The following is a 105747-nucleotide window of genomic DNA, read 5'->3' on the forward strand; positions in this document are numbered from 1 at the left end:
TCGTCCTCAGAAGAAGAGGAATACGTTTCCCTCTGTGCATCGCTCCCGGTCCTTCTTTTCTTCCTGTCGTACGCTCTGGCAAACTTCACGGAAGGATTCGCTTCTGGAATGCCGGTAGCCCCGTGGTACCTGCAAAAGACAAAAGAAGGAACTCTAGACCCCGCTCGCCGCGCTCGCCGGCACGTTAGCGTCCCCTCCTGGGACCGTTCCGCCCCGTACGGAACGGCTACAAACACGCAAAGCGACTCCGCCGCTAACACAGGCATCTACGTGCTCCGCGAACGTGATCCGAGGACGCGAGAGCGCTGCACGGGGTAGAGTTAACGCCGCACCGAAAGACGCGGCCCGACGGCACACGCGACGACGCCGAGACGATGTGACGCGTATGCCCCGGCGTGGCCTGCCGTGCGAGACGGCCGGAACTCCGGATGAAAGATGGGCGATAACATCCCGGTGACCGACAGAGACAAAATGCTAGGAAAGACTAAAGACTGTCATGACGCAGGGAAGAATCCCTCGGAAGACCTCACGAGACAGAGCCTCACAGAGACTACGCCTGCCAGTTAAGCCTGAGTGAGAGCTGCGTGAAAGACCTACCGATTCCACCTACAAGACTAAACTAGATCGGGAACGTTGACCTTCTACGTCACGCTTCTTAGCGGTACAGAATGAGACAGACGACTGCTGCACACGGAGCGGGATGCGAGTATGCCCGAGACTCCTCAACAGTGAAGACCAAGACAAACATGGACATGTCACGTAACTAAGGAACGCCCGCTAGGCGTACCGCACGGCTCTGCCCGCTCGGCCCGGAGCTGCTTTGCCGGGGCACATATCTCACGAGAAGTATCGCTCGCCACTTCTACGGTCTTGTTGCAAGTTGCCTGCAAGAACAATGCAAAAGCTGACTTACAGGCTTCCCTCGTGTTACCTCTCAATTCGCTTGAGATCTGCTCGACTCCCGCTCACGTGAACACTGGCTTCGCAAGGTCACGAAATACAGATATAGAGCTATGCGCCGCTCTTGCTGCTTTAATGCCAGACAGCGTAACACTCAGATCAGACACAACCAAACACAACGCCCACAGACACGCTGCCGCCCGACGCCGCCCAGAGACGCCCAGAGACACGCTGCTGCCCGACGCCGCCCAGAGACGCCCAGAGACGCGCTGCTGCCCGACGCCGCCCAGAGACGCCGAGAGACGCGCTGCTGCCCGACGCCGCCCAGAGACGCGCTGCCGCCCGACGCCGCCCACAGATGCCCAGAGACGCGCCGCCGCCCCGCACGGGCCCGAGGCCCGCTATCTGCCTCCAGAATTCACAAAACCTAAAGAGCCCTCCTGCCGACCCCGATGTCCTACCCCCTCTTCTAGCCCTGCCCCACCCGCTGCTTTGGCCCCTTGACTTATCTTTCAGAGAGCACGGTCCAGAACTCATCCTCATCGGGAGCACATCATCTAACCAGGGTTTCCCTGCGGTCACCGCATTGCTCTTCATCACCTGTAACGCAGAACGTCTCCGGTCACCGACACGCCAACACGTATCGACCTCTACCGCGGCGATGCCCTCCTCGGAATGGCCGCACGGCTCCCGATAACCGTACGTTGTGCCCCCCCATCTCCCGTGGAAGCCTAAAAACTGGAGAAACACAGCCGCCGTCCTACTCATAAGCGATCACCCGCTCGGCGGCACCCGGCCTCCCGGTCCTCTCTTCCGACGACTCGCCTCGAAGCCTCCGCCGCTCGAGCGGAGACCTCGCGACGCCCGCAAAAGCGAAGGCGAACGGTCGCTCGTATGGCCGCGTGATCCTCGGCAATTCGGGTCCCGGCGGACCGCTTAACGACTCTCTCGCCTTTTCTCAAACCGCTCGTGACTCTGCGGCGTCGACGCTCCGGGAAGGAGCGTGGCACCTGCAAAAGAAAGAGGTAAAAGCGCGCGGCGAGATGCCGCCCCGATCCTCGGCTCGCTCGCGGAGCTTCCTCTCCCCTGCTCGTTTACCTCGGCCGCTCGGAGACGGATTCTTCGGTCCGCCGTGCCGAGGCCCGGTCGCCGCCTGTGCGATTCAAACGGGGTATGATTTTAGCTACGATACTATTATGACACCTGAAGAACTGCCGCTCGGGCACGCCGGTCATCGCTTGCCTCGCCGAAGTCCGAGGGCGCGGGTATCCCGCTTCACGCGTCGATTCGTGCCTAGAAAATAAAACCGGAATGGCGTGAGCCCCTCGGAGCCGCCGGTCCGCGGATCCTCTGACCTCTTCCGTCGCCCGTCGTGAAGCGGCTTCTCGCTTTGCGCTTAAACGACCCGAACCCTGTAAGGAAAGGCATCTCGGTGTTAACCTAGACTTTTATGAGACCAAAGGTTTGTCTTTCCTTTCCATCTCCCTTCTGACTACTGCTACAATATCCAAAATCCTAAGTACCGAGCCTCACGTGCAAGCTAAGGCTCGTTTGACCCGCTCGATCGCCCGCTCCCTGCGACCTGGAGTCCGCCCTCCGATGCCTGCCGAACGCGAGGAAAATAACCGTGGAGGCTCTCTACGGCTACTCGCCCGGAGATGGACCGCGTGGTCTTCGCCAAAAGCGTCCGGGCGGACGGATGCGTTACTACGCGCTCCCCTCGTCTTTACTATGGCTAAACCCCTGGGCGGGACGGGTCCGACCCGGACGCGGACAGACGCCAAACGCGGACGCCACGAGTGACGCGAGAAGACGGCGAGCGACGAGAACGACGGCCGTAGGGAAGATGCCGCCGGCGGAGAAGGCCTACGGCGCCGCGATGGCGGCCCCGAAATGAGAGGCGACCGCTGCGGCCCGTGAGACGAAGTTACCGTCAAAACCGGAACGCCGGATGCGTGAGAAGCCAGGTTTTAAGTCATAAGATGTGGGGACGAAACCCCGGAAGACTACCGGGTGCCAAAATGACGCTCGAAAGCATGGCCTGGGGCGCCGCCTAGCTCGCCCCCGAGAGAGACGACCGCTCGAGAACGTCCTCGACGTGACGCGCGCCGGACGGATCCGCGCTTCCCGTTATAATTGCGAGATGAGAAGGGCTCGACGGGTGCCGTGCCGATGAGGGAACGTACTCGAGACTCTCGGGAGGGCTATCGAGATGCCCGACGATCGCAAAGACCTACAGAGACGTCTAAACCTGAGGATGGCACGGTATAAGATACGGAACGCACAACACGCAAAGTACACGACGACACAGACGCGGGCTGGAACTGCCCTGACCACGGTACTCTGGTGCTGAAAAGTGACTCGCTCCCTTTACGGGCGCCTGGGGCGCCGCTCCCGGACGGTGCTCTCCCCTACGCTACCTCGAAAAGCCCTCCCTGCGATTCCCGACCCTGTCCCTTCCTCCCGGACCCTTCCCGCCCTGGACCCTCGACTTAGCTTTGAGAGGGCCGGAGGCCAGACCGTCTTCCGTGACGACCGCGTCGGCCGACCGGGACGCTCCCGAGTCGCCGGGTTCCTCCGCGTCGTCCGCCAAACGTCCGCGAAGCAAGCGACCGGTCGGCGTCGTGTCGGCCGACGCGGCCCTCTTCCGCGACGCCCTCCTCCTCGAAAGCGTGGCCCTTTCGGCTCGCCCGCTCCGTGCCGGTTTCGGTGTCGGATGCCGTGGCCGTCGTCGCTTGCGGCGCCTGTGATTTCAAAAGACGGAATATTATATGTGTGCTCAGGGGAAAACGCCGGGCCCGTGCTCCTCCTCTCCGCTGCCCCGGTTCGCCTCAAATGCTCATCCTATTCCAAAGGCTGCCTACGCTGCGCCCGCGAGACGATACGGCGCTCTGCGGGCGATTGGGAAACGCGATGAGCCGTCCCGGATCCCGAAAGACTCCGTGACTTACATCCCTGCCTCTTTCCTGACGAATGCTAAAACGTCCCCGCCGTTTTTCTCAGAAAGGCTAAAACTCTGTATACGGATGCTTACGAGATGCTCGCTCTGACCCTCGCTCCGTCCTCTCCCCTTTGGTCCCGTTTATGTGGATGATATCGACGCCTTACGACGTATACGCCGACGCTAGGGAAAAAAACCGAGGTCCCGTCTTCGATGAAGTCAGGAAAAGGCAATGTATCTAGAATGAAAAGAAAAAATTTAAGTGTACGCTATTAAATTGTTTTACCCGCCCCACGGATACAAAATTACTTACCTGAAAAAACCCACTATGTACCTGTTTACTTCCTACTATACACACTGCTGAACCTTGACTGATGCTGAAACTCTTGTCTCAGGTACCTCTATTTCTGTGATTATTAAAACACACCTGCCCAAAGAGCTGCCTCGGCTCAAAATCTGCCGCTGACTCTGAAGAACACTAGAGCACTGACCTCAGAGAGGCCCGAGAGCAGAATGAAGAGCTTCCTCGGCTCAAAATCTGCCACTGACTCTCAAGAACACCAGAGCACTGACCTCAGAGAGGCCCGAGAGCAGAATGAGCTCCCTGATGAGAGGCTGTGCCTCATATACCCCAGGCCCCACCCACCACCCTGACCACGATCACCTGGGAAAGGGGAGGGCTGAACCACCAGAAGGCATAAAGGCACCTGGGGGAGCAGCTGGGAGTTTTCTCCTCTGCCTTAAGTTTGTGACCTGCAAAATGCCGTAGGAAGAAAGCGACCCTTACCGGATACGACGATATCCGCTCTTTCTCTAAGTCTATTGTGTCGGCGACGTGACCGGGACGGGAATGAAACCTAGTTTTTCTGGGGTATAGATAGAAAAAGACAGACATCGTGCTAAGCTACGTCGGGAAGTATTCAGCTAAATGCGATAATAATATCGTTGTCCGAAACGAGGCGCTGTAGTTTCCTACGTGAAAACCGAAATGCTACGGGGTGACTCGTCTTTTCCGGCGAGACCGCGCGTGCTGCCTAAGCCCCCCCGGTGGCGCTACGGGCTTGGGGAGGAGTGGCTGGAGAGCTGCCGGTCAGAGAGGGACCTGGGGGTGTCGATTGACAGCCGGCTGAACGTGAACCAGCAGTGTGCCCGGGTGGCCGAGAAGGCCCGTGGCATCCTGGCCTGTATCAGAAATAGCGTGGCCGGCAGGGACAGGGAAGTGATCTTGCCCCTGTACTCGGCACTGGTAAGGCCCTACCTCGATGACTGTGTTCGGTTTTGGGCCCCTCGCTGCAAAAAGGACTTTGAATTACTTGAGCGTGTCCAGAGAAGGGCGACGAAGCCGGTGAAGGGTCCGGAGCACGTGTCGTACGGGTAGCGGCTGAGGGAACTGGGGTTGTTTAGTCTGGAGAAGAGGAGGCTGAGGGGAGACCTCATGGCCCTCTATAGCTACCTGAAAGGAAGTTGTAGAGAGCTGGGGATGAGTCTCTTTAATGAAATAACAAGCGATAGGACAAGAGGGAGTGGCCTCCAGCTGTGCCACGGAAGGTTTAGACTAGATGTCAGGAAGTATTTCTTTACAGAACGGGTTATTAGGCAGCGGAATGGATTGCCCGGGGAGGCGGTAGAGTCCCCATCCCTGGAGGTGTTTAAGAGTAGGGTCGACATAGCGCTGAGAGATATGGTGTACATGGGAACTGGCAGTGTTAGGTGATTGGTTGGACGGGATGATCTTCGAGGTCCTTTCCAACCTAGTTGATTCTGTGATTCTGTGATTCTGTGATAATGCAACCATGTCCCGGACAGCGCTAAAGAACGAAGCGGAACTAGATCCTATAAGAATTCCTTCTCGGAAATATCACCGGTTCCGATATAAATTATTTACTGTGCGTCGCCGACGATTCGGAGTGACCTTGACCGTCTCTCCGACTGACTCCCTTAAGAGTCCCGAAGGACGGAAAACACCAAAAAAACGTGGAATTCCCTGAAATGTATCGGAAAGCGTATGAAGCGGCCTGACGCCTAAATTGCTACAACGAAAAAAAAAAAAATGCAAACTTAACAGAAAAAACCATAGGAGATGCCTAGACGATAGATGAAGGCGATCCTCTTCTCTGAAAAACTCGAGAAGAGATCTAAGCTGACGACGCACGTCTTTGGGATACCGGATACCGAAAAGAGACGTACGATAAGATGCCAAATGAATACACGCCGCGGGCGAAAAGACGCCGATGCCGAACGGGACGAAGAACCGGAAAAGGAAAAAACCGGTGCTGGGGTATGGGAGAGAGACGGAGGATGAAAAAACAGAAGGAGAGGAAGCGGGACAAAGGCATCTAGAGAAAAAGAAAAAGGGAGAGGTAGCAAAAGACAGAATAAGAGGGAGAGGGAGAGAAGAAGGAGAGCGGAGGTAAAGGGAAGCAAAAAAATCACGGCGGTGCGGGAGAGAGAGGGGGCCGGGGGAGAGCCCGAAACGCGTGAGAGCGGCGACGGGGCCCCGAAGGGAAGACGCGGCTTCCCGTATGTGTAGCCGCGCTCCCTCGTGTGCCGCGTGGCCGTGCCACGCTCTGGGTGACGCGCGCGGACCCTGCGGCGCTCGCTGGCGCTCTGGCCCGCTGCGGACTGTGAAGAGGGCTCCTTCCTCGTCCGGAGAGCGGGGTCTCTCTTCCCGTGGTGGGAGGCGGGTGCTGCCGAGATGGCCGTGATTTTCTTCTTCTTTCCCTTTCTGGGGCCTCTCTGGATTCGGCCGTGGCGGGGCCTCTCCGGATGTTTGAGCCCGGTTACCGTTGAACCCTTGGCCTTTGATGCCAGGAGTCCCGGGGGGACTCGGAGGGCAGAAAAGAGTGGAGACCGAAAATAGGTGAGAGGCTGAAGGGCAAGTACAGGGCAGAAAACTGTGGAGTGCCAAAAGGGGTGAGAGAAACAAAAAGGGCTCGGTGGGCGACAAAGTGTCGGAAGTGCAAAGAGCACATAAAAGCCTGAATAAAGGAGGGGGCGGAAAAGCTGCGGGAGGCCAAAATGGAAGGCTGGAAGGGAAATAGAGGCCAGAAAAATGTGGAAGCCAAAAAGGAGTGAGAGACCGAAACGGGGTGGGAGGATGGAGGGAAATAGACGCCGGGAAAGGTGGAGGCCGAAACGGGGTGGGAGGCCGAAATGGGGTGGGTGGCCAGACAGGAGTAGAGGGCAGAAAAAGTTAGAGGCAGAACCATGGTGGGAGGCCCAAACAGGGTGGGAGCTAGAGCAAAGTAGAGGCCATAAAATAGTGGATGCTGAAACAGGGCGGAAGGCCAAAATATAGTGGGAGGCCAGAAGGAAGTAGAGGCCATGAAAGGTGGATGCAAAATCATGCTGTGAGGCCAAAATGGGGTGGAGGCCAGAGGGAACTAGAGGCCAGAAAAAGTGGAGGTGGAAATGGGGTGGGAGGGCGAAAAGGGGTGGGAAGCTGGAGAGAAGTAGAGGCCAGAAGAAATTTCAAACTGAATCATGGTGGGAGACCGATACGGGGTGGGAGGCCTCTACATCCCTCCATCCTCCCACCCTGTTTTGGCCTCCCACCCCTTTTCAGCCTCCACTTTAAATGGCATCTACTTCCATCCAGCCTACCACCACGTTTTGGCCTCCGACCACGTTTTGGCCTCCAATTCTTTCTGGCCTCTCCTTCCCTCGGGTCTCCCACACGTTTTTGGCCTCCCACCCCATTTCGGCCTCCAATTTTTTCTGGTCTCCCACCCCTTTTGGGCCTCCCACCCCATTTTGGCCTCCAATTTTATTTTTTTAAACCCTAACCCCTCACCTTCACCCTCACCCTAACCCCTAACCCCTCACCATCACCCTAAACCCTCACCCCCAACCCCTAATCCTAACCCCTGACCCTCAGCCTAATCCCTAACCCCAACCCCTAACCCCTAACCCTAGAGTCCACCCCCAATTCTGCCCCTTAACCCTAGATCCCGCCCCTGACTCCACCCCTAACCCTAGAGCCCACCCCCGACTCCACCCCCTAACTCTAAGCCCACCCCTGAGTCCACCCCCTAACTCTAAGCCCACCCCTAAGTCCACCCCCTACCTCTAAGCCCACCCCTGACTCCACCCCCTAACCCTAAAACCACCCCTGAGTCCACCCCCTAACTCTAAGCCCACCCCCGAGTCCACCCCCTAACTCTAAGCCCACCCCCGAGTCCACCCCCTAACTATAAACCCACCCCCGAGTCCACCCCCTAACTCTAAACCCACCCCTGAGTCCACCTCCTAACACTAAGCCCATCCCCGACTCCACCCCCTAACTCTAAGCCCACCCCCGAGTCCATCCCCTAACCCTAAGCCCACCCCCGAGTCCACCTCCTAACGCTAAGCCCACCCCTGAGCCCAACCCCTAAGTCTACGCCCAGCCCTGAGTTCACCCCCTAACCATAAGCCTACCCCTGACTCCACCCCGTACTTCTAAGACCACCCCTAACTCCACCCCCTAACACTAAGCCCACCCCCGAGTCAACCCCCTAACCCTAAGCCCACCCCCGAGTCCACCTCCTAACCCTAAGGCAAGCCCCGACTCCACCCCCTAACTCTAAACCCACCCCCAAGTCCACCTCCTAACACTAAGCCCATCCCCGAGTCCACCCCCTAACCGTAGAGCCCACCCCCGAGTCCACTCCCTAACTCTAGGCCAACCCCTGTCTACCCCCTAACACTACACCCACCCCCGAGTCCACCCCCTAACCCTAAGCCCACCCCTGACTCCACCCCCTAACTCTAACCTGTAACCCTAAGGTGTCAGTGTAAGCTGTAACCCACAGTTGTAATTAGAAGGTGTTACTAAGCTGTAACGTGTAATGTGGGTTTTAAACTGGAATAGAATCGGTGTGGAAATAGTGTGCAGGAGGAGGTGCAACCTGGAGTGCAGTCTGTGTGGAAACAGTGACCCGCGGCAGGTGCAACGCCGAATAGGGTCCGGGCGGAAACAGTGACCCGGGACAGGTGCAACCGCGAAGAGGGTCCGGGTGGAAGCAGTGACCCGCGGCAGATGCAACCGCGAATAGGGTCCGGGTTGAAACAGTGACCCGCGGCAGGTGCAACCGCGAATATGGTCCGGGTGGAAACAGTTACCCGCGGAAAGTGCAACCACGAATAGGATCCGGGTGGAAACAGTGACCCGCGGCAGGTGCAACCCTAAATATCGTCAGGGTGGAAACAGTGACCTGCGGCATGTGCAACCCCGAATAGGGTCCGGGTGGAAACAGTGACCCGCGCGACAGGTGCAACCGCGAATAGGGTCCGGGTGGAAACAGTGACCCGCGGCAGGTGCAACCGCGACTAGGGTCCGGGTGGAAACAGTGACCCGCGGTAGGTGCAACGGCGACTAGGGTCCGGGTGGAAACAGTGACCCGCGGCAGGTGCAACCGCGACTAGGGTCCGGGTGGAAACAGTGACCCGCGGCAAGTACAACCCTAAATATCGTCCGTGCGGAAACAGTGACCCGCGGTAAGTGCAACCGCGAATACGGTCCGGGTGGAAACAGTGACCCGCGGCAAGTACAACCACGAATAGAATCCGGGTGGAAACAGTGACCCGCGGCAGTTGCAACCGTAAATATCGTCCGGGTGGAAACAGTGACCCGCGGCAGGTGCAACCCCGAATAGGGTCCGGGTGGAAACAGTGACCCGGGACAGGTGCAAACGCGAATAGGGTCCGGGTGGAAACAGTGACCCGCGGCAGGTGCAACTCCGAATAGGGTCCGGGTGGAAACAGTGACCCGCGGCAAGTGCAACCCTAAATATCGTCCGTGCGGAAACAGTGACCCGCGGCGGGTGCAACCGCGACTAGGGTCCGGGTGGAAACAGTGACCCGCGGCAGGTGCAACCGCGAATAGGGTCCGGGTGGAAACAGTGACCCGCGGCAGGTGCAACCGCGACTAGGGTCCGGGTGGAAACAGTGACCCGCGGCAGGTGCAACCGCGAATAGGGTCCGGGTGGAAACAGTGACCCGGGACAGGTGCAAACGCGAATAGGGTCCGGGTGGAAACATTGACCCGCGGCAGGTGCAACTCCGAATAGGGTCCGGGTGGAAACAGTGACCCGCGGCAAGTGCAACCCTAAATATCGTCCGTGCAGAAACAGTGACCCGCGGCGGGTGCAACCGCGAATAGGGTCCGGGTGGAAACAGTGACCCGCGGCAAGTGCAACTCCGAATAGGGTCCGGGTGGAAACAGTGACCCGCGGTAGATGCAACGGCGAATAGGGTCCGGGTGGAAACAGTGACCCGCGGCAGGTGCAACCCCGCATAGGGTCCGGGTGGAAACAGTGACACTAGCAGGGTACAACCCCGAATAGGGTCCGGGTGGAAACAGCGAGACCCGCGGCAGGTGCAAACCCGAATAGGGTCCCTGCGGAAACAGTGTCCCGCGGCAGGTGCAACTCCGAATAGGGTCCGGGTGGAAAGAGTGACCCGCGGCAGGTGCAACCGCGAATACTGTCCGGGTGGAAACAGGGACCAGCGGGAGGTGCAACCGCGAATAGGGTCTGGGTGGAAACAGTGACGCGGGACAGGTGCAAACGCGAATAGGGACCGGGTGGAAACGGTGAGCGGCAGCCTCTACTTCTCTCCCATTCTTTTCAGCCTCCCACCCCTTTTTGGCCTCCCACCCCTTTTTGCCCACCAATTTCTTCTAGCCTTTAATTCTCTCCAGCCTCCCACAACTTGATGGCCTCACACCCCTTTTTGGCCTCCCACCACTTTTCGGCCTCCAATTTTTTCTAGCCTCTATTTCTCTCCAGCCTCCCACACTTTTTTGGCCTCCCACCTCTTTTTGGCCTCCCACACCTTTTTGGCCTCCCACCCCTTTCGCCCTCCAATTTTTTCTACCCTCTAATTCTCTCCAGCATCCCACAACTTTTTGGCCTCCCACCCCTTTTCGGCCTCCCACACCTTTTTGCCCCCCACTCACTTTTGGCCTGCAGTTCTTTTCTGGTCTCTACTTCTCTTCAGACTCCCACCCTTTTTTGGCCTCCCACCCCTTTTTGGCCTCCCACCCCTTTTGGCCCTCCAATTTTTTCTAGTCTCTACTTCTCTCCAGCCTCCCACCCCTTTTCGGCCTCCCACCCCTTTTTGGCCTCCCACCCCTTTTGGCCCTCCAATTTTTTCTAGTCTCTACTTCTCTCCAGCCTCCCACCCCTTTTCGGCCTCCCACACCTTTTTGCCCCCCACTCACTTTTGGCCTGCAGTTCTTTTCTGGTCTCTACTTCTCTCCAGCCTCCCACCCTTTTTTGGCCTCCCACCCTTTTTTGGCCTCCCACAACTTTTCGGCCTCCAAGTTTTTCTAGCCTCTGCTATTCACCGGCCTCCCACGCCTTTTTGGCCTCCCACCCCTTTTCGGCCTCCAATTTTTTCTGGCCTCTACTTCTCTCCAGCCTCCCACCCCTTTTTGGCCTCCCACCCCTTTTCGGCCTCCAATTTTTTCTAGCCTCTACTTCTCTCCAGCCTCCCACCCCTTTTTGGCCTCCCACCCCTTTTCGGCCTCCAATTTTTTCTGGCCTCTACTTCTCTCCAGCCTCCCATAACTTTTTGGCCTCCCACCCCTTTTCGGCCTCCCACACCTTTTTGCCCCCCACTCACTTTTGGCCTGCAATTCTTTTCTGGTCTCTACTTCTCTCCAGCCTCCCACCCTTTTTTGGCCTCCCACACCTTTTTGGCCTCTCACCCCTTTTGGCCCTCCAATTATTTCTAGCCTCTAATAATCTCCAGCCTCCCACCCTTTTTTGGCCTCCCACCCCTTTTTGGCCTACCCACCACTTTTCGGCCTCCAATTTTTTCTTCCCTCTACTTCTCTCCAGCCTCCCACCCCTTTTTGGCCTCCGCCCCCTTTTCGGCCTCCAATTTTTTCTGGCCTCTACTTCTCTCCAGCCTCCCACAACTTTTTGGCCTCCCACCCCTTTTCGGCCTCCAATTTTTTCTGGCCTCTACTTCTCTCCAGCCTCCCACAACTTTTTGGCCTCCCACCCCTTTTCGGCCTCCAATTTTTTCTGGCCTCTACTTCTCTCCAGCCTCCCACCCTTTTTTGGCCTCCCACCCCTTTTTGGCCTCTCACCCCTTTTGGCCCTCCAATTATTTCTAGCCTCTACTTCTCTCCAGCCTCCCACCCTTTTTTGGCATCCCCCCTTTTTGGCCTCCATTTTTTTCTGGTCTCTACTTCTCTCCAGCCTCCCACAACTTTTTGGCCTCCCACGCCTTTTCGGCCTCCAATTTTTTCTAGCCTCTACTTCTCTCCAGCCTCCCACCCTTTTTTGGCCTCCCACACCTTTTTGGCCTCCCACCTTTTTTCAGCCTCCAATTTTTTCTGGCGTCTACTATTGACCGCTCTTCCTCTCCTTTTTGGCCTCCAAGTTTTTCTAGCCTATGCTATTCACCAACCTGACACCCCTTTCTGGCCGCCCACTTCTTTTAGCCTCCCACTCACTTTTGGCCTCCAAGTTTTTTCTGGCCTCTACTTCTCTCCAGCCTCCCAACATTCTTTGGCCTCCCACTCCTTTTTGGCCTCCAATTATTACTAGCCTCCAATTCTCTCCAGCCTCCCATCCTTTTAGGCCTCCCACCCCTTTTCGACCTCCCACCCCTTTTTGGCCTCCCACCCCTTTTCGGCCTCCCACCCCTTTTTGGCATCCAATTTTTTCTAGCCTCTACTTCTCTCCAGCCTCCCACCCCTTTTTGGCCTCCCACCCCTTTTGCCCTCCAATTTTTTCTAGCCTCTATTTCTCTCCAGCCTCCCACACTTTTCTGGCCTCCCACCCCTTTTTGGCCTCCCACACCTTTACGGCCTCCCACCCCTTTCGCCCTCCAATATTTTCTTGCCTCTACTTCTCTCCAGCCTCCCACAACTTTTTGGCCTCCCACCCCTTTTCGGCCTCCCACACCTTTTTGCCCCCCACTCACTTTTGGGCTGCAGTTCTTTTCTGGTCTCTACTTCTCTCCAGCCTCCCACAACTTTTTGGCCCCCCACCCCTTTTTAGCCTCCCACTCCTTTTTGGCCTCCAATTTTTTCTGGCATCTACTATTCACTGCTCTTCCTCTCCTTTTTGGCCTCCCACTCCTTTTTGGCCTCCAAGTTTATCTAGCCTCTGCTATTCACCGGCCTCCCACCCCTTTTTGGCCTCCCACCCGTTTTCGCCTTCCAATTTTTTCTAGCCTCTACTTCTCTCCAGCCTCCCACAACTTTTTGGCCTCCCACCCCTTTTTGGCCTCCAATTTTTTCTAGCCTCTATTTCTCTCCAGCCTCCCACAACTTTTTGGCCTCCCACCCATTTTCGGCCTCCAATTTTTTCTGGCCTCTACTTCTCTCCAGCCTCCCACCCTTTTTTGGCCTCCCACCCCTTTTCGACCTCCCACCCCTTTTTGGCCTCCCACCCCTTTCGCCTTCCAATTTTTTTCTAGCCTCTACTTCTCGCCTGCCTCCCACCCTTTTTTGGCCTCCCACCCCTTTTCGTCCTCCCACCCCTTTTTGGCATCCAATTTTTTCTAGCCTCTACTTCTCTCCAGCCTCCCACCCCTTTTCGTCCTCCCACCCCTTTTTGGCATCCAATTTTTTCTAGCCTCTATTTCTCTCCAGCCTCCCACACTTTTCTGGCCTCCCACCCCTTTTTGGCCTCCCACACCTTTTCGGCCTCCCACCCCTTTCGCCCTCCAATATTTTCTTGCCTCTACTTCTCTCCAGCCTCCCACAACTTTTTGGCCTCCCACCCCTTTTTGGCCTCCCACCCCTTTTCGGCCTCCAATTTTTTCTGGCCTCTACTTCTCTCCAGCCTCCCACCCTTTTTTGGCCTCCCACCCCTTTTTGGCCTCTCACCCCTTTTGGCCCTCCAATTATTTCTAGCCTCTACTTCTCTCCAGCCTCCCACCCTTTTTTGGCATCCCCCCTTTTTGGCCTCCATTTTTTTCTGGTCTCTACTTCTCTCCAGCCTCCCACAACTTTTTGGCCTCCCACGCCTTTTCGGCCTCCAATTTTTTCTAGCCTCTACTTCTCTCCAGCCTCCCACCCTTTTTTGGCCTCCCACACCTTTTTGGCCTCCCACCTTTTTTCAGCCTCCAATTTTTTCTGGCGTCTACTATTGACCGCTCTTCCTCTCCTTTTTGGCCTCCAAGTTTTTCTAGCCTATGCTATTCACCAACCTGACACCCCTTTCTGGCCGCCCACTTCTTTTAGCCTCCCACTCACTTTTGGCCTCCAAGTTTTTTCTGGCCTCTACTTCTCTCCAGCCTCCCAACATTCTTTGGCCTCCCACTCCTTTTTGGCCTCCAATTATTACTAGCCTCCAATTCTCTCCAGCCTCCCATCCTTTTAGGCCTCCCACCCCTTTTCGACCTCCCACCCCTTTTTGGCCTCCCACCCCTTTTTGGCCTCCCACCCGTTTTCGCCTTCCAATTTTTTCTAGCCTCTACTTCTCTCCAGCCTCCCACAACTTTTTGGCCTCCCACCCCTTTTTGGCCTCCAATTTTTTCTAGCCTCTATTTCTCTCCAGCCTCCCACAACTTTTTGGCCTCCCACCCATTTTCGGCCTCCAATTTTTTCTGGCCTCTACTTCTCTCCAGCCTCCCACCCTTTTTTGGCCTCCCACCCCTTTTCGACCTCCCACCCCTTTTTGGCCTCCCACCCCTTTCGCCTTCCAATTTTTTTCTAGCCTCTACTTCTCGCCTGCCTCCCACCCTTTTTTGGCCTCCCACCCCTTTTCGTCCTCCCACCCCTTTTTGGCATCCAATTTTTTCTAGCCTCTACTTCTCTCCAGCCTCCCACCCCTTTTCGTCCTCCCACCCCTTTTTGGCATCCAATTTTTTCTAGCCTCTATTTCTCTCCAGCCTCCCACACTTTTCTGGCCTCCCACCCCTTTTTGGCCTCCCACACCTTTTCGGCCTCCCACCCCTTTCGCCCTCCAATATTTTCTTGCCTCTACTTCTCTCCAGCCTCCCACAATTTTTTGGCCTCCCACCCCTTTTCGGCCTCCCACACCTTTTTGCCCCCCACTCACTTTTGGGCTGCAGTTCTTTTCTGGTCTCTACTTCTCTCCAGCCTCCCACAACTTTTTGGCCCCACACCCCTTTTTAGCCCCCCACTCCTTTTTGGCCTCCAATTTTTCCTAGCCCCTACTTCTCTCCAGAATCCCACCCCTGTTTGGCCTCCCACCCCTTTTCGGCCTCCAATTTTTTCTAGCCTCTACTTCTCTCCAGCCTCCCACCCTTTTTTGGCCTCCCACACCTTTTTGGCCTCCAATTATTTCTAGCCTCTACTTCTCTCCAGCCTCCCACCCCTTTTTGGCCTCCCACCCCTTTCGCCATCCAATTTTTTCTACCCTCTAATTCTCTCCAGCATCCCACAACTTTTTGGCCTCCCACCCCTTTTCGGCCTCCCACACCTTTTTGGCCTCCCACCCCTTTCGCCCTCCAATTTTTTCTACCCTCTAATTCTCTCCAGCATCCCACAACTTTTTGGCCTCCCACCCCTTTTCGGCCTCCCACACCTTTTTGCCCCCCACTCACTTTTGGCCTGCAGTTCTTTTCTGGTCTCTACTTCTCTTCAGACTCCCACCCTTTTTTGGCCTCCCACCCCTTTTTGGCCTCCCACCCCTTTTGGCCCTCCAATTTTTTCTAGTCTCTACTTCTCTCCAGCCTCCCACCCCTTTTCGGCCTCCCACCCCTTTTTGGCCTCCCACCCCTTTTGGCCCTCCAATTTTTTCTAGTCTCTACTTCTCTCCAGCCTCCCACCCCTTTTCGGCCTCCCACACCTTTTTGCCCCCCACTCACTTTTGGCCTGCAGTTCTTTTCTGGTCTCTACTTCTCTCCAGCCTCCCACCCTTTTTTGGCCTCCCACCCTTTTTTGGCCTCCCACAACTTTTCGGCCTCCAAGTTTTTCTAGCCTCTGCTATTCACCGGCCTCCCACGCCTTTTTGGCCTCCCACCCCTTTTCGGCCTCCAATTTTTTCTGGCCTCTACTTCTCTCCAGCCTCACACCCCTTTTTGGCCTCCCACCCCTTTTCGGCCTCCAATTTTTTCTGGCCTCTACTTCTCTCCAGCCTCCCATAACTTTTTGGCCTCCCACCCCTTTTCGGCCTCCCACACCTTTTTGCCCCCCACTCACTTTTGGCCTGCAATTCTTTTCTGGTCTCTACTTCTCTCCAGCCTCCCACCCTTTTTTGGCCTCCCACACCTTTTTGGCCTCTCACCCCTTTTGGCCCTCCAATTATTTCTAGCCTCTAATAATCTCCAGCCTCCCACCCTTTTTTGGCCTCCCCCCCCTTTTTGGCCTACCCACCACTTTTCGGCCTCCAATTTTTTCTTCCCTCTACTTCTCTCCAGCCTCCCACCCCTTTTTGGCCTCCGCCCCCTTTTCGGCCTCCAATTTTTTCTGGCCTCTACTTCTCTCCAGCCTCCCACAACTTTTTGGCCTCCCACCCCTTTTCGGCCTCCAATTTTTTCTGGCCTCTACTTCTCTCCAGCCTCCCACAACTTTTTGGCCTCCCACCCCTTTTCGGCCTCCAATTTTTTCTGGCCTCTACTTCTCTCCAGCCTCCCACCCTTTTTTGGCCTCCCACCCCTTTTTGGCCTCTCACCCCTTTTGGCCCTCCAATTATTTCTAGCCTCTACTTCTCTCCAGCCTCCCACCCTTTTTTGGCATCCCCCCTTTTTGGCCTCCATTTTTTTCTGGTCTCTACTTCTCTCCAGCCTCCCACAACTTTTTGGCCTCCCACGCCTTTTCGGCCTCCAATTTTTTCTAGCCTCTACTTCTCTCCAGCCTCCCACCCTTTTTTGGCCTCCCACACCTTTTTGGCCTCCCACCTTTTTTCAGCCTCCAATTTTTTCTGGCGTCTACTATTGACTGCTCTTCCTCTCCTTTTTGGCCTCCAAGTTTTTCTAGCCTATGCTATTCACCAACCTGACACCCCTTTCTGGCCGCCCACTTCTTTTAGCCTCCCACTCACTTTTGGCCTCCAAGTTTTTTCTGGCCTCTACTTCTCTCCAGCCTCCCAACATTCTTTGGCCTCCCACTCCTTTTTGGCCTCCAATTATTACTAGCCTCCAATTCTCTCCAGCCTCCCATCCTTTTAGGCCTCCCACCCCTTTTCGACCTCTCACCCCTTTTTGGCCTCCCACCCCTTTTCGGCCTCCCACCCCTTTTTGGCATCCAATTTTTTCTAGCCTCTACTTCTCTCCAGCCTCCCACCCCTTTTTGGCCTCCCACCCCTTTTGCCCTCCAATTTTTTCTAGCCTCTATTTCTCTCCAGCCTCCCACACTTTTCTGGCCTCCCACCCCTTTTTGGCCTCCCACACCTTTTCGGCCTCCCACCCCTTTCGCCCTCCAATATTTTCTTGCCTCTACTTCTCTCCAGCCTCCCACAACTTTTTGGCCTCCCACCCCTTTTTGGCCTCCCACACCTTTTTGCCCCCCACTCACTTTTGGGCTGCAGTTCTTTTCTGGTCTCTACTTCTCTCCAGCCTCCCACAACTTTTTGGCCCCACACCCCTTTTTAGCCCCCCACTCCTTTTTGGCCTCCAATTTTTCCTAGCCCCCTACTTCTCTCCAGAATCCCACCCCTATTTGGCCTCCCACCCCTTTTCGCCCTCCAATTTTTTCTAGCCTCTACTTCTCTCCAGCCTCCCACCCTTTTTTGGCCTCCCACCCTTTTTTGGCCTCCCACACCTTTTTGGCCTCCAATTATTTCTAGCCTCTACTTCTCTCCAGCCTCCCACCCCTTTTTGGCCTCCCACCCCTTTCGCCATCCAATTTTTTCTGGGCTCTACTTCTCTCCAGCCTCCCACAACTTTTTGGCCCCCCCACCCCTTTTTAGCCTCCCACTCCTTTTTGGCCTCCAATTTTTTCTGGCGTCTACTATTCACTGCTCTTCCTCTCCTTTTTGGCCTCCCACTCCTCTTTGGCCTCCAAGTTTATCTAGCCTCTGCTATTCACCGGCCTCCCACCCCTTTTCGGCCTCCCACCCGTTTTCGCCTTCCAATTTTTTCTAGCCTCTACTTCTCTCCAGCCTCCCACAACTTTTTGGCCTCCCACCCCTTTTCGGCCTCCAATTTTTTCTAGCCTCTACTTCTCTCCAGCCTCCCACAACTTTTTGGCCTCCCACCCATTTTCGGCCTCCAATTTTTTCTGGCCTCTACTTCTCTCCAGCCTCCCACCCTTTTTTGGCCTCCCACACCTTTTTGGCCTCTCACCCCTTTTTGGCCTCCCACCCCTTTTCGGCCTCGCTCCCCTTTTTGCCCTCCAATTTTTTTCTGGCCTCTACTTCTCTCCAGCCTCCCACACCTTTTTGGCCTCCCACCCCTTTTCGGCCTCCAATTTTTTCTAGCCTCTACTTCTCTCCAGCCTCCCACCCTTTTTTGGCCTCCCACACCTTTTTGGCCTCCAATTATTTCTAGCCTCTACTTCTCTCCAGCCTCCCACAACTTTTTGGCCTCCCACCCCTTTCGCCATCCAATTTTTTCTGGGCTCTACTTCTCGCCAGCCTCCCACAACTTTTTGGCCCCCACCCCTTTTTAGCCTCCCACTCCTTTTTGGCCTCCAATTTTTTCTGGCGTCTACTATTCACTGCTCTTCCTCTCCTTTTTGGCCTCCCACTCCTTTTTGGCCTCCAGGTTTATCTAGCCTCTGCTATTCACCGGCCTCCCACCCCTTTTCGGCCTCCCACCCGTTTTCGCCTTCCAATTTTTTCTAGCCTCTACTTCTCTCCAGCCTCCCACAACTTTTTGGCCTCCCACCCCTTTTCGGCCTCCAATTTTTTCTAGCCTCTATTTCTCTCCAGCCTCCCACAACTTTTTGGCCTCCCACCCATTTTCGGCCTCCAATTTTTTCTGGCCTCTACTTCTCTCCAGCCTCCCACCCTTTTTTGGCCTCTCACCCCTTTTTGGCCTCCCACCCCTTTTTGCCCTCCAATTTTTTTCTGGCCTCTACTTCTCTCCAGCCTCCCACCCCTTTTCGGCCTCCAATTTTTTCTAGCCTCTACTTCTCTCCAGCCTCCCACCCTTTTTTGGCCTCCCACACCTTTTTGGCCTCCAATTATTTCTAGCCTCTACTTCTCTCCAGCCTCCCACAACTTTTTGGCCTCCCACCCCTTTCGCCATCCAATTTTTTCTGGGCTCTACTTCTCGCCAGCCTCCCACAACTTTTTGGCCCCCCACCCCTTTTTAGCCTCCCACTCCTTTTTGGCCTCCAATTTTTTCTGGCGTCTACTATTCACTGCTCTTCCTCTCCTTTTTGGCCTCCCACTCCTTTTTGGCCTCCAGGTTTATCTAGCCTCTGCTATTCACCGGCCTCCCACCCCTTTTCGGCCTCCCACCCGTTTTCGCCTTCCAATTTTTTCTAGCCTCTACTTCTCTCCAGCCTCCCACAACTTTTTGGCCTCCCACCCCTTTTCGGCCTCCAATTTTTTCTAGCCTCTATTTCTCTCCAGCCTCCCACAACTTTTTGGCCTCCCACCCATTTTCGGCCTCCAATTTTTTCTGGCCTCTACTTCTCTCCAGCCTCCCACCCTTTTTTGGCCTCTCACCCCTTTTTGGCCTCCCACCCCTTTTCGGCCTCGCACCCCTTTTTGCCCTCCAATTTTTTTCTGGCCTCTACTTCTCTCCAGCCTCCCACCCCTTTTCGGCCTCCAATTTTTTCTAGCCTCTACTTCTCTCCAGCCTCCCACCCTTTTTTGGCCTCCCACACCTTTTTGGCCTCCAATTATTTCTAGCCTCTACTTCTCTCCAGCCTCCCACCCCTTTTTGGCCTCCCACCCCTTTCGCCATCCAATTTTTTCTGGGCTCTACTTCTCTCCAGCCTCCCACAACTTTTTGGCCCCCCACTCCTTTTTGGCCTCCAATTTTTTCTGGCGTCTACTATTCACTGCTCTTCCTCTCCTTTTTGGCCTCCAAGTTTTTCTAGCCTTTGCTATTCACCGGCCTCCCACCCCTTTTCGGCCTCCCACCCATTTTCGCCTTCCAATTTTTTCTAGCCTCTACTTCTCTCCAGCCTCCCACAACTTTTTGGCCTCCCACCCCTTTTCGGCCTCCCATTTTTTCTGGCCTCTACTTCTCTCCAGCCTCCCACCCTTTTTTGGCCTCCTACCCCATTTTGGCCGCCAATTTTTTTTTTTTAGCCCTAACCCCTAACCCTAGAGCCCGCCCCCGACTCCACTCTGTCACCCTATGCCCACCCCTGAGTCCACCCCATAACCCTCAACCCACCCCCAAGTCCACCCCTTACCCTAAGCTGCACCTCTCACTCTATCCCCTAACTCTAGCCTGTAACCCTGTTACCCTAAGGTGTACAGTGTAATTGTAAACCCTAAGCTGTGAGTGTAAGCTGTAACCTACAATTGTAATTGGAAGGTGTTACTAAGCTGTCGCCTGTAATGTGGAAGTTTTAAACTACAATAGAATCTGTGTGGAAATACTGTGCAGGAGGAGGTGCAACCTCGAGTGGGGTCTGTGTGGAAACAGAGACTCGTGGTGGATTTAACCCTGAATAGGGTCCGGATGGAAACAGTGGCTTGGGGGAGATACTGTGGATGTGCTTGGGTTGTGAGGTTGTTTTGTGGAGTGGGGGTGGTTTGGGGGTGGTTCCTTGTGTAGTGGTGCAAGAGTTGTGTATGGAAGAGAAAAGAAAATAATAGTAAGTCTGGTGCAGCAGTAGAACATGGCTAAAATGCCTGGGAGTAATTAATTTTGTTTTGTAAAATCTAGATTTAATTTATTTCGTTACTCCCAGGCACCAACCATGGTCCAATACTGCTAATTCCCTCTTGACTAAATAGACTAAGAGAGACAGAGAGGGACTAAGGGAAACAGAGAGAGACAAAGAGTCAAAGAGAGATAGAGAGAGAAAAATACATACAAAAACACAGACAAAGTCTAAGACAGAAAGAGAGTCAAAGTCAGAGCGACTCAAAGTCAGACCCAGACAGAGAGGGAGTCAACGTCAGACACAGAGGGGCAAAGTCAGACAAGGAGTAAGACAGAGGAGCAGAGTCAGAGAGAGATAGAGAGAGAGACTAAGTCACACACCCAAAAAAAAAAAAAAAACCACACAGGAGCCAACCCCACCAACTACACCTTTATTAAAGCTACATTACAAAACAGCTTTTACTTCTTTAATCAAGTTAGAACCAAGAGCATATACACTTTCATTGAGCCTACATTGCACAACACCTTTTCTTTACTTTGGAAACCTTACAAGCACTGCAAGCACCTTCACTACATGCACATTACAAACCACCTAATTACATACTTATTAAACCTTGGAACCAACAGCAAATACACCTTTATTGAACTTACTTTACACAAAAGCTTATGGACTTCAAAAACCCGAAAACCATAACGAGTGCTTTACCTACCACTATTACCTCTCACAGCATTTATGGTCATTTCACACATGCCCATTAGCATCATGTCTTTACTATCTAGATTCATAACTGTTTAGAGACTACTATAACATACATGAGTCCAGGAACACCATTCCCAAGGACCACAAAAAAAAAAAAAAAAAAAAAAAATCACCCTGCCTGCAAAAACACCATCCCTAGACTGCTCCGTGTCAAAACATGAGCAACAATTGTCACCTCGCTGAATGGCTAGGACCCGGGTGAAAAATAAAATCCCCCAGTTGGGGTTTTTTATTTTATTTTTTTTCCCTAACTACTCAAAAAACCCACATTACATTACGCAGTCATGCACAGGCAAACACATTCTAAACACACCACGCGTTCACCTACCCCACTAACCACTCCCTGCTCTCAGCAAAGCCATCCCGCTCCCTGACAACCACAACACACCCTCGCACCGTGGGGGCATGGCTCCTCAGGAACGCTATTCCCGGAGGCCTCCAAAATTGTCCTGCCTGCGAAAACCCCATCCCTACACCACTCCGCATCCAAACATTGGCAACGATGGTTGCCTCACAGAGCAGCCAGGACCAGGGAAAAAAAAACCCAGCTGGGGGGAAAAAAAAAATCCCCCCGCTGGGGTTTTTTATTCTATTTTTTTTTTTCTAAGTATTCAAGAAATACCACCTGCAACAAAAAAACCCCATTACATTACATAGTCATGCACAGGCAGACACATTCTAAACACACCACGCATTCAGCTACCCCACTAACCACCCCCTGCTCTCAGCAAAGACATCCCCCTCCCTGACCGTCACAACACGCCTTCACTCCATAGCTGCATGGCTCCTCAGGAACACCATTCCCCGGGGCCTCCAAAATCACCCCGCCTGCAAAAACCCCATCCCTACACCGCTCTGCATCCAAACATTGGCGACAATGATCGCCTCACAGAGCGGCCGGGACCAGGGAAAAAAAAAAAACCCAGCCGGGAGAAAAAAAAAATCCCCCAGCTGGGTTTTTTTGTTGTGTAAGTTTTTTTTCTACCTACTCAAATAACACCATCTGCAACAAAAAAAAAAACCACACAATAACATTAAACAGTCATGCACAGGCAGACACATTCTAAACACACCACTCATTCAGCTACCCCACAAACCACCCCCTGCTCTCAGCAAACTCACCCGGCCATCTGACCCCCACAACACTTCCTTGCCCCATTGCTGCAGCACTCCTCAGAACTTGCTTCCTGAAGGCCTCCAAAATCACCCTGCCTGCAAATGCCACAGCCTGAGCCTAACCTCCACCCAAACACTGGCCATGAACATCACCTGACAGAGCGGCCAGGACTAAGTGACAATAAACCAGGTCAGGGAGATAAAGAAATCCCCCTGCTCAACAGTTTCTTTACTGTTTTTAAAAGACACCTTAACTCTTGCTACATTCAATACACCCTGCAATGAAAAACATCCTCACATACAAGGATAGACACCTTCTGAAACTATCACTCATTCAATATCTACTCTATCTAGCCATCACCTGTCAGTGGGGCAGATCACCCCAATACCATAACCATGCCTGGAACAGCATCATCATACACCTCAAGCCATCACGACCGCTTCACATGATTCCACACCACAGGCACTCCTAGTTGGAAGAGGAGGAATATGTTTCCCTCCGTCCACCACTCCCGGTCCTTCTTTGCTTCTTTTTGTACACTCTGGCAAACTTCATGGAAGGATTTGCTTCTGGATTCCCAGTGGCCCTATTGTACCTGCAAAAGGCAAAAGAAGGAACTCTAGAGCCTGCTTGCTGATAACTACCGGCCATCTCCAAAACCAACCTACACCACCTCCACCCAAACAGGCCACGCTCACCAGCACATTATCATCCCCTTCTGGGACCTTTCCACCCCATACAGAATGGCTACAAACACACAAAGCAGCTCCACCTCAAACACACGCATCTAGACGCTCACAAACATGACCTAAGGATGCAAGAGTACCACACAGGGTAGAGTTAATGCCAGTCCAAAAGACACAGCCTGACGGTACATGCAAAGATGCCAAGGCGACGTGACAAAGACACCCCTGTGTGGCCTGCCATGTGAGAATGCCAGAACACTGGATGATACATGGGCAATAACACCCCAGTGAGCAGTTGAGACAAAATGCTGTGAAAGACTAAAGACTACAATGACACAGGGAAGATTCCCTTGTAAGACCTCACAAGAAAGAGTCACAGAGACGAGACCTGGTGGTTTAGTCTGAGACCAAGCTACATGAAAAACCAACCAAATCCATCTACAATGCTGAACTGGATCAGTAACATTGAGCTTCTATGTCACACTGATTACCAAGACAGAATGGGCACTGTGCCAATAACTCAAGGCTGCAAAATGCAATGGATGGCGACTGCACACAGAGTAGGATGTGAGTATGCCAGAGGGTCCTCAACAGTGAAGGTCAAGACAAACATTGACACATCACATAACTAAGGCACACTAGGCATACTACACAACTCTACCGACTCATCTCAGAGCTGCTTTGGCAGTGTATGTATCTCACAAGAAGTATCACTCACCATTTCTAGTTTCTTGCCACAAGGTGCCTGCAAGAAAAATATGAAAGCTATTGCTGACATACAGGCTTCCCTCGTGCTACCTCACAATTCAGTTGAGATCTGCTCAACTCCCGCTCACATGAACACTGGCTTGACAAGGTCACGCAATACAGATATAGAGCTACGCAATGCTCTTGCCACTTTAATGCCATACAGTGTAACACTCAGATCAGACAAAGCCAAACAGAATGCCCAAAGACGCACTGCCGCCCAACGCCCAGAGACGCACGCACTGCCACACACAGGCCCCAGGCCCACTATCTGCCCCCAATTTAACAAAACCTAAAGAGCCCTCCCACTGACCCTGATGTCCTACCCCTTCTTCTCACCCCACCCCACCCACTGCTTTGGTCACCTGACTTATCTTTCAGAGAGCACAGTCCAGAATTCATCCTCATCGGGGGCACATCATCTAACTGGGGTTTCCCAGCATTCACCAGGTTCCTCTTCATCACCTGCAAGACAGAGCACCACGCGTCACCGACACGCCGACCTGTATCAACCTCTACCGCAATGACACCCTCCTCAGAAGAGCCACACCGCTCCCAACAACTGTATGTTGCACTCCTCCCCATCTCTCATGGAAGCCACAAAACTGGAGAAATGCAGCCGCCATCCTACTCAGAAGCAATTGCCCACTCAGCAGCTCCGAGCCTGCTGCTCCTCTTTTCCACCAACTCACCTGAAATCCTCTGCTGTTTGAGCAGAGACCTCACAATGCCTGCAAAAGCAAAGAAAATGGTCATTCAAATTGCCACATGATCCTCAGCAATTCAGGTCTGATCAGACCAATTAACAACTCTCTCACCTTTTCTCAAACTGCCCTTGACTCTGCAACATCAACCCTCTGGGAAAGAGAGTGGCACCTGCAAAATAAACAGAGGAAAAAGCATGGGGTGAGATGCGGCCCAAATCCTCAGCTGGCTCACGGTGCTTCCTCTCCCCTGCTCATTTACCTCAGCCGCTCAGAGATGGATTCTTCCATCCGCTGTGCCAAGGCCTGGTCACCACCGAAAGAACTAAAACAGGGTATGATTTTAGCTACAACAATATTATGACACTTCAAAAAACTGCTGCATCAGCACACAGGTCATCACTCACCTTGCCAAAGTCCAAGAGTGCAGGTATCCCACTTCACACATCGATTCACACCTAGAAAATAAAACCAGAGTAAGCCCATCAGAGCCACCGGTCACACAGATCCTCTGACATCTTCCATCACCCTTCAGGAAGCAGCTTCTCGCTTTGCACCTAAACAACCCAAACCATGTAAGGCAAGCCACTTCGTTGTTAACCAAGACTTTTATGAGACCAAAGGTTTGTCCTCCATTTCTGTCTCCCTTCTAACTACTGCTAAAATACCCAAAACCCTAAATATTGAGCCCCACATACAAGCTAAGACTCATTTAATGTTCAACCCACTCAACTACTGCACAAACTGCCACTCCCACCAAGTCCACCCTCCGGCACCTGCCACACACAAGGAGAATAACTCTGTGGCAGCTGTCTACAGCTACCTGCCCAGAGATGGACTGCATGATCTTTGCCAAAAGCATCTGGGCAGATCCATGTATAACTACACAGCTACAAGCCTACACTCCCCTCATCTTTACTACGGCTAAACTCCTGGGCAGGACAGCTGCAACCCTGGCACAGACCTACACCACACACAGACACCACAAGTGAAGTGACTGTGAGACACGAGAAGACCACAAGCGAGAAGAACGACAACCGTAGGGAAGATGCTGCCAGCAGAGAAGCCCTACAGCACCACGATGGCACAGACGCATTGAAGCGGCCCCAAAATGAGAGTCGACCGCTACAGCCTGAGAGACAAAGCTACCATTGAAACCAGAACGATAGATACAGGAGAAGCCAGGCTTCAAGACCTAAGACATGGGGATGAAATCCCAGAAGCCTACCACATGTTAAAAGAACTCTCAAGAACATAGCTGCAGGTGCCATCTAGCTCGCCCATGCAAGAGACCATTGTTCAAGAACATCCTCAATGCAACACACACCAGATGAATCCACGCTTCGAGTTATAACTGCAAGACAAGAAGAGCTCGACAGGCACTAAGCCGATGAGTTGATGCACGTGAGACTCTTGGGAGGGCTATAGAGATGAAGCTGATCATAAAGAGCTACATAGACATCAAGACCTGATGACAGTACGGTATAAGATAAGTAATACAGAAGACACAAAGTACACAACACAGACGCAGGCTGGAACTGCCCTGCCCAGCACACAGTACTCTCGTGCTGAGAATTAACTCACTCCCTTCGCGGGCACAAAGGGCCCTGCTCCTGCACAGTCCTCTCCCCTATGCTAACATGAAAAGGCTTCCCTGCAATTCCCAACCCTGTCGCTTCCGCCCAGACCCTTCCCAGCCCTGGACCCTCAACTTAGCTTTCAGAGGACCAGGGGCCAGAGTCGTCTTCCACAATAACCACATGGGCTAACTGGGATGTTCTTGAGCCACCAGGTTCCTCTGCGTCATCTGCAGGACACCCACAAAGAATGCAACCGGTCAGCATCATGTCAGCCGATGGCAGCCTCTTCCGTAACACCCTCCTCAGAAGCACCGCTCGCCTCCTCGTTCCAGAGTCAGACACTGCGGCCATCATTGCTTGTGGTACCTAAGATACCAAGAGACACAAAATCACTGTTGCGCCTCTGACAAGTCACCCGCCCCTGCTCCTCCTTGTTACCGCCCCACCTCACCTCAAATGCTCATCCGACTCCAAAGGCTGCCTGCACGGCACCTGCAAAACCAAAGAGAAACATTTTGCTTAGATGTCGTGGGACGCTTTGCTCTTAAACGCAGACCCGGCCGATGCCGCCTCACCTTCTCAGACTGCTCATCGAGCCTGCGGCTTCACCCTTCCAAGGCTACGAAGGTCACCTGCAAAAACCAGAGTAACACTTGGCGGGATACTGCCCAAAACTACAGTGTGGGCACTGATAACCCTCTCCCACTCCTTCACCTTGTGTGCTCACCCACCCCGCCTCTGCCGGTCACGGGTTCTCCTGTGGAGCCTGTAAGACACAAACAACAAGGGATGCTTCTTACTTCACCAACAATACAATGCCTGAAAAGTAACCGCTATTTGAGCACACCAGTCATACCTCACCTCATTCGACTCGCCTCTGGTGCCGGTGTCTTTCTTCGCACCTTCAAAATAAAACGCGCTTATAGGCTACTCACACAGACACAGGTTGCGTCGTCCCTCTGATGCCGCACGTTGACCTACCTTCTCACAGTGCTCTGCTCACCACCTCTGTCACCCTTTGTCCCACAGGTCACCCCTCTGCATCTGAAAAAATGGCATCAAACAAGTCACCTGGATGCCGAGTGACGGCTTAACAATTCCGGAGGTCTCCTTTAGGTATGCCATCTAGATTGTCATTGCAGCCTGCCATTAAACACAACCTGGTCATCCCCAGCATCTCTGCATAACACTACAGAGAAAAGTCTTACACCTGCTACATATATGGCTACTTGCTCTGAAATGGACTGCACACCCTCTGCCTAAAAAAAAAAAAAAAAAAAAAAAAATATCTAGGCTTATCACCCTATTACCTATAGATTCTTATTGCTATTCTTTTGTTGACTATCACTGTTGTGCCCCCAAGCAGAGCAGCTCCAACCCAGACAAAGAGGCACAGACCAATACTGCACACATACAAGACAAACGCTGTGACCGAGACATTAAAACAAGCTCTCTAAGAATGACCCCTGGGCCAGAGACAGTGCCAGATGAGAAGACCTAGGGGGCCAAGAGGAAGAATCCATGGCAGGCTGAGAAGAGCCAAACACTGTGGCCCCAGACAAAAACAGATGGGAGCAACTGGGATGAGTCATATGCAAGACAGCTTACTTCAAGACCTAAGAATATAAAGATGCAGGGAAGAACATCCAGAAAAAGTCTTTACAATGATGGACCACTCAAGATCAGAGATGTTAACGCAGCCTGGAACAACGCTGCAAAAGCAGACCGACCTGAAACTTCCAAGACCTATCCACGCTTTAGGCTTGTAACACAATAAGAGAAGCACCCAAGCGGCATTCTGCCAATGACTCCAGGCATTCCAGACCCTAGGGATGGTGTCTGAAGAGCACGCTGTGCTACTTCAGTGCAAAGAGCAACAAGGATGTCATGACCTGAGGAAGCTCTAGGACACATAGAAAACACAAACTACACAACAACATAGCCATAGGCTAGAACTGCCCTGCCTGGCACATGGCAGTCTTGGGCAGAAAGTTAACCTGCTCCCTTTCCCTGCCCAAAAAGCACTGTTCCTAGACAGTCCTCTCCCCCACGCTAACTTGAAAACCCCTCCCTCCCATTCCCAACCTTGGCTCACCCCATAGCCCTCTCCCAAACACCACTCCCTCAACTTATCTGGGCGCTGGGGGTCCGAAGCCATCTTCAACAACAACCGCATCTGCTAACCCGGATATTCCTACAGACGCCAGGTTCCTCTTCATCAGATGCACAAAAACAGCGCCAGGAGTCAACATCATGTCAGCTGACGCGGCCCTCTTCCACAAAACGCTCCTCCTCAAAAACATCAGACTTTCTGCTCACCTGCTCCATGCCAGTTTCAGTGTTGGACGCTACGGCCATCATCATTTGCAACACCTATGACATCAAAAGACCAAACACTGTAGTTGGGCTTGTATGAAAATGCCTGGCCCTCCTCTCTACTATCCTGGCTCACCTCAAACACTCATTCTATTCCAAAAGCTGCCTAGACAGCACCTGCAAAATAATACATTGCTCTGCAGGCAATTGGGAAAACGCTATGAGCCATCCCATATCCTGGAAGACACTGCACCTTACATCCATGCTACTTTCTTAAGAAATGCTAAAACTCTATATACAGATGCATACAAGATGCTCACTCTAACCCTTGCTCCATCATCTCACCATTAGTTCTATTTAAACAGATGATATCAATGACTTCCAATGTGTCCAGCAATACTAGGGAAAAAAACAAGATCCCATCTTCATTAAAGCCAGGAAAATGCAATGCCTCTAGAATGAAAAGAAAAACTGTAAGTGTACACTATTAAACCATTTTACCCACCCCACCCAGTCAATACAAAAGTACTTACCTGAAAACAGACCTCTACAGACCAGTGTATTTCATATTATATACACTGCTGAACCTTGACTGATCCTGAAAGTCTTACCTCAGGGACCTCTGTTTCTGTGATTATCAAAACACACCTACCTAAAGAGCTTCAACAGCTCAATATCTGCCACTGACTTAAAGAACACCAGAGCACTCAGAGAGGCCTAAGAGCAGAATAACCTCCCTGAGGAAAGGTTGTAGCTCATATACCCCAGGCCCCACCCACCGCCCTGACCACAATCACCTGGGAAAGGGGAGGGGCGAACCACCAGAAGGCATAAAAGCAGCCAGGGGAGCAGCAGCAAGTTTTCTCACCTGCCTTAAGTTTACAGCATGCAAAATACTGATTGAAGAAAGCAACCTTTATTAGAAACAATATCTGCTCTTTCACTACATCTATTGCATCAGTCACGTGACTACAGTACCCACCACGCCGCTACATGCGGCCGTCCCGCCCTTCTGACCCTGCGGGGACACCGTCCTTCACACCACCAGCCCCGTCGCCCACGCACCCGGAAGCCCGGCGAGCGCAGCCCCGCGCGGCTCCGGGGCCGCCCGGCCCCGACCCGGAGCGGCTTCTGCCGCCGGTCCCGCCGCACCGCCCGGCCCCCACCGTCGCGGCTTTCCCCGGCAGCCGCCAGGCGACGGACCGCACGGCCCCGCTCCCCTTCTCGCTGCTGCTCCCTCGGCTCGCACCGGCTCCTCCTCCAGCACCGCCCCGGACAGGGAGGGGCCACTGCCCGCAGCCTCACTGCCCGCCCCGGGGGCTCCTCTAGCCCGGCCCACGCTACATCTCCCCCCAGCCCCCGCGGTAACTATAGCAACCAAGACCGTTATTAAACGCCTGAAGTGCCCCTCAGTCCTCCGAACTCGGAGTTCTATGAGCTGCCAGTCCTCCAGTCCCGGTAACGCAGCTGCGCATGCGCGGGGGGGGGGGGGGGGGGGGGGGGGAGCCAGTGGGGGGCGGAGCCAGGAGCCGCACATGCGCAGTGGGCGGGGGCGGTGCCAGCATGGGCGGGGGGCGGTGCCAGCGTGGGCGGGGGGGCGGAGCCAGGAGCAGCAGACGGGCGGTGGGCGGAGCCAGTAGCTGCGCATGCGAGCTGGGCAGGGGGCGGAGCCGGCGGGGGCGGGGTCAGGAGCCACGCATGCGCGGGGGGGCGGAGCCATCGTGAGCGGGGGCGGGGCCATGAGCTGCGCATGTGCACTGCGTTGGGGGCGGATCTAGGAGCCGCACATGCGCACGGGGCGGGGGGCGGAGCCAGCGTGGGCGGGGGGGCGGAGCCAGGAGCCACGCATGCGTGCTGGGTGGGGGCGGAGCCATCATGAGCTGGGGCGGAGCCAGGAGCCGCACATGCGCACTGGGGGGTGCAGCCAACGGGGCGGGGCCAGGAGCCGCGCATGCGCAGTGGGCGGGGGAGGCGCCAGGAGCCGCACATGCGCACCGGGCGGGGGGCGGGGCCAGCGGGGGGGCGGGGCCAGGAGCAGCAGATGTGCGGGGGGCGGGGCCAGAGTGAGTGGGGGCGGAGCCAGTAGCCGCGCATGCGAGCTGGGCAGGGGGCGGAGCCAGCGTGGGCGGGGGGCAGGGTCAGGAGCCACGCATGCGTGCTGGGCGGGGGGCGGAGCTGTCATGGGCGGGGGGCGGATCCAGGAGCCGCACACGCGCACTGGGCGGGGGGGCGGAGCCAGGAGCCACACATGCGCGCTGGGCGGTGAGCGGAGCCAGCGTGGGCGGGGGGCGGGGCCAGAAGCCGCACATGCTCGGGGGCGGAGCCAGCGTGACCGGGTGGGCGGAGCCAGGAGCCGCGCATGCGCGCTGGGCGGGGGGCGGTGCCAGCATGGGCGGGGGCGGAGCCATCGTGGGTGGGGGCGGGGCCAGGAGGCGCGCATGCGCGCTGGTCAGTGGACAGAGCCAGCGGGGCGGGGCAGAGCCAGGAGGCGCGCATGCCTGGTGGGCGGGGGGGTTGGAGGCGCGCATGCGCAGTGGGGGGGGGGGGGGGGGGGCGCGCCTAGATATTTCCGGGCTGTAGTACCCGCTTCTGGCCACACCGTGGGAGCAACGAGCACGAACGCGACGGCGCGAGCGGGCACGCCCGATCGCCGGGCTGCAATAAGCGATTTTTAACCACTCACCTGGGACAACCCCGACAGATGATCCACTCTGGAAAACTGACCCGTACCGGATAATCCTCACCAGAGAACCCCCAGGAATGCCCCTCCAACAGCCGGCGTCTCACCCCACACTTTCCCCAAATTGGGTCTGGGTTTGTTTTTTTTTTATTTCTGTAACATAAAAACTGGGGGTTTTGTGCTTTTCCGAAATACTCCAGTTCGTTTTTTTCCAGCACTTTTCCACATCAAAATTGGTGATTTTTGGTTTTGTGCATGAAAATGGGTTTTCTGCTCTCCAGCTGCACCAATCCAGGCAGGTTTGGCTTTCCCAGTAGCCCCAAATTGAAGGTTTTTTTCCCCAAAAAACCTGGGGTTTTTTCCTCCCGTTGCAGACCCTGAATCAGGCTGCATGGGGTATTTTTGTGCCGTGGCAGTGACACAGGGCTGGCCCCGGGGTCAGGGGGTTAACGGCCGCCAGGCAAACCTGGCCCGGGGGGATCCGTCGAGCATCAAGAGACACTTACAACAACACACCTGAAAAACAAAAACCCCAAATCCTATTCCGGCATCTTGAAAAAATAACACAGAAGAAAGTTCCATCAGAATAAGGGACAGGATAGCAGTGGAGCTCAGGGAGGACTCTGTGTGAACAGGTCAGCTCCACATACAACACACCCTGGAATGGCCAGAGCAATTTCAACTCCTCAAATCACCAGCAAGGCCGATCGATACCATCCCGAGCACATCCTGCCCATAAAAGCAAACGCTCTTGCTGGTGTCGGAATGTCTCATCCCGTCCTTACAGCAGGGCTGCAGGGAGGGAACTCTGCGAGGCTGCAGGATGAGGTCATACCGTCATCACAACCTATGGCTGACGGATCCGCTGCGACCCTTGCGCTGCTGCTGCTGCTGCACATCCTGCTTGCTGGGTCAATAAAATCAGAAGTGAAGTGTAAAACTTTAAAGAGTAAAACAAAAAATAAATCTCAATAATTTCTTTATACTAAGAAGGTGTGCATATGTTTATATATGTCCAATAAAAATACTTGTAAGTATTTTCTTTTTGCATTAAACTTACACAGCTGTGAACTGATACAACTAGATTATCTCCAAAATACAAAGCTGTAACTTGACAAGGGGTTTTTTTCTGTGTTCCATAATTAGGAAAGATGTCTGGCCAGCTGCACTGCTCAAGACAGACGCTGCTGAACTGCTAAGGAAAGACGCTACTAAAGGTGATACAGAAATAAAGTACTTCAGAGCACCCCGTCAAAATGGCAGGAAAAAAACCCCGTAATAATCATTTGCCTCTTTTTTTAAAGATTTAGAACAAATAGCTTACTGCTTAAGTACACCTAAGAAATTACATGCTATAGCTCTTTGGCAGTTACCGTTTAAACAATGCAAGTCAATTTGTAAATTATTCAATTTTAACTTTTTTTTTTAAAAAAGTTTTATTTCTGATAGAAACATCAATGAAAGAAGATCCCCCATATGGTTTTACTTCTGGGGAAAAAAAAGAAATAAAATCCCCAGTACTGCAATACATAAGGCTACCAAAAAGGACTGGCAGATTTGCTAATGCTTTTGGGTGCACTGCAGAGGAACATGTTTTTATGATATCTCGACTGTCACAACTGAGAACCCAAAGACCAACGATGCCATCAACTTTTAGAAGACGTGCTGCCCTTGGGTCTTTGGAAGGAAATTGACTTTTTTTTTTTTAAGACAGTCTTTTTGGTGATGACTTCTACTGTCAAGTACATAATCTCTGAAGATCCACTCTGATGGGAAGTTCAGAAAATGAAGCTTCTTTGAATGAGAAAGATTTCCATTTTAGAAAGTCTCTTTCCAACTGAAGTCAAGATTAGACACTGTAGGGCAGTGGTCCCTGATCCCTCAACTCAGCTTTCAGAGGGCTGGGGGCCTGAATCCATCCTCAACAAAAGCCACATCAGCTAACCAGGATATTCCTGCAGCTGCCAGGTTCCTCTTCATCATCTGCAAAAAAAAACCAGTGCCAGCAGTCAGTATCACATCAGCTGACACACCTCTGCCACAACACCTTCCTCCCCAAAAGTACCATGGCTTTCCGCACAGATTCCAGCATCGGACACTGTGGTCATCATGGCTTGTGGCACCTACAATACCATAAGACAGAAAAGGCCAACAACCACCTCACCTTCTTGGACCGCTCATTGGCATGCAGCTTCGCCCCTCTGAGCCTATATGTGGCACCTGCAAAAACCAAAGCAAGAGACACATGCTGAGATACTGCTTGAAACTGCAGCCTGCCCACACAGATTCCCATCTCCTGCTCCTTTACTTTGGCCGCTCACCCACCCTGCCTCTGATGTTTACATGTTGCCACGTTGAGGCTTGTGTAAGACACAAACAACAAGGGATGCTTCTAACTTCACCAAGAATACGACACCTGAAAAATAACTACTTCAGCCCACTAGTCATGGCTCACCTTGCCCGAGTCACCTCCGGTGCTGATATCCCACTTCGCTCATTGCTTCGCACCTTCAAAATAAAAAACCCAAACCTATAAGCTAGTCATATACCCAGTGGCCACAACTTCCCTCCAACACTATGCGCTGACCCACATTCTGACAGTGCTCCGCTCGCTGCCTCTGTCACTCTTTGGTGCGCATATTGTCCCTCTGCATCTGACAAAATATTAAACAAGTCACCTGGATGCTGACTGACAGCTTAACAATTCCAGAGGTCTTGATTCCATTTAGGAACATCTATAGTCCAACTACAGCCTGCCATTAAAAAAAAAACAAAACCAAAACAGCATTAAGCCCTACACACATGAGCCTTAACACCTCTGAGATTCCATCTGTTCAACTACCACTCCAGCAGCCTCTCCCAGATAGCTCCGGTCATCCCCTTGACATCCTTGCCTGCTGGTGAAGGCTACTTGCTCTGAGATGCCTGTAGAGTCTGTACCTAAAGAGTCCAGGCAAATCAACATTAACTACAGACTTTACTTTTATTATTGCCCTGACTGACATTGCTGTGCCCCCGGGCAGAGCAGCTTCAACCCAGATACACGTGCAGACCGACAAGGCAGAGACTAAGAGCGCTCTGAAGAGCACAAAAAAATAAAATCAAAAGGGAGCTAAAGTGCTACAAGAGTGCGGTGGGGTATGCAAAAGGACTCAGAAGACATTGTTATAGAGGAATTAGGAGGGGGCAGAGTAAGAAAAGAATGCACATAAAAAAACACCTGGAAGTAAGTCTACCATGGGGCTCAGTGTCAGTACACCTCTTCTCTTGCAACACCTTAAGAGTCATTAGCAGACCAGTATTCATTAGTCCAGTTGGGAAGGGTTGACTCTTGTCGCTGTCCTTCAAGTAGGAAGTCACTAAGCAGCTGCCAGCCTCCCTCTGCTTTTTCCTTCAGGGATAGGATTCAGATCTTATGTTTGAGAGGAAAATCCTGCTCTCGTACATCTGTGCTTCTGTCCACCCCTAAGGCTAAAAGCCCTACAAGAAACTTTCGCAGTTCTTAGGTCACCCGCCACTTCAGCAGTCTAACTGAAGAGGCTGCCCTTCCACTGTATCAAAGACCTCAGATCCGAACACAGAGGTGAATGCTTGGTGTCAAAGGGAGAGGTTATTGCAGTGATCCTAACCAGGAGACTATTGTATATTAAGGAGATAATGGTCCATACACCAGTTAATGTAAGAAGGAACGGGCCTGGCGCTGTGCAATGCTGCAAATATAGCTTGGTCTTCAAGCCTGTGTTGCGCTGCATATATCCCTTGTTCACAGGATAACCTCAGCCAGCTAATTATAACAAAGGAGCCTGTAGACAGCACCTGCTTGGCAGTGGTAATTACACGTCCTTGTCTCTATCAAAGTGAAGCAACAAGTTCTCAAGTGAACATCTTTTTGTTTGACAGTAGAAATTATGAAAGGCACTATTTTGTTCTACGAAAATCCTGTAAGAGCTCGAAAGACCAAGCTGTCAGTGGAACCTCTCCACAGATGGGAACTGCACCACATGCCATGCCCTGATCAGAGGCCCCTCTGACCACATGACTCGGGGTTCCCAGCATCTGAAGGACAGAAGATTATCTACACCATCCTCTTCTTCCTTCTGGTGTTAGCTTCAACAAATGGAATTTTAATCAATACATTATATAGTCTGAGTGCCTTTCTTGCAGGGATCACAAAGAAAACTATGTCCAGTGCACTACAGGTTCAAATCCCAAAAAAGGGTTCCCAGTGTACTCTTTAGGGCTTAAAGTTTATTATCTAAGGATTTAGACCTTTCCATTTAACAGTAAGTCATCAACCCTGAACACCAAAGTGGTAAACTGTAAACCTTGGAACCCAAATGGTCGCTGGGGATTTGAAGTTTTCAGATGAGGTTAGAGTTTAAATCCTGTGCCCTGATCAGTAAATGAGCAAACTGCAGACCCTGACTGGTAAATAACAAGCCCCACAAAATAAAGTAATAAACCATGGCTCCTGAGTGAGAAGCCCTCAAGAACAAACTCCAAACACTAAACCTTAAGTGAAAAATACTAAACCTCCAGTTTTTAACGCAGTTTAAAACACATCTGAGTAGAATCCATTTACAGATCCAATGCTTCATCACAATTCAGTACTGAGGCACGGTCAACACCCGCTGCAAGGTTCTAGGCTCCCTTTCCCACCAGATCTGTCTGCATTCCTAATCCTTAAGCACACAGAGGTCTTATTCTCCCCCCGATGCCCTGGTGGCCTACACAGTGCTCTGCTCCCTTACCTTGAACCATCTACAGCACATACCCCTGCATATGTCTTTGTGTTCTGATTCTGGCCAGCACTCGAGCTTACCAACTTCCTGGCGCCTCCTCTCTCATTGATCCCTACACTGGTCCCCTGCTCTGGTAAGCAAGGTCAGACTTTTTTCTTCTGCTCAGAAGTAGTGACTGTCCAGTCTTATGTTGCCAGCTCATCTGTGAGAAAACACACATGCAGAGCTCATCCCAAGACACCCCGCTGTACAAAAAGGACTGCTGAAATGCTTCACCTCCTTAAGAGTGTCGTTGAAACTTTTCTAATGAGGCAATGGTTTTATGTAGATACTACATGTAACATGTTGAACAAAAGTGACAGCCACCCCCAAAGAGCCCTTAACACAAAAAGTGTCCTCATCATGCCAAACTCTGTCAGCATTAGAAGTTTACTGCCTCACCTTTCTCTGGACTCCTATAGCAGCATTAGGTGGCTCAGTAGAAGTTATTTTTGTACACGTGTGTCAGGACATTCAAAACTGCTGTATTTGGTAGCCATTAACTTACAAACACTGTTACGTGCCCATGTGTTGGATCACTAAGCATACAGAGAAAAGTTCCACGTGCTCTGAAAGCAGCAAGTTAGGGACAGACATGCCACCAGACACCATGCATTCACTTTGTGGTTTATTTCTTTGGAAAAGGTGCTCACAAGTGTTAATTCATTGTTTTGAACTACTTCCTAAAAGGAAAGAAATTATTAAAAATGCATATGCTAAGTATGCTTTGAAGAGTGAAGCTGATGGAGAAATGCATAGAAGCATTCAGTGTGGGAAGAATTAATACTTAGTACAAAAATCATTACAAAAAGAACATCAGAAAATCATTTTTGTATGTTCCTTTCCTTTTCTCCTCCCTGGATTCAAAGCTTCTTATTACAACCACAAGGTTTAATGTCCTGAGTCTATTTGGGAACATATTCCTAAAAGGTGCATAACTGGCTGGGAGGCAGCATCAAGGTACAAGAGAAGTTAGATGTTAAAATGCATATACTTCTTTGCATTTTTGAAGCACTGACATTTATTTGCTGGTTAATCAAACTGACATAACACATGATGACAAGAAGTGGAATAAAAAAAGCTTACTTCCCTTTTGAATAAGGCAGAAGACAAAAAATGACCTTTGGGTTAAGGCAGTAATCGAGATTTCTTTTCAAAAAATAAAAATAAAAGACTAGCTGTTACTTTCTTTATCCCCAGCCTTAGCCCCTAGCCTTTATGGCTCTCACCTATCACTATCAAGAGGTGTTTGGCTCTCCTAACTGCAATAGTATTAGTATTTGTAATCAGAAAAAAAATACGTATTTCTTCTCTAAAATCTTGCCTACAGAAACTCTTCATACTGAAACAAGGAACCCCCAGTATCAATACAGGCTCGGGGATGAAGGGATTGAGAGCAGCCCTGTGGAGAAGGATTTGGGGGTACTGGTGGATGAAAAAACTGCCTGTGAGCCAGAAACGTGCACTTGCAGCCCAGAAAGTCACCCATGTGCTGGGCTGCATCCAGAGCAGTGTGGGCAGCAGGGCGAGGGGGGGGATTCTCCCCCTCTGCTCCGCTCTCGGGAGACCCCCCTGCAGTGCTGGGTCCAGCTCTGGAGCCCTCAGTACAGGATAGACACAGACCTGTTGGAGCAGGTCCAGAGGAAGTGGGTCCAGAGGAGGGACACAAAAATGATCAGAGGGTTGGAAGATTTCTCCTATGAAGTTCAGCCCGGAGAAGAGAAGGCTCCAGGAAGACTTTATTGTGGCCTTTCAGAACTTAAAGTGGGCTTATAAGAAAGATGGGGACCAACATTTTAGAAGAGCCTGTAGCGATAGGACAAGGGGTAATGCCTTTAAACTAAATGAAGGTAGACTCAGACTAGATATAAGAAAGGAATTTTTTACAATGTGGATGGTGGAACACTGGAAGAGGTTGCTCAGAGAGGTGGAAGATGCCCCATCCCCAGAATTCAAGGCCAGGTCGGACAGGGCTTCAAGCAACCTGATCCAGTTGAATATGTCCCTGCTCATTGCAGGGGGGGGTTGAACCAGATGACTTTTAAAGGTCCATTTCAACCCAAGCCATTCTATGATTCTATGATTGTAACTCACAGCAGACCAAACAGTCAAGAGCCACCAAATGATGCTGATAATATCTTTTCAACAGGCATCACCTGCGTTCCTCAGCATTCAAAAACCAGAAATAGTTTTCGTCCTTCCCCAGCCATACTACAGATCTGTCAGGGAAAATAGAAGGATGAAAATTTACTGCCTGTACCCAAACTTTTTTTAAATAGTTTCCACACAATACCTTGTACAGTGACGTTCTGTGGCACAGTCAGGGCTTCCATATACTGTCACACTACCAAAGCTTCTAAACACAGACCAGGATTCTATACAGAGCTATTATTTCTTCAAGAGCCATCCCCGTCATAGATATCTGCAAAATACAGTAAGACTGTTTTGAAGCCTTCCCCTGCTGCCCCCCTTTCTCATTAACTTTGCTGCACTGCTACTACGGGAGTACTTGTAGCACCATTGTGAGCAGTATTAGCTCCTCGATTTGGAAGTCTTATAACAAGGCTCTCAAGAGCCCTGGCTGGCTTGGAGAAGACAAACAGTAATACCGAATTTTGAGTTACTAGATCGATTTACTATCAATTGCTGAAAGCTCAAACTTTAAAAACACAAATATCATCCATGAATATGAAAACAGTGCAGAACTTCAAATTAAAATCTGATTTACCAAAAAAAAATCATGGTCTTTTTAGTAATTTTCACTTGGTAGCAAATCTTTATCATTATATGACCAGCTATGGTTATGTATATATGCAGTTCAACATGGAGAAAAACTTCTGTGAATGCCCTCATGTTTTCTCCACTGCATGATAAGCACGCACTTAACGCACAGACTACTAGATCTCAGTGCAAGATGAAGAAATTAAAGAAAAAATACTGAAGTTTTAATTCCCCCCTTTTCCATTATCTAGGATTAAAATTCATCACGTTCCACTAAAAATGAAGACTCTGAATACAATTTTCCTTCACAGAAACTGGATGTAAAATTATTCCGCATTGTCCATGTATAGTAAGCACAGGTGTATACAGTTTATCACATAGAAATTCTGCCTGAAACAGAATGAGTAATCAGTTTAGCCATCGCAAATATTTAAATCATCTAGCAGAGGGAATTCAGAGAAATCCAAGGTAAATTCATCAGTGCTATGGATGAAATGAATACCCTCCTATGACAGCAGCACTATTTCACTTTATAATGGTTTAGGTGGTGGACAAGCCTTATGCAGGCTTGTCCTCCTCCATGCCACAATGGATTCCATCCTTCAAATAAGCTTTCATTACAGGGCAGCTACAACATCTGGCAACGCACCACAGAAAGTTGTAGCAAATGCAGTATGATCGTACAGTGTTTCATGTCTGGAGTAATTTAAAAGCACAGGGTGCAGGGTGTCCCCCACTGCAGAAAGACTATCTGCAAACATAGTTTTGTTTAACTCACACACTCTTTTTTTTTCCAGCTTTGTCCTTCAAATTGCACGTAGAAACCTAGCTAAGGCTTAGATTCTCACCTTTCAGAAACCATATGGGAATTCAGCAGTCAATTTTCCATTATGCTTCCAAATACGTAGAGATAGCCAGGCCTCTTCACATATCCTCACTGCTGCCAGAAGGCAGACTCTTGTTTAAAGACAGCCTTTCTGATCCAAGTTTCTTCCACTGGACTTCTTTTAGCTGTTGAAAAGACCTATATAAGGACAAGTGTTCCAAGAGGCACCAAACAGTTCTGACTCCCTCAGATACACCTGGGTGGTGCACACAAATGTGCAGATGAAGGGAGAATAAAAGCACTTTTTGTCTTACCTAGCCTCACTGGAGATAGATGGGCATCCCAGACTTCAACATGCAGTGAAGTTACTTAGTGTTGCTTTGTCCCTTCCCCAGATACCAGAAGCAGCTTGCCTAGTACTCCTTAAAACAATAATCTACAAGTGTAGAGTTTACACAGTGCCTCACAGAGCATCTTGGCTCTTCTGGATGTTGCCAACTGACAGTAGGAATGAACCCTGAAAAGCAGTGTCAGAAAATAGAAGTTTTAGCCTTCTAGATATAACTCATGCTCTTTATGTTACGCTCCAAAGACATGCATTCCAGCATTTGTCTCCAGGCACCCTGAACTAGAAAACAAAACAGCTTTCTACTCCTTGCAAGTTCCAGGAGGAATTGGGAAGGAGGAAGAAAAACGCACACACAAATGGGAAAAAAAACCAAACCACCAAACAAACCCAAAACCAACCAAAATCCTTAGTCTCAGATTCCTAAAGGAAAGCAAAGGAACCCAAACTGCATAACTTGACATGATTGTTTTCATATTCAAGACTAGACTTACAGTTACAAGGTCACTTAAGCATTATCAACATCGGTATTTCCTGGTAAGAACATCCAAGTTGTTTTTGTTTCTAAACATAAGGTGGCAGCATAGGGACACTAGTAGTATAAAGCCTATTAGCTCCATCTCTGAGAAAGCCAAACAGTTCGTTACTCAAGTATGACACAAGCCACTCTTAGTTATTTACCAGAAATCTCTAAAGCCTGCACAAAAGAACTTTGAGCATAATTCATCTACTACTACTTGACTATGTGTGCCCTCAAACACAGTCGTAAGCTACCACCACCCTAGAGGAAATGTCAGGTAGCCAGCCTTTCACGTCCGTGAACAGATGAGACGCGTTAGAGTGACTTTCCTTCTCCTCTCTTAGAATCTCAACAGCCCCGACTAGAAAAGGCATAAAAAGCAGCCCTAAGAAAACCTCTGGAAGACCTTTCTTTCTGTACAGCATTCCTGCTTCAGAAAAGGAAGCATGTTCCCTGCTTCTAAGCATTTGTCTCCTTCAGACAGAAGAGCTTATAAAACCCAACTTGCAAGAACACTGTGTGGTTTGATATTTCTAATGGAACCTATACGCATTTACATCTTGTCAAATTCTGTTTAAGCAAAAGAACATCCTCTGGTAGATCAAGAAACAGAATAGCAAAATGGCAAAATGTGTAGCTAGCTAATTGGAGGAGGCATTCAGGTTTGAATCTCTCTTCTAGATTGCTTTACTCATTCTGGGTAGAGCCAATTTTGTTCTCTTTCGGAGCTGATTTCTGTTTAAAAAAAAAAACCCTGAAGTTTTTATTATTTTTTATATATATTTTATAAAACCATCCACCATCTTTGATGATTATGGGCAAAACCTTAGCTGTGCTGACAAACTTCCATTATCATGGCTTGATCACCTAAATAACTTGGATGCAAGACAGATGCCCGTGCAATGGGGAAATAAATGGTTATTATGACTCCCAGTATCACCTCCATCACAACACATCAATCAAATGGGTTCCAAATCCGTTGCACCAACAGTTGTTGAATTACCAGCCCCAGGAGCACAGGACACAGGCAGTGCAGCATCCTCATGAAAAAAGTCTGGATCTTGAGGCCAAGGAACTCCAGCAGAGTGTTCAACAACACCTTCGGTAACAGCAACTTAAGCTGCTAACACCTATCCTGTGAAAGAGGAAGAAAGTTCTGTGGAAAGAAAGTGCAAGTCTAATATTAGACAGGGAACGTTTCTGCAGCAGATCCTCCTCAGGAAGCAAAGGCTTTGTCACTGAGGATACCACCTGAGTGCAGGGATGCTATCATAAGGGAGACTCGAGGCAGGCTGTAGTGAAATGCAATGTGATTATCAGCAATATGACTACCTAACATTGTGACTTGTCAGCCAAGTGCAGAAAATAGGAGCTGAAGAGGAGTTTGGGCAGACTCTTTGGAAATGCTAGGAAAAAAGGAGGAGAGCTTCTGGAAAGAAAGCTTAGTCTGTTAAAACAAACAAACAAACCTGTCAGCGAGGCCTTAGTCTTCAATTTCTTACTTTGGCTAAGGCCTCCCTGACAGGTTGGTTGGTCAGTTGGTTTTGTCTGGGGCAGGGGGGGTTATGCTCTCACTACAAACAGAAGACTGGAAATGCAGAGTGACTGTGCATGGCTAGAAAAAATGGTGCAAGGAAGAGGGATTCAGAATCACTAGGAACTACAGGAATCTTTAAAAATAGAAGGACCCTACACAGGAGGCATGCTCTTCATCATAAGCCACATGCAGTCAAGATGCTTACATTTACAATGAAATAAATTTTTTTAAAAGGCACAAGAGAGTTTAACTTAAGCATCACAGAAAAGCCAACCAACATGAAAAAGCACACAGTTTGGGGCGATAAACACCAACCTTTGTATTTTCCTAAGTAAAGCTTAGAACAGCATTCAACAAACACAAGAACAGTTCAACAACCTTGCAAGAGCAACAAAATCCAGATATCTACTACAACGGGGCAGTTTCAAAAAGGGAGTTAAACTTCTTTATTTTTAAATAAAGAGAAAGTAGTGGTGCAGATAGAAAAGTAAAAATATTTTCTAGTGACAGGAAAACTATTTAAAGGTATCATATCAGCAATCACGCTTTATTGCCTGTTAGGAAAGGCTAAGAACCAATCCAAAATAATTATTGTTATGAAGGGGAAGGACAACATCCCTCAAAAAGTGGAAGTTATGCTGAAATGCAGAAAATAGACATGGTCACAAACTGTCATATTAAAACACAACAGGGCAGGCCAGAAATAAGGCTTGGGGAAATCAACTTGTAGACAGGAAGTGAACCGATGACTCCTTTCTCAGCCGTATCGGGGACTGTGAGACTATCAGAGTTCATAAGGCCAACTGACGGTCAAAATGTAAGGAGTGCACCAAAAGCGATTTTTGCACCCATTTTGTTTCATACAAACTTGCAAAAGTTCCTGTGCCAAAAACTTCCTCTATAGGAGTTGCATTACAGAATACTTTAAACTGAAGTGTCTGTAGGGTAGATTACAGAAGGGATTAAGATATCAAAATTAGTAACAAGTCAATAGACCATATGTTATCCCTTCAAATGCTCAACTTGGAGGATGAAATAACAAATATAGTAACTATGGTGTTCTACCTTGCTACCAGGGGACTGGATGGTACCATACATAACATGAATTTTTATAAAGGTTTCAGAAAGCTTCAGTCTTATAAATCCCATTCCAGGCATGCTAGCAGAAGCATACTAGTAGAAGTCAGCTAGAAAAATTAGTGGGCACATGAATAACTAGAAAATGTAGATAAAACATCAGCATAGTTTTTGTAAAGGAAATTCAGGCCTGATAAATCCTTTAGAATTGTTTGGAGTAAGCAATGAGCATGTGGACATCTACTGTGTTGGGATTTCCAGAAACTGTTCAGTACAGACCCTTGCCAACAGTTCTTAATATGTGTTGTGTGGGACAACAGGAGCAGATTCTCCCCCAGAGAAGCAACTCATTAAAAGGCTGAAAGAGCTGGAATAAATGGTCAATTCATAGCTGGGCAAAAATTGCAAGTAGCCTCATGCAGAGATCTCTGCTTAGCCCTAGGAAAGTATACTTACAAAGGATTTTAAAAAGTCAGGTGGATAGTGAGGCGACAGATTTCTAACAATTTCCTCCTGTGTAGTGAAAAAAATGCCCTTATAGAGTTGCTGCAGGGGCTAACAACATTGTGGGAACAGACAGTAAAGCTGCAGATTAATTTCAGTGTGACTAATGAAAAAAAAAACCAAACCCACAAACAGGCACAGGGGATGGGGATTCAAAGTTTGAACATTACACGTTATATGATGGTCTCCAAGAGAACTGTTATGATCCAACAAAGATCTTGATAATTAATAGGTTTAAAGGCTCATTGCTCAAAAGCAAGATAGAAGGTTTTGAAACACTTGGAAAACAAAACACAGGAGGGGAAAAAAAATTTACATCACAATTAATCCACATCATTCCTCCATCTTGAATATGGTGTATGGTGCAGGCCTCTACCTGTCAGAAACAAGACAGCAGTATGATAAGTTACGTAAAAGGATGATATGAGATACAGATCACCTGCTGTACAAAGCAGACTCTGCTTCTTCAACCAGAAAGAAAGCAAACTGGGAAAGGAGTGACAGAGTTCTGTAGCTATTGTGCAAGTGATATTATTCCCCATCTTCTATAATAGAAGTCTTAAGAGGCATCAAATGAAGTTATGAAGTAGCAAGTTTAAACACGCACACGCCTCTCTCTCTTCATGCAGCACCTGAATGTGCTAAAATTCACTTTTCTGTCAGATATTGTGAATGCTAAAACTTTGTATAGCTTAATAAATCACTTAGACAAAGTTAGATGAAATGTGCAAAAACATGGGCTCTAGCTCATTAAATTTATCAGTCACAGGTCACCATCACCAGAATAATATTCCAGGGCTAAGTCAGACAATGGACCAGAGACTGAACTTCTTTTGATTGACAGTTCCTTTAACGAATGTCATCTATGTTTCCTTGCTTATTAACTACTGTATTTTAATGTAGTCATGCTTTTTAAAAAAGATCATCATGTGTTCACTTTATGACCCCAAAGATCTCTGGCATATTACAACCAGAGTTACAACACCTCAAGTGGCCTCGTTTTGTCCACAAAAGGCCCTCCTCCTTGAGGAGAAAGAGGAGATCTGTGGACAGCTTCTGCCCTGAAGTTCAGTGCCTCAAAGCTGCCTTCTAGTTCATTTGAATGCAGCTGGAGTTTCTTATAATTCTCAAGCTTATTTACACAAACAGCAGTTAAGAATCATGGCCAAGACCTTTAATCACAAGTACCTTAAGATCAAAATGCTGCTGCTATATATTTTCTTCAACTTTGTATCAGATTTCCAACGACATGTAAAGATATGTCCAAGTCCAGTTCTCCAGCTAATTAGGAAGAAACCTTTTAGACAGTATTCTAAGAAACACTGTTGACATTTTGTTCCAGGAAATTTGCAGTAAGATTTACTCATTGCGTTTGTCCATTTCCTTACACTCCAGTGTTCTTTCAGGTATTCCAAAGACAAACATGGTCAAAACTATTAGAAGTGGTAAAACTAAACTTGTTTACTCCAGAGTGTTCTTCCAAGACTTAATCACACTTCTTTGACTGATGTTTGGGTTATACCAAGGTGTGTTTACCTTATTTTGAGGGTTCCCCAAGACTGCCATGACTAGAATTGCTGTATATGCAAACCTGGAAGCACAGTTCCAGACCACACTCGTAGAATGCCATGTGTCAGAATGCACCAGGCAGCTCAGTGACTTTGTACACAGCTGGGCACATTCAGGTAGATAACCTGAGGACTACCCATGGCTGTGCAAAGGAGTGCAGCAATTGGGATAAACACATTTTAGATGTTCACTATGCAACATGCTTTCAAGAGCCCCTAAAGCCGTCCCCAGTTAAACTTGTCAGATTGAACAATAGCCACCACCAGCTAACAACTAATGCTCAATCTGCCTAAAAGTTTTAACTGCATCTTTGCAAGAGGCTCAAGGCATTCACCACCTTTTAAAGATCAAATCAAACTTCTGTCTCCCTGTCCCTCCAACTCTGATATTTGCAAGTCTATTTGTGATCAACAGGTATATTGTTACAGGGGAAGCCCACTCTCATAGCAGGCAGGATAACAGAAGTCAGGTCATATTACTCAGGTCAACCTTACAGAGAACGCTGGATAGCAGAACTTTTAGCTACTGACACCACTAGTAAAAATGTCATTGTGTATCATCATTTGTGTTTGCAGATACAAAAAAAGTAGTATGAAAAGCTCACAAGCAAAAAGATACGCCAATATGCTCATTTAAAAAAAAAAAAAGTTCAAGAAGCATGTTTTAATAATGCTTTTTGTAGTTAAGGAAGTGAAATGTATGTTTGAAAATACTTCTGCCAAACCACCCATCATTTTCCTTATGGCAGTACCAAAGAATTATCCGAAATTGAAGCCTGCAAAGTGATAGACACTGTGTATAAGCATCAACCTCTGTTATTTAAGAGGAGCGTTTCATTAATGAAGTCTAGCCCATAAATCATTAAAGGCTATCAGTCAAGGTTGAATTTTAAAAACAAAGTCACTTTGACTACTGCAGAACAACTTAACTATTCAAGAAGTTCTTAGTCTTTAGCAATAGCTCATATTTCATCCTAGAGTCTCAATGCACTTTAAAACATGTAACCTTCCTTCTAGGTCTAACTAGTGCTTATTAGAACTACATTCAGAGAACGTACACAGGTAAAAACATGGACTGTTTAGCTCAAGCATCACACAGCCAAGCCCTCTTCATAAATATATTATCTCCACTCATACCTCCTGAGAATGCTAAAGGCTATTGGGCCACAAATAGAAAACCTTTCCGAAGAGTCAACAAATACCCTAGCCCTACTTAACAGCTTGCTTTAGAAGGTGCCAAAGACATCCTTCATGAGCCAGCCTTCAACTACTCCACCCAGCCTTACTCAAACTGACAATGGTTGAGGGTTTGTTTGGGGACAACTTTGCTAAGAGCATCTACTGCAGCTCAGATCACCTTCAGTCCTCAACTGCCAGTTTAGAGTCTACAAAGTTATTTTTCTTGGGGTTACCTGAGGTCTTGCTCTGATGCACAAAATCCCTCCCTGTGGTGCAGACCTGTACCAGGGAAAGCACCAGAGGTGAGAAAGGCCCATTCATCACGAATCTCTTCACTCCAAAGTCTCTGCCTACAGCTCTCTATTCTCCTAGTTAAGTGGCATCTCTTCAGTCAGCCAGGGCCCATGACTGACTTGGTAAAAGCAATTCACAGTCACAGCAGAAATAGCTTTAACAGTTACATTTCACCAGTTTTACATGGATTCTCCAGTAGCATTTGCAAAACACAAGAGGACACAGCTCAACAGGCCACACAGGACATCAGAGGGGATACTGGGCTCTTTAAGTGTGCCCGAGCTAATTTTTATCTCCTTTTTTCTAAAGGGAAAGAAAAGATTTAGTTTTTCTAGTGTAATTAAAGCACAAAACAGCCACCTAGGCGAGGACTGCCACACTTCCCCACATCAATAGCAACTTACGGAAAGGCTCTACGGAGGAGAAGCCTGGGCGGACAAGGGCACCGGCCTCCTCCCGCTCCCCAGCTCAAACCGCACCCGGCCTATCGCGGAGCTGTCCCTGTCAAAGGAGCCGCAGCGGCCCAGCGAGGGGCCGCTGGAAGCCTGTCCCTGCCCTCCCGCGGCCCCTGCGGCGGCAGCGCCCAGCCGCGGCTGCCCGGGGCCGCGCTGCGGACGGGCGGCCACAGGCCCCGGGCCCGCCGCTCGGCCCGGCCCGGCGCGGCGCGGACGCCTCCCCGGCCCAGCGCCGGCAGCCGGGGCGCCCCGCGCAGCGAAGGGGGCGGCTCGGCGGCGGGTCCCAGCGGCGCCGCGGCGGCCCCGGGAGCGCGCGGGCAGGAAACGCCTTTTTTGGGCCTCGGAAGTGCCATAAAAGGCGCGGAGGAAGCGCCAAATAAGGGCGCGCGGTTCCGGCCGCCGCGGGAGCGCCGCTTCCGTTTGGCCTTGGCCGCCCCGCGTGACACGGCCCCGCCCGCCGGCGCGCGCCCGGCGCTGGCACAGAGCCGCGCGGCCCCGCGGTGCCCCCGCGAGCCGCCAGGGCCGGAGCCGGGAGCTGGGCGGCGGGGCCCGACCGCGGGCAACGGGATTTTCTGGCAGCGACGGGGAAGGCGAGAGGCCGGCGCTGGCGCGCACGCGTTTCCCCCCTCCCTCCCCCCCCCCGCACTTCCTGCGCCGCTTCGGGGCTTCACCTGCGGGGAGGGCGAGGGGTTTCCCTGGCCGGGGCGACGCCTGCTCTTCCCCTGGGAACAGCCTTGACACCGGCCTGTCCTCCCAGGTAGAGCAGGAGCAAACTTTTTCACCGTCAGAAATCCTGTCTGCTTCAGACCAACAGCAAACAAAAAGACCTTGCAGAAAACGTACAGTCAATGCTTTTTCAACCCTGAAATTGTCTTTCATTGGACGGGATGAAGGCCATGAGAAGAGTGGGAGCAAAAGACCCCCTGCGTTTTGTTTCGTTTATGTTATAAACGGGGATGGCAAATGCGAAGCATAAGTTGCTGCAATTTAGACCAAATGCTAAAGCTTAAATTATGAGCACTGTCTAGGAAGTTACACCAAAGGGTATCAGCATGGAAGTGGCCCTAGTAGGCATATGTCAACAGCTTTTAGAAATTTTTATTATTTTTTTTCCAAACCAGAGGCTCCATGGTACCGGGGAGCTTCCTGCAATGAGATGCAATTCAGACAAGTGACTCTCCCAGCTGGACAGGAAGGGTCGCTTGCCGGCTGTTACAGGCAAGCTACAGTGCTCAGGTCCTGAGCCCTTCCCTCCGAACACTGCTGGCTCGTGCTACGCAGCTGTACTGCTTTTTGAGTCAGGGGTAATGTGGGGCCAACGGTAACTCTACGCACCTGGCTCAGTGCCCCTGAACATCCCTGCGGGGGGGACGCTGGTACCTGTGGGCTGCCTGTGACCAGTGACCACAGCTGTGGGAGGCCAGAATTCTTCCATCTAAAGGGACACTGCAGCACCCTCAAGACAAGGCCTAAGGAGGTGAACAGGGAGGAGGGGAGAGGGTTAGGGTGGATTTCTACAGGCCTCCACAAGTTGAAAGGCTCTACCATCCCAAAGTGGAGAAAGCACAGGGCAAGTAGGACCAGCATTTCTTTGAGCTAGACACGCCTTGCAGAACCCATCATCTCCCTTGCACCGCTGCCTTGGCACCCACAGGCCAGTCCTGTGCGCGAAGGTGGCTAGCCAGATGTCAGAGACGTGCCCTGCTGGCTTTCATTCTTGTATAGCCCTGCAACGCTGCCTGACTTGGCCCACTTTGCACACAATACACCAAAGAGCACCTATCTCCTTCTTTGGGCGTGGCAATTACCGTCATGGCTCATTTCTGTGCAAACTGCTCTGGAGAACCTGGGGCACCCTCAGGCTCATCAGGCATTGCCTGAGAGCCCACTTGGTCAGTTTTTAGCACAATCCCAATTCCAGAAGGCTAGACCAGGAGTTAGCAGAGACTAGCTTGAAAAGACAGCAACATCTACAGCTTCCTGAGGCAGGGAAGTGCAGAAGGGGGGGTGCTGATCTCTTCTCCCAGGTATCCAGTGACAGGACAGGACACATGGGAATGGTTCAAAGTTGCATCAGGGGATGGTCAGTTCATCCTGCTAAGGACAGTCATCCCCACCTCGCTGAGGACAGTCCTGCCTGAGGGACGACAGACTGGGATTTACCAACTGCTCAGCTGCCAGAATTGCTGCCATTTGTCAGGGGTGGGCTGCATCCCCAAGAAGGACTAGCCCAAGGGCTTCAGCATGTTGCCTTTCCTAGCCTGTGGGGTCAATTTTGACGAGCAGTAGAGCATGCTGCATCCAACAGAGACTATTTGCCAGTTGATGCTCTGCCAGGTGCATTCATCAAGGCATACATCTGCATCCCAGCTCCTCATAACCCTGAGTGTAAGTGACTTGTAGAGAGCCCACCTGAAAGGCCTGGCACCAGAACCCTCCTCTGCACCTGCACCACTAGTTCTCATGGATGCAAACTCCTCTGAGTTTGCTCTACAGAGTTCACATACCCCCTGAATTGTATTTCAAACCACCACGTAAGGAAGTGCTTTCCTCCTACAAATGCTGAAACATCCGTGCTAAAGGCTACCAGCCCCACACGCTTCAATGCCCTACGTTGTCAAGGAGGAACTTATGACAGCCTTTAGATGAGCAGGGCTACCTTCCATCAACCAGCCGTTTGGACCGAGCTTATTGCATATCCAGACTAGAAACTGCTCTATTATCTTGCCATCCAGCAAGATTTCTGACTACCTGTGAACACACAGTTGAGATTCTCATTTTCAAACCTAATTTTCAGCACTAGGAGAATTGGTTTTCTTCCTAACATTAGCTCACATGCTTCTGGAGAAGCCAGAAAACACGAATCATAGCTACTTCAAAAGAGCAGGTGATACACCTAATGTAAGGACTTGTGCGCTCCGTCCATGCCTTTGCGAGCACCTGGACTTAAGAGTGATTGGTCTCCCCTCCTTTCTTTAAGAGAGTATCTCTCCAAAAGACAAGCAGCACTTGTTACTTCCCAGCCACTCAAGGAGTCAGGGATGCTGCAGCACAATCTTCCAATGTAGCAACTGAAAGGAAAATGTGGAAGTCGGCACAAATTGATATTTTATTTATTTTTTTCCGAAGGGTATTGTACACCAAATATCCCATTGGCAGGAAAGCGCATTCGATGTGTTTAGAAGCCAAACAGTCACTTTCATTTTAACAAACACAATTACAAAGTAAAAATAAACCACAAAATAATGAACCGCATGTTCATAACATACAAAAATTGCTGCCTACTCAGTAGGTAACTACAACATTCCAACTCCCGAATATATATATATATAAATTTACATTTTTGTAACAAAAATAGACTTTGAGAGGTGCGGGGGTGTGGGTTTTTTTTGCTTACATTCCATCCCCCAGGGCTTTCTCGTGCTCCCCTCCCCACCCATTGCCTGCTTTCCCTTACATTCTTTGAGTAACATCCCTTTCACTTTAAGGCAAGATGCAAAGCATCCATTCACACAAATGCATGACGTCAGCAAGGCTTCACAAAAAGGCACCAAGACTTGTAACTTTAAAAACAAAACTTCTGCCACACGTGAGTGTCTCATCAGGTGATATTTACATAGCATCATTCTAACATGCTCAAATACAGTAAGTGCTGTTCCCAAAGAAGTTTGAAACTCATTACAGCATTACCACGGAAATAGAAGTAACATTTACAAAATATGGCCCTGCAAACTCCAAATAATACAATATGGATATGCAAAGATTTTTCACATCAATAGTACCTAAAGGAAAGCAAAACCATGGCACATGTACAATTTACATTAGCTACATACTTAATCAAAAGTCCTTTCTTCCTAATAAAAGACTATTGTTTACGGGGAAAATTATACTGAACTTATATCCACAGTCCATGCAAATTAAGTCATTCAACGGAGGTGGAAAACTTAAACGGCAGTTGTTTCAGGCAGCTGAAGTTTAAAGAAAAGTTAAATAGCCTTGCAACGTATGGTGTTGGGGGAGTAATTGGAGACTCCGTGTCTGATAATACCAATGGAAAAGGTGAATTCTCCTGTTCCAGAAGGTAATCTCAGCAAATCTCAATTGTCCTTGGAGAAAAGGCTGACGTCATGTCTGAAAGTGCTGAGGTCACCTGTGAGCTGAAATTGTTGGTGACCCCTGGAGATGAGAAGGAGGTGGCCACTTGGGTCTGAAAAGTGGCAGTGCCAGAGGGATAAGTGGTTGCTATAGAAGGGGATGGGAATGTGGTGTGCGCAGGGGAGGGGTAGGAAGAGGGAGCAGGGGAGGAATACACTGTGCGCACTGGCGAGGGGTAGGTGGTGGCAATGGAGGAAGGGTAGGATGTAGTCACAGAGGACGAGTAGGCAGGAACTGGGGAAGCAGTTGAGACTGGAGCTGCCTTTTCCACCTTCTTGTCCTTCTGCCTAAGGTGGATTTTTGTGTGTCTCTTCCTCTCATCACTTCTGGCAAACTTTCTGCCACAAATATCACAGGCAAATGGCTTCTCTCCTGTGTGTGTGCGGATGTGCGTAGTCAAGTGGTCGCTCCTGCTGAAGTTCCGCATGCAAATGCGGCACTGGAAAGGTTTCTGTCCCGTGTGGATGCGGATATGCCGCGTTAGCTCATCGGACCGCGAAAACCTCCGGTCACACGACTCCACTGGGCAGGCGTAGGGTCGCTCATGAGGAGGAGTCTTGCTGGGACGATTTGGGTATTTCCTCATCCTGCTGGGCTTGATCAGCTGGGACTGATAATTAGTGTTGAGGGTCTTCAACTCTTGGGAGCCAGTCTGAGTAGCAAATGCCTTAATAGTGGACAGCGGCGTGAGGGAAGGCTGCTGTGCTCTCGTCTCAAGGGTTGGGAAGGGCTTCTGCTCAGCTGGAACAAGACTGAGCTCACCCTGCTGCTGAGGGAACAGGTAATCCGGGATCATTGGCACCTGAAAGTTGGTTTTAGCAGTTGGATAAGCTGGAGGTGGATATTGGATGGGGGCTCCAGAGGGGTTGGGAAAGGACTGGGTCTGCGGTTCGGGGAAAATGTCAGAGCTGGAATTGGGAAAAGTTGGTGCAGCCGAATAGATTGGACTGTTCTCGCTGGCTTGGACAGAACAGCTCAGAGGGGGGCTCTGCGAGGAGGAGGATGGTGATGATGAAGAAGGTGTAGAGGTGGGAGGTGCATTAGCCATGCCAACCAGCCCACTGACGAGGCTGAAGAGGGGCTCTGGCCATAAGGTGTTGCTACTGTTGGGGGCCGGCTCTAGGGAGAAGCGCCCGGTGTAGGTTATGGGTGGCAGCCGCGTCGTTTGGTTGGGGTAGCTGGTCTCTGGCAGGGCTTTCTCGTTGTTCAGGGACATCTCGGGAAAAGTGTCTGAGAAGAGAAGAATAGCGATTACTTCCAGCAGCCACTGCAGCTGCTGCCCGTGCTTCGCGAGCCATCCCCACGCAGCGCAGCCCCAGATCCTTGCTTCTGGTTAATTAATAATTGAGCGTAACATCTTGCAGCGCCGCTGGCAGGTCTCCAGCAGCAGCGAGCCCGGAGCCGCTGACGCACACAGGAGAATCCCCCCGCGCAGCCGCCGGGACGGGAGCGCCGCGGCGGCGCGGAGCCCCTGCAGGACCGGCACCGGGACCGGGACCCCCCGCCCGCCCAGGCCAGGCCAGCGCGCTTACCTGCAGCGAGGTGCTCGAAGTGCTGCTCCCCGGGCTCCCCGGCGGCGCCGAAGCCCGCGCTCTCGGGCGCCCCGGGGGGGGCAAGGAACTGCGGGCCCCCGCCGCTGAGCAGCATCATCTCCTCCAGTTTGGGGTAGTGAGTGTCCATGGCGGGGGGCGAGTGCGGGAAGGCGCCGAAGGGGTCGGCGATCTGCAGCGGGGGCAGGAGCTGCATCTCCGCTTTGGCCGCGGCCATGAGGGCGCCGGGCTCGGGCTCCGGGGATGGTGGCGCGGCCGCCGCGGGCCCGGCGGACGGGCCGGCTGCGGCGAGGCGACCGTCGCCTGCTGCGTGCCCCGCGCCGCGGCCGCCCCGACGCTGGCCGCTGGAACCGCCCGGCTCCCCACCCGCCCGCCCGCCCGCCCGCGGCGCCCGGCTCTGCCCGCTGGACGCGCTCGGCTCCCCCCGCCCCGCAAGCCGCCTCTATATATCGGGTCCCACCGGCCGCGGCCCGCCCCGGCCCTGACGTACATGGCCATATATGGGAAGCAGGAAGCCCTTATATGGCCGCGGGCCGGAGGACCCCGCCTGGCGTCAGCGCCTGGCACCGGGGAAAGCCGGGCCGCGGGGGCCTCGCCCGCCCCGCGCCGGGAGCCCCGCGCCCGCTGCCGGCCCGTCCCCCGCCACGGGCAGCGCCGCCACAGCGCCGCCGGCCGCGGGGCGCCCGGCCCCCGCCCGGCCCGGCCCGGCCGCCGGAAGCCCCCGCCGCGCTTCCATATTAGGAAACACCCGTATAAGTCCCGGTTCCGGCGGAGGCTTCCCGCTCCTTATATGGCGGTTCCGGCAGCGGGCGGGGCTGCGCGGGGAGCCCGAGCGCCAGGTTGCGGCCGGGCCGCGCGCCCGCCCCCGGGCCGCGGGAGCGCGCGGGGCTCTCGGGGAGCGCGCGGCAGAGCCCCCGCTCAGCCCCGCCCCCCCCCCCCGGCCCGGCTCGCGCTGCTCGCGGGGGCGGGGGGGGCCGCGGGAGCGACCAGCGGCGCCGCGCGCTCGGCAGCCCCGATGCGGAGGCGCTTGGCAGGCGCTGGCGGCGCGCGCCGGGCGGGGGCTGCCCGCTCCGGGAAAGGGGAATCTCCGGGACTCCGGCGGCCGCCGGGAGCGCCCCGCTCCGCTCGCTGCCGCCGAGCAGCGCTGCCCGTGGCGCCAGGCCGGGGCGGACCCCGCGCGCCGTCCTGGCGCAGCGGCGGGGGGGGGGAGGGAGGCTGGTAGGAGCAGATCCCCGGGCACCGTGCAGCCGGCCCTGGCGCGAGGGAACGCGACAGCGCTCGGGGCCCCGCTCTCGCGCCCTTGGGGTTGTCCCGGGACGCGGCCGCAGCTCTGGCCTGGCCTGGCTCGGCCTGGCCTCCCCGGCTCCGTACGGAGCTGAGGGCAGCGCGCGGGGCCACGGGAATTGCGCTTCCCGGGCCGGGGGGGAGCCTCCGGCGCTATAAATAGGCGCTCGACGCGGCCGCCGCCCCGCCCCGCGGCCCCGCTGCCGGCGCGGGGCTCCCCTGACGCCGCGCCAGGCGGCACCGGCGACGCAGTGCGGACGCAGTGCGCGTGCGCGGCCGCCGCAAGGGTTTCCCCGCCGCGCGCGGGGCCCCCTGGGCGGTGCCGGGAGCACCGGCCGCGCCCGCGCGGGGGGGCTCCGGCGGCCCCGATCCGGCCGCGCCCGCAGCTGCGCGGCCGCCCCTGCTCGGCTGCGGCGGGGAGGCAGCCGGGCCCCGCCCCGCCGCGGCTCCGCGCGCTGCCTCCGCCGCGGAGACGACCGGGGGGCGCGGGCGTGCTCGGTGTCCTGGCCGGCCCCGCATCGCTGCCCGCAGGCCCCGCGGCTGGCCGGCCCTGCCCCGCGGAAGTCCTGGCGCAGGGATGCGCTGCAGCTCGAGGCCGGGCGGTGCCCGTGGCGGCGGGACGAGGGTTCTGCCGCCCTCGGGGTGTCGGTTCGGGTTGCGGGCACGGCAGGGCCCGGCCTGCCCGCTGGCGCAGTTCCACACGGTTTAGGCCCGCTCGAGGCACTGCTGGCGCTGCGGTGCTGCGTGTCGGGCCGCGCCGTGCCAGCCCCAGTGTGCGGTGCCGCCCGCACCAGTGCTTTTCCACCCGAAACTCCGTTACGGGCCGCAGCCGCACGGTACCGCCAGGAAAAGACGCAGAATTCCCCGGCTGATGTGCAGCCTGGGTTCCTCACGGGCAGCTCACACGCACCCGCTCTCTGGAGAGAAATCGTTGTGGTTTTCACATGCCGGTGCACTAGGGCAAAGCTCTGGTTTGAAAATGCGATTCGGCGCTTTTCCTTTTTTAACAGATTCAAATATCTGCTGCAGGTCTTGAGAAGTCCCGGACGCAATAGTTAGAGCTGGGCTCTGGTTTCCACCAGCATGTCACAGTTTGAAGCCCTGTTAGAAAGGGCAGAGTAGCAGAACTTGATTTTTTCTCTAAACACTGTAGTTTATTTTGGCTCCTGAGCATCTCCCTAACACGGCAGAAACCATTGCATTGTCCTCCCCCCTTTTTCCCCTTCTCTTTCAAGACCAGAAGGAACTTTATGTCAACCGGTGTCTGCTTCCCAGGGAATCTCACTCATCCACCCTGTATGTTAGGCCCAATACTCCTTTTTAACTGCAGTACGTAAGTCAGAAAAGCTTTTTTTTGTTTTTTTAAATCTGAAATCACAAAGAAAGAGATGGAAAATCTATTGCTTGCTTTCTTTTCAGTTAGCTTAATTTTTAGCAATGTAATTCTAATTTAACAATTCATATGAGAGAAAGCAAAAGCCCTAATTCAGAGCTGCAGACAGAGCAGGTAACCCGCTGGAGCTGCCCTGTTTTGCCCCACATCCTCCCCGTCCTGGGGAGGCTGCCTGGCCTCAGTGACGTACGGGCAAGGCAGCCGATGCTTTACAGCCTGGACCCTGAGCTCGGGAATTGCCTGGTGTCATTCACACACTGGGACAGACAATGTCTGCTAGTTTTCCAAACTCGTGTTCCGTTTTCTTTTTCTGAATACAACATTAGGTCTCTAGGAACTACATTAAAAGAATTAGACTTTTACTACTGAAAACCAAAAGCTGTTTAGTTCATCGAAGCCAGACATTTGTTAGACTGAGGGATGTTGTGGTCAGACTGGAAGTTGTGAATGAAAACTTTTGTAGTAAGTGGAGCCTCTAGCTATTAGAATAAGATAATATCTGTGGTTTGTTTTCTAAGTGGCCTAATTTGACTGGCCAAAGAATCCGCTAATATAGATCAGTATTTTAAAAATAATATCTTTCCAAAATGGCAGTTTTTAAATAAATTTATAACAGTTCCCTTAATGCTCCTAGTGAAGGCACAAAAGTGTAAGACTTTGCCACTGGATCAGTCACAATCCTTTCTGAAAGTTTAATAATTTTGGTAGTGATTGTCTAATGAATAAGCATGTGTGATAGTCTGGGTTTCCTTCAAAGTCCATCATCATCAAATGTACTTGTTGCCTCTCAATACATTTCAGTGAGAGGAATGCTCTTCCAAGGACACAGAATGAGGAATGCTGTGGGGTGAGGGAAAGAGAAGTGAGACTGGGGTATTAGCTCCGTGAATGAAGTGCCCATCTCAAGTCACTGGAAAATGCCAGTGTCTGCTGCAAGTTGACAGAACACTACAAACAATCCACACTAGTAGATTTCTCCTTTTTTTTTGTTTTTAATTTGATGTTGTAATACTAGTGTTCTTTTCTATTTTCCAATTCAGATAATTTTTTTCAGCATCATTTCTGCACTTAAACAAGAAATTATTAATACTATAGTTACATGAATACTGCTGTGGCAGTGCCATCAGTGAATTTGACAGATTAAAATTCCCAAATTAATAACAAAATTTATCAAGAGGCTCCATTTTTTTGCTTTAGAATGTATCATATCAGCATATGCATTAGCCACTTGTTTTAAGATTCTTGCATGCAAGTTGTGTGTGACAGTTGGCTTAAAAATACCTGGTCATAATAGCTGTCCTAATAGTCTAGAAAGCACATCGTGCTTTGAGAAACAACTTCAACCTGCTTCTTTGTAAATTCACAGCAACTGTATTCATTGGGCTTTCATGCTTTTTCTGCACTATATTAACGATTTATTAGCTGCAGCTAGTGATGGACCCATACCCCGCTTAGGGTGTCCTATGCATTGGTGTATTTAAACGTGTCTTCCTAAGTCACTTGCTAGCCACTGTTTGTCTAGTTATAATTTTTTTCTTCCAAAAGAAATGTGGTGGAAGGCTTTTAATTTTTTTTTTTTTTACTTCTTTTCTCTTTTTATAGTTATTCTTAATAGTGATTTCATTTAATTTCTTAAGTGGGATGAACTTTTAACCACAGTACTCCTTTTATATCATTGATTCCTTTTTGCTATCTGGTAACCATTTTTGAAATAATTTTTCATTTTCATTCAATTTTCTTTGTCTAAACTTCGCCTTCCCCTTAAATTTTACAAACTATTTTCTTCAGTAGCAGGAAACGATTCCTATTTTTTGACGTTCCAGTCATATTGCTGAATACATCTGATTTCTGCTTGCTCATACCGACTGTGATCAGGACATGATCCCTAAGTAACCATGGAAGTCCAGCTTCTGCAGGTGAATTACTTGTCTCCCATTGGCACAACAAGGCCCTTCACCTTTGAAGTACATTTATCTTCAAAACAAACAAACTAAAGCCAGTTGCACCTTTAAGTTTTAGTATTTTTAACTACTGGCAGCATGTGTCCTCCTGAATTGGGCTCAGGGATAATACCAGATGTGGACTTAATGGAGAGACCAAATGAGCTGTGACCTTTCTGTCTACCAGCGGTACCTCAAGCAAAATGTCCACTGCAATATGATGTGTAGCACCTCTGTGACTGCACCGCCCCAGGTTCAGATCAGAGCTGTACCTGTCCACAATTACACAAATTTCCATTCGCTACAGGTATGAGATTGAAGAACAGTTTATTCCTTTTTGTTTGTTTGACATAGTCGCCTGTAGTAGACCTTGCATACCATTGTTAACTTGCCCTGGTCTTCACTGTGTACCACACTAATCCAACAGGCATTCAAGATCATTCACATCAGTTACCAGTCATGCTACAGCAAGTAACCAGTAGCACTTATTTTCTTTGGTAGGCTGAACACTTTGGGATCCAGCTCTTGTATCTACGTTGCTCTTCCTGAACGAGTGGTACTTGTGAGTTTAGCATTCTTAAGATACAGGAAGACTATTTCCATTAAAAGTGGTATACAGAACTGAAATTGGGAAGAAAATTACAGTTCAGTAGATAGCTGTGCTTAGTCACTTCTATTATTATGGAATTTCAGGTTCATCTGGTGCCTGACTGACGGGAAAAAAGAAAAAACCCACCTTGTTTATTTATTCTACTAGAAGGTGAACAGAAAGGGTGGTGGGGGGGTGTCACGTGATCTGAGTTTATCCGGCTGAAAATTAGACATCCTGAGTAAGTCAGTATTTGAGGTTCTCACTCTTGTCAATGGAGGGAGGCAGGACCTGCAGAACCCGGTTCATCCTCTCTGTCACATTAATGTACCTGCCCTGAACGAACTGGATCCCTCTATGTAGATGTGTGTCTCAGATGAGTACAGAAAGATTCTGCATAATTTTTTCTGCATCCATGTGTAATCTTTTTGATGGTTAAAAACTAGCTGAGACGAATATTGGGTTTCGTTTTGCTTGCTTTCTTAGTAGAAACTGATACAAACTATTTTATATTCATCTCCAGTGTAACTTTCAATGTTTAATTTTTGCAACCGTTTTTTCATTCAAACTGATTTGTTGTGTTGTTGTGCTAGTAAAAACATCATGGTGCCTTTACAAAATATGTTTCCACACAATTACAGCTTTGTCTCTCACTTATTCTTCATAACTGCTGCTTTCATGACTGCAACCTACTTCCAGGTCTTGCCAGCCTGTACTGTGACTAAATGTGAAGTGGTCACTCTTACTGTTGGCACTGGATATAAGAGTTCATCTCTGAATGCAAGAAAAGTTAGCCAACTTTCCTATCTTTGTAACTTGTTTAGTTTTCTAATATAAATTTTGGTTTAATTAGATGCACTTTTCACTTTATCCACAAACATAGTTTCCTAGTGTCTGGAATGTCCATTGACTTTTGGCAAAATTTAGTCATTTTCTTTCAGAGATGTTGGTTTTGGCTGGATATGTAAGAATAAGAGCAGCAATCTTCATTTCTCTAGTGTCTTGCTAGTGATTCAAATATGCATGTGTTCCATTGTCTTTATCCCAAACCTCCAATTACCTCATTCCATTCCCTCCTCTACTTCCCCTGGGGACTGTTTTTAATATTCCAGACTGTAAAACAAGTTTACATAGATAGCCCTTTAAAAGGTTTTATTATTCTCTAATTTTATCATTATTTATTGTGTTGTATTATTCTATAAGCCTGAAGAGTTAGAAACAAGAGGGGGTATTCCAGCTTTTTAAAGAAATGCTGTAGAGTTGTTTCTTCCCTCTCATGCCCCCAGAAGCAAACCATTTTGATTTAAAAAGCTGTGACATTTTTATCTATTGTACTGTAGGACATTCTAGATATTTTAAACTTATTTATCATTAATCTTGCTTTCTGTACAGTAGCATTCATTACAATAAAAGACTATCACTTTTAGATGGGGCACAGAGAGAACAGTTACAAATGCACTCATAATTTAGAATTGAAAAATACTTAAATTTAAGCAGTCCTATGAGGAGTGTGAAGCAGATTTTTTATCAGCACTTTTTGAATGCATGGCTTTGCTCTAATGCCTGGGAATGATGTCCCCGTGTTTGCTGCAAAATTCTTAATCTGTTCCAGCCCGTGACTCCATTCTGTAAGGAGGCCTGAAATGCGTTACACACATAACGGTATTGTCGAACCACGAGAGGGAACTCTTCCCTGTGATTACTTCAGGAGCTGGGCGGCGTCTACAAAAATGAAATAGGGCATGGGTTGTGTAAGAGTCAGGCTGCTTGTTTGATTTTTTTTCTTGATCTCAGACATTATAGATGAGCAGAAAGGTGACATCACCAATTTTCCTCAGAAATCTAAGGCAGCTGAGGGTTTTCCCCTCAGGCTTTCATGCTCCGATTTAAACAAAGCCTTTAAAAATTCATTTGGGATGCATGACTTAATAGACTTCAAAAGCCTGTAAAGGTTGTGTCATTGCAAAAAAGAGTTGCTCTACACTACTTGAAGTATTCAAACATTTCCCCCGGTTCCTACGAGAACCTCTGCTCTGGTGAACTCCCAGCCTCAGTTTAGATAATTTGGCTGCGGTTCCTAGGAGACAATGCTTACCTTGGTTCGTTGTTGGCCCTGCGACAAAGGGTATAAGGTCTCCTATGGAGAAGTAAGACGATTCACCATATAGAAGGCTGTCGTCTATTGTCTCTGCAGAATTATCATATGAGAAATATTAGAAAGGTAGAGGTAGATAGTGGAAGAAAGTTTAAACATTTTTTCCTAAGCAACTTATTTAAAAAATGCCACGAGGCATTTTGCTCAGTCAGGTGATTTATTCAGCCTCACAATTTGCTGCTTTGACAGGTCAGCACTGCATTATTACAGTAAATTGCACTTTTTATTTGTAAACTGAAATATTTTTCAACTTGGGAATCTCACTTTTAAGTTAATTTACTTAAATCAGACTAATTTCCAAATCCATAAAATATTAGTTTATGAAAAATCTTATTTATCAGTGGTCATGGTGGAGGAACTTAAAGCTTTTACACTTAAACAAGTAGAACTTGTATTATTATTCGGATAAATGAAACACAACTATATGAGCTTTTATGAAACCGCAGGCACAAAAAACTTACTTTTTCTCAAGATGTTTTAAGTTGCTGAAAATCTAGGATATTTTCTCTGCAGACCTCTTAGTAGTATCATTAATACAATGCCACAGTGGTCACTAGGCACTGCTAGTGATTTCTTAGATGTATGCTTCTCAGAGCAGAAACCATCTTCCAGCCACTGAAAACCACTTTGTGGTTGTGTAGTTGCTGTTACTGTTATACTGATGAATGACAACAAAATTAAGTGTTGGGTAGTAACAGTTTGTGATAAACATGTAGGGTAGGAATCTGATCATCCTAAGAATCACCTTTATCATTTCTCTCTCAACCAGGTTCCTTCACATTAATAGTTCCATTCAGTAGCTGAATATCTTGTTTTAAGATCTACAGAGTGGCTTTTGTGTTCGATGGCTTCTAGGTACCAGTCTAGCACATAAATGAAATAACGAGGATGATTTTTACAATTCCTTTTTCCAGTCAGCTTTTGGGGCAAGTGCGGTAGACCACAGCAGAATGTTTGAAGTGAATAATAAGTATTTTGCATTTGCAACTTTGACTCACAATGTCTGTAGTTCTTTGCTCCCCCCGCGCCACACCCCCCCCCCCCCCCCCCCACCTTTGAGATACCTAGCCAAGGCAACTTAAAGGTCCTTTTCAGGAGTTATTTGTAAAAGGCATTGCTTTCATCTGACTTAACATGAAGCTAACAAGCTCAATAAAGACTGGAAATGACTAAAAGCAAGCAGTAAACTCAGGCCACCCTCCAAAAAGAGCTACAGTCAAACAGCTTTACAGATCTCTTTAGTAGGTAGATGGGAAAAGTGGTGGTCCTTCATATTAAGACTGTAATCAAAACATAATAGTCTAAACACCTATTAAAAATGGCTTGGCATGAACAAAATAGGCAAAATATTTCACAGAATGATTAGACAAGAAAACATGGCCTTACTTATTCATAAATTCAGCTGTTAGCAGCAAAGATGAAAGTGTAATTATTTTGCCAGCTGGTTAGGACTGAACTTTTAGCAACTTGATGAATAGCTGAGCAAGAACCAGTTTGATGTGCTGCGAGGTACAGGCTCCCCCCACTGCCAGTGGGCTGAACTTGACCCCCAGTGACCCCTACCTGTCAGTGTGAGCAAGGCCCTGATGAACAGTTCGGATTATATGCCTAGACTGTATCTGTGCAAAGGTAGATGAGTTTAATCCTATCCTAGCTACATTGTTACATAAGCAAGCGCTGTTATAAGCCTACCTAATTAAATGTTCTTTTCAAAAATCCTGCCTTGTGTTGCCACACTTGGAAAGTGGGATCCCAATACAGCAGAACCCTTGGATGTGTGTGATTTTAGGTATAAGATTAGTCAATGCTGGGGTTTTTTTCATTCTGACATCTTCAGGGCATGGGCTAATAATGTGTCAATTCACATGCTCAAACTGAAGTATGTACTTGAGTGCTTTTCCAAATTACAGCCTGCATGAGGCAAGTTTGCAGCATTTATTTTTAAATAACATAACAGAAAGGCAAAGGGGAGTTGCATGAGGACAATTACTGTGTGTCATGCAAATATTGAAGTACTGTCAATCAGTCAACACACAAAGCTGTGAAACAGAAGACCTCACTACTTACATTTCTTAAGAGGGACTTAACTAACATAAGACCCTACTTTACGTAGTGGTTTTAACTAAATGCTGCTGTGGACTGTTTCTCTTTTGCACTAAGGCGAGTGTCTCTGGGAAATGGCAGCACATGGCCAATAAAAATTCATAGCCTGAAGTGAAAGGGACAACCAAAGAAAAGCATGCCTAATCTTGTTCTTCCATGGACTTCAGTACTCCAGCTGGCAAATCTAGAGATTTGACAAGGCAGTTTAAAATTACATTTCCTACTTTCTGTAGCACAAACAGTGCTATGAGTTGTGTTTATTTACAAGATAACAGAAGAACACAGAGGCTAACCAGCCTGACAGCAGAAGGTTTGGGAGTTAGACAGCAAAACACTAGGAATTAATCATGGAAATACCTATGAGCTCTTAACTATAATGCTTTGCTGCTTAACCTGGAATATCTATGCAGAATTCTCTCGCTCTTGTGATGATGGTTCACTAACAGAACAAAAACAATCCTCCGCTGTGTACTCAGGCTGTTATAGCAAGGATGGTGGCTTATTGTTCTGATGATTTGTCTTACGATTCTCAAACCCCATGGGGTTTGTTGGTTTTTTTTTCCACTCTCACTGCAGTGCTGGATAGGAAGTAGCTTGAAAAAATGATTGTGTTACTACAGCAATCTATCTCATATTCTCTCCAGCCTGTAACAAGATTCAGGAGGTGGGAGTTTCTTCTTGGGTGACATTGACTGATAACCAAATCATACTACTGAAGGGAGATTCTGCCTCCTCCTGCAGAACGGATTAATCGGCTTCCACTTCACAACAGCAATGCCTCCCCCGCCACAGACACAATAGCCTCCCACATGCACCTGTGTTTGAAAATGGTCTCCTGCTTATACTTGCACATAGGTACCTTTTCCATTAGTCAGCTTCCTATCTCATGCTAGCACATGCTCAAGTGTTGTAGGTGTAATCATGCCGACACATACATACCCCACAGCATATCGTTATATATATATATATTTCAATTGACTAAATATAGCCAAAGCACATGAAAAATTCAAAGTCAGATCTCGAACCTACTTGGTGTGTGGTGACAAAGGACAGCAGAAAACTGCAGGACACCATGCCTTGCATGACCACAATAGCCACAGTCACTCTGGCAAATAAAGTAGGCCAAGGTCCCTCTTCTCCAGCGAGTGGCATGACACTTGGCATGTGTCCATGCTCCTTCCACTTCCAGCCTCTCTTCTCCCTCTAAAGGAAAACAAGGATTTGTCCAGACTGTTAGAACAGTCCCTGGGCTGCTTGACTCACCTGAACTGGGCATGGGCTCTGAGGAGCAAGCTAACAGCTCTGAGGTGTGGACAGCTGTGGAGCTGTGCCAAGTGCATGACCCAGCTAATAATTGTCTTAACCATACTGGAGTACTATGTCTTTTTTGTAATATCTAAAAAGTGAAGAAGCGGAATATTTTTTTACTCCATTTAAAGTTCCTGGATGCATTTCCTAAGAGATTAAGTCTCTCACTTAGAGAACAGTCGCTTTCAATTACTAAAGATAGCTGCTTTTTTTTTTTTTTTTCCCTCTTTCCAAAACAAATACGGTTTTTATTTTGCTGGAGCTGGCCAGGATGTATAAATACCATTTTAAAGAAGTCAGTATGAGAGATTAATGGAAGTTTAAATTAAGATCAATAAGAATACACATTTTATGGATTTCTTGAGTAGGAAGAACAGGTTATTTAAGAGTATATTGTTCAGAAATATTCCCAGTTGTCCTGCCTTTCTTCATGGATGTTATCAGTGTTCATCCTGTATTTGATGAACTGGTATATGGAGTAAATAAGGTGGTGAGTTTTCCCAAATTTCTATTCTACTACAGAATATTCTATTCCTTTAAAAATACAGTGCTAGATAGTACTTTGAATCAAAGGGATTTTAAAATGCACATAATTGCCAAATAGCTTTCTTCCTCTCACTTATCTTACATGTTTTTAATGAGAGTCCATGACCTATCACCATGTCTGACACTTAATTTCTGAGTAAGAACTATAATTTGACTTTTCTATATAATATTTTTAATTGGCAAATGTAACACTTTTTTTTTCCCGGTTTGCTTTCATGAGTGCTAACGTACACATTGCTCCAGTTACCTGAGTGAACAACAGCTGTGTTGAAACCACCTACAGCCCTGCACTAGAATAGGTAGGGACTCTGCTCTTACTGCATCCGTGGTTATAAATCTGTCCTTTCAGAGGCCTTGCTGTCATACTCAATGATTGTCAGAAGCTGAACAGGCCACAGCATTTTTCCTCCGCTAGTTTTAATATACTTTGTTTTATTCCTAATTGTAGCTTAAAACCGTGCAAATCCCTTGCATTTCTTGTATGCAATTTTCTAGATAAGGGGATAGCATTTTTTTTTCTTCACCTGTTCCTCAAATGTCCATTTGCCTCTTTTCCTTGAAAAATACAGAATAGAGACCATGGGGGGTGGGGGGGGGGGAGAGAGAGAGAGAGAGAGAGAGACCCCTCCTTAGGAAGCAAGCTGGAGGGAAACTAAGCTTGCATTTCCTGTGAGTGTCAGTGCTGCTTCTGGCTCAGTATCCATGGAAACCTGATTTCCCATCCTGCTACAGGAATTAATTGAAGATTCCCAACCCACTTTCTCAGGGAATCACTATGATATTAATTCACATGAGGCTATCAGGCTCACTTTCTTATCTCTGATACTCTTTTCATTACTTTTTATCAGAACTAAAGGTTGAATTAACTTTCACCAATTTAACAAAAAAAGGCCATCTAAATCTTTACCTCCACAAAACTAGGGCACAGCACATAGATGGTACATCTTGGAAAACAGTGATTTCAAATGGAGCACAGTTGGGGAGTGCTCTCTGCAAATCGCCTTTCCCGCATCATATACGCAGCTCTATTGTTCACCTCTGCCACTGGCTGGATTATCCTGAGGGGAAAAGTCACTGTCCACCCTTCAGTATCAGAAGATACCTTCCCTCTTCCACAGTTCAGTCCTAGGATATAACATGCAAAGCTTCAAAGAGAATATGCCAAAAGTGACTTTTGCTAGGGAATATTGCTTCCAGACATCTCTTTGAAGGCTTTTCATTCATTACATGGCAAGTTCCCATGGGGTCTGCTCCTGGATCACCCATCTCTGGATTTTTGAACTTTCTTTCTGCTTGCTTTTATTTCCTGCTTAATTCCTAGTCGCTGTCCCTATTCCCTTTTTTTCTCCCAGACCTCCAAATCATCTTACCTACTCTGTGTCTTTTCTGCTTGGACATTGATTTGCTCTGTTTTCATCTTTCTGATACCTTGTATCTAGCAGCTGGTCCTTTTGTAACCATGACAACTACATCATGATGTCAGCAAAGGATCTCACTACTATCTGAGAAACTGGATCTCATTAAATGCCAGGGATGCTGCTTGAGCTGACGTTTTGTGTTCCGTACCCAGGGGAAGAGTTTTGTTTGGAGTTTTATATTTTGTCTGTGAGCAAGGAAAGGCCAATTTCTTCTGTGAGCCAGTAACCTTTAGCCAATTGCCCTTCTCCATCTCCAGTCTGCGTCATTGACATATAGTCCCTCCCACACATGTGGACCATTGAAGGAGCATTATGGCAGGAAAGATGGCAGAGTTGTTGTCATAGACTGGTTGTACAGTCCTTGTGTTAGATCCAAGAAATTATGCTGTGTTGCTCTGTTACATCTTGAATGCTGACAGTTTATAAGAAGAAATTGATTGGTCTCAAGCCGTAATCCCAGGTGCTGCAAAAGCTGCACATACAGAATAGTTTTGCATTCACAGACAAAGTTAAGCAGCACTGTTTTCTCTGACTGGTAAACGCAGGCAGGGGAAAAGTGAACGTAACTTTTGAACTGACTTAGTGGCAACTCAAGACACGTTAGACAAAGAAGGATGAAGAAATACCAGTGAAAGACTGTACTGGAGTACAAGGACACTCATATTCTTAAGGGAAACAATTTTCCCTCCTAGCAGCATTTACAAATCACATGTTGTGTAATACTGTCACTCACCACCAAGACTGAGAACCCCATCTGTGATTAACCGCTCCTCAGTCTCAGGCTGCAGCGTCCCAGCATCAGACTCTTCAGGTAGCTAGGGATTCAAGTGCTGTCGGAGATAAGAGCTAGCCAAATGCAGACTTCCAGGGAGAACAGAAATTAGTAGGCAAGTACCTACTTCCCACCCATAGCAAAACCAGACCTTCTTTACATCCCTCTTCTCCCACTGTAAAAACACCAACTCACCTGTACTTGCTTCCTCTTTCTCCTCACATCAATAAAGACCATCAGGTGCTGTGAATATGAAGTCCTGGGCTAAAATAACACCTCAATGAAAACACCAGCTTTATGTTCAGCTGCAGTAAGAATACCAGTTGTTTAAGAAAGTGCTGACAGAAACCATAATGAAAATAATACAAATTCAACCTCTTCTTTCTTCACTCAGCTCAGGCTACTTCTTCAAAAAGAACCTTAAAAAAAAGGTGAGGCAAGCAAATACAATTTGATGTGAGCTTAGAACGAAAGGGCCAACACGACAAAGCAATGAGGCAGCAAGTCTAGAACAAATAAGCAAAAGTGCTTTTCTGTAGTGATACACAATGGAATTCAATGCTGGATGATGCTGTACAGGCCATAAGTATGAACAATTACAACATGGACTACATAAACTGATGAAGGATAGATCTATTGGTGGCTGTTAAACATACTGTCGAGAAGCAGCCTCTGGCTCAGGAATCACCTAGTGGTATATTAGACAGTGGGGGCAGGAGAAAGAAAAGTCACTCTGTAATTGCTTTGTTTGTTACATATTATCAGCACCCACTATTGGAAACTCACAGCCAAGAATTAGATGGGTTAAGGAGACCTGATCTGTCAGTTTTTCCAAAGGCAAAGCTCAATAAAGTACAGAAAAATTTGCAAAAAATTCTTGCTTTTACAAAAAGAACAATTAGGATGCAGCACAACTATAAAAAAAAGAAAAAGGGCTCAATATATAATCTCTCAGAATATATGAGTGGGACCACCCCAAAACAAAAAGGAAGTATATTTTTGCACAGCACCTAACCAATGGAACTGTCGTGAAATACCACGGACACACATTCAGCGGATGCAGAAAACTTTGAGCCCTACAATGTGTTTCATCCTGGATTTATTTTAAAGAGAGACTCTTGCCTATCTCACCATCACTGCTCTGTCATAGCATAATCCAATAAATCTTGTCAATTAGCAAACATAAACACCATTAACAAGGTCAAGACATTTAACATTCCTCACAATCATGTACTTCTGAATCACTCAGTACCATCAGAGATCTGAACCTGGGTTGGCTAGACCATATCTGAGGTAATTCAGCAGTTCTGTCCTGAGTTGTTGTGGGAAGGGTTTAAAGTTTGCCATAGGAACAACAGGAAATGGAGACTCTGTGTATTTCAGATCAAAGGGTAATTTAATCATTTTTATATGAGGGCCTTAAGAAGCAGCAAAAGACAATCCTGTTCCATTATGACAGAAATTTCAAACCAATATCTTTGAATCTGAAATGCTAATGAGAAACTTATTGCTACTACACACTAGACACAGCATTCTGTTTGTCTTGTTTCCCACAAGCAGTTACAGTTCTTATACTTAAATTAGGTATTGCCAAACCCCCTCATTTCTACATTCATTTGCTTTTCTTTGCTGTACTTAACAAAATTTAGTGTTTCTCACAAAGGTATGCACTAGTTCAAGTTCAGGTGCTATTCAGGTGCTCTGTTCACCTGTATTTATCTAGTAGGTCAGATAATGTTATCAGCAAAGTTCCTTCTGGCCTTCAGATCTTTTATAAACAATCTTCATGCTTCAACCTGCCGCCTCCTGTTTTGCCTCTTCAAGCTTTCATGTTTTGCTTCTCTACAACTTTAGCAGCTTCCACCACTAGCCAGACACATAGGTCAATAATTTGCTTTTGCTGGGACATGTTTTGGTGTAGCAAGGTGCAACGCAGTTCTACCAAAGCTATTTCAGATTTTTCTCTGCATCACTGCAGACAACTTCCCCCCCGCGCCCCCCCCCCCCCCCCCCCCCCGTGGTTCTCTCTCTATTTGCAACGTTGTCAGTGAAATGGCATTTGCTACACCAAAGGGAGAAACATCTGAAAAGGGACAGAAGAACCAATGATTCCTGAGCCACTAATCTAGCAGATAAAACCTAAGTCTCAATGTTACTAATTCTCATTTTTTTTCCTCGCTTTAGCAAATGAAATGTTATTTTGGCAGGCATTTCTTAGTCTCATATTCATCCTCCTTTTCTGAAGAATAAAACATCTACTCTTTTCAGTATTTTGCATGGGCTTCAAAAAGAATCTTTGGGAGCTACAGTGGAGAAAGAACCCAAGATCATTCAGAATCGCCCAAAAGCATCAAGAAGAGTGCTACCAATTTTCTTCTGCTTGTAAACATGTTTTCTCCACTACACGACTCCACAAAACTCACTGAAGTGAGAAAACTCACATTTTTCCAGTCTATGAAGCACAGTATCTCTGTTTCTGCTTTCAGGGCTTTCCTGAAGGGCAGCTTAATCAGAGTTTAATGCGTGGAAGAGGGGGAAGGAGGGGAGAAGTTTTGCATGGGGTATTAATTTTTGGGAATAGAAGTTTCTGCTAATGCAGGGAATGGTGTAGCCCTTTAGAGAAGGAAATCCAGAACAGGTCAGGCTCTGGTTTCTTGTAATAGTTTTGTTAGGGATAATACAATAGGAGTAATCCAATTAAGCTTGTCAAGTTTGCAGTAGGTCCTCAGATTTCCTTTATCAATAAGGCTAAGGTATGATGAGTGTTTCAGAATAGATGTAGTAGTATTTTCCTTCTTTCATTAGACTGAAAAGTTTACTCCAATCCATTCTTTTACAGAATGAACTGTGATCATAAAAAAAAAAAAAAAATTAGCTGAAAATCAGCAGCTTCCATTTCAGTTTTCTTGTTGAGAAAAATATTTAAACTACAGGGTTTAGAGAAGATAGAAGTGCATCGATACTCAGCAACTAAAACTTTGGAAATGCAGCACATGACTCCTCCCCTACTCCAGGGAAGCAGTCAGGCCTCTGCCTTGCCCTTTTAAGTTCTTTCTATACTGCTGTTATTTTTAGTTTGGCAAAATTTAGCCTAGTGAAGATTAAGCTGGTCTGTATGAAAGAGAATAATGTAGTACAAGAATACAATTAACAAAAACAATGCCATGAATTCATGGGCAACAGAAATGTTTTCCTGTCTTTCAGAAAGATTTAAAAATACCCTTAGGAATGGTTGCATATAATTAATTATATGTGATCATACATTTAATCATATGTGACACTTAATTGGCATTTATTTTCCAGTTTTTCTTGCACATCTTTAAAATATACCTGTCTTTGCATATTTGCACTTGGCAATGTAAATGCTTGGTCAGGTAGCTCTGACTGACTTCTCAGATCCAAAACACAGGTAACTACTTCCAAGCACAGCCGCTTTGAGTTACATTTGAACCTGCAGCAGTCCTAAATATTATTGCTAGTTTCTAGAGGCAATCAGTCCCTTCTGATTCTAGCACATTCTAAATTCTCCAGATATCTTACTTTATAAAATAATTAACTTACTAAATATGCCCAAAGCTGTTTCTTGCTAATCAGATATGCTTCCCTTTACATTCAGTATCATTGAATGAAATTAATTCTAAGGGATTAACATATAAGTTTTCTTGTCTCTTCAGAGAGCAACACGGGACTCTCGGAGAGCACATGACTTTTAAATTCATCTGTTAACTGCTTTGGGTAACCTTCAGAGAAGAACAGATGAAACATCTGTCTTCAATATCTAATAATGTGGCTATTGTTGCCTACTGCTAAGTTTTTAAGATGTATAGAAAGACTTCATGTCTATGCTTCTCAGTAGCGTAGAGGATTTATTTTATTACCCAGTGCTTTATTAGATTAATATGATCTTGCAGTTAAAAAACGGACATATTCTCTGCTTCATATTACACACACAAATCACAGTATAGACAAATGGATTGATTATATTCGCCCTGGGAGTTCCCAATCAATTTTGTCATCGACACACACTCAAAACACCAAATCAACAGATGTATTTTCTTAGTAGAGATTATTTTTTAAATTTATTTATTTTCAAAGAGCTAGAGCCTACACTTAGTGTCACTGTAAAAAGGAAATTAAATTTGAACACTTTTATGCTTCAAGAAAAATTAAATAAATTACAAGACCTAATTACTAACAAAGAAGGGCCATTTTCTCAGCATGCAGGAAAAGAGATGGGGAAAAAATAAATTCTTCTTTCTCTTACCTTTGGCTCTTGTTCAAGCTTGCATTTGACATCAGAGTTTGTCTGTCTTCTAGTAGGCCATACATAAATAAAAACAGAGCAGCTTTGCACTTTTTTCAAGTCCTACATGGCAAGTTACCTGGAAAAAAGGTAACTAGAAGGTCTCTTCTATTAATGTACATTCTTCCTTTGAATCAGCTTCAGTTTCTTCCACAAGTTCTTCCAATTAAAGAACAAAGCCCAAACCAGACAATCCAGAGATCCAGACATCAAAGCAACAATGAAATTGTAGCTATGCAGCTTGGAAAGCAAGCAGAAAGAGTTTAGGTTTTGACTGAAGTTAGGTTTCTCTATTTGTAGATAGTGCCCAGGCAATTCTGTCCTTGTTCGCTGAAAGGAAGATTCAAGGCACTTTGCCATTATGGAATAATCTGCTATAGAAGTCGTCTCTCCCACGCTTTTGGTTAGCAAGTTGGTATCAACTGAGGCAAGAATGGTTCATAACGTATTACACTGTAGCTGTATCTACACCATATCAACACATCTCGAATACTTGCCCTGAGATTTCCCACTCACGTCAGTTAACACTGTGCTATTCCTGTTTCCTGGCTGGCCGTGGGATAGAAAACATGACTCTGCTCTCTGCAATAGTCTTCAGGCAACAGTCATTCTGCTGTTATTGGTGGTGATCTCACTTACTGCACTTGCTCTTGTTTGATCCTTTTGACACGGTCCCACACAACATCCTTCTCTCTAAATTGGAGAGGGATGGGTTTGATGGATGGACTATTCAATGGATAAGGAACTGGCTGGACGGCCACATTCAAAGAGTTATGGTCGATGGCTCGATGCCCAAATAGTGGTGTCCCTCGGGGTCCATACTGGGACTGGTACTCTTCAGTATCTTTATTAATAACAAAGACAGTGGAATTGAGTGCACCATCACTAAGCTGAGTTGTGTCTAGCAGTTGATTCACTAGAGGGAAGGGACCCCATCTAGCCGGGCCTTGACAGGCCTAAGGATTGGGCCCACGTGAACCTCATGAGGTTCAACAAGGCCAAGTGCAAGGTCCCGCACCTGGGCTGGGACAATCCCCAGTACCAATACAGACTGGGGGATGAATGGACTGAGAGCAGCCCTGCAGAAAAGGACTTGGGGATGCTGGCGGATGAAAAATTGGACATGAGCCGGGAACGTGCGCTTGCAGCCCAGAAAGCCGTATCCTATCCTGGGCTGCACAAAAAGAAGAGTGGCCAGAAGGTCGAGGGAGGGGATTCTCCCCCTCTACTCTACCCCACCTGGAGTCCTGCGTCCAGCTCTGGGGTGCCCAGAACAAAACAGACACGGACCCGTTTGAGCGGGTCCAGAGGAGGCCACGAAAACCATGAGAGGGCTGGCACACCCCTCCTGTGAAGAGAGACTGAGACAGTTGGCGTGGCTCAGCCTGGAGGAGAGAAGGCTGCGGAGACCTTATTGTGGCCTTTCAATATATAAAGGGGGATCATGAAACAGAGAGAGGCTTTTTACCAGGGCCTGTAGTGACAGGACAAGGGGCAGTGGGTTTGAACTGCAAGAGGGTAGTTTAGGCTGGACATAAGGAAGAAATTTTCTATGATGGAAGCGGTGAGGCCCTGGCACAGGTTGCCCAGAGAAGCTGTGGCTGCCCCCTCCCTCGAAGGGTTCAAGGCCAGGTTGGACAGGGCTTTGGGCAACCTGGGCTAATGGAAGGTGTCCCTGCCCGGGGCAGGGGGGTGGCACTAGATGGGCTTTAAAGGTCCCTTCCCAGCTAAATTCTTCTGTGATAAGTGCTTTGGGGCAAATGCTGGGTTATGTATTTGCAGAGTACAAATACACAGTTATGCATCTGTAGAATACTAAACGCACACTAGGCCTGGTCTAGGGCCTGGTCTGAGTAATGCTGCTTCCAGAATTCTTGCAATTTTTTGCAGGTGGGTGGGAGAAGGAGGGAAGAGCAGTAGTAGTTGCTTCCTGGGACTTTTTTGCTTTATCATTTACCGTATTATTTTAACTTTGAATTATCATGTATACTATAAAACAAATCAAATATTTTAATTGAAATCTGATAAACCCCTTAATTTTAGATAGGTTACAGCAATAATGCCACAAGCTAGCAATTATAATGTTAAAAACTCCCATGTATTAGAGGAAAACCTTAGGTTGTTGCAATGAAAGGAGCTAAATTAACTTTTTCTTATTCCCAGAGTAAGCCCAGGGAATTAATTTTCATATTATATATGAGTTTAACAATACCTCCTCTTGTACTTTAAGTAGTAGAACAGGAGGAAATACAATGTGGTTGTATTGCATTCACTGTTAACCTTCCTGGTTGCATTTCCTGACTTTTATTTTTAGATATTCCACTTCAATGGTACATGAACAGGAGTTTTTTGCATTGCATTCAATAATATTTTAAGTACTTTGAAAAACAAATGTTACAGACATTTTAGCTAGCTAATCTCCTGCCCTATGTCTCTGCAGGTTACTCTTCCTGAAAGTATATTATTGACCTTTTGTTTATTTCTCAGGGTTCCTCTGTGGCAAAAATTCCAAAAGAAAATACAAGTCTTGCTTCAAAGTAAATTTGAAGTCAAAAATTACTTTAGAGTATTAAAACATAAACCAGTGCTTAACTATACAGGAAGTTAAAAATAACCATTTCCCGATAGGAAAAGTCTTATAGTAGTTAGGATAGCGGTAGACTTATGGCTTTTACTAATTCTAGCTTGTAAAAGCTGAGGAAAGAAGTGTGATTGTAATAAAACTAAACCACAATATAAACACATCACTAGAGGCAAGGTTCCCTTCTACCTCATGAATGAAATAGCCCAAGTCTGCACTGTCTTTGTCTTGATCTTACATTTGCTAAACTGTTCTATTACTGAATGCAAGAGTTTTTATCCCAAGCTGAGCAAGAACTCTAAAATCAACTTGACTGAAAGCTCATCACTGCTTGCTCATTAATATGCCAGCAGGTCTGTGTGACATTTCTATGGAAAGTCTCCATGCTCCTGGGACTGATGATTCAGTGCAGAGCTGCTTGGAATTTCTACAAAACTTCAGCCCTCCTCACTTCTCAAATGGCTTCCTTTTACCAGCCTGTCAAGCTAAACTAAAAATAATTGCTTTGTGTGCAATAACAAGGGGAAGGATGGAAATTTCACAGAACAACATCTTAGGCAGCTCACTAGAAAGAGGAAGTTGCATTTTCAAGAGCAGCGTTAAACCTATCTCCCATGTTTAATTTTTTTTTTTTTTCCTGCAATTAGAAAAAAAAAAGAATGCCAAATTTTAAGGTGCATAGTAAGTAACACTCAAGGTAAAGGAGTATGCAATTAAGATCTCTGTGAAGTCAATTGATGAAATTTGTTCCTTGCTTGTCATAGTTTCATGAAAGCGATCAAGGAAAAAGCTAGTAACTGGCAAAACAGACGTGAAAGAACTGGAAGTCTCAAAACAAGTATAAAACCACAGGCTAATTTTGGTTTTCACAACACTGCAGAGTTTAGAGACTAGCCTCACCATGAATTAAACGGTATTCAATGGAAAAGATCCATTTCAAGAAAATTAATGCCTCATCATACCTCTCCAAATCCAGCAAGTGTCCCCACAGGCCTATCCCCAGGGAGGCACCGCTCTGGGTCCTGCGTGTAAGTGATTCTGCTCCACATCATCCTTTGACCCCCAGTAAAACAGAACAGGGACAAAGCCAAAAGAAATCGTGGGATTTACTAGTAACAGTCAAGGACCTTACAAACATTCTTCCTACATCACATGAGCTATTTCTTTGTAAACATATTTTAATCACATAAACATATTTACGAAAGTAACTAGAGTGGGGGAGCCAAAGCCCTCTGCATTCAGTCCAGGCAAATAAGAACCAATTGACAGAATTTATTGCATGAGAGGCCAGCAGTAGACTCACAGACACCAAGGAAGAGACGGTATTGACTTTTAAGCTTTAGTGACATAATAAGCACCCAGTACATGAAAGAAAATAATTTCTGGGAATGCTGGGATAAGTGCATTGTATGCATATTCTCTATGACATGAAATTATATACTTTAAGCTCCCTCATAGGCAATTTCAGAAGAAAAGGAACAGAGCAATTTTATTAAGAACTTTTACCACATTGAATTATATATCCAGATTTTTAATTTTCTGAGATAACAATTATGTTGAGAAAGACCTACAAAGATAACAGAACTGTTTTTGAAAAGGAACTGAGTAGAATACTTTAAAACCTGATACACTTCAGAGTCATTAGTGAACCATACATTAAATCCATAAATAATGCAAGTTAAGATGCATTGTAAAAGCTGTTGAACATAAATATGAAAACCAAAGCAAACTACAATATCTAACAACTAAATTCCTTTTGATTTCAGGGGTACAGGATGACCTCATCAGAGGGTTAAAACAAAATCATGGCAATAAGTTGTTTTTTTTTTTTTTAAGGAAAATAAAAGAAAAAAGCAACTTGAAAGAACTATCCTCCAAGAAGAAATGTTTTTCATCACCTGGAAAGTACTCTAGAAAACAAGATGTACTGAGCAGTAAGAAATCATTGGATCAATATTTGATATATATTATGGCACCAAGAAAAGATCACTGTATGCAATTTTCATTTGCATAACCTCACATGTGGGGAGAAGGTTATTCTACTTTTAAGGAGTCGATGTTCATTACCACACACTTCTGCACAAAAAAGGATCCAGGCAAAATGCAAAAAATTCACATCTGAGTGTATAAGACAATATTTAAAGGTTTACGTATGTAAAGTTTGGTAAAATACCATTTTCTATGTCCACAAATCCATCTGTATCTCATCTTATGGTTGAGATGCATGTACTATAGGAGTGACAGTGTCAAATTAGAATTCAATTAATTTTAAACTAAACAATGTATTCCAAGTACTTCTTTATTCTTCTGAGTAGTTCTAAACAAGCCAGGATTTTCCAGACTTCATAGTTCTAATTGTTTGTGTTCAACATCTTCCTTAAGTCACTTCTTCAGGGTGGGTGTTTTCTTCTCCCACAGATGCATACATCTGTGTACGGTTACTCCGTTCAACTGGTACATGTTCCTCTTGGTCACTCCTGGCTTTGTTGTACCTACATGCTGATTGATAAGGTTGTCCTTCCCTGCTTCTGGCTTTTTGCTTTCTTGTTGCATGGAAATTTACCATAAACACTGGCACATGAGTTAGCTTACTTTCTGAAAAGAATCCAAGTTACTTTGGTGGGACTGTTTCTTCTCCCATTTCACTGCTAGAGCATACAATTTATGAATTCTGTAAAAATCAATTAAGGTTATGACTGCTTTTTCTGCAAGCTGAGTATGGCAGCGTTTGCAGTGTCTTTTACTATGATGATGGCAGAAGCTCCATAGCAACAGCATGTTTGCATTCCTACTGGAACCACATTACTCCTGTACTGTCTATCAGAAAAACTGTTTTGATATAATCACAGTTATCTAGTTTGTGTGCTGAAGAATTTATTCTAAGAGAACAAAGTTTTAACTAAAAAGCTGTGTTTATTTGTTCACAGTTAGCACAGGTTTCACTGTTCCAGCTTTCTTGGGAGTTTGGAGTGACAGTATTTCTGTGGTGCTAAGGAACTGGAAGTTTTGGCTTCCTTCATCTGTAATTCACTAATATACAAACATGTGCAAAAGCTGTTTGGAGGCTTTAAACAGAAATTCTCTGAAATAATTCTTCATTTCTCTTGTAGAATCTCCGATCCTTTTCATTACATGTACCCATTTCAAAAAGGTCTTCACCCACTTGACACCATCAAAGAAAAGCTTTTCATAGAGTACACACCAGCAAACCAAAACAGATTAGATAAAAAGGAGCCAAATGGCTGGGCACAATTATATGAAATGTAACAATTAATACACATTTTTAAGGCTAAAAACAGAACACCATCAATATACTGTTGTACTCCCGATACTACCACTTATAGCCAGTAGACATTGAGAGGCTCCAAAATGAAATGTAGTGTTTCACTGGTTATTGCCTGTAGCATCATCCATTAGAAAGAACACGAGGCCTCGTTTCACATGTCAAATCAAAGGCAGAAGCACAAATTCATCATACTCAAGACATTTCATTGCTTTGCATCCTTGTTCTCATTTTGATCCCTGTCTTATGTAGCCAAAGGACATTTATGATTTAGGAACAATTCTAATGGTTTCTATATGCTAGGAAGAGCACAAATCACCCTCCCTCCAACTGGCAGAAAAAACGCATGCCAGCTCAGGACAGACAATGGTGCTCTCGTTCCATGGGAAGTCAGGCTGGTGAGAACTGCACAGATCTCCTATTGAACACACAGGATGGTTCCAAAGCCCCATGGTTATCCCTGTTATCAAATAATGACAGCTCTGGTGAGTCAACATCATAAACCAGGATGAATACTCCTGACCAGATAATCATCTCTGAGGTCCAAAAGCATTATCTCAGTCGCTGTGCTAGCAGACTAAGCTGCTTGCCAGTCATCTCTAACCTATTACCTACAACTCACAAATTCAGTGGTACTTTACTTGAGCCTGCTAGCCCAGGAGGAGAAGAGCTGCCAGTATTGTAACAAACAGGCAAACCCAGGGTCCAAACCAGTGCAACTCACTCACTGCTCCTGTAATCATTCTGCGCAGGTCAAGTGCTGTTGTACCATATTGGAGTGTACGATGAATACATGAAATACACTAGTCCTCTCCAAAAAGTGGGGATATGAAATGTCACAGACATATACAGAGAGCAAAATAACCACATAATATTTTTGGCATATGCCCAGAAATACAGACAAACACCTATTTACTACATAAACATTTCAGCTTCTGACTGCTGGGGTTGGGAATGTCAACTTGGAGCTGGCTGAAACAGAAGCAGCAGCAGCAGCAAATCTGCCTCCTTCACGAGGACATCCACAGAGGTGGGAGGCTGGCAGGTTTGACATTCATAGCATTGGCAGGAAAAACTGACAGCAAGGGGGGAGAAAGAGAAAGACTTCACCTATACGAAGGTGCCAGAGGAAAACTACACTTGGGGAAAAACAGAAAAAAACAACAACAACAACAAAAAAAAGCTAGGCTGAATTTCAAAGTCAAAAAGGATTTCAACTCAATCAAAACCAGAGACTCATTCCATTACTGCTGTTACTACCTTCCAGCTGGAGACCACAGTCCCTCAGCTTGAGACCTTTGTACTATCCAAAACACAAAGCAGCAAGGTGCCAGTAGAACCCTGCTAGCTGAATTCCTTTCTTATCCCAGTCACTACAACTGCTAGCCCTGACTACCCATTTGACTCACTAGCAGGGCCTGTGGAGGACCAACTGTTGATGATAAACACAGAAAATTCTTCTCACGGCCCGTTTTTATCTCGTAATTTCACACGCCCTCTGTGTCTGTTGTCCACACAACAGGCTTTTCAGTAAGTAAGCCAAGTTCCTGCTACCTGCCCTGCAAGACTGCAATTATTTCCCCACCAATCTACTATTTCATACCTAGGTGTAGTAGCTATGTAGTACTGACTAAACATTCATGCTTCTACACGTGCACCCAGAAACAGATATTCACCATTCTCTAACTTCACACACATAAAATTCTTTCCACCCTCTGCCCTCCCCAGAAGTTATTTGCAGCTGTAATTTAGGTGGGTCTCCTGGATGTGTTTGATTCTACAGTGATCTGTACCTGCACGAGTGAAAAGACCACTTAACAAATACACTTGTGATATGAATCTAAGTCCTCAGTTAACAGCTGGGAAGTGGACACAACCTAATTGAGAGGCAACATCTACGTGAGGAAATAAAGCCAGGACAAACCAGATTCTCAAAACTTGCCTTGAGTTTTACATGGCAGAAATAGTAGGACTCTGTATTAGTTTTCATATCTTTATTCAACAGTGGAGAGGGGGAAAGTCAGAAGACTAAACACATAAGAAAGACATGGAGATAAATTAAAACAATTTATGAGCACAGTTTGAGAACAAAACAACAGCCTTTTAAAGAAAAATATTCACAGGTATCCATAATAAGAAACTGGGGCAGGGGGTGGGAGGAAACTATGTAAACTCAATAGCAAAGAACAAAAAGCCATACCTGCAACTCATAAACCTATAAACCTATTCTAACGACACATGGAGATTTCAGTTCAAATTATCTGAGATACTTCTCTGTCAAAATAAATTGGAAGTAAAGAGTGAATAAGTAACTTCCAGAAGCTCTCTCCCCCACCCACATCAATAACTAAGCCTCTATCAAAGCAACTTCTATCTAGAGGTGCCACCATATACTTGCATTCAGTTATACTTGGAGCACCACTAACAAGAGACCCACATAAAACAGTAGCAATATGTAATATTCAAAATTTAGTCATTGGATGATGGTTTTTTTTGTCTTGTCAGCTACTACAATCTTCAGCAAGTTGATCCAGCCTTAACAGACACAATATAATAAGTTTTTCCAAATATGCTTTAGCCCCAACAGAGGGACTGTATTTACAGGTTCATGACCCTCATGCCTTAGAGGGCAACTTGGCCAGGAAAGCTGCTTCTAGCAGAAATGGCAAAATAACTGAGAAGGGAAATAAGGATTAGCTGCCACCCTGTGGAATGAAAGCACATCTGCACCGATAAAACCTTGGTATCAATACTCGGGAGAAATGGGAGAAAAACTACAGGTCCTTTGAAATAGGAGAAAATTAATGAAAGCAAAAGAGCAAGATATCAAAGAGATAATACATGATTTTCTTTAACACTCTTCACAAAAGAGAATGTAAAAAGATACCTAGAAAGAGTCTGCGTAACAAAGCAAGCATATGACAAGATTAGGATGCCTCAAGGTTTCTACATTTAAGTCATTATACTGCAGCAACTGACTAAACTTTTAATACCTCTACAAAAAAACAGTGAAAGAATTCAAACTCCCTCTCCCCAAAAACCCCAAGCAACCCAGTCATTTAACATCACCGTGCTTCAGAGCATGGGTAAAAAGGTGACAGTGTCAGGAAGAGGCTTTTCCAATGTGTCTGTTAATTCCAGACTGCCCACTGGTCGTCAGGTAGACTCAGCACTATCAGAGACAGGAGACTGGGCTAGTTGAACAAATTCAGGCTGGGATGGCCTTTTCTCTATTTTCCCTTTTCTGAGGTAATGGTCTTTGAGCACGGCAGCGGCTCCACTGTTCAGTTACTGTATTTCTGTGGCAAATACAAAATGGTCACAACAGCTGGATTTAACAAAAATTGGCTTTTAAATGCAGTTTAGATCCTATTTAATTCAAGATATTCATTGCCCCAAATTAGCAAGTAATAGCAGCAATGCTGCAATTTCCATTCAGTTGCTATATTCCCCAATAGGGCCTGGCTTGGAAAATTATGTGATTTGGTTTTGACTAAATTTATATCCAGCACATTTCCTTATAAAACTGACATTGAGTGTTGCTAGTAAAGAGCCTTTACGTTAGGTGTATACTGGCAGAGATAGCCATGCACTAAATACGAGTCTTAGTCATGAAAGCCCATTCCTACCTCCCTCAATAATATATTCATTTCTTATAACTCTTTAAATCATTACTAAGTGTTTCCTATAATGCAATAAATGCTCTTGGGGGTCTCAACTACGTCAGGGCAATCCACAACTCATTGAAATTTAGCACCTGCCTGAAAGCTCTATGTTATTTATTTAACTCTGGTCATATGATGGAAAAACAAAACAGAAACATACTGATTTCCCCACCCCCCCCCCCAAAGTCTGATAATAAAGAAACCCCAGCCCTGTTCTATATTCTATTTCTTTTTTCTACAGTAACCTCCTGGTATATTCTGGACCTTCCTTCAGTCTGTAAGTCTCTGTCTATGATGTTGCGGATAAAAGACATCCTCTTTCTCAACATCGGAAAGAATCTCAGCCTGTCTCATCATGTTCCTATTAGGATTTCCATATATTTTGAGATGCAGGGTCAGACACACTATATACCTCCTGCTTCTTCCTGCACAACCTTCTGGCCTATCAGCCACTCTTCCCAGTTTTCTGTTATCAGCAAACTTGCTGAGGGTACCCTCTGCCCATCATCCAGACCATTAACGAAGATGTTAAACAGGATTAGACGCAGTATTGAGCCCTGGGGTATGCTGCTAGCTGCTGGCCTCCAATTAGACTTCCTGCGACTGATCACCACCCCCTGGGCCTGGCCATACAGCCAGGTTTTTATCCACCTCACTGTCTACTCCTACAGTCTGTACTTCATCAGCTCTTCTATAAAAATCTTATGCAAGACAATGTCAAAGTCCCTTGTACCCACATGATCTTGTATGGTTAAGAAATAAAAGTCTGTGCTTTTTCCTGAAGTGCTTGCACCATTGATTAGGTTGCTGACTTAAAAACAAAAGAACACCACCAATAAAAGGGAACCTGTCTCTTCTTGAGAATGCTATCTCTCTGTTGCCATGGTCACAAATTACCATAGTAACCATTAGACACATCTGTATTTTTAGATTAACATTGCTTCTATTTTCACAGAGTACAGATCCAATTGAAAGAAACTACTCATTCTTATCAGGAAATACTACAAACTTCAGTGCATAAATTAGGGCAACACTACTGAGTACACAAACACACAGAAACTGGTTAACTGCAAAAGGCAGGGGTGGTGGTGGGGGGGGGGGAGCGGAATAAGTCACAAACATTGCCATTTACAGAGCTGCTTCCTGCAGCTAGAAAATTGTTTGAATGGACAACACAAAGATTTGAGGACAGTTCTTCTCTAACACTATTGTCTCAGCAAGCCTCACTGGAAAGTAGCCCAATTAGAGAGCCCAGCAAGCTTAAATAGCCTTTTTAGTCAGGGGCTAACTGCAGCATTACTTCGTATTTCTCCATTAGAGCCTCATTTTATTCCCTGCCTCCCCCCCCACCCCTTCCTAAGCGGGGCCTTCACTCTCATACACAGGAAATACTGACGTTCAAGCTGTCATAATTCATCTGTTTCCAGACAAGTTTCTGCTCTCTCCCTTTCAGGGATTGTATGTTATGCTTATACCCTCTGGTGGACAAAAAGCAATTCACAACTCTCCCTGGGCCTTACTGCCTTCAGATCAGCACTGTGCTAACAGGAACTCTGTCATGGAAATGTTAAATCAAAACCAAGCATCGCTACATAGTCTCTAATTTCTGCACTTCAGCAAAGTTCCTCCAGTGATCCTTACCTCCCTAGATCTGTCTCAGCTTCCCCATCTTCCTATCGGGCTTTCGCTCAGCCAACACTGTTTCATACATAGTTCAGCATGCCTGAATTTAGACATGATGTCATGGTCACATCTCAAAATTAAAATTTCATTTATCTCTATGTGACATTCACAACATTTGAACAATAATCTAACAGAGGAGTCAAAAGTGAGGAGTCCATCAACTCAGTGCTTTCCCAAAAAGGAAGCAGCACGAATACAAAAGGTTTGTATTCAATACTAGGTTTGATGATCAGGATTATAAAATTAAGAGGTTAATTAAGTCCCCCAAAATTTTCAGCTTGCTTTCTTTTTGGTAAGTTACTATAAGTATTACTTACGGTAAAAACTCAGTTCCCTTGCATGTAAAAATTTTATATGCTTGCCATCCAGCCTGACTCTCCTCCCCAACCTGCTGCAAACATGATTGAATTCCCCATCTTTGGTAAGTCAGTACAGCAGGGCATTTCTACTGCTGCCACAAATCTTCTACAGTCTCAAGACAGTTGTATATTACAGAAGACTTGAACTCTTACTCCTTTAGAGTTCACTCACTTTTGCAGCTTTTCCACAAACGTTGCTTCTAACATTATTTGGCTAAATGCAGACAAAATGCTCTTGTCCAAAGGGTCTGCAGAAGCACATTTCAGCCAGAAGTCACCGTAAGAACAGAGAAATACATCAAACTATGCTATTGGCAATAGATGTTCAGACTGCACCCGGGAATCCAGCCTTAGGCCTTGTTGTGAGAGTCACTGTATGATTCTAGGTCATAGGATTAAATAATGGAAAAAGGCTAAATTTCAGCTCTAAAAGACAGTATTTTTCATATCTCCACAGTCAGCAAAATGGAAGTAGTCCCTTCCTTAATAAGAGAAAACCTAAGAAATGTAACTGGGTCATGAAAGGATAGGAGCTGAGAAACAGAGCAAGGAAGTAACAGTTTGCTTGTCAGGGGTTTATGGAAAGGTTTTAGGCACAGAAGCAGCAAAGACCTAAATTAACCTGCAAAATTGCAGAAAAAACCCCCCACCAATTTGCCACTGTTTCTCTTCATATTATTTTGATTCCAGTTCTCATCATAAATAGAGGTCTGGCAATTCTGACATTGAATTTTGGGATTCTACAGAGAGCTGTGTATATGAGTGTAGCAAAGTCCAGCATCTGGTTCATCCAAAAATGTAGGCTTTGTGCGGAGGGGTAACTTCCCAGATGAACGTACCCTCTGGAGCTCCCTGCTGGCGCTTCCCCAGCAGAACACACCTACTATAAAGTGATGTGAGATACTTTCTAATCATCTGGTCCTCCCTGCAGATCAGCTGCCTGCTGAGGTAAAATCCAAACTTTATTGTTCTGAAGTGATGAAAGGTTCAAGAATCTCAATGCATGTAGCTCAAGCCCAGCTTAGAAAGGTAAGACACAAAGAGGTGCTGTAGGAGAGAAATCAGGCTCTAACCTGTAGAGCACAGAGTTTAAGTATTGCTTGAGGATCACAAAGTCAGCAGTATTTTCTGGGCAACTCTAGTGTACACAGCTCATTTTCCACTCTATCTCATGAGACAGGTTTTTGGCTGCTATGCAGGTTTATTGCCTTTATTTACTGTTCAAACCAACTGTTCTCACAAGTTACTCTGCACACCTCTTAAGATCTCTTCTGAAGCCTCTAGGCTTAATACCTATAAATAACGTAATACTGAGTTATGTTTATAGTGTTTTGTAATAGTGCCAAATTCCAGATGAAAGGTGACCAGGAATCCTTTCTCCTCAGTAACACTAAAGCACATCCCCACACAGCATGCTCTTAAACATTAAATTCAGTAGGCTCCAGACCACAAATAGCACACTAGGAACTCCTGGGCAACTGGCTTGGGCTGGCCCTACCTAAGCAGGGAGGCTGCACCAGATGTCCTACAGATGTCCCTTCCAACTCCAGTGACTCTGTGAGCTCATATAGCTTCAGAACACTTTGCTGGTTTTCCACATATCTGACTTTACAGGGCAACTCAGAAAGCAGCACAACAAGATGCTTCAGCCAAGTGGCACATTACAAATCCTTAGTGGGTAAAGCAAGAGAAGCTGCAGTACTGATCAGTTACATAGAGAGATGTGATTCAGCATCTCCCCAGCAAGCAGCAATGTCACAACACAGCGTCTCCATCAGAAAGAAGGATAAGAGGGTTTTTTTCAGTGATTCTCCTCTTAGGCAGTAAGCCACACTTTCCAGCATTATATGCAAGTTTGGAAGACAGATAGGAACACTCGGCTCAACTCAACAGCTGCTCTCAAGCATACGATGACACCTCACAGTTAACATGCAGACACAACGCTCTGTGCAGATCAGAGAACCAGCAGAGTATTCCACAGTCATCCCACTTTCCTCCTAAGGCACTATATTTCCTGATGATTAAGATGGCAAAGAATAAACAACAATTTCTGGAAAGTTGGGGTTCTCCAGAAATCTTGCTTTTGAAGGCAGAAATTACTTGGCCATATATTGTGAGAGAGTCATACTTCCAGGAGGGATGTATAAAAAAGAAAGCCCAGCACTGCAAAAGGACCATGAATGGAACTCAGTTCACTAAAACAGGCGAAGGTGTAGCTTCCCCAGAAAAAGCTTTGCAATTTTAAGAACACCAGCATCCCTCTCTAATAAATCCTCTACCTACCATGGAAGTTAAAATCTAGTCTAAAAGAAATCAGTCCCCCCAGGCTTGGAAACATAAGGCTGGAGAACCAGAAACTCAATAAAGAACAGTAAGAAATGAAGATGTTTAGTTGAAGTGTAAGGTTTAAAACCTGACAGCAGTCTCTCCTGTATCTTCCTATTTCTTACCCACCATGAAGGATACTGCCAAGCAAGAAACCATTTTTCCCTTTTATGCAGCAAATCCTTAAGTTTCTCACATTTCACTATCTTCTTTTCCAGCAGCAGAACACTGACTCATAGTATTATACAGCATGGAGGTACAACGTTTCTTTCCAAAAGGCAGTCATGGCTTCACGTTATATCTCATGGTACAGGTATTTTAGGATAATTTTTAGGCACACGAAGTATGACACACACATACCATGTCCCTACATTCCCCCCCCACCCACTTCAGGTATCATTTTCTTTTACTGTGTTTCTCTTTGTGCCCAGGTGTATTAGGAAAGGGGTATAAACACTTACTGAATACAAGGGGTTCTACTGCTAGGTGAAGATTTAACCATTTGTGTAACTGCACAATGAAGCCCACAGATGATACTGAAGAGAAACTACATTCCAGCATTTCCTGCTGAAAACACTGAACAACAGCTGATAAAAGCATTTCATCAAAACAGCACATTCAGCGTTCTCATTAACAAGAGAATTTCTATGCAAGACCATGCCATCCAATGCAGAACTATATCTAGAAACTCACTAAGAGATCACATGGGTGGTGGCAGATCTGCAGAGGCTTTGATCAAGCAGAGCACAATCTAGCAGTCACATTTGTACTGGAAGAAGAAAATAGTGTCTATGCTAAGACATTGTTCTTGCTCTGGGTAAGTTCTGCTGCTTGGCATCATCAGCTTTGTATCATACACTAGATAACAGTCCCCGACTCTACTCCAGACTCTCCCTTACAACCAGAAGTTATTTAATTTCCCTGCATAACAAAAGTCAGAGTAAGACTGACCCGTACTTACTCACAGGCTAATGACATCACGTATCAATTCTAAGTAAGATACTCAGTGCAGGACCTAGCTCAGGAAGACAAAGGTAAATCCAAAGGCCAAAACTGAGTCTTTAGAAATTCCTCCTGTGCTTCAAAGCAAGAAGAGTTACTACAAATGAACTGATTCTAGAAAACATTCTGGAAAGTCACTGTATGAAAACCAAGTAATCCAAGACTATCACCATACATGTGCAAGGAAAGAGCATGGAGATCAGCATAAGGGAAGACTAACCAAACCTTGGCTTCCAAATCAAGTCCCTCACAATGATTTACGTAAATAATTTGCTATGGAAATTTTTAGTTAAAGGAAAAAATTTTCAAGAAATGTGGTCATAGAGGTACTTGGTATATAGAGAAAAATGATTCTATCTTGTTCTGTACAGTGAAATCTAGGACAGCAATTCCTCACAACTGAATCTTTCACATAATCAGTAAAGATTTTTAACCCTTGTATGGAAGAGGGGAATTTCCTTTGGAAACAGAATTCCTGCTCAGAACATGCCTTTGCATGTACTAGTAAGACACATATACAATGTCTGTTAAAGTAAAAAGAACAAAATACTTGCTTTTCTTTTGGGCATCAGGGATTTTCTACTGGCTTCTGCATAAGGCCTTGTGGATAATTTAGGACAAGTATTTCTGGCAGGATGCAAGTTTCTGACACGGTCTGTCAAGACTTCAATTTTTAAAAGCTACAAATAAAAGTAAAACCAACTTAATTGGTTTCCTAAAATAACTAGTCAATTCATAACAATTTCCCACCAAGACAATGGGAAACAAGAAAAAATTCAGTCCTAACCTTCAACTTTACAAACTTTTGAAGGGCTGTTCTTCAGGACAGAAGTACTTGTGGAACATTACTCGCAGAAGTGCTTCTATACATTGTCAACAGCAAAATACTGGGCAAACACAAATACCTGCACCTAGAGCTAAGAATGGTCTTCAGGAGGGAAGGAGGAGCCAGGTTCCTTTGATAAGTAGTTTTAGTAAAGATTAAGACCATCAAGTACTCATTTAGACAACCAAGTCTATAATGGTGGTCCCCCATTATAGATCTCAACAGGAACCCTAACTCATAAATTCCCACTGACCCTATTGGCCTGTCTACAGGGGATCTCCCCTCAAAAATGTTCAACAGATTAGAATCCAGCATGGCTTGGCATGATGCAAATTTTCTCTGCAGCACTGCAATTTCACTCCCACAACACATATTCTACATTCAATATAGTTCTGTCCCAAGTGTTACATATTGCTCAAGCCTCAGGAAGCTGATGAACATGGCACATGGTCAGACAGAAAAATCTGTGCAAGGGCTGCAGTAGGATAAAGCAAGAGGACTGACTGATCACAGTAGTGTGTCCTACTCCCTGATTTTTATCCCCCATAAACGGAATCCTGGAACTAGTGAAATTCATACATCAACTATTTATCAGTTCTCATGCCCTGAGGACTGGATCTCCTAAGGCTGAGAGATAAGGGCTTCTGAAATTCTCAAGTATGCTCACGGGCTATATTGAACCAGATTCTCCCCAGTCATCTGCTAGAACGAAAGAATTTGTCTGTAGTAACAAGCATCAGGTTGACATGGAGTTCAATCACTAAATGGCAAAGCAACAGTCTCCCTGCCAACTTCTCCCACTGCATGGGACTCGCCTCACTCTGATGCTCTCACAGGAATCAAAGTGAACAACAGAACCTGAAATAAAATTCAAGCAGCTTCTAGAAGAGCCAAAATCTTACAGATGCCCAACTTCCCTTCTCAATACTTAACTCTTACAGATACCTGCACCTACTCCATTGCACTCAGTTTTTCAGTTATCTCCCTTCACCTTCCAGAAATAATGAAATAAAACCCAATCTCTTCATCTTCCAGTACTACTAACGGGAATCTAGAATACTCCTCCCATGAGCTAGTCCTTTATGTTCAAAAGCACTCAGCATACACCATTTCAGCCACCTTCTCAAAGGGGATGGACATGACAGGTACAGTCCATTCTTAAGGAGGATGAATCGTGGTGGGCACTTCTCAACAACGCACAGCTGCAGAAGAATACCCAGAGCAAGATAAGACATTTTAGGGAGCCACCCACCCCTGTGGAACTCCAGTGTCTAATATTTTTCCAGCTTCTGTGCAATGGATGTCTCTAACCCTAGTCAGTTCTTCCAGCAAAGATTCTCCCCAACTAGGGTTATACAGTGGGAATTCCAAAGCAACAGGCTATGTACAGACATATCAGCATTCCCTCTGACAGAGAGATGAAAAGGAGAAAATTCCCGAGGATGTGTATCCTCTACTCCATTTTCTGAAGCCCAGCCTCCCCCTTGCCTTGGAATGAGCTCTACAAAGCAGTATCTGTTATGTACATGAATCGCGGCTCCCTTCCTTTGGGGAGTTTCCCCTCAAAAGTGACAGGCAAATCCCGGAACAGAGACAGGTGCTGGGGAGGGGGAGGTCTCCTTAGGATGACTCGCCAGAAGCAAGAGAGCCTGCAGCTTTCTTCTTAGGGCGGGCTTTCACACTTCTTACTGGAAGCTGAGGAGGAAAAAAAAGAGGCATCTTAGGTTAGTTTAACACCTAAATGCTTAGCAGAAAGATACAAGAATGCAGAGTGAAAATGGGACAAAAGAACTACAAGATGATGACCCTATTCATGTCATCTGTTGTTTCAAAAAGGCTACTTATCCATTCCATTTGTTTTTCGTTAATAAACAAATCACTCTGAGTGTATCTATCAAATAGCAACCAGGAGAGGAAGACATCCTAAAACTGGACAAGTGTGATAATAAAACCAAAGTCAGCTGTCTCAACAAAAGATTAGACCTAGCGATATTTCTAACTGGTGACATTCACATAACACTTCACTGGTGTAACTCTTCTGCTTCTTGACTGCCATCCCAAATGCTGTTCTCTGAAACACATAGAAACATCTTGGACTAGTTTGCACACCTTACTCCAGTGTCTTTCATTCTAGATATTGGCAAGAAGAGTGCATTTATGATCTACAATGCATTCGGTCCTTCTGGGCAATCTTGGAGGTCTCAGTCAAAGACCTCCTACAAATCCTACACCTGAACTGAAGCTCCAAACAGAGTGAGCATAAAACCCAATATGGCTGCAAAGGGCTTGATCAGAATTTCTGTATTCACAATGAACAGCACAGAAAAGTCGTTAGTCTTATCACAATTTCACATTAAAAATTCCTTGCTAGGAAGTTGGAACCAAATTTTGTTCCTGTTTCCCTGCTCCTGTCTAATATGCTACAGAGGAACGCAGAGGGATCAACTCAGAAGTAAGCCTTGGAAATTTAAAAAAGATCCAGGCTGATTTTAAATGCATCTTTAGACATACATATCCATCCTTGGAGATATTCAAAAGCTATCTGGACATGGTCCTGAGAAACCGGCTCTAGGTGGCCTTGCTTGAGCAGTGGGGTCGGACCAGATGATCTCCAGAGGTCCCCTCCAACCTCAACTATTTTGTGATTGTTACAAAGAATACTTAATCACATGCAAAGGTGTCCTGTACAGGTTAACAGTACAACTTAAAATGATGCTTTAAGCAATTCTTTTCCCCCAAATTATTTAATTTAGCCTGAAAAGCTTGACAATGTGAGCCAGTCATACAATACTCTTTATCTTAAATAAAAATAAAACAAAATTAGGAGTCCAAGTTGAATCAAGTAAATAGGACCCCAACTTCACAAAAAGAGAGAAGCATTTTATTAGGTATAAATCAAACCACAAGAAACATTCAAGTAAAAGTCAAAAGCTGGAAAGCAGCACCTCAAAAAGCATGTTCTAGAGAACACACCAACAGCTGAAACCAGAGATTGTTAAGCTAAAATGGCTCCTGGACACAACTGCATTTATTTTCATGTACGGTTTGTTTTAATAATAAGAATACAGGCAACTCATGTCCCATGTGAATGGCTGTAAATATCCTGGATCGTCACATGGACACATGGAGGGGACAGCTCCACAGTGACCAGTTAACCCAAACTTCAGGACAAAACCCTGGGGTGGAGGGGAGTTGGGGAGGGGATGGGGAGTAGTGTGAAGGAGGAAATAACATTTTCCCCATATCTAATACGCAGAAGTCCAGGAAGGCCTAAGAGGGTATAGAACCGTTGCATTTTAGATGAGGAGAAAGTGGCTAAATGTCACAATAGTATTATATTATATATTTAGACTGTAACAGACAGGAGAGAGGATACAGTCAACAAAACATGTTAAAAATATCTAACGCCCCACTCTTCAACACAAAACCTGAATGGGTCCTGGCTTATGGCAGAGGTTCACAGGCATGATAAAAATACAAAAGCTAGAAACTAGTATAGCAAGTAGGCAGCAAGTCCTCTGATGTAGGACTCAACTAGCAAAGACTTAGTCCAACAAAGTTGATACAAACAGCTTTTAAATGCACTGAGACTACGAAGCCGAAGCCTTCCAACAAAGCTCACAAATCAATGTCAGTGCTGCAAATAATTTACACACCACCTCACCTCAGCTTTCATCATCTTCTTAGGAGTTTTGAGACTCTGGGTACGTTTAGGAAGTTTGTCTCCTCCATCTTCATCTGATGGGTCTGTTCTAGTCTCCGACAGGGTTCCATTAGACCTCTGTGCCACACTGCTCTCCTCTCCTGAGGAGTAACAGGAAGCTAAGGAATAAGAAAGTTTCAGCAAACACTTTTGAAAAATCACATGAAGTCTAAAATGGCCCATGCTGAAGTACCACATGAAAGGGAGATGTCAACCATCCTTAAGAAGGATAATGCAAAAAAGTACAGGAATGTGTAAGCAGATGGGAAGGGACTAGGGAAGACAAGATAACTTCTCCCAGATAATTTGGAGTCTCGCAGTCCTTTTGAGACCCAGTGCACGAAGAGTCCAGGGAACCCCCCCTCCCCTCCTGGCTCACCACATGAGGCCTCACACAGTGGCCCAGCTGGGGTGTTCTGTACCTGAATCCTCAATGGTTTCAAGAAGACTCCCACCAGAGGGGTGAAGCTGTGGCTCATGGCCTCTCATATGCACAGTATCTTCATCCCGGATCAGAGTGAGATCCTGCATGCTGAAACTTCGCAGCTTTTCAGACAAAACTCCCTGTCCCTAAGAGGACATAAAAATTAGGGTCAAGGTCACTTCACCTTCACCAAGACCATCTCACATAGGATCATTCAGAAGAAGAGGAAAGGTGCCCTATTCCCAACTGGGGTACTCTGGAAAAAAAACACAGAAGGGAAAAAGAAAAGTATGCTCCCGAGACCAACAGGGAAGAGGTTAAAGCAAACCCCATTCCACTCTCCCTCCACTTTTCATAAGTCAAAGGATGGGATTAACTGCAAGGCAAATGGGAGGAAAGGAACTGTAGATTGGTGCCAACAAGTACCAGCATCCCTAACAGACCCATAGCACTAATTGCTGGCACACAAAACTAAACTGCTGGGGAATTCCTGAACGTTAGAGAAGGTGTTGCATTACCTTTGCAGCTGCAGTAACTGCTGCATTGGCAGCAAGGTTTAACCCTCTCTTGCCAACTCGCATCATGGTTTCATAGCTCTTGTCACGAGCCTGAGTAATGTATTCATCAATTTCCTAGGAAGGCAATGTGGAACATGGCATTTAGCTCCTCGTTACAAACATGATCAAAGTCTCCCCACCATCACCCTTAAAAACCCAAAGCTCATCTGGAAGCTTTTTTCCAGGCTACCAGCATCAGCTGTCATTGATCACATAACCGCAGTTTCTCTGCTACTTACAGAAAGCTTGCAAATGCAACTTTTACTTAAAGTACGCTATTTCGAAATGGTAACAACTGAAACAAAGCAGTTGCTTATACAGACAATGTGAAAGAACAGCATGGCTACAAAACATGCTGCTCCTACCGTGATTCAAAGAGCTTAACTACTGACAGTGGCTCTAAGGGCTCATGACGCTGGGTTAGCCAAACATGCTTTCTAAGCATTAGGCAAACTACTGGCTACATCACAATCTTCAGTAAGCTGCAGTATGACATTGTTGTCAGAGACAAAATCATTCTACATCCACTACTGCCAGCACAAGCACGATTCACACATTTCAGTTTTTATTGTGGCATAACTGAATCAGAAGTCAGTCAGCTCCCAGATAGGTCAGCATCTTCTAACAACAAGTGAGTACCTTCTCCTTATTGGAGAGCGTTGGGTGCACAAACTTCCTGTAGAGGACACTGGAGCCCTTGGTGTAAGGGGAGAGCAGCCAAATCACAAATGCAATTTTCAGCTCGAAATAAAAGGGAAACCTGAGAGAAGGAGGGAAGAAAAAAAAAAGGGAGAGAGAGAGAGAGAAAGATGGAGAACTGGAATCAAGATCAGCACAGAGACAGATGGAGATAACTGGTAGAGAGCAGCATAGGCAGAAGGAGCAAAGGCAAGATAAAGGCTCGGAAACAAAAGAATATCAGGTCAGAATAGCAGAACCCTCTTTGGAATCCTAGGATATACCTTCTTCGAGTCTCATTTAGTCTTTCATCCATAGCCATGAAAACTCCATAAACAGGGCATCTCTCAGCCCTGCAAACACACCAAATTACAGTCTGATAGCTACTCTCATCATCCCGAGGTTTGTTCAGAGACTATCCACTGGATGTTAATATGACACTTTCATTTTCCAAGGTTTTCAACTACATATCTCAACAAATCTCAGATTCCTGCTAAGGCTGATGGCTCAGTTTCTGAAACTTCCAATAGGTACTCCTCAGATAAGACCCAAGATGAGCATCCATGTAAATGAACAAGAGCAGGCAGCAGTAGTCTATCATCTCTAACCCTTGCAGTAAAGTCTCTGGGAAGATGCAGCAGTAGAGATTGAAATAAGTGAACACAAACTTTCTACTGTCGCTATTAGCAGTAAGGGACTTCTGTTTTCAGTGATCCATTCTCAGTATGTAAACAAGCCAAAGCTCTTGTACTTTTTAGACCTTTGTCTGCTTCTCAAGGCTAATACAGGAAGAGGCAAAACTGCTGAGCACTTTTGTAAGGCCTGTGTAGCCATTTCACTTTTTTTTACAAGATGCAACTCTTGACGAGTATTCTTTCAGAGATGCATGCACTAAAGCAATGAAGAAAGTGAAGATATCCCGTTCCAAAGGTTCAGTTGAAGACATGTGACAATGATTTGTCATTTTTGGAGGCCTCCATATTGCCGAGCATGACACACAACACTGAAAGGATTAAGAATCTGCTTCCCCCAACCCCACTCCACCCCAGCCCCGCTAGTGTTTCATCATGCAAAACACCACTTGGAGCACAGACATGCATCTGAGCTGCTCCTCCACACAACAGGCTTGCAACGCAGAGCAGGTCCCCTCCTTCTACCATCTTTTTTAAGTGTTTTTTAGACCACCATTTCTCAAGCTTTACCAGTTCACATTAACAGCTTCTCTAAAATATTTCGTTATGAATGAAGATCCTCTTACAGATACTGCGTATTTATCATAACTGTTTGCAAGCACAGGAGATGAAACAGCTGAACCAGCAGCTACTACACATAGCATCTACAAACCTGCAGACTCTTCATAGGGATTGAAAACCCCTAAAGGAGAGACATTTTATTCTTAGCATCCTAACACTACTCCTCTTTTCTTTAAAAAAACCCCAACAAACCCAACAAAAAAAGCCATGCCACCAAGGGACTCACCAAGAAAGAACAATGTCTGTGAGTGTTTCTGCAGTGGTAAAAAAGGCAAACACAATCCAGTACATCATCCACTTCACCTGCAAAAGAGCAGTCACTCAATAAACATCCATCAGAAGCCAGAAAAAAGCAAAATGTCTTCTCAGTAAGAATGACTCATCATCTCCACACATTAAGATGAATTCAACAAGGCGGCATATATCATCAGTACTGGAGAGGGTCACATACCAAATGGTACATTAGAGTTTGGGAAAGCATGTAGGATTAATGTGCTCGGATGTGCAGGATAATGCATACAGATACACTAATGAATGCATACCCTTGTAGCAATATCATGATGCAACAGTGTTAAAAGTCCCAAATAAGCTATCTAAAAAGAGTAAGCAGTTCACTTTAAGAAGTTATAGTCTTTCACATACAATTATTGTAATAAATACATATATATACACACATATGCAAAAGTTTAGTTTCAACAGCAGCCCTGTATTTTCTTGATTTACAGTTTTTCTTGGGAAGAAAAAAAAACCCAAACCAACAGACACAGTATTTTGTTCTAACTCATTAATAAGCATTCTTTGCCTTAATCATTACTCCCAGAAATTACCTAAGCATTTCTCCTTTCGTTTTAAATAAAGGCTCAGTAAGAGGTAGGAAAGCAAAGAGCATGCCACATCAACGTTACCTTCTTGTTTAAGGTCTTGAGTATAGTTTACAAAGTGTACTTTGTGCCATTACGGCACATCTCTATGCCTACTGTCTATCTCCCTACTTCCTCACACCTTTCTCTGAAGTAGTAGGTATTTCTTTCAAAGCAAACATAAAATAATTCTCCCCTAACACACACTCACACTCTGCTGTTTTAGTAACAAGTCTCTCAGCTACAGGCCAATTATTCCTAAAGAGGAATCAGCTGGATTATGAAAACTGCTACCCAAAAATTTCCTATAGTGGAAGAGTTAATATCTTATGATGGAAATTATCAGTTTTCTATGCTGTTAAGAAGTAAAAATAAATTTAAGTAGCAGATAAATGGAAAGAAGAGGTCACCTTTGCTAAAAGCAATTTAACAGCCTCAGTGTCATCAAGAATGGGAAAAGAGAACGAAACTGAATCAAGGAAATTCCACATGTTAAATCCACATATTAATCCATATATTAAAATTACACAAACAGTTTAGTGACAGTCTTTGTTACAGCAAATGATGTTATAAAAGCAGTTATCTCCCCAGACTTGCATGTGTTGGAAAATTTGTTGATCTGCTCTTAAAAGACCCTCCAAAACTTTCTAAAAAACCCAGTAAAATTATGCTCCAACCCCTCCAACACAGTGGATGGTTTTGAAAATAGTGGTTCATAGCCCACCCAAATTATTTCCATTGTATTGTGCAATTTTTTCCACAACAGAAAGTAGAAAAACTTGTATTTTATGGGTCTCTCCTGGTTCTGTTTTTCTTTTCCTTGGATCATCAGTTTGGACAGGACCAGGACCAGGTGTCATTCACTTGACTTCTAGAGCAACTCAGTGAAACGAATGCTTAACTCTTCAATGCAGCAATATAAATCAGCTCTTGTGTGAAAAAGTGCGTGAATAACGACAAATCAGAGGTGCCACACAGGGATCCCAATGGGTGAGAGATTTCAGAGAAGCTACACACCAGTAAATCTTACTTAAGTATTAGGCAAAACGAAGGCAATAATAATACATGGAATTAGCAGATACGTACATATATGTAACATAATGAGGAATATGTTTTTTTGCAGAAAAAAATGAATCTCACAAATGTAGCAGAATTCTTAGGTTTCCACAAGCTCCTGTTACAGTGCTTCCCTTACAGGCAGGGTGTATGAAGTTTCTACAAAGTTTCCAACAGGCCTAAATAAACACTTAAAGAAACTAAGTTGTCAAGGATAAAAAGGAAAGGACTCTTGAGGATTAACAATTGGTTAAAAGACAGGAAACAAAGGATAAAAATAAATGGCCATTTTTCACAATGAGGAGAGTTACCAGTGGAATCCAACGGGAATCAGTGTTGAGATCTGTGCTGTTCATCTTCATGAAAGATCTGGAAAAGGTTGCGAATAAGAAGATGACAAATGTGCAGAAGATACTTTTCTACCCAGCGGATTAAGTATTAGTTGACTGAAGAATTCAGAAAGGGATCTATACTGATGGATCTCCAGCTGCATTTTGTCACTAAGTGTCATTAAATACCAAGTAATGAACTTAGAATATGCTTTTTCTTAGTGAAAACTATTGTGGTTACATACATTAGCTCATGCCACTCAGGAGCGGTCACTATAGACAGCCTGATGAAACCACTCTGCTAACAGAATGTTCAGGGGTGTTTGGAAAAGGAACTGAAAGGGCATTTTTTTGTTACTGTTTAAATAAACTGCGTGTTCACATCTTTGATACTGGACACGGGTGTCTCTGCCGTCTCCTGCCACCCTTCACTCTATGCCCTGCAGCCAAAGACAAAAAGAAATATAGATCTTAAATAAACCAGAAGGATCCAACTTCTAGCTCTAGAAGTCCCTGAAGTGTAGGTGACCAGAAACTAGAAGAGCAGAAAGCAGAGGGGAAGAATTACTAATCTTTTTTTTTTATGATGTTTGCAATCCATCAATTACAAACACCTTAAAAAACTGAGGTTCAAACCAGGCTGTATTTTTTTTTTCAATCCATTAAAAAGGAGTCAGGTCTTTGCTGCTCAAGCCGATGACCACCAACTTCAGCTAAGTGCACATACGTAGTTTCCCAAGTTGCACCAAGAACCTAAATGAATTCAGTAAACGCAAAAGCATAATTGGGATGTAGACTCGACCAAAGCTAAAGATGATACATAAAAAGAAATTACTTTTAAAACAGTCTGAGCTACTAGAAGCAGTTTTTCACAGCTGCTCAAGGACTTAGCATATAAATTTATCACGGTGGGGGAGAGGAGCAAGTTTGCAAGGTACTGTGATGCCACTGATGGACTGCTTGTGGTAGCCTGGTCTGTGTCAACTCCATCTCCAACACACCACACTCTCCAGCACAGACACACCTGCAAGATCTTTCTCCCTCACCAACGCTGGTTCTTAAGCATTATGAACAAGTAGTGGTACACAGACACAGGTGGCTTCAGAAACGTGCAGCACAGCATCCAAGTTTTCCACTGACTTTTCACATGAAGAACAGTTTGAACAGATACTGGCCCCCTTTCCTGTGTTTAACAAAATTGGTTTTTCCCCGTCTTTCCACTTATGTTGAGAAGGAAGAAGCCCTCCAAATATCAGCGAATTAGGCAGATAATAGTCCAACATCTAAATCCTTATTTCTGATGTGGTCTTCTCAAGGAGAAATAAATTATATACAAGATCAGTTTTAGCAGTTCAAATACATTTTCTTGAACTAACTCCAGTATTTGCACTGAAAATAAAAACAAGAGAAAATTTTCTGCTGTAGCGATCCAGATCTACTTCAAGAAAACTGTATCAGTAAAGTATTAAACAAAACCCAAAAATGAATGCCATAGTTTTCCACATCAGCCCTAGTGGGGCTTACAACCAGGTGATTGGTTGATATTATTGTTAAGACAGCTTTATGATATTCAAGTACTGCATCTCATTTCTTTTTCGCCATCAGATTAGGGAAGTCTTACAGCAATTTAGGTAACATCTACCAAAAGAAAATCAGATCAATACAATTTTTACATTCTGCAAGGAAATGCAGCATTTATGTGCCTCAACGGCCAACCTACCCACTGAAAATAAGCAGGTTTTTACTGTGAAGAATGCCTACAAAGTCAAAGGCTCCGTATTTAACGGGTCTTTGAGCTCCAGAACAAGCATGCTATAGGCCGTTTTAAAAAATGAGGTGTTTTTTCCCCTCAAGTTCTCCACAAACCAATTTAAAACTCTGAAATTTGAGTCTGTCTTAAAATTAACAGATTCTGTAACTGGAACACCTTCCATGACACACACTCATGAGCCTGAATAAAATTCTTGGTAAAAAATACACATTTCATGCAACAAATTAAGGTCAAAGGCAATTGGTAAGAGAAGAGGAAGCCCAAAGAAGACAAGAGTAATACGATACTACTTCATACATAACTGCAAAGATAACTATGAAGTCACAGGATCATGCAATTATTCAGTTAGTTTCATAGAATCACAGACTGGTTTGGGTTGGGAGGGACCTTAAAAGCCCATCTAGTGACACCCCCTGCCTCGGGCAGGGACACCTTCCACTAGCCTGGGTTGCCCAAAGCCCTGTCCAACCTGGCCTTGAGCCCTTCCAGGGAGGGGGCAGCCACAGCTTCTCTGGGCAACCTGTGCCAGGGCCTCACCACCCTCACAGGGAAGAATTTCTTCCTTATATCTCATCTAAATCTGCCCTCTTTCAGTTTAAAGCTGTTAGCCCTCGTCTTATCCCTACACTCCCTGATCAAGAGTCCCTCCCCCCTTTCCTGTAGCCCCTTTCAGTCCTGGGAGGCCGCTCTAAGGTCTCCCCGGAGCCTTCTCTTCTCCAGCTGAACCCCCCCAACTCTCTCAGCCTGTCCTCACAGGGGGGTGCTCCAGCCCCCCGAGCATCTTCGTGGCCTCCTCTGGCCCCGCTCGAGCAGGTCCGTGTCCTTCTGATGTTGGTGCCCCCAGAGCTGGACCCAGCACTGCAGGGGGGGTCTCACAGAGCGGAGCAGATGGGGAGAATCCCCCCACTCACCCTGCTGCCCACACTGCTCTGGGTGCAGCCCAGCACACGGGTGGCTTTCTGGGCTGCCAGCGCACGTTGCTGGCTCACAGACAGTTTCCCATCCGCCAACACCCCCAAGTCCTTCTCCTTGGGGCTGCTCTCCAGCCACTCCTCGCCCAGCCTGGATTTGTGCTGGGGATTGCCCCAACCCATGGGCAGGACCTTGCCCTTGGCCTTGTTGAACTCCATGAGGTTTGCCCATCCCCCCTCTCCAGCCTGTCCAGGTCCCTCTGGCTGGATCCTTCCCTCAGCGTGTCACCGCACCACACAGCTCGGTGTCGGTGGGGAACTTGCTGAGGGTGCCTCGATCCCACTGTCCGTGTCCCCAACAAAGATGTTGAACAGCACCGGTGCCAACCCCGACCCCTGAGGACGTCACTCGTCACTGCTCTGCACTTGGTCATGGAGCCATCGACCAGAACTCTTTGAGTGTGACCACCCAGACAATTTCCGTCCGTCAAATCCACGTCTCTCCAAGTCAGAGACAGGATGTCGTGCAGGACAGCCTCAGATGCTTTGCACAAGTCCATGTCGATGACTTCAGGTGCCCTTCCCTTACCCACCAGCGCTGTAACTGTCACAGAAGGCCACCAAATGTGTCAGGCACGGTTTGCCCTTAGTGCAGCCATGCGGGCTGTCATCAATCACCTTATTTTCCATGTGCCCCAGCAGAGTTTCCAGGAGGGTGTGTTCCATGATCTTGCCAGGCACAGGGGTGAGACTGACTGGCCTGTAGCTCCCCTGGTCCTCTTTATTTCCCTTTTTAAAAATGGGGGTTATGTTACCCCTTTTCCAATCAGCTCCTTTCATGCTTTTTTTTCAGTTTCTAATGTTATTACTAATAACATTCAAAGTTCAGTAAAGCTCATCTTACTTTATCTTTAATCTTTGCTCAAAACACTGTATCAGTTATCAATGCCTCCTAAATATTCACATTTCAACTTCTCTGCTGAGACCAGTATTAAAAAAAAGCCCAAACCCAAAGCAAAAACCAACACACCTCTGCCAGATGTTGTGGTTTGTAAAGCTGTCCACTATGAGTGAGACTCTCACCTCAGCTAGCATCTCCTTCAAAAAATGGTGGGCTGAATTTTAAGCCAACACAACAGAAAGGTCTAAGCAATTCTAGAGGACTGAAGCAGCACGAGACAAAAAAAGGACTATACCCTGCAATCTTTATTGTTGCTATGTTGTTTTGTAAGGAGCAAACAGAGCCAGCTGCATAAAGAGTCTCAGACTACACCACAAAGCAATGCTGACAAATTATACCCTATTCACCCATGTTACCTCTCTTCTCCATCAGGTTATTCCTGGCTCCAGATAACCCCAAACTCATCCCACCCATAAACCAAGTAGCTCTTGTCTCCACTGATCAACTCAGAACGCCCTTTCTGTACGACGATGACACATCACACCATTCAAAAGCATTTGGTGTTTTAAATAGAGTTCATTGTAACAACGGTGTAGAGAGAGAGAGAGAAACAATTCCAGAAAAGGAGGAGGATGAAGTCCTGACCAACAGAAAACAGTGATCACAAGTAAGGCTGATGGGATGACACAAACCAAGCCAGATTACTCAGCCTTTTGGAAGAAAACAAAAGTAGTGCTGAAAATGCAGTAAAAGGGCACGGAATTAGGGTAAAGTTAGAGGAGAAAACTTGTCGTGGACTTGCAGGTGCTTCCAGGATGCAAGTGTTTCCCCCGCCTTCCCTCCTCCCCCAGCATCTCCCGAGCAAGAGCAGCCCGCGGTCGCGGCCGAGGCCGCCCGGTCCGCGAGCGCCCTTCCCGCACCGCCCGTCGGGGCTGCGGCTCCGCGGCCTGGCCCAGCCCGACGCGCCTGCGGGCCCGGAGAGGCCTCGGTCCGGGGACGGCCCGGGGGCGCGGGGCAGCCGCCGCACGGCGAGTCCGTACTCACGTATTCCTTCACGTTTTTCGTCTTAACGGCCTTGTAGGAGGAGTATGCGGGGTAGAGGGTGCCGAAGATCAGCCTGTGGGGAGAGCGGACCCCTCAGCGCCGCGCCGCAGCCCGCGCCCCGCCGGCCGCTGCCCCGCCACCTCCCCGGGCGGGGCCCGCCCGCCCCGGCCTGCGCCGACCCGCCCGCCCGCGGCCGCAGCCGCCCCCGCGGCAGCGCTGGCCCCGCCGGCCGCCCCCCGCGGCGGGGTCCCGCAGGCAGGACCGGGTGCGCCGCTGCTGCCCCGCCGGGGACGGGCCCTGCGCGGCGGCCGCACTCACACCACGAGGCGGGAGATGATCCAGGAGACCATGGCGATGGCGGCGGGCACCGGGGCGGCGGCGGCGGCACCGGGGCGGCGGCGGGACGCGGCGGCGGCGCGAGGCGGCGCTTCACGGGCGGCTCCCGCAGCGCGCGCAGCCCCGGCCCGGGCGCGGGGGGAAGGAACGGCCGCAGCGCCCCGCCCCGCGCAGGGGGAGCGGCCCCGCCCCGCGGCCCCTCGGGACCGGACGGAGGAGAAGGCGCCGCGCTCGGGCCCCCGGAGCCCGCCGGAAGCACCTTCCGCCGCCGCGCGGCCCGGGCACGGGAATGCCGCGAGCGAACCGAGTCGGTGCTTTCAAAACCGTCTCCCAGTCCCGCGGCCCCGGCTCCAGCCACAACCGGCAGCGAAACCCCCCCAGAGCGCGGCCGCGGGGCTTCCGCCCCGCACGGAGGCAGCCGGGGCCGCTCCTGGGGCACTTCGGTGCTGCCGGGGCCTCTCGCCCCAGCGGAGCGGCCACAGACCGGGCCAGGGCTCCCAGCCGTGCGGGGGGGTGCCCGCTGCAGCGCACCGGGTACCGGACCCCGCCCTACGGTCCCACCTCGGAGACCAGCGGGGAGAGGAGCCGCCGCTCCTCCGCCCGTCCCGAGGGCAGGAGCGGGGCCCTCCCCCGGTACAGCCCAGTCTGGGCCCGATCCCGGCCCGCACATCTCCGAGTCATGGCAGATGACCGTTACATAATCCAGTTTTGAGGTAAAAAAAAAAGAATTGATTTGCTAGAAAACTATTGTGGTTCTCCAGCTAACCAAAAACACCCCGAGGGAAGGCACCACGGCAAAGTCTCCTTACTTGCCAAATAGCTTTTATGAAAACACAAGTGACCAAAGGAAGAGCTGGAGCAAAACCAAAGAGCTACTAGGGAAGAATTTTCTAATGAATGCATGAACTTTAGCACAATGAGCAATGATGAGAAACACAAAACATGAGCAACTTTCCCTTACGGGTAAGAGTTGAAAACGCAGATGTCTCTACAGACAGTGACAAAGAACATTTTGTCACAGCCTGCTTTTGGAGATGAATGGCCACACCAGGATTGCACAAGGGACTGCACAACTTCCACCACTGATGGCATGAATGACCTACAAAGAGAACAAAAGGAATCTGCTCACACATCCAAGTAACGCCGACATGCACAATCTTCACTAAAATAATTCTATTTCTACTGGCACTAGTTCCATATCAGAGACCAGCACCTGAATTACGTGTTTGCACACAGGTGAGTGAGACAGAAGAGAGAAAATTCAGAGGCCTGGTGAGTGCAATGTATGAAGAGTGTGGGAGGGCTAAATGGCTGCAGCATGGCTAAGTGCACCAAAATAAAACGTGCTGTTGTGTTTTAAAAGGTTTAATGTGCCAAGGAGCAGTATAAAGATTCACAGTGCATTAGAAATAAATGGTGATAAGAACAACAGAATACGAACATCAACATTAGTAGAGCAGGTGGTCTTGTGCATGTCTTAAATGGCAGCTGGCTGTTCAGTAGCATGTTGAGCTTTAGATCAACTTCAGGAAAGGTATTTGAAGCTAGCAATTTATAGTTGGCTAGAAGTAGCTCAATTTCTTTTGATGTCAAAGAAGAATGAGAAATTAATTCATTAACTTACCTTCCCACAAGCAGAAACTACTGGTACTGAAGGGCTCTTTTTGGAACAAAAGCCAGCTGCAGGTCAAATTACAATAAAATGATTTATTAGTGGTATTCTTTTTGTTAAGTTATTAGTAATATTGTACAGTGCTGTGTAATTAGGATCTTAAGACCTACCCAGGAAAGCAATTCATCAGTTGTTTTCAAATTAAGGCTGTATATTTTTCTAGCGGGTATGCTACTGCTGAAATAACTCATGACAAATTTGTGTTCGACAAATGGTTAGAACAGGTGACCAGATATCTACCAATCTATTATGGCCTAAACAATAAGGCATGGCAATCAAACTAACTGTTCCTTGAGTAGAGCAGCTTACACAAAACTGCATTTAGAACAATGCCAGGTCAGATCCAGAGATCTCGCTGAAGCCAAGGTTCAGGCAGAAGCTGCTGTAATGAAGAACAGCAATTAGTCTGGGCTCAAGTACACAAGAGTGCCTCTGGAAAAGTTTAGCAGAATAAAGAAGGGTCTTAGGAAGAAAGGGGAAGTGGAAAAACACAATGGGAACCCTCTCTCTTAAGCCTGAAGGTGCAGATTGTAATGGAAGAATATCAAATGCTGAAAGGGATAAGGAAAACAGAAAAAGTACGAGCTGACAGTATAAACTGACATTGTGGGAGGTAAGGCCCGAGAATTGGAAATTAATTCTGAGGACATTTACCCTTCTTTACCTGTTTTGCTTTGTGATTGAAAACTCTCTGGTTAGAAGAGACCTTCCTAGGGGAAGCAGCTGTGTTTTGTTGTATCTGCCTCTTGAAACTCACTTGACCATGTTCGTATCAGCCTATATAAAGGCAGAGAGACAAAAGAAAAAGCTCTTGTAAGGCAGGGGGTTGAGGGAGATAAAAGTGAGTGAGTTCTGCCTGGTTATTCTTCAAATGCCTGGTAGGAACATGCAGCTCTTTTTCAAAGGTTGAGAAGACAGTGCCAATTAAGAGGAAGCTGTGGGCTAGTTTTAGATTCTGAGATGCACTGGGAGAGAGTGACCGTAAGAGGGTCTGTGCATCCTGGACAGAGGGGGTAAGTTTGGGGAAAACACTGAAGTTGACAATCAGAAGGTTAAGATCACTTACCAGTACCTAGAGCCTGTAAGATGCCTTGTCCACAGATGCTTCTACGCTTCACTCACATGCTGTGTAGTTTCACATTCCTTTTCCACCCAAAGCAATACTTGCAAGGTACTTCTGATGCATGAATAAGTCACTAGCATGTGCCATACAGCTCAACAAATACCTCTTCCCTGGAGAAGCTCAGAGAGCTATCAAAGGGCTATCAGAAGTGAGGAAGGAGAGGCAAGTCCTATGTATGTAGGAGCAGTAATTTTAAAGAATATCCACACCTGGTAACTTCCTTCATCTTGTTTGTACTGCAGGTAAATTTAAGTTACTGCTTGACACCTAACTGCTCTGCTCCAATTCCGATTCCACATCCTCAGGTTCTACAAGAGGCTGTCTCGGAATCTTTCAGAGGAACAACAAATGGATCACAACCTTTGATGTATTAAGTACTTAATTATTCCCCTGTTTATGTTGCCCAGTTCAGTTACCACAGAACAGAGTTTATAAACAGAGAAGATTTAAGTAGCATAAAATTAACCCTTGCAGACTGCTACATTTTTAATCAATATCAAGGAAGGAGTTGTTGGGTTCAGACCAGGGACATTATTTCTTCCTTTTCATCTGAGACTGAAAGAAAAAGATGAATGTGTCCTGTGTAACATTTTGAAGGCTCTGTGAAACCGCTGAATGACAGTGCTGAGTATGCCCTTGCATGGTTAAACACACACCAAGCTTCACTATTGTGAATGCAATCCAAATTCACTTGGGCAGGCCAACAGCCCTGCAATCCTGAATTCCTGCTTCCACTTGTCTGTAGTTCCACAGGACGTCGGCTAAAAGACTGCCAGAGCTTTAAGCCGATGATAAGCAGTGGTGCCTGCCCACCATCTTGTGCAGTTCCATTCAGTAATGACAAGACAGCATTCAGCAGAATCGATGTCAGGACTGCAGCACACTAAATTTTAAGACATACAACTCAAGTTTTTATTTTCTTGCTGCTCAAAAATTTCTGATTTATAATGGCTCCTTTAATCTGCTTACATTCCAGGTAATGTATCAGCTGCCCTTTAAAATTTGTACCCAGAAAATACTGTGATAAAAACTACTGATTGTACATCTTAAAACAATTTCATAATCAGTTTGTCTGGCTACTTTTGCTGTAAGCTCTATATGAAGTATGACAGGACTGGTGGTGGGTACTAGAGGGTGAGTGCTTACAGTGACCCTTCACCCGAACCCTGTTAAGAGCGAATCCCAACACGAGAGCACCCCGTCTGCCCCATGTAAACGCGTGTGTGACGGGCCCCGATGAGCTGTCACTGCTGAGGAAAGGTAGTACAGCCATCACTACTGGAAATCTCAGTGCTTAGCATTAGTAAGAAATGCAGCAACAGGAATGTTTCAGAAATGAATAACGAATACCATTATCTCACCATAGAAGTGCATGGTGAACAAACCTTGAAACCCTGCATGTAGCTTGAATCACCTTCCCTCAAAAATGGGCTAGCTGGACAAAAAAGGAGTCAATGAGAACAATCAGAGGCGCTGAGCAGGTTCTGTGCAAAATTCTATAGTCCAAACCTGTTCATCTTGGACGACAGATACATCAGGGGAGTGAAATAGCACATAAAAGAACTATGAAGCTATGGAAGTGGTCAAAGGGGTAAATGGAGGACAAACACTTCTTGGGAAGAAAGGCTCTGGAGCCCAGTTAAATTACTAAGCTAACAGAGATACATACTTTCAAACAAAGCGTAATTAAATCTTGCAACTCTGTCAAAGGAGGCAGTAGAAGCTCTAAGTACAGTGACTTCCGGCATCAACATTATAGACTTGCAGTGAACTTCAGTCTAATTACAAGGACCATAACATATCCCTGACCATGTAAGGCTACAGCAGAGAGCAGAAACTAAGCATGTCTGAAAGAAAACAAACCCAAAACAAACCCCTGCAGTTGTCTGGGGTTTATTTATATACATATATAAAGTGTAATGTATATAATGTATAATATATACAGGCATAAATAGGAATGGTATATATGTTTATATATCTGATTAGTATTAATAAAAACCTGTGTGTTTGCAGATACACAACAGGTGAAAACTCTGCTTTAGAAATTCTGAAATTGCTGTATAGTAACAGCTAGATTTTAATGAGTTGTACGGGATTCTAAGAGCTGACAATTACAGCTTTTAATCAACTGAAGACCCCCTCTTGGTGGAAAACAAGCAAGAATTGGTAAGTGGATTCTCAGTCTACGTAAATGTGAGTTTGTGCCCCATATAAGAAAATTACCTACTTGGAAAAACTTGCCAAAAGAAGTGGTAGTCTCCTTCTCCTGGTGCATACAATTCAGACAAAGGATAAAAGTTTTCCAGTGTAAGTTACTGGAACTGATTTACCAGATCAATTTACAAATTCCTCCTGTCCTCACCTGGTCTAAAATCTGGATCACTACACATATCTTAATTTTAATCTGTAGTTTTGGTGCAAATCCTTCCTCTGGTTTTGGTTTAGTATCGCTTTAGGTTGATTGTACTCTATGACCAATAAAAGAGGTTCAGGAGGCAGAAACAACATCTGACAGCCTCAAACCAAAGGTTCAGTGTGAGATGCAGAACTCTTCGTGTGGATCACTGCATTACACATAGCTAAGTCTTTGTCTTTCTGATCTTTATCTAATTCTGATTGCTGATACACAAACAAATGAGGGAAACATCTCAGCTATAATTAATTAATTAATCAGAATGGGTAGTATGCACAGAGTACAACAGAAGTGCACAAGAAATTCTGCACAATAGGAATACAGTGGAGTTGAGTGGTTCGTGGGTCTGGGATGATCCTTCTCATCTGCAGTGGATCACACCGGCCCATGTTCACAGGACAGCTGCAAGGGTTCGAAGGCAGCAAAAGCCCGGGGGTGAACCTCCTGCACCCAGTAACCAACCTGAGAAGCTGCCAAAACGCCACGTGCCCGCGAACGGAACCGCCGCCGCCATCACGGCCTCCAGGTGCCAGCACAGGGAAGTGTTACCATCCCGTCTGGACCTCCGGCGGAGAGGGCAGCTCTGAAGC

At 46.9% G+C, this 105747-nt stretch overlaps 3 protein-coding genes and 2 long non-coding RNA genes across 22 annotated transcripts; all 5 read right to left on the reverse strand.

The window, feature by feature from the left end:
* Positions 1 to 20897: 20897 nt before the first annotated feature.
* Positions 20898 to 30387, reverse strand: LOC141929492 (uncharacterized). The gene is made up of 18 exons (XM_074839006.1): positions 30303 to 30387; positions 29934 to 30155; positions 29822 to 29865; positions 29464 to 29766; positions 28402 to 28455; positions 28267 to 28295; positions 27064 to 27126; positions 26944 to 26984; positions 26797 to 26848; positions 26658 to 26714; positions 26534 to 26574; positions 24910 to 26448; positions 24765 to 24827; positions 24617 to 24674; positions 24491 to 24529; positions 24164 to 24263; positions 23770 to 23796; positions 20898 to 22960 (listed from the first exon to the last, which is right to left on the reverse strand). The coding sequence occupies exons 1-8, from the start codon at positions 30385 to 30387 to the stop codon at positions 26945 to 26947; spliced, it is 840 nt and encodes a 279-aa protein (XP_074695107.1). The 3' UTR covers positions 20898 to 22960; positions 23770 to 23796; positions 24164 to 24263; positions 24491 to 24529; positions 24617 to 24674; positions 24765 to 24827; positions 24910 to 26448; positions 26534 to 26574; positions 26658 to 26714; positions 26797 to 26848; position 26944.
* Positions 30388 to 32040: 1653 nt separating this feature from the next.
* LOC141929465 (uncharacterized) lies at positions 32041 to 47084 on the reverse strand. Of its 12 annotated transcripts, none has more exons than XR_012625036.1 (7): positions 46836 to 47084; positions 44579 to 44671; positions 39721 to 41428; positions 39429 to 39591; positions 38153 to 38281; positions 33243 to 33298; positions 32041 to 33061 (listed from the first exon to the last, which is right to left on the reverse strand). It is a non-coding gene; the product is annotated as an uncharacterized LOC141929465 (long non-coding RNA). The 12 variants fall into 12 exon arrangements; XR_012625042.1 differs by lacking the exon at positions 46836 to 47084 and adding exons at positions 33534 to 33586; positions 35901 to 36022 and having other exon boundaries at positions 39721 to 46825; XR_012625037.1 differs by lacking the exon at positions 44579 to 44671 and having other exon boundaries at positions 39721 to 41407.
* Positions 47085 to 49977: 2893 nt separating this feature from the next.
* Positions 49978 to 52973, reverse strand: EGR1 (early growth response 1). The gene is made up of 2 exons (XM_074838628.1): positions 52574 to 52973; positions 49978 to 52271 (listed from the first exon to the last, which is right to left on the reverse strand). The coding sequence occupies exons 1-2, from the start codon at positions 52806 to 52808 to the stop codon at positions 50974 to 50976; spliced, it is 1533 nt and encodes a 510-aa protein (XP_074694729.1). The 5' UTR covers positions 52809 to 52973; the 3' UTR covers positions 49978 to 50973.
* A 21096-nt stretch (positions 52974 to 74069) lies between these two features.
* Positions 74070 to 100089, reverse strand: REEP2 (receptor accessory protein 2). 7 transcript variants are annotated; one of them, XR_012624958.1, is made up of 10 exons: positions 99932 to 100089; positions 99614 to 99686; positions 92968 to 93044; positions 91773 to 91841; positions 91450 to 91570; positions 90772 to 90885; positions 90252 to 90399; positions 89791 to 89948; positions 87653 to 87821; positions 74070 to 79565 (listed from the first exon to the last, which is right to left on the reverse strand). XR_012624958.1 is itself a non-coding variant. In XM_074838174.1 (9 exons), exons 1-9 carry the CDS (start codon positions 99961 to 99963, stop codon positions 87747 to 87749), a joined length of 867 nt encoding a protein of 288 aa, XP_074694275.1. In that variant the 5' UTR covers positions 99964 to 100089; the 3' UTR covers positions 74070 to 87746. The 7 variants fall into 7 exon arrangements, 6 of the variants coding, with proteins under 6 accessions (XP_074694275.1, XP_074694279.1, XP_074694276.1 ...); XM_074838174.1 differs by having other exon boundaries at positions 74070 to 87821; XM_074838178.1 differs by lacking the exons at positions 99614 to 99686; positions 99932 to 100089 and adding an exon at positions 95232 to 99558 and having other exon boundaries at positions 74070 to 87821.
* Positions 100090 to 101016: 927 nt separating this feature from the next.
* On the reverse strand, positions 101017 to 102790 carry LOC141929090 (uncharacterized). Its single transcript, XR_012624959.1, has 4 exons — positions 102688 to 102790; positions 102286 to 102398; positions 101574 to 101629; positions 101017 to 101048 (listed from the first exon to the last, which is right to left on the reverse strand). It is a non-coding gene; the product is annotated as an uncharacterized LOC141929090 (long non-coding RNA).
* Positions 102791 to 105747: the final 2957 nt, after the last annotated feature.

The sequence above is a fragment of the Strix aluco genome, chromosome 13 (genome assembly GCF_031877795.1).
Source record: "Strix aluco isolate bStrAlu1 chromosome 13, bStrAlu1.hap1, whole genome shotgun sequence".
Taxonomy (NCBI): Eukaryota; Metazoa; Chordata; class Aves; order Strigiformes; family Strigidae; genus Strix; species Strix aluco.

What these genes read in the sequence shown, in the direction of transcription:
- REEP2 (XM_074838174.1), bottom strand. Translation starts at nt 99,963, where the DNA reads ATGGTCTCCTGGATCATCTCCCGCCTCGTGGT. An exon ending in CGAAAAACGTGAAGGAATAC is followed by an intron (nt 93,045 to 99,613) that starts GTGAGTACGGAC and finishes GCTCTTTTGCAG; the next exon opens with GTGAAGTGGATGATGTACTG. An exon ending in CGCTCTCCAATAAGGAGAAG is followed by an intron (nt 90,886 to 91,449) that starts GTACTCACTTGT and finishes TTGCCTTCCTAG; the next exon opens with GAAATTGATGAATACATTAC.
- EGR1 (XM_074838628.1), bottom strand. Translation starts at nt 52,808, where the DNA reads ATGGCCGCGGCCAAAGCGGAGATGCAGCTCCTGCCCCCGCTGCAGATC. An exon ending in CTTCGAGCACCTCGCTGCAG is followed by an intron (nt 52,272 to 52,573) that starts GTAAGCGCGCTG and finishes TTCTCTTCTCAG; the next exon opens with ACACTTTTCCCGAGATGTCC.
- LOC141929492 (XM_074839006.1), bottom strand. Translation starts at nt 30,387, where the DNA reads ATGTGCGGCTCCTGGCGCCTCCCCCGCCCACTGCGCATGCGCGGCTCC. An exon ending in CTGAAACTGGCATGGAGCAG is followed by an intron (nt 28,296 to 28,401) that starts GTGAGCAGAAAG and finishes CATCTGATGAAG; the next exon opens with AGGAACCTGGCGTCTGTAGG. An exon ending in GCGTCTGTAGGAATATCCGG is followed by an intron (nt 27,127 to 28,266) that starts GTTAGCAGATGC and finishes CCATTTTTTCAG; the next exon opens with ATGCAGAGGGGTGACCTGTG.